This window comes from Procambarus clarkii, chromosome 93 (assembly GCF_040958095.1).
Source record: "Procambarus clarkii isolate CNS0578487 chromosome 93, FALCON_Pclarkii_2.0, whole genome shotgun sequence".
In the NCBI taxonomy this organism is placed as follows: domain Eukaryota; kingdom Metazoa; phylum Arthropoda; class Malacostraca; order Decapoda; family Cambaridae; genus Procambarus; species Procambarus clarkii.
The window spans coordinates 205,788-349,966 of record NC_091242.1 but is presented as its reverse complement, the minus strand read 5'-3'; the positions used below and the strand labels follow the sequence as shown (position 1 = coordinate 349,966).

General features: G+C 41.8%; 5 protein-coding genes and 2 long non-coding RNA genes across 36 annotated transcripts in view; 5 read left to right on the top strand and 2 right to left on the bottom strand.

Moving 5' to 3' along the window:
• The window catches only part of p120ctn (adherens junction protein p120), a 153,597-nt gene extending 139,782 nt beyond the window's left edge, over window positions 1–13,815 (top strand). For 13 of the 21 annotated variants that reach the window (XM_069319449.1, XM_069319445.1, XM_069319447.1 and 10 more), the window contains 5 exons: window positions 1,924–2,176; window positions 3,194–3,423; window positions 5,451–5,687; window positions 6,176–6,268; window positions 10,890–13,815. In XM_069319449.1, the coding sequence (XP_069175550.1) occupies window positions 1,924–2,176; window positions 3,194–3,423; window positions 5,451–5,687; window positions 6,176–6,268; window positions 10,890–11,177 (1,101 nt within the window). In that variant the 3' untranslated portion in view covers window positions 11,178–13,815. Of the gene's footprint in view, window positions 1–1,923; window positions 2,177–3,193; window positions 3,424–5,450; window positions 5,688–6,175; window positions 6,269–10,428; window positions 10,499–10,889 lie in introns of all 21 variants that reach the window. The other 8 variants (XM_069319444.1, XM_045728656.2, XM_045728653.2 and 5 more) reach the window with 7 other exon arrangements.
• A 19,572-nt stretch (window positions 13,816–33,387) lies between these two features.
• Window positions 33,388–55,589, top strand: LOC123746848 (prisilkin-39). The gene is made up of 5 exons (XM_069319425.1): window positions 33,388–33,482; window positions 49,126–49,323; window positions 50,055–50,288; window positions 54,102–54,203; window positions 54,534–55,589. The coding sequence occupies exons 2-5, from the start codon at window positions 49,129–49,131 to the stop codon at window positions 55,587–55,589; spliced, it is 1,587 nt and encodes a 528-aa protein (XP_069175526.1). The 5' UTR covers window positions 33,388–33,482; window positions 49,126–49,128.
• Window positions 55,590–57,310: 1,721 nt separating this feature from the next.
• On the top strand, window positions 57,311–64,821 carry LOC123746849 (phenoloxidase-activating factor 2). Its single transcript, XM_045728650.2, has 7 exons — window positions 57,311–57,650; window positions 59,485–59,689; window positions 59,957–60,074; window positions 60,531–60,713; window positions 61,869–61,989; window positions 62,310–62,441; window positions 63,362–64,821. Exons 1-7 carry the CDS (start codon window positions 57,312–57,314, stop codon window positions 63,521–63,523), a joined length of 1,260 nt encoding a protein of 419 aa, XP_045584606.2. The 5' UTR covers window position 57,311; the 3' UTR covers window positions 63,524–64,821.
• Window positions 64,822–66,939: 2,118 nt separating this feature from the next.
• Window positions 66,940–83,756, top strand: LOC123746847 (uncharacterized). Of its 5 annotated transcripts, none has more exons than XM_069319403.1 (10): window positions 66,940–67,148; window positions 72,535–72,638; window positions 72,989–73,057; window positions 75,998–77,404; window positions 77,770–77,976; window positions 79,754–79,923; window positions 81,278–81,407; window positions 81,588–81,809; window positions 82,254–82,394; window positions 83,392–83,756. In XM_069319403.1, exons 3-9 carry the CDS (start codon window positions 73,013–73,015, stop codon window positions 82,389–82,391), a joined length of 2,319 nt encoding a protein of 772 aa, XP_069175504.1. In that variant the 5' UTR covers window positions 66,940–67,148; window positions 72,535–72,638; window positions 72,989–73,012; the 3' UTR covers window positions 82,392–82,394; window positions 83,392–83,756. The 5 variants fall into 5 exon arrangements, with proteins under 5 accessions (XP_069175504.1, XP_069175502.1, XP_045584603.1 ...); XM_069319401.1 differs by having other exon boundaries at window positions 66,940–67,161; window positions 72,541–72,638; XM_045728647.2 differs by lacking the exon at window positions 72,535–72,638.
• Window positions 83,757–86,935: 3,179 nt separating this feature from the next.
• On the bottom strand, window positions 86,936–100,716 carry LOC138359750 (uncharacterized). The gene is made up of 2 exons (XR_011226044.1): window positions 100,159–100,716; window positions 86,936–88,410 (listed from the first exon to the last, which is right to left on the bottom strand). It is a non-coding gene; the product is annotated as an uncharacterized lncRNA (long non-coding RNA).
• LOC123746753 (uncharacterized) lies at window positions 89,883–103,241 on the top strand. 4 transcript variants are annotated; one of them, XM_069319406.1, is made up of 7 exons: window positions 89,883–89,967; window positions 92,439–92,478; window positions 93,089–93,309; window positions 101,621–101,674; window positions 102,090–102,154; window positions 102,496–102,557; window positions 103,120–103,241. In XM_069319406.1, exons 3-7 carry the CDS (start codon window positions 93,227–93,229, stop codon window positions 103,171–103,173), a joined length of 318 nt encoding a protein of 105 aa, XP_069175507.1. In that variant the 5' UTR covers window positions 89,883–89,967; window positions 92,439–92,478; window positions 93,089–93,226; the 3' UTR covers window positions 103,174–103,241. The 4 variants fall into 4 exon arrangements, 3 of the variants coding, with proteins under 3 accessions (XP_069175507.1, XP_069175506.1, XP_069175508.1); XM_069319405.1 differs by lacking the exon at window positions 89,883–89,967 and adding an exon at window positions 91,482–91,877; XM_069319407.1 differs by lacking the exons at window positions 89,883–89,967; window positions 92,439–92,478 and adding an exon at window positions 91,482–91,877.
• On the bottom strand, window positions 103,089–138,209 carry LOC138359749 (uncharacterized). 3 transcript variants are annotated; one of them, XR_011226043.1, is made up of 6 exons: window positions 137,883–138,209; window positions 129,065–129,228; window positions 127,406–127,570; window positions 120,241–120,339; window positions 109,461–109,536; window positions 103,089–103,169 (listed from the first exon to the last, which is right to left on the bottom strand). It is a non-coding gene; the product is annotated as an uncharacterized lncRNA (long non-coding RNA). The 3 variants fall into 3 exon arrangements; XR_011226042.1 differs by lacking the exon at window positions 109,461–109,536 and adding an exon at window positions 120,027–120,054 and having other exon boundaries at window positions 137,883–138,207; XR_011226041.1 differs by lacking the exon at window positions 109,461–109,536 and having other exon boundaries at window positions 137,883–138,205.
• Between the last annotated feature and the right edge of the window lie 5,970 nt (window positions 138,210–144,179).

Below are 144,179 nucleotides of genomic sequence, written 5' to 3'. Positions count from 1 at the left end.
TTGTGTGTGTTTAAGTGTTGATTTAGGTGTACAGTTACATAGTGTAGTTACAGAATGAGAGCTCCGGTCATGGTGTCCTATCTTCCTAGTACACCTCATGTGGTATTTTGAAATTTGTGTGTGTGTGTGTGTGTGCGCGCGCGCGCGAGGCATTTCTTCAGTAGTCCACGATTTTGTTGCTTGTATTTGGTTTTGTCAAAAAAAGTCAACACCATAAAATCAGTGTAAATATTCAGAGCAAAATATAGCTTGAATAATATTAAAACTCCTTTGGAAAGTCATTTTTTTCCATAATAATTTTTTTTTAGATTCTTGTACAGTATATCATGTTAATCATTCTTGTATATTTCTGTGCTGATAAAGTTACTTGGTATATCATGCTTAAAAGTATGTCAATGATGTAGAACTGAAGTTTTCCTAATATTAATGTTAACCTTTACCGTCTAATAGAATCTATAAGATCAGTCCTGTTGATTTCAACGTATATAAGAGACATATGATACGACAAGGTTCATGAGCTAAACTAGATTACAAAGGAAAAATTGCAGTTGTGATTAGTTGGAGAAACTGTCCTCATCCATTCATAAATTATTGTGAATATTAGAGGAATGCCTGGTTGAAACTAAACTTTATTGATGATGATTCACCTGCAAGGGCTTCATAAAATTTTATCATAGGATTTGGTTATTCAAATGTTACAAGAGCCCCAACTCTCTCCTTACCTATTTAGTCTTTCTACAGCAATGATATGTGATCTAGCCCTTATAGTTTAGTCCCTTAAATAATTGTCCACATTAATCACAAAAGGCTATATTCCTTGTTTTATTCAGTATTGGTATACTGAAAATACTAATCTTGACTGAGAAAGATGATATTTTATACAGTATTAAGCTAGCAATGGGGTGCATTATATGTAGCACATTTTTAATATTTGAATGCTTATGTTTTAGTAAAGTTTTAAATACTTATGTATTTGAGTTGTGCATTTATCAATATAACTGGACACCACTGATCAGAATAGTCTTATGGTACAGTGTTGTTGGTACTCTAAAGTTCATGGAGATTCTTTTAAAACAGGTTCCCCAAATCTTGCTGTGCACACCTAAATCCTATTTTTCTAGATGCATATCATGTGTACAGACACCCCTGGCCACTGTCAAACATAACTTTAGTAAAGTTACAATCGACTTGAGAATGGTCCAGGACGGACCGAAACGTCGTCGTCCCTTCAATTTCTAGTGTGTGGTCTGGTCAACATAACTTTAGTAAATATATAATTATCAGTCACTTGCTGATGTAAGTGTAGCTGTGCTTCTATGATGATATTCTCAGCTAGATCTCTCTCTAGCAGATAATTAATATAAATGTATACAGTCATAGTGCAATACAAAATGTTTGTTTCCAGTTGTCACTAAGGATGTGCTCACATTGTGAAGCATAATAACTCAAATGAGGTGTCCAGACACGATGTAAATGACATGAGTTCGTACATTCATTTACATGAGTTTTACAGTAGATTTTAAAGACTTAATTAGTATGCTTACCCATAATAAAAGTACAGAAATGATTTCTTATACAATATTAGCATCTTAGTTTTTGTACCAAAATTTCTTGTGCCAAGTTTTTCAGTTGCAATGTACTTAATTGTTTTTGTTTTTGAGAATTATTTTATAAGTATTAATGGAATACTGTAGTTATGTTGAGCTTATCATGTTGCATGCAATTTTAGTTAGAACACTTAGGCTTTTAAATACTGCAGCAATAAGTGAATTTTTATAGACAGTTATTTACTTATTTGCTGCCTATGATAGTCTTACCTAGATGCCTTCATTATTAAAGTAAAATTAAAATTGTCATAGATTTGTTGACATAATTTCATGAAGCAAGTGCATGCTTCTGATCCCTAGTTACTGTCTGCAACAGGTGGTAGGACCATATCTGGCATTACTCTCCGACTGTAGTAACCCAGAGACCTTGGAGGCCGCTGCTGGAGCGTTACAGAATCTTGCCGCCTGCTATTGGCAGCCGAGTATAGATGTGAGAGCTGCAGTAAGAAAAGAAAAGGGGTTACCTATATTAGTAGAATTATTGAGGATGGAAGTGGACAGAGTGGTGTGTGCAGTTGCAACAGCCCTCCGCAACCTTGCCATCGACCAGAGAAACAAAGAGCTTATTGGTAAGAAAATTTGTACAAGTTATGTGAAGCTTATAAACCCTATCAGCATTTTATAAAATATTGTTGACTAAATGTGATGCATGCTTGGTTATATGATGCATGAAGTGTTTTTAGTTTAAAACCAGTAAACCAATAATGAATTCATATGTATAGTTTTTGAAGCATAGATTTCAATGTTGTTAGGAGGTTAATAAAACAAAGCATTTTGAGATAGCAGACACTGATGAGGATTTGGAGGGCAGACTACAGATAACAGCATTTTTTTTTTTTTTGGCACACAAGAGTAAGGAAGAAATCAAGGGAAGCATTATTGTGGTGGGATAGGACACAAGACATACCCTGTAAAGAAATAATGTAACTCATAAATGCTCTATAGATAAAATGTTGTCAAGATAACATAGGAAGATGTGTTAAAAAGATTAATAACAAGTCTAGTTATGATGTAACTAATGAAAATTTTAGAATGGAATTGGGTGAAGATAGTACGGCAAATATCTGAGGTTATCTCAAGAAGATAACATCACCGTTTCTTACATTACTTCTAGCAGCAGCTTCATCCTTACAAGAAATATATAGTATATTTAATACTAGAGAAATATATCGGGTTGAATAATACATTTTATAGTATCAGATAAAAAATAGTAACTAATGATTCTATACTAGAAATTGATATCAGCAAGGAATTTGTAAGCAAGTTGAGCTGTTTCGAAACAAAGTAGGCATCATAAATAAATGTACCTACTTGCAATGTAGTGTGTGATTTGTTTAAAAAGTTTGTGATTCTTGATGTGAGTGCAAGATGTGACAGTGTAGTGTTCTGGGTATCAATTTATTTTAAATAAATTCCATCCGTAAAGCATGTCTCATTTTTTTTTCTATCTGATTGGATAAAAAAAAAATATTTTTAATGAAAATACTTGTTTAAATTTATTTTCCTCATTTGACCTAGCATTGAAAAAATGTATATACTTTATACACTACTGTGTTCCTGAGAAAACTTTATGTTCACTCCTACAGGTAAATACGCAATGAGAGATTTAGTTCAAAAATTGCCATCTGGAAATACCCATGACAGTGGCACCAGTGATGAAACAATTGCTGCTGTTTTAGCCACTCTGAACGAGGTTATAAAAAAGAGTGCAGAATTTTCAAGATCACTATTGGATGTCGGAGGTGTAGAAAGGCTGGTTAACATGACGCGGCATCGAGGCCGTTACTCCGTTAGGGTTGTTAAATTTGCCTCACAGGTGAGTCATTTTTTTAACTAGAACAATATTATTATTGCAAAGTTTGGCTTTGTATTTTGGATTTATGTAATTGGGGATGTATTTGAGATACTTGTTGGGGCAGCCCATCCTCCTGTTTAGGTAGTGCTTAGAGTAACGATGAGGACCATTGTACGTATATTGACGTAAAAAGGCAATTAGAAAGTTGAAATCGGTACTACTGAATTTGGACAAACCAGAAAAGTTTTTGTACTGATGTTGAAAAGAAAACGTAACTTAACCTAACCTTCCTAGGCCTAATACATGCTAACTGATGCCTAATATAGTACATATGCTATACTAGGCCTAGGAATATTTAGGTTTAGTTTTTAGCCTTATTATTTTTGGACTATAAAGTGAATAGTACCAAATTCTGTCTTAATTGTCCATTACGTCTATCTACAACGGTCTATCTTGAGGTTATCTTGAGATGATTTCGGGGCTTTAGTGTCCCCGCGGCCCGGTCCTCGACCAGGCCTCCACCCCCAGGAAGCAGCCCGTGACAGCTGACTAACACCCAGGTACCTATTTTACTGCTAGGTAACAGGGGCATAGGGTGAAAGAAACTCTGCCCATTGTTTCTCGCCGGCGCCTGGGATCGAACCCAGGACCACAGGATCACAAGTCCAGTGTGCTGTCCGCTCAGCCGACCGGCTCCCTACGTCTACACAGTAATTACAAAAAGTACTACAGTATCTAAATAGGAGGATGAGTTGGTTTGGGGTGTGGAATGTGTCTTCAAAAATGTAATGCCCAGAATTGTAATGTTAATTTTATAATGTACTGTAAGTATGTTGTTTACATTAAAGTGAAGACTGGATTTTTTTTTTTACAGTTTTTATGAAACGACTCTTGTGTTAAAGTTTATATGACATGAATGAAGTGGTGTTTGACTTAATACAGTACATGTAGTTGGTCCTTGATCTGGAAGTGTGTTAGAAGAATCTTAATTCATTAATTCACATTAGTTGATAAATGTGAGGCTTAATAAAAAGGAATGTTTAGTGAACAGTTTCAACTCGTTATAAAATGATACAAAAACCCGTGAATGTGAATTCATTTGGGTGACTAATTTGTATTACCGAATTCTTAAAGTACAGTATATAATTCATATCAAGGGTTCTTGTACATCCAGGCATAGAAGTTGTCTGTGTCTGCACCCTCCTGTGGAAACAAAAACAAAAATTGTGGATTTGGTCATTATTTTAGATTCTTTTGTTTGTTTCACGGTTAATACTGTACATGGCATAACAAAATAAATTTTGTATTTCATCATCACTTTTCTTCATAAAATGGCATGAGTTCAGGGTAAAAGTTGACCATATTCCAGACCTTCATTTGGAGACATGGCAGCAATATAGTATATAGCTATAGTATATAAGCACACGGAACTTGCTGGTACAATATAGTACCAGCAAGTTCCGTGTGCTTATATTGGCCTTTGATCCAAATAAAAAAAAAAAAAACTTCTAAAGTCTTGTTAACTTACCCATTTCACTCTATTCTCTCAATTTGTCTGTTATAGAAAATTATATATACTGTATATATATTGAAGGCAACCAAGAAAACTTGATTGAAAATTGGTAATGTATAGTAAATACAAAAAATATGTTTTTCTACTGAATGGGAAAAACAGATAGGGGAAATATTTGTATACTGTACCATAATAGTAATTCCTGCAAGTGTGAAAGCATTAATATTGATAGTACAGCCTCTAGAAATACCTGTTTGTGAGCCAGAATACCAACCTTAAGCGATTGCCAGCAAAGTATGCACTTGAAGTACTGGTACTTTAATTTTAAGAATTGTTATAGGAATGGGAAGTTTGAAAGTTTTGTAAAACATTTCTCTCGTAAATTGAGAGCTGTATTTTGTGATAATTACCAAAGTGTAATTACCTAAGTGTAGTTACAGGGTGAGAGCTATGCTTGGGGTGTCCCATCTTTTCAGCACTCTTTTTGTCCAACAATGCTTTAAAATTACTGACAGTTTTTGATGTAACACTGCAGGTGCTGTTCTCTATGTGGGGCCATCAGGAATTACGTGAAGTGTACAAAAAGGCGGGCTGGAAGGAGCAAGACTTTGTAAGTAAGAGTGTTGCTGCACGTAATGCTGCTTCAGGTGGTGCCAATTCACCAACAGCTAATAATACCCTCAACCGGCCCATGGCCTCTCAAGGTGGCACTAGGTATGAAGATAGAACTATTCAAAGGGGACAGGCGAAAACTCACCAACGATATGCACAGGTCGGTTTGAATTCACTGTAATTCCAATTTTGTAATACTGTTGTGTTTGAACGTAAAACTCTCTTCAGGCATTTACATCACTGATACTTGTACTGTGTAGATTTAATTTTTAATATTAAGACATTAACATTTAGTAGTATGTATATGGAAGTCATTTATGTTTTTGTTTTGGAAGGGGTTATTGTACCATGGAACCATCACTTAGGGTAATAACATTGTATGAAAATTTTTATAACCTCAAGCATAAAAAAAAATATATACATATCGGGTCCAGATGCTTGTTTGGAAGATCAGTAGACCTTACTAAACATTACATGATTTGGAAACTTTTTCTAGTCACCTGAAATTTGGCAATAGGACCAAAACTGAGATTGTCTCGGCAAAAGGTGTAATGTTTGTGGAAGGGTTAAGTGGTGGTATGAGGCATGAAATGACCGAAATCTAACAAACGATTTTGTTTCCGATTTTAATTCTCTTATAACTTTCAGGGTCAAGAATTGCCGATGGCAGATATGGGGTACGGCAGCAGTGGTGGGATGGGTCCTCCAACTGGCGGGGTAAGACTGTACCCACCTGTGCAGGTAGGTGACCTCTCGCACACCAACACCACCACCCACTCGCACAAGTAGCACTTGGTTCTTTCTCGTACTAATATTTCCAAGTGGCATTGTAATTTCAGATGTAACTGAGACTATGAGGTTCTTACATTAGAAAGTTAAAAAAAAGTACAGTATATAACTGTTAATGTATTAGTGTAAATATTTGTTTAAAATTTCAAAATAAAGGAGACCTCATTTGAGGCATTTCTTGAGTAAATTAGCTGCTGTCATTTTTGTGGCTGCAAGATGACCTGGGGCTTTGAAGTGACTCATTGATATTGATGTAATTATAAGATGGTGTTTATTTAAACAAGGTAAACACCAGATCAATTAACACCATTAACTCAGCATGTATGATGTTTTTGTTTGTTTCATTTAAGTAATTTGCTTTGAATAGCATTATAATTTCTTTATTATTTTGTAATTCAATTATTTCTGATTTTACTTTGAACACTGCATTTCTTGACATAATATAGGGTAAGCCCTCCATATGACATATTTATTTTGCCTTGTTTAATTTTCTGCAACTCTAAAATAAAGGTACAGTAGAAGTTTTAAGCTTTTCTTAGTAAACATTATCATCAGATATTCATGTAAAGTTTTATGAAGTTTTTGATGCAAATCTTGTAGTGTATAGTGTTAGTCTGTTTAAAAGGCCTGTTCAACAAAGCTCCCATTTTGAGTATCGTAACATTTGGTTTCATTGCCATATACTAGCAGGAGGAGCTTATATATGCATTAACTTAAAAATTGCTATCTGAAACTCTATAAATCTTTAATACAATTTTTTGTTAATTTTATAATTTAATTGGAGGTTAGTTACTCGTTGCTTTCTATAAGTTAGGATTTTCGTTATTTTTTTAACTATTTAACCAAAAATGTGTGTATCGTTAAAAATTATGGGCTTACCCTACAACATACTTTTTCTATTGTTGTTGTTGATGTAACTGGTGATGGTGTTGGTGTGTGGTGCATGAGGGCGGGCCCAGCAGCTGGCCTGCTCTGTGGGTTGCATGCTCTCACTAACGTCACCACCTGCACTCTTGCATGATCTTAAATGCTGCACTCTTGAGTTTTAAAGGTGTTGAACAAATGCCCGCTGTACAATTGATGAGCCCCCATGGCTTCATCATCTGTCCAAGTAAGTTGTTAAACATTGTTGTCAGTCTACAGTACATTTGAATACATGTCTAGTCTGATGATGAAATGTCATTTTAGAAATTTACATGAGAGCATGCATTCTGTGAGAGGTTACCTTTGTTATATATTAATAAATAATAGATCAGTTAGTCTTTAAATTTAGTTTAACACTTGAAATACATCTGGCTTGTACACAATGAAAAATATAAAGTAAACATAATGTATGTTTACTTTATGTGGGTATGTGGGCCTGCGGGCCGCTCCAAGCAACAGCCTGGTGGACCAAACTCTCACAAGTCGAGCCTGGCCTCGGGCCGGGCTTGGGGAGTAGAAGAACTCCCAGAACCCCATCAACCAGGTATCAACCAGGTATAAATATCACTGATTGCAACTGCATGGACAAAGATTAAATAAGTTACAAAATAAAAGCAAGGAATACAAGATGTGTTATCTGATACCATAACCCAAAAATGACCTGTCATAACAAGTCGCTGAGAGTTGGGTTATTGTACTTGTGTGGAGCACCTGAGCGAGACTGCAGGTCGTGGCTCGGACACCTGCTATATATACAGTACCTGGAAACCAGACTTCTAGGCAGTGACGTCATATGTGTCGACGGGAAAACTGGCAGACTAACCAGCTATAGCATGGCAGGGGTGGTGCATAGCCCTGACCAGTCTTACACTATCATGTTACTTACGACACTATAATTTATTTACATAAACAAAAGTAGTACAATATTACATTGTGTAATCGATGAATACAGCAGTAAAGAAGTTATTACCCAACATTTGAAGGGCACTCTCCTACACTCTGGCCTAGGGTAAGGGTGTTCACTCTCTTATGCCCCACTTAGATTTCATTGTGATTTGGGTGTGGCATAAAAGTGAACATTATTGCTGTAAACCAGAGTGTAGTTGGGTTGACTGAAAAAAAACATGGTTGGGCTCTGGTTTGGGGCCTCCAGAACTTTCCAGTGAATTCAGTAGAATTCCGGACTTCAGTACCATCATGGCCGAGTCGGTTAAGGAATCGCCACAACTTGAGTTCATCACACTATTGCCTCAAAATGATTTTTCATATTTATTATATATACTGTGTGTACTTACCTAGTTGTGCTTGTTGGGGTTGAGCTTCAGCTCTTTGGTCCTGCCTCTCAACTGTCAGTCAACTGGTGTAGAGGTTCCTGAGCCTATTGGGCTCTTATCATATCGCATTCCAGGTTTGATTCTCAACTGATGCATCTTTAGTCGAGCCTAGCTGCAGGCCTGGCTCAGGGAGTAAAACTCCAAGAACCCTCTCAAAGTATACCCAAGGTATACATGCAAATGAAATATAAAGACTATGTCTCCAATACAGGAATAAGTGCAAGAAATGCTAGCCACTTACCTGTATTTATTCTGCAGTCTCTGCAGAAATCGGCTATTGAATAGATACTAGGTGAGAATTGAGAAAGGGGTCTCGACTGAGATTTGAGTGACCCAGGCCAACAGTGTGTGTGGAGGGATAGCAGGGAAATGGTTGTTTGTTTGTTCAGTCTTTAAGAGTGATTGTTTGGTTTGCATTCACATTGTTTGCTCAACATAGCTCAACTCATTGCATCAAAATAGAAAACCAATTACAGTATTATGAATCTAGTGCATTCAGTTGAATTTTGCAGCAAGAGAGTTAAAAATACATGAAAAGGCTGAATAATAGCAACTAATGTAAAGAATATATCCAAGAATGATGAAATGGTGGAGCCCAGAGCAAAGTGAAAAGTGGAATATTGGTGAGTATTAGCAGTGTGATGCTGTGAGAGAGATGGATCATTTGTAGACACAGATTATGAGGTGTTTAGTGATTGTGCAGTTTGTGTATTGTATTTCACACTTGCATTACAGGCAGGTAAGAGAAATGCTGCGAGCTAATTTGATAAATTTAGATAAAAGATAAAAAGCACTAATTTGTTTGTGTTGTGTACAGATTTAAATTAAATGTTCATCTTACTCGTATTTTGAAAAATGCTGTTCTGAGTCATTGAATAAGATTTATTGTATATGACAGTTTTCTAGGCATAATATTCCAGGCAAGCATTAAGTGGAAGCAGTTTTAAGAGGATGCATAAAATTAAAGTAGAGCTTCCATGATGCATCAGTTTCAAGTGTAGCCCCTGCAGAATGTACAATGTAGCTCAACCTGCACATTTCAGCATATGTCAGTTAACGATAAGCATGGATGGGATAGACGTGTGTGTGTAAGCATAATCCACCCCATTTACAATGGGAGAAGTTAAAAGAACGTTACATAATGGTAGTATGACATCTCAAAGATAGCGAGCAACATTATTTTTATTGTGAAGCCTTTGAGAAATTACTTGGTGAATAAATAATGTAATATTAATATATATTTACTGGTATACTGGGAGAAAATTTCCTGTTAAATGTATTAAGGATTGGGGGTTGTTCTATAAGGATGATGTTTAAATAATGTTTCATGAATTCCATGAAGACAATACATTTTAAAGTTATTGTTTGCAGAATTTATAGGAAGTTGACATTGTTCTAAATAAAGAATATTATGATGGCTTAAAAATTAGAGTAGCACAATTTTATTTAATTGATATTGGTTTTGAATATTATGAATCATCATTTATAGGAATAACAACACCTTGTATTAGAAACATTTTGAAACTGTAAGACGTTTATAATTTCCTCCTTTATTGAACAATTATTTGATTGCATTCTATATGATTCAAGTACAGAGGAAAGAGGTAAAACAGTGACCACAAATATATATTAATGTAGATGATATATTAAATTTATTGACAGGTAGAAACTTTATTTTAGAAAGAAATCTAAACTTTTAAGAATCATAAATCAAATTTAGCTTGTGTCAAACATTAGGGTGAATTGTCCAAGTAAGGCTAGGTAAGGCTTGAGTGTGCACTGTAAGTTGCTTGATGCTCGTGCTACACCACAGGTGTATTGGCTTAACCCATATTTCTCTCTCTTCCTCCATAGGATATTGGAGTTCCTCAGCACTAACCCAGCGCTCATGTAATGGTTGGTTAGTTGAGTGGTTGGTTGGTTGGTTAGCTTCCAATTTCCTTTTATTGTAGTCCTTTGTGGTTTCTTGCTCTTTCTGTTGTACCTAAATATTCTTGAAGCTCTTGTATAATACTTAATCTGTATACATACAGTCAGTTGACATAACATTTGTAGATACTAATTTTGTGACTAATTTTGAGAATATTTATGTAAAGAATAAATCATACTAAAATTTCTTATTAACATCTTGTAACTATTTAAGTAAATTTTAACAATGTAATATGCTATAACAATTCTAATATTAGCTTACTGTAGAAATGCCATGTTTTGTCATATTCATATAATGAGAAAAATTGTGTATATAAATCTGTGCAAAATCAATGACTTTTTATATTTTGACAGTTGATAGAAATTTAATAGTTGCTTCTTCCTAGGGCAAACCAGGGGAACCAGTATATGCCAAGGTGAATAGGGACAAGAAGCGTAATCGACAGTATGATGGTCACGGTCCACAATATGGATCGTTGGGTGGAGCTGACGACTGGGGAGGGCCAGTTTACTCGGGTTCCCCCGCATCATCTCCCAACTTTAACAACAGCTCAAATATGAACAACAATAACAACAACAACAACAATAACAACAACAATAGCAGCAATGCCAGCAACAACAATGGGGTGCTTCTAGATAAAGGAGAGGGTCAGGCAGGAGATTCTTGGGTGTGAACTCTTAGATACTGTGGTGGACATGTCCCTGCTGCTCAGTTGTACATCAGGAAATGGAGCTGATCATCTGGCTGCCTTTCCCATGCATGTCCTGCTGCGCACTTACTTTCCAATGAGGTGCCACACAAGATTACAAGATGGTTATGTTCACTGTTGGAATTTTCTTCCACACTCAATATCCTGTTACTCAGTGTGACTTAAGAACAAGTTGCAAAGGGTGATAATAATAATTACAGTAATTCATCTTTTATGGTGTTATACAAAGTGAACTTTTGAGTGTGACTGCTGATGTTTTGTCTGTTACATTGATGTTGACGCTCGTTGTGCATGTTACGTGAACACTAGTTAGTGACAACTCAGTTCTGTTAAACTTCTTACATGATGTGTGATGGGGAAAAGGCAAAAGCTCAATTTGATAAGCATCCCTATGATATATTTTATAGAAGCACACGAATGGTGCCAAGAAACTTTATTACTTTGATACCTGTAAAGACATTATTGTATCAATTATTAATCATAGAGTGTTTATATACCTAAGCAACAAATTTGCTAATGGATGATTGGAGCAGGTCATGCTCACAGCTGCTCTTTGTAGACAGTTAATTTTCTACTGTTTCGTACTGACAATCCAAAGTGTGACCTTTGTGTTGGTTTGTGAGGAGTCAACCTGGCTCATAAACATTGATATGCGTGCGCGCTCGTGCACACACACACACACACACACACATACACACATACCATAGTCTGAACAGTAGTAGTGTGTTTGTTTATTCTCTTGTGGTGGAGCATCACAATGGCTGAAACTTAGCAAGGCTGACTATGCCAGCACAAATTATAAGCCAGGTGTTTACAAAGAGGACAAGCATGAACTGAGTGTGTGTCAGAACCATAGATGGATGGAGAGAGGGTTGCATGTGAGGCTTTGGTGCAAAGATGGTGTTGCAGTGTTCAATTCCACAACAAATGCACTGCTCTTGGTCATATTATAGTGAATAGGTTGTTTATTGAGTAGAGGTTAACATTTATTGTATTGCCGTGCCTCCTGCCGGTCCTAGGAGTCTGATGCTTTGTAGAAGGTCAGTGTAACCTTTTAACAAGACCTTCTCCAAATACCTTTCTACCTCCCTAATTTCTTCCAGGTTCCCAAACTCTTCTCCCTGGTAGGAACATGCAGCTAGACATCTAGTTCCTTTTACCTTTCACAAAGGAAAATTTTGCTTTGTATAATACACAATCGTATAGGTTTTATAATTACAAATATTTTATAATGTGCACGGGGTCAACTGAACTTTGAGTAGCTACTGTGCTGTCATGTGTTTGTGTAATATATCTTGTAAGATGAATGGTCATAAATGCAACAAATTATTCTATAGAACACTTCATCCTATCTCAACTCATTGTGATAAATTTTAAAATTTTACTTAAGCAATTCACTTAACTCGTCTCAAAACTGCTTTATATGGTAAGCCTTTTCAAGTTTTTGTTAATCGTTTTAAATTTATTTTTAGCATTTTATCAGACTTGCACGTGCAATATTGCATACTTTTGCAGTGTTGGTTGTTGGCAGCAGAGGTGACACTAGCAAGGCTGTGTGATCCCAGGAACTTTCCTCTGCTTCGCCACCCTACAGTCTTTATCATTCTCAGGCTGCTATGACTCTTATGGGTTACCTTGATGTTCATATGTTGAAATAAAAATTTTGTTAAAAGATACTGTTGAATCCAAATGTAGGATTGTATGATAAGATGCTGTTGTATTGTGAGGAAGCCCAAGAGTCAGATCAGCACTGGCCAGCTCACTTTAGGTTGTCTCACATTCCAGGAGTAGTTTAGGTGATGCACACTCCAATTCAGAGAGGTAAGTGTTGACATGTGACTTTGATTCAAAGTTACATGTAACTTGTGGCAGAGGCAGCAGCAGGACACTGGACAGCAGCTATGAGGAGGATTGTGTTAAATTGTGTTAGCATGTAACCTTGCACACTCATAGGTGTAGGAACTCATGTGACACTGTATCCTCAGGGTGAGGCTCGACACTTCCTCCTGTTCTATCGGTATTGTCTAGTGCCAATCAGACAGCTCATGTCAACCAAGTCTGTCAGCTCAAATGGAGGGGGGCGGATCATCTCTACCCAAATCCGCCTACTTTTCAAAGGAAATTTCTGACATGTTTGTGTATATTTTCATTAGCAAATTTTAGACAGTGTAGTGCAGTTCATGTCGGATCATATAGCTGGGAAAGCCAGTTGGAATATGGGGTCACAATGTATCGGTAGACATCCCATCTCTTTTTAGACATTTTTGATGTTCATTACAAACATGATGCTTTTTTTGTACACTAAATATTTCCCTTCTATGTCCTGTGTAGAGTCTGCTGTTACACTCTTGTCTGATGAGCATTTACTTTCATTTGTCAGCTTGAAGCATTTTGCAAAGAATACGGCAGTGACGAAGATGTTATTGTTATGCATAATTCGCACAGATCTATGTTTGTCTTGCCTTGATGGTTGCTTACGTTTATTATGTTGGTTAATATATGCCTTATTTTATTTTCACATGATTGAGTATTCAGTAACAAAGGATTTCTAGTAAATGATATTGTATTGGGTATTTATACAATAAAGAGATAAAGTTTATAATTAATCTTATTTTTCACATACTGTAGACAACAACAAAGAAAGAAATGTATAATTATGATTGCTTATTATTAGCCAATTTTACATGTGTATAGTATCTAAAGCTTTTCTTACATGTATAGCATACATAGCCTTCCCGGTTTGGTGCCTTCTTTTGATAATTACTTACCTACATGTATAGCAGGACAATGAATGTATAGCCATATAATATGTATTGTGTAGATACACATAAGTACAGTACTGCCATACAACATGTGCAGTTAAACATGCATAGCAATGCAACATTTTGTAGATATACTGTACATAGGTGTACTGTACAGTCATACAAAAGAATTATAATATATTAAACATGCATGGATTCAAATTTTCTTGTTTCAGAGATGGTAATAATGGTTCACAGAAAAAAAAGTATCAAGTTAGTGGCTGTCAGAAATTGCAAATTACTACTACTACCCAAGATGCTAAAAGTTGCAATGTTACTATTACCCAAGATAATACTTGAAAGTTGAGGAACCCATATGTTTGTATATTCTAAAAGTAGCTTGTAATAGCACTGAGACCAATCAACAAGAACAGCCAAATTAGTCAAAACAGTGAGCCTTAAACTCCACAGATTGAAAGGTAAATGACAAGGTATTTGAATAAGATGTCTCAAAGCACGTGGAGCCGGTTGGCCGAGCGGACAGCACGCTGGACTTGTGATCCTGTGGTACCGGGTTCGATCCCGGGCGCCGGCGAGAAACAATGGGCAGAATTTATTTTACCCTATGCCCCTGTTACCTAGCAGTAAAATAGGTACCTGGATGTTAGTCAGCTGTCACGGGCTGCTTCCTGGGGGTGGAGGCCTGGTCGAGGACCGGGCCGCGGGGACACTAAAGCCCCGAAATCATCTCAAGATAATCTCAAGGGAAGCTGTCCTTAGATTTAAGGACACCAAATACTTAATGAAGTAAAACATTAATTAAAAGTCTTGTAACCAAAAGTAGCTTACAAGCAACAAATGCAAGAGTATTACATAGGTATTTGGTAAGTGGCCATAATTAAATACTTGACCTTTGGGGATGTGAAATTGAGGGACCCAGTTTGTAACTTTTGTTATGACAAGTTCTTGACAAATATTAAAAGCCACAAACATTATCTCTTTGTAGTATTTATTAGGCTTTGCTGTTCATCATAAAATGGCATTATGGAAAGTATTCCAGTTCACATTGCAATTAGGAAAGAAGTGAAAGTATGGACAATGTTGCAAGAAAGATAAAATTCTAGATAACATGAACGTTTCAGACGAGCTAAGTTAATTTTTAACTTTTTATGGCACTTGTATACTAGGTTGGAGTAACATATATATATATATATGTATGTATGTACATACTGTATTAACAACCCAAATGCTATCTACCACTATTCTTAACATGGATGGCTACTACAAAAAAAAAAAAATACAGGCATCAAATTTGACCAGCCTATGGCCTGCCTTTTATAATATGAAATAGAAAACATCTTTGGTTCTGTTACATATTGACAACATAAGGCTCACTCATGGGTGTTTAATGGAATGAAAATGTTGATAGCAAACTGCATTGTTCTGCTTGGTCATCCAGCTCATGATTTTCAGGATAACTGAAAATTTTGCCTCCTCACTGGTCCTATATAATATGCTACTGAAAGGACAAGGAAGAAATATGATGAATGCAATGAAACATTCATGAAGATAATAGAAACTGTGGCCAAAGTGGCAAGGAGAATTGGAGCAAAAATCCAAATTCTTTGGGATTTTAACCTCAGGGAAATAAACTGGACAACAAAGAATCCTCATGGGGAAGATGAAACGTAGAGAGCAGGATTTGTGGACACTGAGGAAAAAAACTTCCTGTGACAGCACATAACCAATGAGAGGGAGGGAAGGAGGTAATCTACCAGCTACCCTAGACCCAAAATAAAAAAAATACTCAGATAACTTGTATTCAAATATGAGGTATCACTAGGAGCCAGTGACCACTGCATAATCTTGTTTGATTACATTGTAGAACAAAAAGTTGAAAACAAAAAGAGTGCACGAGGATTAGAGATTACAGTAAATGGTTAAATGGGAAACTGAAATGTAATGAAAAATGGCAAAGGAGATGATGGAAGTTAAAACACACACATGCAAAGGCGCACTGGAACAGTTAATACCTCTTAGGAGGGTAGTGGATGAATAAAGGCTAACCCCATGGTTCAACAGTTTAAGCAGGAAAAAGAATACAAAAAAAAGGCATGGGGAAAACTCCATGCAAAGACATAGATATAAAGGCAAATAGGGAAGTGCTTAAAAGAGAGCCAGAAATGAGTTCACCAGAATCAGGAGTTTAGCAGAGCAGCAATTTCAAAATGACTGACAAAACCAAAGTGCCAACTTATGCATCTCTCTTTCCCTCTTTTTTTTTTTTTCCCCTCCCCTCCTTTAAATCAATCTCTCTCTCAGAAACTCAGAAAATGTAATAGTAAAAAAAAATTATTAACATATTTAGGTATATTTGCATTTATGCAGCTACATAATGTGTGTCAAGACTAGCTATGTGATGCTAAAAAAAAATCCTAGTCTTACAGGATGAATAGTCATAAAGGGCAGATTACAAAGTACTGAAACTGCTAAATACAGTAACTCAACAAAAAAAACAACCTCTATTCAAAACTTTATGAAAATTGTTTAAGGAAGAGGGTGGGTTGGGGTAGGGGGGAAGTATTGCTATAGATGCCAATATTTTGTAGCGTGGCACTAGTGCCATACCCCCAACTAGCCCTTGATACTCCAATCCCCTGCCCTATGAATCATCATGGAAAGTTTGTGAGACTAGCCCCAAGCATTTGACCTCCAACTTAGGACAGACAGGCAGGCAGGCAAACTGACATTATCATTAATATATATATAATTTGATACAGATTATGATTTATAACTAATGGGCATTATTGTTGATAAATATAGTCCAAATTAAAATATAAAATGACATTCAAGTAAGTTTTACAAAACCAATTGAATTGAAAACAAAGATTAGTTTTTACCTAGTTTACCAATCAACTTCCAGCCTCAAGGAAAGCATAGGAGTTGCTGTATGATTCTTGATTTTATTTTTGTTTTGGAAAAGCACTCTTAGACCACATGAACCTGCACACCACAGGTCGACCTTCACTTGTCGAGTTAAGCGTCCCCTTCACTCGTGAGTGTACTTTCATCTTCCAGTGATTTGACAATGTGCGGGGAAACCCATGGTTACATCCTCGTCCATGTGCCCGGGGGCGCTTGACCCACCCGGCCTCACACCGGTGAGACACCCGCCGGACTCCGGCTGTGTTGTGAGAGCCTGAGATGTTGGAGAAAGAGAGACCTGGGTGCCGCCGGATACCCCTCTGTTATATCCAAATTACAGAGGATCTGATTGCAATGATTTCATTACAAGAAACAGCCACCAGAGAAACGTCAGCGTGTCCTCTTAACAAACGGTAAATATTACTTACACCTGCACTAAACACAAAATAGTGGAAGTATCAATTGTTTTGCACCAAATGTCTAATACAATAAACATACCAATCTGGAACAGTAGGAATAGGAAGATCAGTACGGTACGGTTCGATTCCGGCAGCAGGACGGACATTTCAGCTCTGGTTCCTTTCACCTGATGCTTCTGTTCACCTAGCAGTTGTGGGTTGCATCTGTGTTAGGTCAGTCTGTCTGTGGGGTGGGGGATGGGGGCTCGAATAACAGGCTTTCTGTCGCCTCCACAAGAAACGGGTAAGTTTTTGCTAAATTTGCAATTTTTTAACGTCAGGCTCCAATGTGTCATTAGGCCCAAATTTTAATATTATCACTTTTTAATCAGAAATAAATGGTTGGCCGCATTAACATTCCTTGGGCGATCTTCTTGTATTTTATAACGTAATTTTCACCACTCCAAGGCTATAGTGGAATGATATGACTAGTTCATATATAAATGACTTATGAAACTGCATTAATGAAGGAATGTTGTCTTCTGAGGATCTTGTAGAAAGTTTATTATTATAATAACAATAATAATAATTATATGTAGTGTAATATGCCCGTAGAGCTGCATAAGTGGACTAACTCGAGCATCATCCATTCAAAATCATCTCTCTACTCCACCCTTCAAAATGTATACCCGAAGGTTTATACGTAAATAAAGGAATTTCTAAATTAAATATAACAAAGAAAATACTAAGCGAAAAGATAATAATGTAATCACAAATCTTAAATTAATCAAATAAATATTCCACATTATTAAATTATATAGTGTTCAAATAATTAATTCCTGATAACCTCCAATCCATAATTAAGCCAATATATTTTTTTAATAAAAACTAGGCTGTATATTATTTTTGTAAATATCCTGATCATATTGAAAGCCGACTCGCATCTTAATTAAACTCATAATGCGAGCAAAATATAAGAAAAAACTTCCATTTTCCAGTGGCCGGGCGGCGCCGCCAACCCTTCAACGGATGTGAAAGTTGGCGGCGCCTGATGCACGATAACGCCACCACAGGACTGCTCTTGTTACCGCATCATGGAAAGTAATTGTTAAATGGAGTAATTAACAAAAGCAAACACGATTGATATTAAAGATAGTCGAGTTTCACATAATTTGGGAAAATTCGCGGGTAAAATTGAGCGATTCAAGTTGAGTTACCACCATGGGTTGAACTGGATAATTACGTCTATAATGACGTTTGTGCAAAATATGTACAAACTTCTTTACTGTTCATGTGTTTAATATGACAGTAATATGTGCAAATGTTACTATAATATCCTAGATATGTGGGTTTACTGACGGTATTTCCGACAAGACAACTGGAGAGAGAGACTGTGAGGGAGAGAGAGAGGGAGGGAGGGGGAGACGGTGGCTGGAAGCGTGCAGACGCCGCCACCGGTCAGTGTGATCAACGACACTGTGCTTGCAAGGTGCCTGCATCCTGCACCTCCACACACAACCCTCTGATCAACGGTACTGTGCTGCGAAGGTGTCTGCATCCAGCGCCGACATCCACCACCCCGCCCCATCTCTTGCTGCTGCTGGTACATTTACACCCTCGTTACACCGGTTAGTATAAATATTCCTTTATAATACTCAGGTTTTCAATATATTTGAAAGTAACTATTATGTCTGTTTTTGGTATTGGTAAAATTGGAAGTGTTAATGCATACGAAATATATATATATATATATATATATATATATATATATATATATATATATATATATATATATATATATATATATATATATATATATATATATATATATATATATATATATATATATATATATATATATATATATATATCGTGTTTGTAGTCATGGTATATGTTTATTCGCAAACTTTGGATAGATAATGGGGTTGTCTTCATGAACACGAGTGGATAAAGTAGTTGGAGAACACACTAGGTTACCTCATATCGTAATCTTAAGGGCCTATGGATTGACTATTCAATACTATAATGTTGATGAGTATGACTTTTCCTTTTCAAAGTCTCTGTGTTGAAGGCTAACGCTCAGGATTTAGTATAATTCGTTTATAGCTTATTATAAGTTAACGGTAGCCCAGCTCGCTTCTCTAAACTCTATCATTTGTCTGGTGGGCGTTTCTTTCCGCCCATATGCATGTCATATCTAAACAAATCACAAATATTTATATTTTTGACATTAAAAAAAAATTGACATTTGAGATTTGTGATATTTTGGACATTTGACAGGATCTCACGATCCTGTCAGACCTGACAAGAAATAAAGGTGACTAAATCTAGTTCAATTTCATATTTGTTAAATGCTGATTTAGGATAAGTTAGGATACGGGTACTAAGACCATCCTCCTAAGGTTTCCCAAAGTGGGTGAGCGCGGAAGAGCACCATCTTAGCCGGAACGGGCTCACCATAGCCCGTGCTACTTGGAACTTTTTGTTCCAGGTAGCAAATCTTAAACATCATCTTGGCTGGAGGGAAATGTTTGCCTCGGCGACTTGCCTAAACACTAGTCATAATAATAATAATCATAATATCTAGCAATAAATAGCTTTCTAAACCCACATCTCAAATCTACAATAATCATCTCTCAAAGTTCATTTCATACAAAGAAGTAATTACGGACGTTTCAAAATACAAATTAACTCTGTAACATTATATATCTTATTTAAGTTAGTTATAAGTTAGTTTAAGTTTACTCAGGATGAGTGGCGCTGCTCAATAAACTCGCCCCTCGGGGCAATTTTTTTTTTGCCTATACAAATGTTTATGTTTATATAAAAACATAATTAAATTTACTTTCGTCGCACCTCGGTGCATGTAAACATCCTGATTATAAACCATGTTTAGGACTATTTAGGATTTAAGGTGGGATGGGGACTCTGTAGGTGATTTTTGAGTACGTAAAATGATAGTATATGATAGTGAAATGATAGTACATGATAGTGAAATGATAGTAAAGATAGTAAAATGATAGTAAAGCAGCGATTTGGTGAAGCGTACCGCTGAACTGACCCGAAAAATTCACGTTTTGTGTAGACAATGAATCACCATAACGAAACGGAAGATTTTATAACTAAACGTCGTCGTTTCTTCATTTTCTGCTGTGTGGTTTGGATTTCACGTTTAGTATTACTGAATTAGTCCAAATGACATTCTATTAAAATTGGAAATGTAACGAAAGAACCTAACTTAAGCTGTCCAAGCAGTTCTAAGCCTAATATATGTGCTGTACTAGGCTTAGGAATGTTTAAGTTTGGTTTTTAGCTCTCTTTCTCCGATTATAAAATTAACAGCACCAAATGTGAACTTTTTTGGGTCAAACTATTTATTTATTTATTTATATATATACAAGAAGGTACATTGGGTTTGAGAGAATACATTGGATAGTACAGTAATTACATTCTTGTAAAGCCACTAGTACGCACAGCGTTTCGGGCAGGTCCTTAATCTAGCAGATAATTTTAAGTAGGTAATTTCAATCAGAATTGATAAATGAAAGATACATTACAAGAGAAAAATGAGATGAGAGATATAAGTAAGTATATTAAAGCACATTGTTATATTAAAGCTCTGATTGATTACATTGACAGCTTGATTAGTAATTGAAACAAGATTAATAGACACCATACAGCAGATTGACAGCACATATAAGACAGCAATGATCACAATGGTAAAGATGTTCAGAATGGGTACATAAAGATTGGGAGACTGGGTAGCAAAAGATACAGATAACAAGATTTATAAACACCATACAACAGATTGGCAACTACACATTGTATGTCCGACCGAATAGTTACTATAAGTACTGTACTATTATTTTAGAATGAGTTGTATAATCCGGTGAACATTTGGCCCTCTGGATGAGTCCCGGGACGCATGAGTGACACGAAAGTTATACGAGTCTTGAGATGCTGTGTGATAGCTAGCCTTGAGGGGCTCCCATATCCTGTACCGTAAAAGAGAAAGTGAAAGAGTCCCGTTCTGGTTAAGGATGGTCAGAGCGTCACGCACTAGGCTGGTTGATATCTTTGTCTTCCTGTCTCCCCAGGTCCCCGCCCCTCTTTCTTCCTCAGGTCCCCGCCCCTCTTTCTTCCCCAGGTCCCCGCCACTCTTTCTTCCCCAGGTCCCCGCCCCTCTTTCTTCCCCAGGTCCCGGCCCCACTTTCTTCCCCAGGTCCCCGCCCCTCTTTCTTCCCCAGGTCCCCGCCCTTCTTTCTTCCCCAGGTCCCGCCCCTCTTTCTTCCCCAGGTCCCCGCCCCTCTTTCTTCCCCAGGTCCCGCCCCCTCTTTCTTCCCCAGGTCCCGCCCCTCTTTCTTCCCCCATGGCTGGTATGATGCTAAGCAAGGGTGTCTGTGTATGGGCTAGGTTAGAATTATTATAATTCGATTTAATGTAATAATTCAATAATAATTATTGAATTATTACTGTGAATTATTATACGCCCCGTAATGGGGTGAGCTTTGATTAGATGACTCCCTAGTATCAGGAAGTCTGTTAGGTTTATCGAGAAACCTATAGCCAACGGCTCATCTTTCCCCAGGTTGCAACCTACACATCAAGTACCTCTTGTGTACCTATTTACTACTAAGTGAACAGCGGGATCAGGTGTAAGAAAACGTATCGGAACGTCTCGTAAATTCTGGAGTTTGTTTAAGGCCTCGTGTAGGTAGTATTTACACATCTTTTGTTCTCACCTTTCACGTTCGTTGGCATCATTTGCCGTGTTTCACCCTTCAGAGTTTACATGTGGGCGTAAGATACAATTAAATGTGAAATTTTGGTTTACTGGTCAGTGGGAGGAGGCGGGGTGGGGGGTGGGGAGAGTATCAGATGAATACTCATCTGATACTAATTAGTTGTATTCTAATTTGGTAGAGCAAGTTGTTTTTGTGGTTTTTGTGGTCATGTGAGGAATATTGCAACGCCCAACATGATTGTTATGCCACAGGAGCTCAGTATTTCTCTACACTGACGTGTCGACAAGGCTGATCTCATCAGACTTTTAAAATACTAAACAAGTTGGAGGGTTTTAATCCAGATCACTTTTTATTAAAAGGTTAAATGTAACTCATACAAGGGGCAACAGCTTCAACCTCAACAAGTCACAATGTAGGACAGAAAACAGGAGCTGCTTTTTCACCCACAGGGGTATAAACCCGTGGAACCGCCTACCAGACGAACTCATTAATACCAAGACTACCGGAGTTCAAAATCGAGATAGAAAAATCCCAAGGAACAACGGAGGGGGGGGGGGGTTACCATACCTTGCTATGATTTCGGGGTTCAACGTCCCTGCGGCCCGGTCCTCGACCAGGCCTTCTCTTAACTTGACTTGGGATGACTTAACAATCCGCCGGCTTCCTGATCCCATTGGGAATGCTAAAGATATTGGCCTTCGACTAAATTTAGGCAACTATATAAATTCTACAATTACGCAAAGATTTTTATATAGAAAGATTGATCTATGAGTTATCTGGCATCGGCGACAAAAGCCTAATAGCTTGCGTGTAACACCATGTTAAGGTTATAGACGGGACACCACGAGCGTAGCTCTCATCCTGTAACTACACTTAGGTAATTACACACCTCAGGGCCCCTGGTGGCTGAGTATACAGCACTCAGGACTCGTAATCCTGGGGACCGGGGTTCGATCCCCGGTGATGGCGGAAAACAAATGGGCAGTTTCTTTCACCCTGATGCCCCTGTTACTTTGCAGTAAATAGGTACATGGGAGTTAGACAGCTGTTACGGGTTGCTTCCTGGGTGTGTGTGTGTGTGGGGAAAAAAATGATCGTTGATTGTTTGACAGTTGAGAGGCGGGCCGAAAGAGCCGAGCTCAACCCCCGCAAGCACAACTAGGTGAATACACACACCCACACAACTGGGAAATTGAATAACTTAAACAAACAGGTTGTATAAGGCAACTTCATTAATAATTTGGAGAGGTTATCATAAAAGATAGGCGGGAGTCATTGCATTAGCCAACCGGCAGCTGAAAAGCTGGGGCCCAAGAGATGAAGTTCGATCCTGCAAGCATAAATAGGTGAGGATACATATCTTTACCTACCCCGTCTTTGATCACATATACCTCCCATTATGCTAGCTAGCACAATAGCACACTCTTCCTGCCATCCCCCGAAGGCAGAAGCCTCACAAAACGTAAACAGACGGCATATATATGCTGTTTTGTCCCTACAGTAATGCACAGGCTGCCTCTCGCCTCCCTCGTGGCCTGTCTGATGCTTCTCCCAGTGTTTACACTCTCTATTAGTATCATATTTCTGCCCAATCTTCGCATGACAACCAAATGAGAGTAAATTAACACATTAGATTGCCCTCAGCCACTTCAGTTGCTTGTATATTTTATGTAAATTACATTAACACACAGCAGGGCCAAATTTAATGTGGAGGTCACGACACTTAAGATATTCCAGACAGACTGCTGGCACCTTTCACTTCCGCCTGCACTTGCATAGGTTGGTCTTCAGCTCTTGGGACTGTATATGTGAGTTACCGTTGTATCTACGAGGACCAAGATCAAGCTCCTGGTCCCTCACTTTCCAGCCGTACCTGCTTTATAAGCTGTGAGAAGAGACGGCTTCCACCACCCAAACTCTCAGCTCCTCCCACTCTGCCACCCCACTGTGCGAGTCTCTGACCCTCATGTAGTGTACAAGCACCCCCACGGGGAGTAATTTATGAAGTCCTCGTGACTGGAAAGGGGTTCCCGCAAGTATTTATGGTATCCTTTGAAATGGTCTCTGTATTCAGTGATGGTATCCTCTGAAAGGGGGTCTCATTATTCATTGATGATATCCTTTGAAATGGTCACAATATTCAGTAATGATGTCCTTTGAAATGGTCACAGTATACAGTGATATTCTTTGAAAGAGTCACAGTATTCAGTGAGGCCGGGGTTCTGGTTAATTCATGGTTGTTGCCAGAGCTCTGATGACTTCATGGTTGTCTCTTTGACGTTATATTGATACAATTATTATATGTCATATGATGATTGTTGATAATGTTTAGTATTAGATAAGCTCCTGACCGAGTAAGATGACTGTGTTGTATGGTGCTTACAGCCATGCCGGTTCCAGCAGCCTCCTGAACAGTGAAAGGTTAACTTCCTCGCTCTGACATTCATGGGAGACGTTCACCTTTTGTTCCAGCCATATTAGTCCAGGAGCTGGAGCCTTGCCTGGTCGTCTGCCTTGGCTGTTTAGTCGTAGACTTGTATATCATGTTGTCCGCTTTTGTCTATAAACCAGTTCAGTACCACTAAAAACCAGCTCACGACCATAGGTACCAACTCCTCACCACTAGACAAAAGCTCATATGCACAAATCCACAGGGACCGTGATGAGCCTTCCAACCTACGTTCGGAATGATCCCAGACGCGCCTTAGTCGACTGCGCCACGACATGGTAAAATAATTGCAACCTGGAGTGCTACTGCCCAGGTAACACATGCTATAATAAGTCACATGCTCTAATATGCTATAAGAAACAACCTCACTGTCACTAGAAACAACCTCACTGCCACTAGATACATACAAAACCCGTCACCTCTCTGCCACTAGAAACTAGCTCCCAGATAAGAGAAACCAGCTCTACCACTAGATACCAGGATTTGATGAAAAACTGTGCCCAGATCGCACCACGAGTGTTGCCGGGCCCATTAACAGTCAGTTCTTAATACTCTGATTTTCATAAATTCACGTGTTTTATTGTGAACAATGTCGAGAATAATAGCACTCAGTGCAGGAGCCCGTCCTCCAACTTGTCCTCAGGGTAGGTCGATTTATGTGTAACGTTAGACGTAGGTTAGGTTAGGTGTTTAAGTTCTATTGAGTATTATTTGTACTTTAAGTCCGAGGGTGAAGCATTTACAGGGTTGTGGTTCGAAGAGAGGTCGTTAGTGAAGCACCGTTTCGAGAGAATGTCTTCAGTTGGGAGTTGTGGGTAAACCGTTTTTAATTCACAGAGGGGGATTTGGCGGCAGTACTATGCAGTACTGCCGCCAAAGTACTTCCCCTTTGTTTATGAGGACTGGCTGGCAGTACACAGGTAAAGCATTTAGAGGTGCTATTCGAGCAGATGACATGAGTGAAGCACTACTTGAGAAAAATGTGAATAGTAGCGGTGCATGACACGAGGCTACTGATGGGTGTACTATTGGCTTTTCCTGTACTTTTATTAAGAGTGTGTATTCATTACGACTATATGTTCATGGAGTGTTTCTTCGTTGAGAGAATGAGTTCGTTGTCAGTGACACATTTGATATTTAGTCATTTATTATGCGTCCTATACCCATCCCGTGAGCGGTGGTGGATGGGGTTACAAAGGCACATAATGGGTTCAGGAACTTTTTGTTCATTTAGCTAAGTAAGTGACAATTTTGTGAAGCTAGTTACACAATTGTCAATATTACATACACGTATACATATATATAGATTACCTTTGAGCAGCCTAAAGTCAGTAATCAGAGTTCGTTGAGTATGTATATATTGATGGAAAAAATGTGAAAGCAAGAAAAGTAACGTATTAAGTATGGTGATTTATATTGTGTAGGGATTGTGTTGATGTTATCAGTGTCGACACATCAAGCTATATGTTGTTATTGTTGTGGCTGCCTACGTCATCTCCTGGGAAAGTGGGAAAAGTTTCTACTTGATCTCTATACACCTCCATACTAATATCGACGCTTGCCACCGTGTAAGGCATGTCTACTGATGTAGTTTATTTGTATTTTGTATCATTATTTTAGCAAATTTAATCGAAGACATAAAATTAGTTTTGTAACTTGAGATAATACTCGGTTGTAAAAATGAGCACACAACGGCAACATTGCTCAGCAACAGGTGGTGCAGGAAAGTGGGGCGTCTCCCCCCACTTCTTTAGCCCCCTCCCCTCCCCTCTCCCCTATACCACTCCCAACTACCGCCTCAGGCTTTTGCCATCTCACACCATTAAGGTATTTTAGGGCACAATATTTCTTCCTGCGGGTGTCAGCACCGCTCCTGTGCCAGGTAAGTTACGGGCTCACCATAGCCCGGGCTGCAAGGAACTTGTTCCGAGTAGCTGAATCTATAACAACAACAACAATCTTCCTGCGTTATCGACCCACTAATTCCTTCCCTCTACGCCTTCGGTCAACACAAAATTTTCTTAGTAAAAAAGTGTGAATGTTTGTTGGCAGCTCAGCCTCTCTGTCGCTACAAAATGGCAAATACGTGAACTTTAAGCATTTGACCCAATTAATGCGCCACATACATATGCAAAAGACGGCCAACAACTTTAAATTCGTCATTGTAAAATGTATTTAAATAGCTACAAAAGTAAAAAATGCGTCATCTTCCCTCAGGCTGTACTTGGTGCATAACAATACAATGAAATAATTATAACATTATTAGTAGTAATTTCAATAATAATCATAATATAGGCCTTGGCCTCTGTGACAGGCTCTCAATACACAACATTCTGAATGTAGAAAGTCCCCAGGGGCCCCCCCTGGATTCTCTGTGGGGGCAGAGGGAGGGGAGGTCTCTCTAAACTTACGAAATGCGGAATCCGAAGAACATAGAGGAAGGGACCGGCTACTGTATAGTTGGCATCGTGTTATGTAGCGTGTCTGGACCGAGGATCGTAGCCGGGGAAGGATTGTCTGCCGTCGGCAACAGTAGCGAAGATCCCTCACACATTTGGGGGGTAGAAATAGCTTAAGCTACTCTATTCATTTGAGATGTATTTTTTCTTGTCTCAATAAACATACTTGAACTTGAACTCACACATTTACACCCGGGTGAAGATATGGTTCAGGTCAAGTTAGGTCTTAGTGCAGGCGGCTCACAACCTATTGGTCTCCGGTTCGATTCCATGGCAGGGCGAGGTGTTTGGAGGTGTTTCCTTACATCTGCTTCAGCTGTTCACCTGGCAGTAAATAAATAATTCGGAAGCTAGGTGAATGTTGTGGGTTGTATCCCTGGAGAAGGTCAGTCGTTGGATTAGTAGGACCTTGATAAGCCAAACAAACTTCCTGTTCCTGACCATGGAAAACAATTCTGCATAAGACTGGATCCTTTCCTGGGGCCCTAACAAGGTAAGCTGGGATATACCCGCTGCCCACGCACGCTCGTCTTGGTGCCAGAGAATGTCCAATTGTTTTGAGTGATTATACAGTATCATGCTATACTTAAAACACTGTACTTTCAAGAAACAGGGACTTCTTAACTGACGAGAGAGAGAGAGAGAGAGAGCAAAGATCGACCATCTTGGATGACTTGTATCCGTATCCGCCGCCCACTTGATACAGCAAAGTTTGTTAATATTCAATCAAAAAAATTGCTTCCAGCACATTCGTTGGTGCTGTCTCAGAGTCGTTGGTACTACCTCAGTTTCTGATAAAATCCTATAGTTGATCCTACTGTCTCCAGTTGCTGTTTATCAACCCGTTTTCATTTTAATATTTATTTTCTCTATGAATATAGTTAGCGTTAAGGATAGTCTTAATACCCTTTATTTCCTTCGACATACGTCTGTATAATAGAGCGTAACATATTATTTAGATGCAGGCTGGATTGGAGACCGGGCCTGAAGGAGATATCTAAAATTGTTCAAGATGGTAATAATAGATAATAAAACTGGTCCAGAGTCATTGTTAGACAACCTGCAGCTGGATGCCTGGGTCCAGGAGCTAAAGGTTGATCCTTTAGGCACAAATTAATGCATTCACTCACACACACACACCATAACGCTGCGCAAGGGGAAGTATTTGTACAGAAGATGTAGAACAGCTGATGCTTCAAAGCTTAGCGCGGTGATGTTATGGTTGAGGGCTTAGTGAGGCCATTATGACTATTGATTTACTAAAGCTGCTTAGTCCGCTACTACTACTATTATTACTATGCTAGAGAGTATGTATCAAGCTAGATTAATCAAGTGACTTGTCAGGCTAACATGCTTCAACTAGACTGGTAAGTATTTATATGTAAACAATTGTTTTGATTAGACTTGTATTTTTTTCATTAACAAGCTTAGGTATACACAGCAATGAGCTGCTACCCTATTCTATATGAAATATTACACAGTGCAGATAAAAAACTAGATATAAGATCATCTAATATTCCCAAATCACAGGATGGTTAGTCATACATGGAACCAGGGGAGAAAATACCAGCCTCATACAAAAACAAATCAGCTCTGACTAAAAATCAGGAGAGAACATGAAATGTAAGGCTGATCTATTAGCTTCCACTAGCAAAATCCACTAGTAAACTCCATTAGTATTTTTGTTAGTAGTTATGTCGACTAGGCTTGGCGAGTCGTGGCTCAAATGGGCTAGTGTGTATTCGACTAAGCTAGTAGATATTCTGAATTCCATGCTAAATATACTTGATATATCAATTTTCTTCTCATGGTGTTTGTAAAAGAAAACATTTGAAAACAGTGCGTTCTCTCAAAACTGTTAACACACTTTTCGAGTTTACTGTACTATCCTCAGCCACGCATACTACTATTCTTCGTCGCTGGTGTTATCCAGAATTTGCTGATACTATTGCAGTCTCTGGTAGCCTATTATCTCAATTACATTTAGCTTGCCATCCATGAATTACCATCCCACTAACCATGTGTGTGTCCCGCATAACTACAGTTTACCGACCATATAGCTATCACTAAACATACTGTATTTTAAGCCTGCAAGTTGTAAGGATTGTAACAACTGGGTATTAGTGCTCTCATAAATTCTACACTTCATGGGTACGGAGGGAAAGGTGCATGTAGAGACAAGAGTGAGACATTGTGTGTGTGAGAGAGAGAGAGTGAGAGAGGGGTGATTATGATTTCTCAACTTATAGCATGCGAAAACGTGGTTTTAAAATAATTACTCTGGAATAACACCATTAATTAGCCGTTTGAACCATTATTTTCATACAACTAATCATTACCTCATCCTCTCTACTGAGGCCTCAACAATATTCAGTTTCAGAAGCCTAAACGTTTATAATCAGCTTGAAAGTTTGTACCTGTACCGAAGGAAAGCCGAGTTGTCGTTGTTACATAATGCTGTCTTCCCAGCTTTTATCAGCTGTGTGCTGAGGGCAAGGTTTGTCAGGATGTTGCATAACAGTCACAAGGAACAAAATTATATTGGTTGCAAACGATACATTAACGGCAGCCTTCAAGAGTCTGTTAATTAACTCATCATCACGCTATTCCATTCCAAGTTACCTATCGTAACTAGGTACTATCGTTTTTGGAGTATGAGTTGGTTATTACACCATATGAGAAAGTTATGCTATTAGTTGCAACATAACTAACATTATAGTTAGTTAGGTGTGATACGTCAAATACTGACGTATTAAAGTCAATATTTGATTAATATTGGAGTTGAGGATGGGTCGTAGTATCAAATTTATGGATTTTGTTGAGTGAAAATTATGTACATAATAGCATTGTGTAGTTTGTTTCACCTCTAAGTTTGAACTCTTGATTGATGTCTAGTGTACCTGGTAAATGATAGTACCAGGACGGTACTGGTGATGTAAAGAAAGCGTTTCACCGGCCATTGACTTCAGGCGTGTCTTCCAAGTCACTTCAGTAAGCACAGAAAGTTTCTTAAGTGTGTCAGTGTAGTTGCTAAACCTTTTTATAGTGGTGTGTTGGTCACTCCTTGCTGGGCCTTTAACTAACCAAAAAACACACATATACATTATAGACAATTAATATATATATAAATATATATATATCGTCCAAACAAGCTCTGTGCTCTTCCAGTACCTTCAGAGGAAATATCCTAATAATGACTATAAAACTCGAAGATTATTAATCCTAAATTAAGTTTAAGGACAAAAAATATCCGAGGCAGCCATGAATGAGATAAATGCAACCTTCGGCTTGTTAAAAGAGAAGTCAGTTATGACCGTTAAGTTAGTTATAAATTGGGTCGTTAGTACAGGAAAATCAGACCACGTGATCTGACCCAACTAGCCTTTACCTGGCAAGCCTTTTTATTTTATATATAACTTGTACCTCTCTGTCACGTCTCTTGTTTCTTTGTCCATCTCCTCTTGTTTGTAAATGTTTGGCAAGAGATCTTCCTTGTGCAAAGCGGTGAGGCAAGTTCTTGGTGGCATCATTGGGTCTTTTGTTAGCTCTATGCATGACTCTCATCAGCACTGATTTTTTCCTTGTTGATCATCCTCTGCCACTATTGTCCGTGGTGACTAGCTGAAACCTAGCCTGGGTTATTTGCTCCAGACTCCCTGGAACCTAGTCTTGATGGTGTGATCCAGACACCCTGGAACCTAGTCTTGATGGTGTGATCCAGACACCCTGGAACCTAGTCTTGATGGTGTGATCCAGACACCCTGGAACCTAGTCTTGATGGTGTGATCCAGACACCCTGGAACCTAGTCTTGATGGTGTGATCCAGACACCCTGGAACCTAGTCTTGATGGTGTGATCCAGACTCCCTGGAACCTAGTCTTGATGGTGTGATCCAGACACCCTGGAACCTAGTCTTGATGGTGTGATCCAGACACCCTGGAACCTAGTCTTGATGGTGTGATCCAGACACCCTGGAACCTAGTCTTGATGGTGTGATCCAGACTCCCTGGAACCTAGTCTTGATGGTGTGATCCAGACACCCTGGAACCTAGTCTTGATGGTGTGATCCAGACACCCTGGAACCTAGTCTTGATGGTGTGATCCAGACACCCTGGAACCTAGTCTTGATGGTGTGATCCAGACACCCTGGAACCTAGGCTTGATGGTGTGATCCAGACTCCCTGGAACCTAGTCTTGATGGTGTGATCCAGACACCCTGGAACCTGACTGGAGTGTATGCACCACTAAGAACTGTTTTATTTACCTGTTTCACCAGTTAGGCAACGGAATTGCCATTAGAAAGGCAAGAAGTTTCGCAACGCTGGTCGGAGATGCAGTGCCAGCAAGAAACTCATGGGAGGTTAAGGAACAAAAGAATGTTGTCAACCATTAGAACTTCAATGTATCCATATAAATCATCAAACTATATCTTCTTAGTGAAATAAAGACGGGTTAAGCTGTATCCATACTGGCCAAGAATTGGCCGACAGGCCTGTTTTCAGATTCATTCTGCATGTTGTTATCTAAATTTACAGTTAATACTTGACTGCTTTGAACAACGCTTGCATATTGTCAACATCGTATTTCCCTCCTTCTCCTCCTTATGCAACATAATACTAGATGTTGGTGTGATGAAGGCGCGTGATATGGTTTATTTAGGTCAGGTTCCTCTCGCAGCTCTCGCAGGTCCATGGAGTCTCGTCTGTTCCTGGGATTGTTGTCTTGTGAGGATCTGTTTGTGTTGCTTACTAATAGTCATGTGTGCAGGAGGAAATAGATGTGAGACTTCAGTGTGGGGATTTGTAGAGCGTTTTGGATTCTACGCAAGTGAGGATACTGAAATTCTTTGCGGATTTAGCAAGCATTAAAATGATTACTTGGATTTAGAGTATCAGGCTTTTATCTGAATATTTACTGGCGACACAAAAATAAATGAGGATAAATACAATGGAAGATTGGAAGAAACTAGACGTTCATAATGGATTGTCTGCTTTATTAAGAATGTTATATCCGTTAATAATGGCTAATCCTTTTTTAAAGTAACTGAACACTAGAACACTGATATATTAACAATGCAATCTTAACATTCTGGCTTCTTCAATTGATCATTTGTCTCTCACCTCACAATATTTTCCAAATACATGAGCATATAGAATATACACATAAATTAAGATGTTAGAAAAAACATATCAATATAATAATAATAAACAAAAGGCGTGAAGCACCTCTCACTGCCTAGGCTTCAAAGTGGGTTGAGAAGTGAAGTACCTCTCATTGTCAAGGCTTCAAGGAGCGGGTGTTGTGAGAAGTTCTCATTGCCAAGGTTTTTGGTGTCGAGTAGGAAGAACATCTCATTACGTCTCATAGCCTACCCTATAACGCTATAACGTCTCATAGCCTACCCTACCCTATAAAGCTATAACGTTTCATAGCCTACCCTACCCTATAGCCTACCCTATAACGTCTCATAGCCTACCCTATGACTATATGAATATATCAAGACGAGCTTTTCGTCTTGATATTCCCGTAGGGAGAACACGATCAATAGTCGACAGATCCCATGGAAGCGTAGCCTATGACGTTACTCCACGTGGGTGTAGGCAGCCTTCATTCTCAGGCCAGCATGAGGTACAGCATCTATTCTACAGGAGATTTCAGCGATACTCCAAGTAGCTATCTTCCCGTCTGTCTGTGGGTGTGGCTGTGTGCTATGTTACTGAAGTAAGCACTTGCGTATTTTGAACGTGTACGCGTGTTTTAAAATAGCAACCGGAATTACAGTATTGTATAAATCTTACATAACATAGAATTACTTTTATGGTTAATATATATTTATTCAATTATTCATATTCAATTATTTATAAGTGCGAAAGTTGATTTCTAATTTATTTTTAGGCAATATTTTATGTTCAATGTATTGTTAAAATCTGTTTTTATGATTCTCTTAATAATGTATGCTGCTTCCGACTTTGCTCCATTGCTTGAAGGTTTTTGATTGACCGACTCGAAAGATGACTTGTACAATACGTTATTGACAGTTGTGTATGATACTTAAGGTAAGGAAGTGTTTATATGCCAGAGAGAGAGAGAGAGAGAAGTGATCTTTGAACCTTTAAAAAGCAAAAGCTCTTTTTCTGGCACCTGCCCAATGCTTTCCTTTGATCGTACTTTTGTTATTCATCAGCAAAGATTGGTCAAGAACCCGGATCTTGCACTCGTTATAACAGGGGCAATATCCGGCATGCCGGAAGATTGGCCAATCTTCCGGCATTGGAGTTCAATAGTACACTGGGAGGAAAAGTATTGGATTGGTGCCAGAGAAGGTGGGGGAAGCCGAAGGGTCAGGGAGGCGGGGGAAGACCCAAGGTTGAATGAAAGTGCGTGTGTGAGTGTGTGCGAGTGTGTGACCCAGAGCCCTGCTCCTCACCACTGCCCAACCACTGCCCTCAGTTGATAATTGTGATTTGTCGCGCGCGCACCTCCCAGGAGGTTATCTCTACAAGTGCCTGTCACTTGGTGTTGTTGGTCTGGGATACTCGCCAAGTTAATAAGGTAAGCTGTATGACTCGAGAATTATGTTATCAGATGAATGATAATGTTGCTTATATTGGAATAAGAACAATATATCAGTGGTGGGATGGTAGCCTAGCTCTGGCTCATCTAGGTCAGTAACTTAGGCTTTTTATTCAGTTTAATTGAATTAGTTTATTACTTTGTCTTGGTAAATATTGTGAAACAGACACTTCGAATTGAACTGCTATTTTGAGTAATCGACTCAATCGATTTAAGCAATCGATACCCGGCTGGCCGGTTATCAGAGACGTTTCCCATGCGTTCAACTCAATTTTATAATCATCTACTGCGCAAGTCGATAACCGATAATGAATTTCTCATTTATCTTACGTGTTAATTACTGGAAGATGGAGAGTTGTGCACGATTACATAAGTGTTATTTGGTTCAACTAAACGAGTTCGAGCCTCTGACCAAACTTGGTGGTGGCTGGACTTGTCTCCCGTCCTGAGATCTGGACGTTCAGGTTTTTAATGGTTCGTTATCTAAGCCTCTCACTTTCTCTCACTCTCGTTAGCACACTACAGCTCGCTCCTGTACATAAACTATATCTCGCTCTCCTGTTTATAAACTATGTATTTCTCATACAGTATACCTTGCTCACACTATATCTCTCGCTCTGATGGAATTATCTACCCCCTCTCTGACTTATGCTACTCTCTCACCCTCTGCCTCATCCCCACTCCTTGTCACCCTTGCACTTACTTCCCTTTTCCGTGAACTTTCCTGTGTTGCAGTAAAAGTCATCTTGCACTATCCAAGTCGATTCGAAATTATTTTCAATTCTGCATCACCTTCAATACTGAACGGGTTCCTGACCCCTTCAGGGAGTGGGAATATTGCGACATATATTGAGGGTGTAGCCGCCCCTTAAGAGAAATATTCTTAGAGTTTAAATGCGTCGACTTATTTATTTACTGAAGTTATATTTTTTTCGGATAAATATTATTGACTTTATTGGGTCTTTGTAGTCATATCGGTCGCCATAACTTACGATACACCGGCGTCGTATATGTACCAAGAGTCGTAGAGACTTTGTCTTATGTATAACATGTTAACAGAAACGATAATAGCGAATATGACGACATGTGAAGTGTGGGATCTGATTGATTGATTGATGAAGATTAAGCCACCCAAAAGGTGGCACGGGCATGAATAGCCCGTAAGTGGTGGCCCATTTGAGCCATTACCAGTATCAAGAGCTGATACTAAAGATCTGTGGAGGTGCGACTGCACCCTGCGTGACGGGAGATGTCTCCCGTCCCATGTGGGATGTAGTTCATGCTGGTAGATGTAGGCACAGGTCGAGGCGAGTTAGTAAGCCCCTCGCACCAGGGGAAACTGGTCATCCTGCTGACTCACCACTCTCTCATACCCTGCTCTTGCCCGGGCAGGTGGTGATGCTGAGGTAACGGTGATTCATGCTCCTCACATCTCCCGCTGGTGTCACACAGGAGGCGGTGATGCTGACCTAACACTGGCTACGAGGCGCGATAGGTGTTGGCGGACGAGTATTATGTTTCTGCGACCCGTTTACAGCTTCCCACTCTCCTTTACGTAAAGGAATTCAAATGTGTAACTTTCCTGTTAAGACCTCTTTAGTATTGTATTACTATATTAATATTTGATTTCTGACTTAGCATTTGTTATATATATGTTATGTTTTGAGTCGTATCTGAATGTGTTGGGGCTGTAGCCATGGACTTACTTGTACATTAATAATAACTTCAGTGTACACAGTCTATTTCAATTTGTCTTAATGTATCATTAATAATACTAACGCTAAATCGTGAATAATAATTATTGCACAGAAAAAATGCACTTCTAGTTGTTAGCAGCAAGGGACTAAAACGTTGAGCACTGCCACGTGCTCAACGTTTTATGTAAACATTGCCAAGTACTGAACGTTTCATGTAAACACTACCAAGTGCTCAACGTTTTATGTAAACATTGCCAAGTACTGAACGTTTCATGTAAACACTACCACGTGCTCAACGTTTCTTGTAATCTTCAACAGTCGGTTTTTTCGCCAGAGGACATAATTTTATTTCCCACGTAACTCTAAAAAAACATTGTGTCTGTTGGGAGTATTAGAGGGTGAAGATTATGGGTTTGTTTACTTATTGGTGGTTGTAGGTTGTAGTTGGTAGTGATGGGTGGTGTAGTTGGTGATGTGGGAGGAATGGTTGATTGATTCACTGATGAAGATTAAGCCACTCAAGAGGAGGCACGGGCATGAATAGCCCGTAATGTTGGAGTGGATGGGAGGTTATAAGCGCTGGTGGTACGTGTAGTTACGGGCTTTCTTCTCCTTGTACGGAAGGGATGGGAGTGGGTGTATGATAAGAGCCTGGTGATAATGGTAGGACCGTCTGGTCCTACCATTTCTTATTCTGAACATTGCAATTTGTTATACTCAATTTGAATGTCCGTTGAGACATAACCAATCACAGGCAAGTAGGCCTCTGACGTCATGCCAGACAGACAGTCACCAGCCATGCTCCCAGCAGCCTCAGTTCGCCCGACAGACTCAGAGTAGGTGGACCTCGGCTGGCCAGATATACACCTTGTTGTCTCAGTCAATAAAGATTCACACAGATTGTTCACACTTCTTATGCCCAGGTGTGTGTGTTTATGCAGGCGATGAGTCACAATAGCGTGGCTAAAGTAATTTGACCAGACCACACACTAGAAGGTGAAGGGACGACGACGTTTAGGTCCGTCCTGGACCATTCTCAAGTCGATTGAGAATGGTCCAGGACGGACCGAAACGTCGTCGCCCCTTCACCTTCTAGTGTGTGTTTATACTGGAATGACTAGTTTGCTAGCAGACGCTCTAGTGAGAGCTACGCCAACCTTGAGGGGTTCTGGGTTAAGTCCATACTGGTGGACAGCTTTTATGGAGATGGGGGGGGGGAGGAGGGAGAGGGGTGAGATATGTTTCAGAGAGATACTTGACGCCCACAGGCAGCGTTTTGTGCTGTCTTTAGGAAGGTTGATGTCTTCCTGGGCAGTTTAGCTATCATATAATAGTATTCGAATGGTTTTACAATAGAGAGCGAACAAGTATGCTTTTCATGTTCACCAGAAAAACCTTATTGACCCATTGATTTGAAGCACAGGTTCAAGTTCAAGTACGTTTATTGAGACTAAAATACATCTCAAAAGGATAAAGTAGCGGTCACACACAGCACCGCTCCTGTGCCAGGTAAGTCCACTACGGGTTCAACAAAGCCCGTGCTACTTGCCCCGCTCCTGTGCCAGGTAAGTCCTCTACGGGCTCACCATAAACCGTGCTACTTGGAACTTGTTCCGAGTAGCTGAATCTATAACAACAACAACGGATAGAGTAGGTTAGGCTAGTTCTACCCTCCGGAGCGCTGGTGGAGTATGTCCCACCCAGTTGTGAAGACGAGTATGGCACCAGACTGTCAAGGATACGAGTGTCAAGGTGGGTATGACAGCCAGGCGAGACCTTGTCATCTGACAGCTGAGTGGACAGCGCTTCGGATTCGTAGTCCTGAGGTTCCGGGTTCGATCCCCGGTGGAGGCGGAGAAAAATGGGCAAAAAGTTTCTTTCACCCCTAATGCACCTGTTACCTAGCAGGAAATAGGTACCTGGGAGTTAGACAATTGCTACGGGCTACTTCCTGGGGGAGGGGGGGTGTAACGAAAAGGAGGCCTGGTCGAGGACCGGGCCGTGGGGACGCTAAGCCCCCGAAATCATCTCAAGATAACCTCAAGAAGATTGTCACATATACACACCCACTCTTACCTTTCTTCCTTCCTACTCCTTTGCCTCTATAATTATTACCTTACCCACATTCCTGCCTTTTGGCTTACTGTTACGACCCTGGGTTCCTTAGTTGGAAACCAGAGGTCAAATTGAGCTCTAAATAATTACTTTACATTAATTCCTAGACAGCAGATCTGTTTCTAAAACCTTGAAGCATTAACAGGAACCTATGTTCCTTGGGGGAGGCGAGGCCTATCTATCCCCACTATTTTTGATACATGTTGATTCTAGCTGTTGGTCCTTCTCATTAATACTCTATACCCCCCCCCCATAAAAAGTAAGCAAATTGCAGGCGATGAGGCACAATAACGTGGCTAAAGTATGTTGACCAGACCACACACTTGAAGGTTAAGGGACGACGACGTTTCGATCCGTCCTGGACCATTCTCAAGTCGATCCTGGACCATTCTCAAGAGAATGGTCCAGGACAAACCGAAACGTCGTCGTCTCTTAGCCTTCTAGTGTGTGGTCTGGTCAACAAGTAAGCAAATTCATAACTCTTACCCATCTAGCAACTCGCCTGCCGAAGGTGGTGTCTATACTCTGTCCCTTACCACACCTGCACACGAGGCCCGCTTGCCTTCCAAGGCCAAGATTCAGTAAACATTTGCATATCTATTTACGAAGCCTGTACATCTTCCCTCAATCATGGCGGTTTTGCTTACATTTATTTAATAGTTTGAGCTCCGAGGTACTAAGACCCCCGTACTGCTCCAGGGATTTTCACCAATAGATATCACCAGGCTGTTTATAACAATAATAACCTTGGCTTGTTAAAGTTCAAAAGTCTTAAAAGACTGTTTAATAAATGTAAACAAAGCCATCGTGATTGTTGAAAGGTGTACAGGTTTCGTAAGTGGATGCTTAAATGCTTAATGAATTCACTTGATTGATGGGTTGATGAAGATTAAGCCAGCCAAGAGGTGGCACAAGCATGACTAGCCAGTAAGTTAACGAACCCTGACCTTGCTGGCTTTTATAATCGCCTCACGCTTCCCTAAAGGCACTTGTTTGTGTGTTACCCGTGTTGGTCAAGGCTGGTGGCATTATAGTGACAAGTGACTCTCTGTGTCAATGTTGACGTGGTGTGCCCAACCGCGTCTTATCGTATATCAGCACATGTTGTGTGTATCTAAGGCCACCTTACGGGCTATTCATGCCTGTGCCATCCCTTGGGTGGCTTAATCTTCATCAATCAATCGTATGTAGTCACTTAGATGTGTTTGCAGGGTCGAGTAACAGCTCCCTAATCTAGCTTTTCCATTTCCTGGTCTGCAATGCAATAACTTTCATTCCTCATTGATCTCGTATTTAATTCTGAAGCTTCTTGTTGAATTTGCCTCAACGATCTCCTCTTGTAGTCCGTTCCAGATGCTTAGAACAACGTTATGTCTAGACCAGCGACTGAGAAATAGACGGGATGGAGGGAGAAGTTGAGAGGTGTGGAGAGAGAGAGAGAGAGAGAGAGAGAGAGAGAGAGAGAGAGAGAGAGAGAGAGAGAGAGAGAGGGGAAGGTGAGGTAGGGTGTTGAGGTGTGCCTCTCTCATCATATAATTATTTGCGAATGGTAAAGAAGAGGCATATAGTGTCTCTCCTTCATGCACGCTATTGTTAGTCTCATTTCCATTCCATAACTTTCCTTTAGCGTGCGCGTGCGCGTGTGTGGGCGTGGGCAGTGAATCTATACCACACTGGGCGGCCTTCTATGCCGCCCACGCCCACCGCACCGCCCTGACCCCACGCCCACCACAGCCACGGAACAATTCCCGGAGAAGTGTCGAGTACCCTTGGCCTGGACGCCTGCAGGGGCGTTACTCACTTCAGGAAGGGAGGATACACAGGGGAGGAACATGCGCAGCTCGGCACTGGCAACTTCCGCACCACCAGCCTCTTGTTGTTTTAGATTCAGCTACTCGGAACAAGTTGCAAGTAGCACGGGCTATGGTGAGCCCGTAGTGGACTTACCTGGCACAGGAGCGGGGCAAGTAGCACGGGCTATGGTGAGCCCGTAGTGGACTTACCTGGCACAGGAGCGGGGCAAGTAGCACGGGCTATGGTGAGCCCGTAGTGGACTTACCTGGCACAGGAGCGGGGCAAGTAGCACGGGCTATGGTGAGCCCGTAGTGGACTTACCTGGCACAGGAGCGGGGCAAGTAGCACGGGCTATGGTGAGCCCGTAGTGGACTTACCTGGCACAGGAGCGGGGCAAGTAGCACGGGCTATGGTGAGCTCGTTGTGGACTCACCTGGCACAGGAGCGGTGCTGTGGTGTCGTTAGCACCAGATTGATTGATAAAGATTAAGCCACCCAAGAGGTGGCACGGGCATGAATAGCCCGTAAGTGGCACCACTAGCCAACTATGTATATATACTCGCCTAGATGCTCTTGTAAGGTCAAGTTAGGCTCCTGGCCCCCGCCTTCCGAACGTTCTTAACTTAATTACTGCAATGACTCATTTCTCACACTTTTATCATATTGACGGCTAAATTTTTTAATCGAATTACCTTCAATGACTTCTACGTCTAACTTGCTCCATTTATTGACAGGTTTAACACCGAAAAGCCTGTCCTGACTCTTCTTATTAGTTTTGTATCATCTGTGTGTATATTTACTCTTTGTGTCTGCAAAATCGAGCTATTAGCTCTTGGATCCCGCCTTCCTAACCAATCTATTTTTATTATATTATATATATCACATATATTTCTCTCTAACACACACACATCCCCAGGAAGCAGCTCGTAGCAACTGTCTAACTCCCAGGTACCTGTTTACTGCTAGGTGAACAGGGGCATCAGGATGAAAGACACTGAATTTGTCTCTCTCTACTGCCAGGATCGAACCCTGGTCCCTAGGTCCAAGAGTCTAGAGCGCTGTCTACTCAGCCAGCCAGCCCCTGTGTGTGTGTAATTACCTAAGTGTAGTTACAGGATGAGAGCTACGCTCGTGGTGTCCCGTCTTCCCAGCACTCTTTGTCATATAGTGTGTGTACTCACCTAATTGTACTCACCTAATTGTGCTTGCGGGGGTTGAGCTCTGGCTCTTTGGTCCCGCCTCTCAACCGTCAATCAACTGGTGTACAGATTCCTGAGCCTATTGGGCTCTATCATATCTACATTTGAAACTGTGAATGGAGTCAGCCTCCACCACATCACTTCCTAATGCATTCCATTTGCTAACTACTTAATGTGTGTGTGTGTGTGTGTGTGTGTGTGTGTGTGTGTGTGTGTGTGTGTGTGTGTGTGTGTGTGTGTGTGTGTGTGTGTGTGTGTGTGTGTGTGTGACAGGGGTCTCTATCTTTCCGGGGTGACCAGTTAGGGCAAGGCAAGGTTGACAGCAGCTGCTACAAGGTCGCTTTATGACAGTAGGTCGTGGTTTATATTCGTGGGTTCTGAACACCTAAGGTGTAGTTTGGGGGGGGTTGGGCTTAAGACTCTGATTGATTGATTGATGAGGATTAAGCTACCCAAAAGGTGGCACGGGCATGATTAGCCCGTAAGTGGTGGCCCTTTTGAGCCATTACCAGTATCAATAGATGATACTGGAGATCTGTGGAGGTGCGACTGCACCCTGCGTGACGGGAGATGTCTCCCGTGTTAAGACTCTTCAACCTCTCGGTATATATACACCTAGAAATGGGCTACACCTCAGTTACAGCCCCGCTCCTGTGCCAGGTAAGTCCACTACGGGCTCACCATAGCCCGTGCTACTTGCAACTTTTTTGTTCCCAGTAGCTGAATCTATAACAACAACAGGCTACCTCCTCTTGTTCGATACCTTCCAGAGTCTTGACAAACACATTTACAAATACATTTACATGTCACAGTAATAACTTTATCACAGTACGACATCTTATAAATAACTTGGTATATCAATACATGTAGTTCACTATCTTATTAATACTTTGCTTCGGTGATAACTTGTCTAGCTAGTAACTTTCTGTGATTATAACTTGGCTCATTAACACCTTGTCACGGTATGTGAGGTGACTTGGTGGGACTTCAGGAGTAGAAAGTTACTTAATGGCAGGCAAGCTTGTAATTCCCTGGGAAAGCTTCCGAGCTGAGGAGGAAAGCCAGAAAACTGGAGAGAGAGAGAGAGAGAGAGAGAGAGAGAGAGAGAGAGAGAGAGAGAGAGAGAGAGAGAGAGAGAGAGAGAGAGAGAGAGAGAGAGAGAGAGAGAGATTAAATATTCATAAAAAATCTACAGCATCTAAAAGTATTATTAACACTAAAATTCCTGATAATAATAAATGTGTGAGACTGAGTATGGCGAGGATGAGTAGCAGTAGGGAGCAAGGGGCCAGATTCACGAAGCAGTTACGCGAGTACTTACGAACGTGTACATCTTTCCTCAATCTTTGACGGCTTTGGTTACATTTATTAAACAGTTTACAAGCATGAAAACTTGCCAATCAACTGTTCTTATTGTTTTAAACAGCCTGCTGGTGCTTCGGAGCTCATTAACTGTTTAATAATTGTAAACAAAGCCGCCAAAAATTGAGAAAAGATGTGCAGGCTCGTAAGTGCTTGCGTAACTGCTTCGTGAATCTGACCCAAAGCCCGGACGCAGACGGTTGTGAGGGGGGTTGGGCTTAAGACTCTTCAACCTCTCGGTATATATACACCTATATACCGTATACACCGTACCGTATATACAGTATACAAGTGTATACGACTCCTGACGAGAGAAAACGTCCGAAGCTGTGAGTTGCTGTTAGGGGTGACTGCTGCAGTGTGGCGGTACTGGTTCTTGACGAGACACTGTATCGCTTATGATGGGAATATCAGGGTGTTAATGGGTAATATTGACCCTTACTGCACCCCTCTGTTGTGATTATGACGGTAGAACATTAACATGACCAAAATAGGGGACACTCTTCAGAAGAGCAGTCCCATGAAGGGGGCCAGAGGTGGTGGACGCTGGAGTGGTCTGGTTTCCCACTCTCTCACCCGTTAAGTGTATTTTCTCACGCTTAGGTATTTAGCGTATGTCAAGCTGTGTGTGTGTGTGTGTGTGCGTGTGTGTGTGTGTGTGCGTGTGCGTGTGCGTGTGTACTCACCTATTTGTGCTTGCGGGGGTTGACCTTTGGCTCTTTGGTCCCGCCTCTCAACTGTCAATCAACTGGTGTACAGATTCCTGAGCCTACTGGGCTCTATCATATCTACATTTAAAACTGTGTATGGAGTCAGCCTCCACCACATCACTGCTTAATGCATTCCATCCGTTAACTACTCTGACACTGAAAAAGTTCTTTCTAACGTCTCTGTGGCTCATGTGGGTACTCAGTTTCCACCTGTGTCCCCTTGTTCGCGTCCCACCAGTGTTGAATAGTTTATCCTTGTTTACCCGGTCGATTCCTCTGAGGATTTTGTAGTTTGTGATCATGTCTCCCCTTACTCTTCTATCTTCCAGTGTGTGTTTGCTATTTATTCCTGTAGGAATGTTAGCTCTTAGACCCGGCCTTTCTTGCAGTCGGTTGTTTAATGTATTAACTCTCAACCTATATCTACTACATCATATCTACTACATCATATCTACTACATCATATCTACTACATATAGTTTTCTCTCACATGCTCATTACATACAAAATAGGAATCGACAAAATGTACAAAGAGGAATTCTTGAAACCCGCAACTTCAAGAACAATAGATAATAGATTCAAGGAAAAGAAACAAAAGTTCTGAACCAATATTAGAGTTCCCTTGTAGACGGTTGGAACAAGATAACTGCGACGGTGGTAGAGGCCAAAATCGTCAGTAGTTTCAAGACGTTATATGACAAAATGTGCTGGGAAGACGGGACACCATGAGAGTAGCTCTCAATCTGTAACTATAGTTAGGTAATTAAACATCACCAGGATGCATCCCGCAACAGCTTACCAACTTCCAAGTGTTTATGCTAGGTGAACACACACACACACACACACACACACACACACACACACACACACACACACACACACACACACACACACACACACACACACACACACATCATGCGAAACGGCTGATTTGTTTCTTACTCGGCCGGGAATTGAACCCATGTTTGTGGAATGTGAATCCCGGACGCTGTGCGCCATATGGTTAAGTGTGAGAGGTATTGACAAAGAAGATTTCTTTGCAGTTGTGTTTGCTGTGTTTCACATTCCACTACTGTACCGTACATCAATTGGAATGCTTCTTCAACTTGGATTGCAATCCAACATCCGAAGTTGGATTGCTTCTTCATATTTTCAGCTGGCGGTTAGATAACAAAAATGGCTTTTATACATTTGCTTTATTCCAAGACATTCCCACGTGCCTGATGCCCAGTTTGGGGGTCTGTTGTTCACCAGAGGATAACCTATATAATATATATATATATATATATATATATATATATATATATATATATATATATATATATATATATATATATATATATATATATATATATACATTTTCCTATTATTCTTTTTTGTAACTGTGACATATCTTGGTGCTTCATTTTTATCCCTTTAGTGATGTGATAATTTACGTCTTTGTAGACTCTGGAGTCTTTAAGCGAGACCCTAGAGTCTTTAAGCGAGACCCTAGAGTCTTTAAGCGAGACCCTAGAGTCTTTAAGCGAGACCCTAGAGTCTTTAAGCGAGACCCTAGAGTCTTTAAGCGAGACCCTGGGTGATGTCTCTCTCGTGTAGAGTATGTGATGAGAAGTGTATGCAGTGGGTTGTGTATGCGTGGGAGGCAAGAGTTGGCTGGTGCAGTAGAGTACCGTAAATGAGAAAGCTCACTTTGCTTCCCACTGACTCATCTACCCACACCTTTCACCCGGCCGTGCCTCAGTCACCTCCAAAATGGTTTACAACAGCACTGACGGAGAGAAAAAAGATCATGACATGAATCCATATTTAAAATTTTGGTTACCCAAAATTCCAGTCAAGAAAATAAAATATGGTCCATCAACCGTGAAGAGCTCAGTACCCCCCAGGGTACTGTGCTTGCTCCAGTACTTTTTCTCATCCTCATACCGGGCATAGACAAGGACACAATCTATCATCCTGTATTATCTGTATCATCCTTTGCAGATGACACTAGGATTTTCATGAGAGTAGACAACATAGAGGATACGGCAAACCTCCAATCAGATGTAGATCAGGTCTTTCTATGGGTTACAGAAAATAATATGGTGTTTAACGAAGATAAGTTCCAGCTCATGCGCTACGGAAAAAATGAAAATATAAAAACGGAAACCACGTACAAAATTCAGTCAAATCATAACATAGAAAGAAAAGGCAATGTAAAGGATCTGGGTGTACTCATGTCGGAAGACCTTACCTTTAAAGAACACAATAAAGTAGCCGTCACAACTGCAAGAAAAATGACAGGTTGGATAACAAGAACCTTTCACACTAGAGATGCTGTACCGATGATGATACTTTTCAAAACGCTTGTGCTCTCTAGAGTGGAGTACTGCTGTACAATGACAGCCCCTTTCAAAGCTGGAGAAATTGCTGACCTGGAGAGCGTGCAGAGATCCTTTACTGCTAGAATCCACTCAGTAAAACATCTAAACTATTGGGACCGACTAAAGAGCCTAAATCTGTACTCCCTTGAGCGCAGGCGGGAGAGGTACATAATAATTTACACGTGGAAAATATTAGAGGGGCTGGTCCCAAACCTGCACACAGAAATAACATCACATGAGACCAGAAGACATGGCAGGATGTGCAAAATACCCCCGTTGAAAAACAGAGGTGCAACAGGTACTCTGAGAGAGAACTCTATCAACATCAGAGGCCCGAGACTGTTCAACACGCTTCCACTACACATAAGGAACATAACTGGCCAACCCCTCACAGTGTTCAAGAGAGAACTGGATAAGCACCTCCGAAGGATACCTGATCAACCAGGCTGTGACTCAACGTCAGACTGCGAGTAGCCGCGTCAAACAGCCTGGTTAACCAGTCCAGCAACGAGGAGGCCTGGTCGACGACCGGGCCGCGGGGACGCTAAGCCCCGGAAACACTTCAAGGAAACTACCCATTTCTTTCGTAGCTGGTAACACTTCCGTTTTCATTTAATTATTTTATTTATTTATTTATTTATTTATTTATTTATTTATTTATTTATTTATTTATTTATACACAAGAAGGTACAAGGGGTTTGTGATAGTATATAAAATTGATATTTTACTTATGCTTTAAGTTCCTTATTCTTGCTGTAGACTACCACTATAGTGTACTTGGGGTACCGTTCGTTAGCCTGAGGTAAACTCGGTAGACCAATGATGTGTTATATTGTAAACTTCATGTAATTCTGTGTACCGAAACACTGGAAAATATTCACTAAAGGATTGGAATTTGGTACTTTTGAGTCCGTTCTAAATTTCAGGTGTATCTGTCTCTGACGACACGATCACATATTCTCACTGCCACGTGTTCCATTCCATATTCTTAGTGCCTCGAGTTAGTATTCTTACCACGTGGTGTTAAGGTTCTTACCGCCTGGCCACGGTTGTCAAGTCATCTCCCAGAGGTGTGAACCATCATGTGATTAGGGAACTTATTGCGCTTTCTCCCGAAGACCCAAGTCACGTTGCTTAGTCGTCCACCCGACGTTCACGCGACGTCCACGCGACGTCCACACTCACCACTATGACTCGTGTGTGTTTGACTTCACGAAAATGGTTTATTGTTTAGAGAGAACTGGCCGAGGGGTAAGGTGTTGTTTTGAATGATTGGTGGTTGTCTTTACTGGTTTTCTCTAGTAATTTGAGTGGGGGAATTACCTAAGGAATTACTTGCGAATAACAAATGTCTCGTGAAAGCCAGCATAGACAACCACCGATCAGAGTAAACTTTTAGACATTGTGTGTGTGTGTGTTTGCAGTGTTAAGCTCAAGCTCCTGAGCCCCACCTAACCGCCAGGCGGTTGTCTATTGTAGTGACGCCTGTCTATGCAATTCCCCTTGTCACGTCTACTCTCTGGACAACTTAGAGACTACTATCTCTCCCTCTGGTCCATTCCATCTACTCGCTGTTCTTACGCTAAATAACTGTGTCTGGCATCCGTGCCTCGTCTGCCCCTTAGGCTTACATGCTTGTCTTACTCTCCAGTCGAAAGTCTGAGTAAACCCAGACACGAGCAGAATTGACTTGGTTTTAAAGTTTCTGGCAGCAGATCATTTCGAATGAAATATTTACACATATCTTGAACAATTGTTATAGAGTTGTTTAACTACGGATAAATCGTCCATTTTAGCATATTTTTTAATCGGGAAATATATCTTCCATGCGCGCTTAAACCACTGGGAGGTGGAACAAATTACTCAGACAAAAATATATATAGCAATAGATGACGGGACACAAAGGGTGGTAGACCACAATAGGTTATTACACAGTCTAGTAACCCCCGGTGCACACTCACTTGGATCCTCTCCTCACGTGTCCAGGATGAGTTTACGTGAGTTTACCTTTTCCCGGAAATTGCTCAATACTACTTTCCTCGGTGGCTGAGCGCTCACAGGAACGCTCACACCCACAAACACTTCCAATCTCATGAACAAATCCACACGGGCCGTGACGAGGATTCTGTAACACTGTAAAAGTGTTTGGTTTAGGTTAATACATACATAGAGTACATGAGTCACAGACAAGGATCGGAGAGGCGCCAGTTGTCTGCCTGAGATCTCACACCTCTAACCGTTAACGACCCCAAGTGACCTGAGGTCAGATCATGAGAATTTCACCTTGCTTCCGCTAAGAGCATAATTGGAGCCGGGTAGCCTTCAAACATGCCGACGTTTAAGGAGTGGCTTGGTAGTGCCGGAGGCTATCTACTTGTGGGCGGAGTTAGCTACTAGGTTCCCCAATATAAACTCGGAGAGCTATCGAGCATTAAGCAATAGGAGACCGGCCAGCGGAGCAGAGCAGAGGCCAGCCGTCGAGATAGGCCGTCACCAGACGGGGGTGACGCTGCCTGAAAATTGCAGACCCCCCCCCCCCTCTCTATTCAACTTAGACTCAGTCCTCGGTGAGTGAACATTTAGGTGACTTGGTCGTGTTTACATATGTTGTGTGATGATCAGGGGCAGTCAAGTTGTAGGGTTCTCGAATTCTTGGATGATGACTCACTTTGCATATTAAACTGGAACATTTTAATTGAATTGCTAAATTATGATACTTCATGTGAAATATAATTATGAATTTATTATTTAAATTGTGTTTAACTTTGTTCCCTAGAGATTTTGAGTTGAGGTGAGAAAGCCTCTGTAGTTACTGGTTTCATGATTTAGAATGAGTACATGATAAAGATGGGACCATACTAATAATGATCTCTTGATAACATCTTTTGAGAATATTTTGTGATACAGGCAAGTTCCATTCCTTGTCTGGTATGTAATGATCATGAATGGATGGTGGCAGCATTTCGTCATCTACTATCTACTCTTCTACTTCTATCTACTCTTCTACTTCTACCTATCTACACCTCTCCCTCCACCCATCTCTAAACTCTCACTTTCAACTAATGACCCTCCTCGCTCCTCCCACCTCCCTACCTCTTACCCCAAACCCTCACTAATTACTTCACTATTCATTTCTTTCCTTTCGTTTCCTCTTATACGTTTGGGGCAATGATTCTGTATTCTAGAGTTCTCTCTAGAGTTTCGGGTAGCTGATCCAGTTACGACGCCTTGTAGTCTTAGTACCTAGGTAGTCAAATACCTAGGTTACAAGGTGTTGAACGAGAGAGGTTGCCTTAGGAACTCTGGAGGTGCTCTAGAATAGTTGGCTAACTGGGGACGGGATAACGGACTAGAGAGAGCTGTTTCCCCCGGCCTCGTTAGTTAACTGGGGGGTGGAATAATGGACAAGATAGAGCTATTTCCCCCACCCCCCGTTACAATTCGAACCTGCGTCCAGGAGCATCCCAGACACTGCCTTAATCAACTGAGCTACGACAGGGTTAAAAGGGTTGAAACCGAAGTTCTACTGAACTACTTTTGTTCATTTGATGCATCACGTTAGTGTGATCTCTGTGTGTGCTTCCAATCTCTTTTGGTATTATTAAGATTATTATTGTTATTGTTGTAAGTACACGTGAGGGTGCTTACATTACGATGTGGCGGGAGACAAGGTACGGATCAATATATTATTCGTGGTAGCAGTCTTCGTGGCGAAGTGGTCACGCACTCGCCTGGCGTTTCGCGAGCGCTTTAGCCTGTGTTCGTATCCTGGCCGAGGCGCCAATCCCTAACTGTAGCCTTTGTTCACCCAGCAGTGAAGGGATACCTGAAATTAAAATTGAAATTGAAATAAGTTTATTGAGGTAAAATACACACAAAGGGATGAGGTAGCTCAAGCTATTCTCACCCCGTTCAGTACATTGTGTTAATACATACATATAAACACATCTCAAACAGCCCCAAAAGGGATACCTGTTTGTTAAACGATTTGGCGGGTCGTATTCCAGGGAAAATTAGGATTAAGAACTTGCCCGAAACGCTGTGTGCTAGTGGCTGTACAAGAATGTAAGAACTATATATATATAGTTCTTACATTCTTGTACAGCCACTAGCACACATACTCGTCATAGATCGTTTGCTGATTGTTAAAACTATACTGTATATCATTAGGTTAGGATGTATTAGCTTAGAATAGATTAGGTTTGTTTTAAAATCCGTTGGGGGAGCCGTGATATATTTACTATTTGTGCCTGCAGAATCCAGCTATTAGCTCCTGGACCCCGCCTGTCGAGCCGAGGGGTGTTATAAAAGCAGGGAAATGGGGGGTTGTAGGATGTGACTTGTATCCGCTGAAAATGTACAAAATGGTGTGTTGTGCAGGTTATGGGACGGTGGTCAGAGATGGCGGCCCTGCTGCTGTTGCTGCTGACAATGACGGTGACGGTGAAGGAGGCTCAGGCCACCTGGAAGTGGGAGGAGTCCACACCTGCTCCTGGCCCCTCTTCCGCCTCCTCTGTTGTCACCTCCTCTTCCTCCACTTCCACGTCTTCCTCCTCGTCTTCCTCCTCCGCGGATGAGGTGAGTTTTACCAGTCCTCGCTGTTTGATGCTCTTGTTGTTTTAGATTCAGCTACTGGGAGTAAAAAGTGCCAAGTAGCACGGGCTATGGTGAGCCCGTAGTGGACTTACCTGGCACAGGAGCGGGGCAAGTAGCACGGGCTATGGTGAGCCCGTAGTGGAATTACCAGGCACAGGAGCGGGGCTGTGACTGTGGTATTTGATGCATTATATTCTGGACACTATATATCCGTCATCAGTTACAGCCCCGCTCTTGTGCCAGGTAAGTCCACTACGGGCTCACCATATCCCGTGCTACTTTGCAACTTTTTGCTCCCAGTAGCTGAAGCTAAAACAACAACAACAACAACACGGACGCTATCGTCATTTAGCTTCCAGACTGTATAGTTCTTTACTGTTTTATAAGCGATCGATTTGTAGGCATTCTCGGGCTAATGAGCATCATTCAAGACAGGCGAATTGCTTTAGATTCGTAAGTTTGTCGTTAAATAAAACCATTTAATATTAGACGCTTGTTAAAAAGTATAAACAGGCTGGTCTGGAAGAGAGAACACTGTCGAGGAAATCTTTCACATTACAAAATAATATATATATATATATATATATATATATATATATATATATATATATATATATATATATATATATATATATATATATATATATATATATATAATCATTACAAAAAGCGTAATATATGTTCACTGCCTAAAGCTTGAGGACCCACAACAGGACGACTTGGACGTGTCCGGGGAGTGGAGGGCGCCCCCGGGGCCGTCACGGAGCTTGGAGAAGGGTGACACGGCGCCGTCACGGAGCCTGGAGAAGGGTGACACGGCGCCGTCACGGAGCCTGGAGAAGGGTGACACGGGACCACTGAGCCTGGATGCTGCGCCCTCTGACACACAGCCTAGGTTCATCGGATCCCTTAAGAAGAAGCTCTGCTCCGTCGGCTTAGGCTTCAATGTGAGTAGTTAATGGGTAGGGGAGAAGGGGGGGGAGAGCTGTGAAGGAAGGGGGGGAGCTGTGAAGGAAGGGGAAGGGGGCTGTGATGGAAAGGGGGAGCGGTGAGGAATAGGAGTAAGCTGTAATGGAGTGGAGAAGGGAAGTGTGAGGGAGAGAAAAGGAGCTGTGAGTGATAGTGAAAGAGCTGTGAGGGAGAGAGTACTGCGAGAAGGAGGAGGAGGAGGAGGAGGTGAGAAGAAAGCAGGGAGAGCAGTCTTTGAGTGTGGGATTACGTAATAAACTACCCCTTACAGGATGAGTGTGAGGTGCACTGTAAACTACCCCTCAATTAGGGCATAGAGGGAGCTGAGTATGAGTGAAGGGTAAAGGAATAGGTGAGAGCAATTGAAAGGGTGGAGAGGGGGGGGGGCGGGTGGAGTAGACCCTGGAATAGGGGGGGGGTGATCATGTCCATCTGGGCAATGCAAGTGTAGGAGATAAAGGGTGTTGAGTTGTTGCGTGGGCAGGGCAGGGGAAGGGGGGAGTGGGTGGGATGGGCAAGGGGGAGGGGAATGGGGGGTGGAGGGGAGGGGAAGGGTGTGGGTGGGATGGGGGGGGGAGGTTATATAAGAAGGCGGAGAAAGGATTAATGAGGGGGGGGGGTGTTAGGAGGGGGTGGATAGGGGATGGGGGGCCGCACCTTTCACTTTCACCGGACATACTTTTGTTTGTCATTTTTGTCCATGGTAATGTCCCCCGTGCCCATGGGTCGTCGTACTTTCTCTTTTGGGGTCACTGTGTGGGTCTCTTGGTCTGAAGAGCTAAGAACCTCTTGGTCAAACCTCACCTCAGAGGAATTGTCTTTAGTTTAAAAGTTAGGTCAGGTACGTCTGGCAGGTGGGCCGATGACGGCCATGTTCGGACACTGTGTTTCATGACTATTTTTCTTTGTTTTCTCTTAATTTAAGTAGCTAAGTATGTAGTCTAACCACTGAACATCAGTTGATACTTTTCTCATGAAGAAAAAATCGGAATAAATGTCTTTTTAAGTGTTGAGTCTATTTCATGCAGTCACTAGAAGACACCAGTTAATTCATTATCTTCCAAGGTTTTGTAACTATAATAAAGATTTTTGTGTACCAGTGTGAAGAATTAGCAAAGTCAAAAGTCAGTAGAGAGCTGTAATCACTTAGTTTAAGAGATGGTATATACTGTATATTTATAACATATAATAACCTTAACACTACTGACGGGGTATAGTGTGGAGACAAGGGCTACAAGCTAGCCACTCTCCACTATGGCAAGCCCGTCCACCCTCATGTGGTACAGTACGTCCAGCCCGTCGAGCTCCGCCCAGTGGGTAAGCCCATCCCAGCCCTACCTCACCACCACGGCTACGGTGGCATCAGGGGCTATGGCGGCGCCAGCAGCGGTGGTCACGGAGGCGCCCCCCATGGCGGCGGTCTGGGCGGCGGCAGCACCAGATATGGTGGTCATGGCGGCGGTCTAGGCGGCGGCGGCACCAGATATGGTAGTCATGGCGGCGGTCTGGGCGGCGGCAGCACCAGCTATGGTAGTCATGGCGGCGGTCTAGGCGGCGGCGGCAGCACCAGCTATGGTAGTCATGGCGGCGGCAGCACCAGCTATGGCAGTCATGGCGGCGGTCTGGGCGGCGGCGGCAGCACCAGCTATGGCAGTCATGGCGGCGGTCTGGGCGGCGGCGGCAGCACCAGCTATGGCAGTCATGGCGGCGGTCTGGGCGGCGGCGGCAGCACCAGCTATGGCAGTCATGGCGGCGGTCTGGGCGGCGGCGGCAGCACCAGCTATGGTAGTCATGGCGGCGGTCTGGGCGGCGGCGGCAGCACCAGCTATGGTACTCAGGACGGCGACCATGGCAGTAGTCATGGCGGTGTTGACGACGAGGGCGACGTCAGCAGTATCTACGGAAGTCAAAGTAGTGCCACCTCCTATGGCTCTAACCCTCGGGACTTCTACTACGGCGAGATCCCCACAGGGCACGGTGGCAGTGCCCCGCCTGACCTCTACGGTTCTCCTAAGGCTTCTTCCATCATACACAGTGGTGCTGCTTCTGGGTATGCTGCCCCTCCAGATCCCCCTTCCGAGTACAGCCCTTCGCCAACCCCCTCCTCCGGGCACAAAATCCTTCAAGATCCATCTGAATACAGCGCCCCTCCACTTCCCTCTTCTGGGTATAGTGCTTCTCCAGCTCCTTCAGTGTCATATAGTGAGCCAGTAGGTCCCTCGGTTTCATATGGTGGATCCTCTGCGTTAGGAGGCAACATGCAAACTGTGAAGCATATCCACCTCCACCAACACAATTATAAACTGGACAACAGCGGCGGAGGTTATGGGGCTCAAGGTGTCGCTAGTCTTGCTACCAGCGACGGTTACGGGTTCCAAGGGAGCACTAGTTTTGGCACTGGCCCTAGTTATGGGGCCCTAGGTGACGAGAGTCTCGGAATTAGCGAAGATTATGGGATCCTGAGTAGCGATAATTTCGGTACTGGGGAAGATTATGGAATCCTGGGAGACACTACGTTCGATACTGGGTACGATAGTAACTTTTTATCCGGCCCTGATAATTCCTACTCGCCAGATTCCTATGCTTCATTGCGAGAAGATACAAACAGCAAGAACCACCTTCTAAAATTTGAAAATAGTGAGCACTTAAGTGTGACCCCCTTGCCCCCACTACTAAATGATATATATGGATCCCCAGTTGGCAAGTACAACATAGAGCTAGATGATGCTGGGAAGCTGGTCAGGGATGTACGTCAGCCCGTAAGAGAGGGTCGACCCAGGGAGCTGGAATGTACCTGCGTCCCTATCGGTCAGTGCCCACAACAGCAACCCGCTGGGCCTTCTCCTTTAGCGCGGGAAGACTTGAGCGGAATTCAAGACCCTCGTAATTCCCCGTCGGCAAATAGAATATTTTCCAACAACAGTTTTACCCTTCGGCGTCAGCGACGAGATACTGGAGACACACTGGACAAGATGCCTACGCCCTCCCAGGATCCACCACTAGATCAAATGGCCTTGCCCTCTCAAAATCGTCCACTGGAAGAGTTGGCTGTGCCCTCCCAGGATCGCCCGCTACACCATTTGGCTACGCCCTTCAAGAACAGCCAGGTAGACCAGATGAACATCCTCTCCCAGGATCGCTCGCTGAAGCGCAGCAGGGAATTGTTTCCTGAGGCTTCTCATTTTGATTCTGATCTCTTCACATACGATTCAGACGTTATTACTCTCCCAGCCGTCTCTCAGAACAGCCTTAAGAACGCCCGCTTCTCGGCCGTTCGGAAGACTCCTTACCCCAATATCAACATTGTTGGCAGCGACCTCATCGTCCAGGGCCAAGTTGACAGCCCAGTGGAGCCCTTAACCACCCTTCCTGTAGTACCCGTTCCTTCCACCACTTTGGAGCTGCCAGTGATTAGTGCAGTCTTAGTCAAGAGTCAACGGGGAGGTGCCAGTGACGCAGCCTTAGTCAAGAGTCAACGGGGAGGTGCCAGTGACGCAGCCTTAGTCAAGAGTCAACGGGGAGGTGCCAGTGACGCAGCCTTAGTCAAGAGTCAACGGGGAGGTGCGAGTGACGCAGCCTTAGTCAAGAGTCAACGGGGAGGTGCGAGTGACGCAGCCTTAGTCAAGAGTCAACGTGAGGGCATTGTGCACGACGTAACTCAGCAGTACTTCAGGAACCTTCTCACTAACGTAAGGACTTAATTAACAATTTTATTAACCCACAAGTTTAAAGGTTCATGTTTTTTTTTGGACTGAGTCTTACCATGTTTTCCTTTATGTTGCATGTTTCAGAAAGAGGTTGTTTTTAAAGATTGTAAAGATGTAGCGAAAAAAGTCCGCTCGCGACGCGCTTCTACCAGGGAGGAAATTAAAGAGGAAGAGGAAACGTCACCCGTAAGTTTGCAACCGGCTAGATTTCCATTAATAGGGGTCAGCTGACTGCTGAGACACGCTGAGTGTTGTCTGCTTCAACTCACACAACAAGCAGACTTGTCTCAGCAGGTCCAGCAGCTGAGTAAGATTTAGTAAAGCACTTTCAGTAGCAGTTTCTCTCACGATATTTGCACTTACAGGCTAATTTGTCAGCTTCCTGTTAACTTATTCTACTTTTTGTTTTCCCTGTGAAAATAATGTTTGTATATCATGACAACCATAGCATGCTGTGTGGTTGGTATTTACCTTTAATCCTCGACTGCCTCTCACCAGTATTTCTTCTTCTTACAGCGGTTTCTTAAAGGACTGTTAGGGGGTCTAGGGGGGTTAGGTGGTAGTGGGTTGGACGGCCTCAAAGGACCCGGCTTGGTACCCTCTTTTGGAGTTAACTTTGGCAGTCTACCCACAGGTGCTGGGTATGGGCCCTACGGCTCCCCCTATGGCGGAGATAACAATCCCCTCGGCTTGGACCTTGGTCCTGTCTCTATCAACCCCTTCGTTGGATTTAAGGTTGCCAGTCTGGACGGACGACCCATCTTAAACCCGTCCCTGGATCTACTGGTCACACCTAACGCTAAAGGAGTCCACGCTATCGAGGGTCTTAAGGACAAAATTAAATATGGTTTTGAAAAAGACAAGGGCTATGGTGGAGACTATCCTTACTACCCAGGTGGAGGTTATCCAGGTGGAGGCTACCCAGGTGGAGGCTATTATCCTGGTGTAGGTTCCTACCCTAGTGGGGGTTATTACCCTGGTGGAAGTCAGTACCCTAGCCCCTATTATTCCGGAGGCCAGTACCCCGGCAGTGGTTATGGCGGGTATAAGAAAGCTGGTCTTTTCAGCAAGACTCAGGCTTACGGAGGGTACGCCCCTCAATACTCTCCGAGCTACGCCCCCCAATACTCTCCGAGCTACGCCCCCCAATACTCTCCGAGCTACGCCCCTCAGTATGTGCCTCAATATAAGCCTGTAGCTGATTACAGCAGTCACTCGTTGGGGACCGTCCACAAGCACCAACACACCCACTTCCACGACACCAACGACCCCTACGACGGATTCACTCCTAGCTACAGCCCTTATGGTCGCTCTGAACTTAACGACAAGGCCGCTTCTTCCGAAGTCTCTCCTTCTCTCTCGCGCCTTACACCATCTGCTTCAGGTACCAGTTTTCCTTCTCTTGCTAACTCCTTTTCCTCTTCTTCCGCATCCTCATCCTTCTCCCCATCCCTATCCTTCTCCCCATCCTCACCCTTCCCCTCGCAGGGTTCTGGGTCCATCCCCTTGTTTACTGGAAGAGCCTCTGGTGACAGTAAGGCCGAGTCCGGGTTTAAGTTCCCCGACACGTAAACACAGTTGCGCGCTCACCCACTAACCACGTCCGCTTCTACAAATCTGTTATAAAAACCGTTAATCGAAAACTAAAAACAAAGCTTCACGTGTTTTCAATTGTTTACAAACACCTTTGTGTGAATTATTTATTTACCAGATAACGTTCAACACACACACGCATCACGGAGTTCAATATTTCCGTGTCGACATCATGTTAGCTGTTTCACAATCTATTTAACCAAGCTTGGTGAACATCGCAAATCGTTGAAGACGACGAGATATTTTTGTATATTTATTAGCATTTGTCTTTCATAAACAAGTGATGAACCCGCATTACAGATCAAAAGCTTCTCAGAATTTGTAATATTTAACTAGTATGTAATTGTTCTAGCGCACTATTTGTCATGTTTATATATATTAAGTTATGTACATAGAGGCGCATAATATGGCGCACAGACCTTATGCTTTAGACTAGTTGATTTGCACCGCCACTCTTGTGCCCAGCTGACCTGGCACTCCGCACAGCTGCCTTGGCACTCCGCACAGCTGACATTGGCACTCCGCACAGCTGACATTGGCACTCCGCACAGGTGACCTTGGCACTCTCACGTCGTGAATCTGCTTCGTTTATCACAATTGTTATTATAACAATACCGCTGAATTAGGAGAATAACTGCAAATATCATATCCTCCTTTCCTTGTATTCCGTCTATGAATAAAAATAATTTGGATTTATGCAAATTCATTCATAATATAAATTGTAGATTTTGTTAATGAGATAACTTTGTGTTTTGGAGATTGAAATAAGTAGTTATAATGTTCAGTTCACACCATGGCATAGTGGTATTTTTGGTTGTGTGGGACTCCTTGCTGTAATAGGTACTCCCAGCGCTGTATTGAAGACGTTATACTGTAGTGGGGATTTTCCATCTTGTAGTAAGGACTTGCCTGCTGTAGTGGGGACACCCTGCTGTAGTGGGAACACCCTGCTGTAGTGGGAACACCCTGCTGTAGTGGGAACACCCTGCTGTAGTGGGAACACCCTGCTGTAGTGGGAACACCCTGCTGTAGTGAGGGACACCCTGCTGTAGTGAGGGATACCCTGCTGTAGTGGGAACACCCTGCTGTAGTGAGGGACACCCTGCTGTAGTGAGGGACACCCTGCTGTAGTGAGGGACACCCTGCTGTAGTGAGGGACACCCTGCTGTAGTGGGGACACACCCTGCTGTAGTGGGGACACACCCTGCTGTAGTAAAAACACCCAACAGTAACGATTACATAAATGTAATAAAGGAGATTGAGCCTAGGAGAGCGATATACTGTAGGAGCGTGTATGTTCCTCACAAGGTTTGGCCGAGTCAGGAGGTGCAGCGACCCTCTCACCCCCACCATCACGATGAGGCGTCCTCACGCCTCCTGGGACCCGTCGGCAACATCCTCAGCAACTTGCCCATCGGTATTACCCTCCAGCTGTCTAACCTGCCTTATTACAGTAACCCGGACCTAGACCCTTACTCCTACCCAGCACTCCACCCTTCTCTACATCGTGGAGGGCCCCTCCACGACCCTCCTCCTCCTCCTGTTGGTTCCTCATCTTCACTGGGATCTTCTCTCACCGGTTCCCTCAATGCCCCTACAAACTTTGTGTCTCCCATATTAGGTTCTTCTAGTGTCATTCCAGGCCTTCTATCGTCTCTTCCAGGTTCTTCCACTGCCTTTCAAGGTTCTTTATCTCCTTTTATGGCTGCTCTTGGGCTACCCTCGCCTCTCTCACCTTCAGTAGGACTACTCTCTCAACTCCGTCCTCCTCTGCCTCTCGGCCTGACCTCTTTGTCTCCTGGCATGGTCTCCTTCTCTGCCTTACCTCCCTCTCGACACCCTCGACCTCTGACTTTAGTCGACGAGAAGGTAGGGTTACCTGCGGCACTGCATGGTCCTGCTGGATTGCTGCCTCTACCTGTGCATGGTGGGCCTCGCCAGTACCATCTCCTTCCCGGGCGCCCTTCCCTCGGCCTCCTTGGGCACCGTGAGAGCTTCTGCTACTTCGCCAGCTGCCCGACGCTCGCGTCCTACTGCCAGGTATGTCAAGCGCCACAAGGCAATCGCACATTGCCTTCTGTCGACTCAACATTAAAGTGTATAAACAGTTATTTTTGTAAATGTTACGAAATCTGATAATTTTCAAAGTTTTAAAGTCACTTTTTTAATTAGAACTTTTGAAAATAATTGTATAATTATAGAGCGTCTTTTACATTTGCAACTTCTTAAATTTTGTAAACAAATCTTCCAATAGCAAATAGAAAACTGTACAGATACCAAAGTGTGACATGTGATAATAATTATTTTACAAAAAACATTAAAACTGACATGTGATGGAATCGAACGACAGTCATCTTATTGTTTTACCGGCATCTGGTAAACTGTTCTCAAGTGTTCTCATCATGTGGTGAGTAAACACCATGATGAGTCCAGCGCTTCTTTTGCCCTGACGAGGGCCACATTAAGTGTTTGTGACTCACGCGACAACGCCCACAGTAAGTGTTTGTGACTCACGCGACAACGCCCACAGTAAGTGTTTGTGACTCACGCGACAACGCCCACAGTAAGTGTTTGTGACTCACGTGACAACGCCCACAGTAAGTGTTTGTGACTCACGCGACAACGCCCACAGTAAGTGTTTGTGACTCACGTGACGAGGGCCACATTAAGTGTTTGTGACTCACGCGACAACGCCCACAGTAAGTGTTTGTGACTCACGCGACAACGCCCACAGTAAGTGTTTGTGACTCACGTGACAACGCCCACAGTAAGTGTTTGTGACTCACGTGACGACGCCTCTAGGTGCTCAGTTTCACATACTGGTAGAGAACAAGAATAATACAGGTATGGAGCAGGTACACAGAAGGTATAAAATAGGTTTAGTCCCGGTGCAAATTAGCTTCAGAGAACGTACTCGTACACACACACGCTGAACGATTAGAACCATAAAAAAGAGGTTAAATATATCGGAGCTGTCTGCTGTGGAAAATAATAACGGCATACAAGATTCACAGAGAAATTAACAGAGTCGAAGTCAGACATGAATAAGGAAGTACTCAAGGGCATTAGAAGGAAGGGGGGGGTTAGTAAGTTAGACTTGAGTGAGAAAGTACTCAATAGGAAGGGAAGGAAGTCAGACTTGAGTAAGGAAGTACCTTTTTAGTGTGGTAATGGTGAATACTTTGAATGTCAGAAGGGAAGATAATAACTGCTAACTCGCTACATATATTCAAGAGCACCAGTGAGGGAAAGCGTAGGTCAGGAGCGTGTTCCTTCTCGTGTTCCTCACACAAAAGGAACACGAGAAGCAGAGAGGGCTAAACACTGATACTCATCCCTGCAAGTTACTGTATCAAACGGCCAATGAATGAAAAGTCAGAGCCCAGGCACTGAAGTTGAGCCAGCAGGCAGTACATTAAGGTAGGTGTATGTAGGTTAGCGCACACATGTGCTCCGTATACTGATTCCGAATGTCACGTGGCGTCAATGTTCTATGAATGTTGCCTTTATTCTTGTACTGTTCTAATATACTTTGTTCTTTATTTTTGTTATTGATATATTGTGCGAGTGAGGAGTATAGGCGAGGGGTACAGATATTAACAGTAAAGTACCGGGTTACTTACAGCTTCATGGCGAGTTTTACATTTATTGACACGTTTATATATAGCTATTTTTATTAAGCACCACAGTTATATGATGTAAGCTTATATTACATATTAGTTACATTAATGGAACACAGAAGTGCTGATTATTGAAAATATACTGACTAGTAAGACCACTGACTTTAGTAAGAGAGGTGACTCTAGTAGGATTATTGACTTTGGTAGGAGTATTGACTTAGGTAGATTACTGATTTTGATATCCTTGCCCTCAGGGGCAGGTGGCCGGCGCTGGTGCGGGCGGACCCATGAACTGCGGGGTGTTTGAGGTGTGCTGTAGCTCTGATCGCTACCAGGGCGCCTTCTCCACCAACTTCAATTCCTTCAGAAACACCGCAGGCACCTGTGGCATCAAGAACACTGACGGGGTCGTCGGACGCATCAACCAGCCCCGTCAGGAGCAAGGAGATGCTGAATTCGGTGAGTGAAGAACAGCGTACCTCGACACAAGTTAGTTAGATGTTCCAGTAACGTGTGCCTGTTCCACGACACAGAACCAGTTTGATGTTCCTTCAGCGTGTTTTCATCACAACACACTTCCACTTGGCTAAAATCTCCTCCCACTTTTCTCACACATAAGGAACAAGTAGACTCATATAACTCACTTTCCCAGTTCGCACTTGCATCGTGTCAACGAGTGTATGGTGTAGAGAAGATCAGTAAGAGTCCCGACGCTTGTCGTTGCAGGAGAGTACCCGTGGCAGGCGGCGGTGCTGAAGAAAGAGGGCTTCGACAACGTCTACGTGTGTGCTGGCACCCTCATCGACGAGCGCCACGTCCTGACGGCTGCCCACTGCGTCCAGGGGTACGTCATGCTCGCCCCTAATAAGGGTAGAGTTAGAGACGGAGAGACTTCATCTTTCCCTGTGGTTTTCCAGTTCTATACTTGTCCGCGGACATCTCATCTCGTCTGCTTGTCCATATATCTGTCTCAATCAGTCTTTCCACGGGATCTTCTCATGCACCTATCTGCTGCTGTATATATTTTATTTCTCCATAAAGGGTCTTCATGTATAAAATATTAATAGCAATAACTAAGAACATGCAAGATCATTTTTCTAGCCAGTGTGATAAAATCAGAAACGAAGACAGACTCGGTTAATTACAGACAATTCAAATCTCGGCGATAATGTATATTTTGGTACATGTTACATCCCGTGTCCGATAATGATATGACTTTCTTTTCTCAATGAACTTACTTGAACTTGACTTTGATAGTCTATAGTTTTTTTGGTGTTGAAATGAGTCGTGTGGTCGGCAGGTATAAGACCTCAGAGCTGCGCATCCGTCTGGGAGAATGGGACGTAAATCGAGATACTGAATACTACCCGTACTACGAGAGTGATGTCACCGCTGTCTTCGTCAACCCGGGGTTTTTCTCTGGCAACCTCATCAACGACATCGCCCTCGCCAGGATCGAACTTCCGGTTGATTTCCGTAGAAAGTAAGTGGAGTCTCCATACAAATGTCATAGTGACGGGACCTGACTTTAGTCTTGCGCAACATGCAAACGCCTCCAGCCTCAACTGTTATGATTTGTAAAATCACTTTGGAATAACAAAATTTAAAGTAAATTGTGCATGTAAAAATTTCTATCAGATGTTTATTAATTCAGAGAGGCTCAGGATTCTCTTGTGGTAATTTATGTTGTCGCGAGGCTTGCCTCCTGATATTAGGCTATAACTGCACGAAGAAATTGAATTCCTTTCGTATCTCTAAATCACCTTTATTTGAAGTTTTGATGGTGTTATTACAGCAATTTTTGACATTCACTGGTATTCACTCTTTCACTCCTGATCTATAGGCGAGTTCTGACTCTGTCATTACTCTATTTAAAACTTTCACTCACTCTTTCCTCAGCACCTTGACACTAAGTGAACATTGATGGTCTCGTTAGAACAATTATACCTTTCTCTTAGATTACCCTTTTCATCGCTTTCTTAATTTGGATCTCTGAAGGTATCGTTAAAGGATATTTTTAATCTCGGTTTCCCTTAACTATAATTATAAGCCGACTCATTATACCATTTGTAAATTGATTTATTTGTTTTATTTTCACAGTTATAGCAACCTTCTTTTATCTTGGATTCAATAATAAAGATTCTGTTATAACTCCCCCTCCCCCCTTGAACCCTTCGACTGTAAGTGGTTCGTTCGTGTGACAGGTTACAGCCATCGTGGTTGGGCACCATGCCTTCTAACCCCCCCGTCCCATCCCGTATTCCTATCCTGATCCCTTCCAAGTGCCGTATGGTCGTAGTGGCTTGGCGCTTTCTCCTGATAGTTCCCTTCCATTCTCTTTCTGAAAACCTTGACTCGATGAATAATGATGAAATTAGCACTTGTTGGCTAACTGATCGGTTCTATCATGCATTCGGAGACCAGAGTGTCCCCCTGTCCCGCCATAACCCATCGCATGAATATGGAGTACATAATACACTAATTATACGCCCTGGTGAGGCCACTCCAGACCGACAACCAGAGCGCAACTCTATAGTCTCCTGAGACTGATGAATGCACTACTACTACTACTACTACTAATTATACTAACTTGGGTTGTTGCGATGTACTAACAGACATTGTTGTTTATACTCTGCAGTCCGCACATAGGACCAGTGTGTCTGCCTAGCAAGGTTGACTTCTCTGGCCAGAGGTGCTGGGTGTCGGGTTGGGGCAAGGATAGCTTCGACGAGGCCGGCCACTACCAGAACGTCCTGAAGGTTAGTACACTGTCAAGACCACCGAATAGGGCTGTAGTGGGTGTTTTAGGATTGCAAGGAAACTTCCACTCATCACTGAGGGGAAATCTGTAATTGTCTGGAAACTTTTTGAGTCTGGGGTTGAAAGTCCCAGTTGGATACCTGTGGTGTGTGTCTGAGTAGTGGTCGGTAGAGCTCTTGTCTTCCACTCCAGTGGTTGTGAGTTCGAGATTCCTTTGTTTTCAGCCACGATATATAATTATGATTTTCCTCTGATGTGTTTCACTGCAGAAATAACAAAAGTGTGATAATTAACGATAATAATACATAATGATTTTCAGGAGGTTGACGTGACGGTGGTGCCAGCGGTGGTGTGCCAGGGGGCGCTGCAGCAGACAAGGCTGGGACCCACTTACCGCCTCCACCCTGGCATGATGTGTGCCGGGGGAGAGCAGGGCAAGGACGCCTGTAAGGTGGGTCGCTGCTCCCTCCACTCATTCTCTCATTTTCTCTAGCATCTCCATCGTGTTTATTGATCCATGTGTTGGAATGTTATTGCTATGTCACCTTCTTCTCATTCACCTTGAACTTTACTGGTTCTTCCCCTCTCATCTTTACTCCTATGTCGCTTTGATCTCATTCACCTTGAACTTAACTGCTTCTTCACCTTAAACTTTATTGCTCCATCACTTTAAACTTTACTGCCCCATCACCTTGAATTTGTATTGCCCATCAATATCGATGGCATATATATGAAATAAAATGTGACATTCTGTAAGCCTATTGATTGATTGTTGCCGCCGAAGGCGGCTAGTTTATTGTGCACCCCATATTCATCCTGTGAGCGGTAGCGCAAAAGCATTACAGAGGGCACAAAAGGTCTTTATCAGACCTCATCTTAGATTATTACATAAACAATTTCATCTATCCTTCACACCTTATAGTTACAATGTCAGCTAGTTACAGAGAAAGTGCTATTTCAAGAGCTATATATTTACAGTAAGTCATCATACATTAATGGTGGTCTTATCGTTAATACATAATAGTTTGACTGTAATCCTACATCACTAAAATCCTGACCTATAATAATGTCTCTGTAAGGTAGGTGGGTGATGTGTGACAGTAAAACAATAATGCAATGTTCCTTACGTTGTAGCATCAGTAGCAGGAAGAGTTACTTAAATATTCTCTAAACACGCAACACAAAAGAATCGTCACCACCAGTATTTGACCTTCAACAAGCCGCCGGCTTCCTGTCCTCATCGAGGCCACTGGTGTTAGAAGGCCTCAGGTACATTCATCATGTACACTGTTTGGTTGAGTTAGTAACGTGTGTGTTCGAGATGTTTTACATGAAAATGTTGAGTTAGTAAAGTATGGGTTTGTGTTACAGGGTGACGGAGGTGGACCTCTGGCGTGTGAGGGCCCGGACGGCAGGTACCAGCTGGCTGGGATCGTGTCCTGGGGAATAGGCTGCGGTTCCTCCGGTGTCCCCGGCGTTTATGTGAACGTTGCTTATTACTTAGACTGGATCATCCGGACCATTAGAGTGTAAACTCTACCATCGGACAAATTCAGAGCTCCTGGCTTTATATTCAGGGCTCTTGGTTATAGGATCCGAGTCTCTCTCGTTTTAAATTAATTCTGAGCACAAGGTTCAGCGACGGCCTCGCTTCTTGCAGGTCGGCGTTCGATCCCCCAGTGCTCCAAATGGGTGGACACCGTTCCTTTTCCTCCCTCCTATCCCAACTGTCTATCCTCATTTCCCACCTAAGATTATTAAGAAGAAATAAATCCCTTGCAAATGTTATGGAGCTTTCTCCTGATAATTGTCTTGCCGTACCTTACCTTAGTTTTAAGATTGACACAAAAAATAAAATATTTTTGTTAATCTCATTTGAACTACTTCAAGTTCCATGTAATGTAATCTACCATTTGGTTCCCACGTAAAGATTAGGTTCCTAGGTTACACATTTCAAGTCTTGTTTTTAGGCTTTTAAATCCTGGGTACCGGATTTTTAAGATCTTTGATCTGTATTCTTTCTTCCATAATACAGAGGTTCTGGGATATGTAAACTGGGATCTACCTTGCTGGTTTTGAGTTCATAGACTGATATTGGAAGGTCTCGAGGTTCTAACTTCTTGACACTCTTGTTAGATTTCTAAGTTCTCAGATACGCCTTTTTGTTTTCAGGTTTCAGGCACTCTAACCTTGGCTGAAGGTTCATTGTTCTAGAGTTGAGGCTGTAGGTTCATGTTTTCAGGCTTGTGTTCAGGGAATGCATCCCACGCAGCCGTCTTGAGCTAGTGAACGTTGAATCATATATTAGTAATAATAATTATAATTTTATCTACAAGAAGGTACAATGGGTTGGTGAAATTACACAAGACTGGTATTTTTACATTCTTGCAAAGCCACTAACACACATAGCGTATCGGGCATATATAGTCCTTAGATCTCAACCATTCTCCGTTGTTTTCCTTTGTTATCGAATTGTTAAGTAATAATTATTGTTTTACTAAGAAAATTTGAATAGACAGATGAATTACGTGAGCAGGGTTGTCGTAGAGACGAACTTGTGTATAAAAGAAAGTTCCTGACGGTGTCAAATGCCAGTGTTCGATCATGTAAGTGTCAACAAGTGCCTTTAAGTTGTGGTAACATCCCCCTAGGGGCTTGTCTCTCTATACGTTCATCACAAAAGTGTAATGTTGCTACAGTATTCGATAGCTCCATATTTGAATTCCGTTACAGTATAGTACCATAAGGTTAATTTCAAAAGGTCTCGCTGCGGGTCAGCTGGTCTGTGTCTGTACATAAACAAACCTTTAATTAATAAAATGTTAAATTTATATATCTATTATTTGATTACATTGTTCCTCTTGTGTGTGTAAATCACGAAAATTAACACTGATTCCATAATGATGTAGTTTAAGAAGGAGGTTTTGGTGGTTGACAGTGTCAAAAGCCTTACGTAGGTCCACAAATAACCCAACAGGGCACTCATTTTTATCAAGAGCTGTATGTATCAAGTTAATCATACTAATAAGTGCATCGTTCGTGCTTTTATTAAATAGTTAATGAACTTGCCATTATGACGAAAAGCCCACTGTTAGACCTCTTTAATATTAGTTATAAAGAAGGCAGTATTCCTAGTAAATGGAAAAAAAGCTTTGATCATCCTTATCCCTAAAGCCAATAGAGAGTACAGACCTGTGTCCTTAACCTTGTGTTTTTGTCAAATGATGGAGAGGATAATTTTAAGTAGACTTTTATATATAATAGGTGATCAGCTGTCTAGTAATTTGTTCGGGTTCCCCAAAGGCAAAAGTACCTCTGACTGTATCATTAAATGTCTAGCTTATGATAATGATTAGTATAAAATTTTTATTGATTTACAAAGAGCTTTTGATAAAGCCAACAAAGAGGTTATCTTTGTTGGTCTTTCAGCTATGAACTAGCTGGTCTTGATGTTAAAGGGAGATTATTTCGCTGGATAGAGGATTAATCTTCACGAAAGGAAGACTCAGGTGTGGTATTAAGGTTATATGTCAGGTGTGAGGTCTTAGGAACTCGTCACACCTCAGGGAGGAGTGTTGAGACCCACCCTGTTTAATGTATTAATGAATAAGATAGCATCTGAGAGATACTCAAGTTCAAGTATGTTTATTGAGACAAGAAAGAGATACATTTCAAAGGGATAGAGTAGGCTAGTAGCACCTGTCATTTCTTGTTTTGGTAAAGGCAGGATGGGCAAGTTGGAGAAGTTACAAAATGAAGCCATGAGAATTATCTTAGGATGCCCAAGAAATGCTATGATTGAGACAATGAGGATGGAGTTGAATCTGAAGAGTATTAATGATTGGGGATAGAATTTCAGAGATAAATGTAGCCTCTGCCATTAGATTAATGAGAGGTGGGGGAGCTAATGAAATTAATCCTCTCAGTACGAAAGGTGGGAAGTAATGAACAATGTTGATAAAGAAGAGAGCATATATGATCGAGTACCTTATGCTCAAATGTTATAAAGTATGATGCTATTACAGAATGTACTGCTCTGCCTAAGAGACAATTCATACCACCATGGGAGGATTGTAATGTTGATGTTGTAATTAATCCCTTGCAAAAGAAAAACGTATGTATGAGATAGGAGAGCTGAGGGTAGTATATGATTGTATAATTAGAAAATTACCTACAGAAAATACTCTACATGTATATAGTGATGGGTCAGTAGCTAGAAATGGGAAGGCAGGATGTGGAGTCTTGATCAGGGAGTACACTGACATCAGCACTGTAGATACTGTTATTGGACACGTCTTAACTGACAATGTCTCTTCAACGCAGGCTGAACTCCAAGGTGTATTAGCAGGATTACAGGAAGTAGTCAATTGTGGTAAAAATGCCTGCTTCTTTATTGACAGTAGAGGAGCGTTAGTCTTTAAATAGCAAACTCTAGAAATGATTCCTAGGCTGTATTTCTTATCATATTCATATTTCTTAGTTACTGATTTGAATACCCCTTTAGTGAGCCAAAGGTTGTTAGTTCTTGTGGGTTAGCATTGGACAGTACTATAAATGGTTAGAGTTTTGTGAAAAAATGTTTGTAGACCTACAGAAGGTTGATGTTTTCGAAATTACGAAGTTCAGTTTCGCAGTTTGTTACCAGAAGTGGCAACAAGAGTTAGTTATTTACGGAAGCATCTTTATGCAGTTTGAAGCCATTCTTGGCCACCATGCCCAACATATCCCAGTGGGTCAGTCGTCCACGAGAAGGGTGAAGGCTTTTTCTAACATATACATGAAAAGGGTGTTATTATCATACTCAATTTAATTGGCACTGCAACGGGGGTCAAGTCTAGTTGTATTTTAACATCATAATTATAATAAATATAATTGAAACATAGACGAAGTGCAAATACAAAAATTTATTTATGCAATCTATTTCGTTTGGTTATTTCTGAAAAAAAAATAGTTTAGGGTGCAGAAAACGTAGTGAGGTGGTTAGTGTGACGTACGGACGCTGGGGGTAAGGCAGGGCCCAGGAGCCACAGTCTGGCCGGGACACTTGCCAGACCCACTCTTCACCTCACGCTACCATGTTATCCTCCTTCAACGGTGACATTTATCTTCGTCTGTGGACACACACACACGTTTCAGTGAGCTGAGGAGCAGTGTGTTAGTAAGTACCTTTGGTAAGTTACTGGAGGCAAGAGTGTGACCTTTGGTATGTGTCTGGTACAGGAGGCTCTGGGGGTCACGAGGGGTCACTGCCCTCGCCGACCCTGCTTCACGGCTGTGAGAGGACAGTGTCACTTGTTGTTATAGATTCAGCTACTCGGAACAAAAGTTGCAAGTAGCACGGGCTATGGTGAGCCCGTAGTGGACTTACCTGGCACAGGAGCGAGGCTGTGTATGTGTGGAGTGTGTCACGCCCACAAAGGGATTAAAGCTGAGGTCAGCGTGGATGAAGAAGGTCGACACTACACTCAGTACCCTTGAAGAAGGCATAGGTGGGTGGGTGCTGACCTATGTTGTTGTTAAAGATTCGCTTGAAAAGTTCGCTACCTGGAACTAAAAGATCCAAGTAGCACGGGCTATGGTGAGCCCGTAGTTGCTGACCTAGCTTTGGCAGTGCCAATGTTAGCGGAGATACAGAAATTTAGAGTGGCTGTGCTCTCCTAGTATGAGGGCCATACGAGGCTGCACTCGCCTGTGTGTGCTCAAGGTGTGCGTATAGGTGAGTGGCTGGCAATTAATATGACGTCTCCTCGGTGAGTGTATCTTAATCATCTTGGGGTATGGAAAATCTCTATTAGGCCTCGAGCACTAGACGGTTGTTGGCCCCCATCACAGTAGCGTAGGTCTGACATGTTTTCAAAAAGCACAGGGCCTCAAAGTTCACATTAAAGTTTGTTATTATCTCTAATTAGTTTGTATATTTTCATATTTCAAGTCGTGTCCTCAACACTTCATAATTGGTGGCTATATAAAATGTTCAAATACTGTCTACAAAGCCATGACAATCTTTGATCCTTTTGTAGATCTTAAATATTTTACCCGAGTACACCCAGAGGCCACCGACACACTACCGGCCTCGACAAGAACAGGAAGCCTGCTGCTTGTCAAAGGTTTCCCTCATCCTCATTTGCCCTGATGATTTTTTTGCAGTTGGATATTAAAATTTCAGTTTTGGCATTTACGCCTTTGGCGGGTAGGCAGTTCCGTCAGTATACAGTACTGTATAACCCTAAATTTAAATGTTAAATTTTGCCCCAAGAGGTGAGTTTATTGGGCAACGCCACTCATCCTGTGAGTGGACACATCACTATAGCAGCATGTACAACACTCCCCAATAGGAAGAAAACCCACTGGGTTGTTTTTCTTGTCACTTGTACCCAGACACAGCTGGGATTTTTTTAAACAAACTATCTAAAGTGAACCTGTGGGTGAAAAAACATCTACTTTCAGTTCTATATTGTTGCTTGTTGAGCTTGATACTGTTGCTCCATGTTCGTGTTACATCTGACCTTTTGAAGGAATTGTCTAATCAACATTCTCCAAATTGTTCAGTATTTTAAGTTAGTTTCAATGAAAAAGGCTGTATCATATGCTGGGTTTGCAGTGTTAACCCTGTGGCTCTCAACCATTCTTGGTATGAAAGTTGACTTGGTTCAGGAATGATTTTTGTTGCCTGATGTTGCACTTGCTCTGGAGCAGCCATGTCTTTCTGTAGATAAGGCCTCCATTCCTGGATATAGTAATCCAAATGGGGGCATACCAGAGAATTATACAATTGAATTGCTACCTTCTTTTCCTTAGTCACAGGTACACTTGATTATTCCTAGGGTTTGGTTATTTTTATTTCTATATATATATTTTTTTTTATTACTGCTCCTACCAGTTGTGCATCTTTCAGTGAATAGTGGAGTTTTGCTTCAAGGTCCTTTCTTCATCTATCTGCTGCAATGTATTGTTTTTAATAGGGTTATTGTGACCTATGATGCTGTGCATACAATGTGTTGCATTTGTTATTAAAAACGATTTGCCGGTCTTCTGACCATTTGTGGCTTTCATGCTGATCTCTCTGAAAAGCTTCAATATCATTTTCAGTTTACACTTAACCATAAATCTGTCATCTGCAAATTTGATGTATTATTCTCGTGTCATTGTTACAGTATTACAGTATATGACAATAAGGGTTGGCTCCAAAATGGACCCCTGTGGTACCCCCACTCATTTCTCCAGTCTGATTCATTCTCATTTAGCATAACTTTTTGTTTTAACCATTGTTTTATACAGTCTAGTATTCTAACATTTAATCTTTAAACAATGGTGACATTTTGTATATTTCCAATCTTGTGGGGACAATCCCATGGCACAGAGGTTTTGTGAAAAGCAGTTTCAGCTATATAAATATTGTAAAACCTTTTATACAAAAAAGTATATTTATAAATATATATATACACCTTATTTATTTGTATATATACAAGAAGGTACATTGGGATTGTGAGGATACATAGATAGCATAGTAATTACATTCTTGTAAAGCCACTAGTACACGCAGCATTTCGGGCAGGTCCTTAATCTAAGAAAAATTTTAAGTAGGTAAATATTAGCAAAATTGATAAAAATAACAGGTACATTGCAAGAAAAAAGTAAAAGATGAGAGAAATTTGTAGGTATATTAAAGCACAGGTAGCTCAGATTGATTGCATTGACAGCTTGAATGGTAGTTTGACAAGCATTAATAGGCACAATACAGCATATAGCTAGCACATAAAAGAAGACGGCAATGATCACAATGGTAAAGTTGTTTGGATTAAGTATATAAAGATTGGGAGATTGGGTAACACTATATACAGAGCAAATTTAAAGCACAGTGTAGGAAACTATGAAGATGAAATTAGGTATTTTTTGTTTTTATTTTTGAATGAGGCAAACGTTTGACAGCTTTTCAATTCATTAGGGAGTGAGGTCCATAGACTAGGTCCCTTTATTTGCATAGTGTGCTTACATAGATTAAGTTTGACCTTGGGGATATCAAAGAAATTTATTTCTGGTGTGGTGATAATGGGTCCTATTACATCTGTCCAGGGATAGTTTCAGAGCATGGTTTGCATTTAAGAACAGGGTTTTGTAAATGTAGTTGACACAAGAGAATGTGTGGAAGGAGTTAATATTTAGCATGTTAAGGGATTTAAACAAGGGGGCTGAGTGTTGTCTGAAAGCAGAGTTTGTTATTATTCTGATAGCAGATTTTTGCTGGGTGATGATTGGCTTGAGGTGATTTGCAGTGGCTGACCCCCATGCACAGATACCATAACTAAGATAGGGATAGATTAGTGCATAATATAATGAGAGAGCAGAGTTAGGAACATAATATCTGATTTTGGAGAGTATATCAACTGTTTTAGAGACTTTTAGTTATGTGTTGAATGTGGGTGCTGAAGTTGTCTCTTGTCTAGGAATAGGCCAAGAAACTTTCCATCATTTTTATTACTGATGTTAATGTTGTCTATCTGTAGCTGAACTGCATTCGATGATTTGCTTCCAAATAAGATGTAGTAGGTCTTTTCTATATTTAGTGTTAGTTTGTTGACATCCATAAGTGGACTTTTTTTTTTTAATTCATTATTCACAACATTATTTAGTGTATGTGGGTTGGGGTTTGAATAGATGAGGGTAGTATCAGCAAACAATATAGGTTTAAGAATATTATAGACATTAGGCAGATCATTGATATATTTAAGAAGTAGAAGAGGTCCCAGGATGCTGCCCTGTGGCACTCCAACGGTTATTGGTAGAGTGCGAGAGCTTATATCATTGATGGCTACACATTGGTGTCTGTCACTTTATGAATTTGAATAATGTACGATGCAGATGGCCTTGGGTGTTTTCTCGAGCTCACCCTCGGGAATCTTGAGTTCAAATCCTAGGTGGGACAGAAGTGGTTGGCCTCGCTTCCTTTCACCTAGCAGTAAATAGTTATCAGGGTGTTTGACAACTGTTGTGAGATTGCATCCTGGGAAGGATTAGTAGTTCAACCTTGGGTATAGGATGTTGACCTCGATATTGCCTTAATTGCAAACAGTACATTTACATGCTACTTGTCCCCAGACAAAAACTAATTGCAAAACAAATTATAATTGCAAAGTGAATACATAAATTTAGCCAATAAGTTTGCTTCCATGATTCAACTCTGCAAATTATTCCACAGATCTGCAACCCTATTTCATAACCAATGTTAACCAGTTTGTTTTAAATAGAAACATATTTGAGTGACTAGATTGAAGACTGGCAATTCAAACCTGAAAAATGCATCTAATTGGCAGACCTTGCATGTGTGTGTAAGATCCAACAATATGCACCACATCTACTATATCAACTATGCACAACCTTGCAGCCTATTGAAGCAGAAAATTACTTTTCATAAATAGTAGTATTTACAGTAAAAAAAAAAAGCCTATCAAACTATAAACTCTCAATAACTTTTTTATTTAAAGAAAAAGTGGTCATTCAGCTACAGTATTCATTCATGGTGACCTCACTTTTAAGACTTAACACTCCATACGTCAGGCTGCGAGCAGCCGCCTCCAACAGCCTGGTTGATCAGTCCGGCAACCAGGAGGCCTGGTCGACGACCGGGCCTTGGGGATGCTAAGCCCTGGAAGCACCTCAAGGTAACCTCCAAGGTACAAACCAGGCATGACAAGGGTAATCTCATTAAGACTTTTAAACAGTGTATTATGAGTAATAAATGATGCTTCTAGAAACTGACACCATGATTGTTCTTCTTTCTGGTACAGTATCTGGCTGCCATAGCAAAGGACTGTATTTTGAAATATATTTAACATTTTTGGAAAAGATAACCAGCTACTTTAAGGACTTTTGGTGGATATAGTATACATGAATTTTGCTAAAGTGATTGATAAGGTACCACATGTAAAACTAGCAAGGAAATTACAGGCACATGGAATACATAATTTGCCAGAGTTTACTTTAGAGCCACTAACACTAGTGGCCTTGACAAGGAAAGGACGGTAATGGACAGGACAACTTGTCGAAAGTCCTCCCCATTTACCTTGATCTTTTCCAGCTGTACTTTAAAGGTTAAATGGTAGAATACTAGACTGGATAAAACAAAGGTTAAAATAGCAGTCGTGCTAAATGAGAATGAATCTGACTGGAGAATATTGAATATCAATGATCAATATCCAGTCAATGATATCCTGTTTATAATAACCTTGGGTTGTGAAACTTCCAAGCTCATAAACTGTCTAATAAATGTAAACAAAGCTGCCATAATTCAGGAAAGATTTATAAGATTCCTGAGTGGTTGGGTAAATTCCTGATGAGTCTGGCCCCAGGGTTACATGGAGGAGAAGCCTGCTGCCTTATTTGGTAGGATAACGATTCCATGGAAGGATTAGGGGTGGTTAATTCATGACTGTGCTCAAGGTGGCATGAAGACCCATCTGCTCTCCAATGGCAGCCTGCTTATAGTTTTTCTGTTACTATAATCTTGAAGACGGTAAAATGCTTATACTGTACCACCTCTTCTTGAGCTCTAGCAGGTGCAGCCGAGTGAAAAATTGAATTGTCAACTCGTCAGTCTTGTTATTGTGACTCGTGATCTGCACTTCAATTTTCAGCATTCTTTTTTCTTAAGGTAAAGCATCAAATATTTGCTCTGCAGGGGAAATAGTGGCGCATTTATTTTTAACAATATTACAGTAATAATGTTTGTATCAAGAGATGTAATGGCATTGGGACTGGAGACACCTCCCTTGATCACCCACAATCTGAATGTGTGTTTTTAAACCTATTTAAGCTAGAAAATATGCTGTATAGTATTTTATAGACTGTTCAGTACTTTGAAATGTATAAAAAAAAAATTGATTGTTCTGCATCTATGTCCTTTACTTATAAATGGTTGCCTATATTTGTACTTGTGAGGTCAGGCATCAGCTCATAAACATATTCCCGTAAGGTAATGTCATATTACATTTTTCTTTATAGGTACCTTGTGCAAAACGAGCAGACATGGAAATGCAAGATTTTGACTTCACTCGGGAAAGCCAGAAAAATGTAAGATGTATATTCACTGTATCAAACTTTATCCTCTTCATTTATACTGGTATTTTCAGCTTAAAGCAATAGTTCTGGTCAGCAACTAGCACAATTTAGGTATCCTGGGTAGGGAGATATCTTGTGACTGTCAATTTCTTGTTTTATAACAAGAAATGGAAAAAAAATTATAATAAGAATACACTATAGGTAAAAAATAATGTGATTGGTGTTTGTGCCATAGTGTACTTGGAAAAAATCTTGCATTTCGGCTTGAAAGCTTATACTTTTTGTTCAATGATATCAGGAAGATTCCAGTGTTCTTGGTTGCAAATGTATCCTACAAAGCTTTGTTTATACATTTTAGATAAAATTTGGATGGTGAGTAAAATCTGAATAATCCACCGTGAGCTTGGTATTGGAGTATTGCACTCCAAAGGATACCTGATCAACCAGGCTGTGACTCATACGTCAGGCTGCGAGCAGCCGCATCCAACAGCCTGGTTGATCAGTCCAGCAACCAGGAGGCCTTTTCGACGACCGGGCCACGGGGACGCTAAGCCCCGGGAGCACCTCAAGGTTGGTTCCCTAAGGTACCATGTTTGCTATGGTACTTTTCCTCATCCTCGTATCAGATAGCCAAGGATACACTCTCTCTATAGAGTACTGTATCATCCTTTGCAGATGACACTAATTTTCACGAGTAGACAACATAGAGAACAGAGCAAACCTGAAGTGTGAATTTAGCAAAGTCTTCCAGTGGGCCACAGAAAATACCTGATGTTTAAAGAGGACTAGTTCCAATTACTGCTCTATGGAGAAAACTAAAACAACAAACCACATACTGTATAAAAGTCAAACCACACTGTTGAGAGAAAAAGCAATGTAAAAGATTTGGGGGTAATCATGTGACCTTTTAAAGAAGGCAACAAAAGTTGGGCACAACTGCAAGAAAAATGACAGGTTGGATAACAAGAACCTTCCAAACAAGAAATAAACTTTTAAGACATGATACTTTTAAGACATTAGTGGTCACCAGAGTGGAATAATGTTGCATACTAACAGCCACATTCAAAACTGGATAAATTGCCGATGCAAAGAGCTTGCGAAGATCCTTTACCAATAGAATCCACTTAATAAAACATCTAAATTAAGACCTCCTAAAAATGTTATATCGGCATTGCCTAGAGCTCAGGCAGGAGAGAGCCATAATAATTTACACTTGGAAAATATTAGGACTGGTTCAAAATCTGCACACACAGATAAGACCACACAAGACCAGAAGGTATGGTAGGATGTGTAAAATAGCTCCACTGAAGAGCAGAGTTGCAATAGGCAGGCTGAGAGAGAGAAAAAACTACCAACATCAAAGGCCCAAGACTTTTCAACAACACGCTTCCCTTCACATACAGGGCATAACTGGCCAACCTCTCAGTGTTCAAAAGAGAACTCGACAAGCATCTTCAAAGAATACCTGATCAACCATGCTGTGACTAGTACATCATGCTGCGAGCAGCCACATCAAACTGCCTTGTGTATCAGATCAGTAATTAGAAGGCCTGGTCAGAGACCGGGTGCAGGGACATTGATCCCTGGAATTGACAGGCAAGTAGCGAGTCATAATTAATATAACATGTAATTGTATATTCTTTTTATACTAATAGCCAAACACTAGGCAAATGTCTTAAGTACAGTCAGCTACATATTTTGGTTAATTTCATGAGGATATCATCTACAGGCTAGCTTGTGATGTTATTTTCTAGCTCAATGTCTCCTTTCCATTCTTATCTTAAGTTCTTCCAAAATGTTGTTAGTTGCATTTTTTATATCCAACTTAATATTATTTTCAGTGGTTGTAGACCAGTAATTTTACCTTAGTGCTATAAAAGTAACAATACTGTGTGTACATTTTCGGATGCCATTCTGATCCATTTTAATATTAGATCCATGTACTGTATTGAATATTGTACAAGTCAGGTATCCAGGATACCATACCTGCTCTTCTCTCTCTAAGTTGTATCCTTCCTGTAATCTAACCTACTAACACCATTCACCTTTCCGTGAAGCTGGAGAAGCGCCAGGTAAGACTAAGCATTAAACCTTGTGCTACTGGATGATGGAAGCGTTAGAAGACCTATTATCACAAAAACCTCAGGAATAATAGAATGGACAGGATTTTTAAATGATTGTACCAAAAAAAAAAAAAATCCTCAAGAGGCAGAGAATAGAGATGTTTGAGAGGCATTTAGACATATTGGGTGGTACCTGTCAAAATATTTTGCTCTTAAATTAATATTTGACTATTGCCAAAAGATTGCAGCACATACTTGGTTCAGATGTCGGTTTTAAATTCTTAAGGACATGGTGGAACTTTGGTGTTGTGGGAAAATTGTTTTAGGTACCTGCAGAAAAATGCAGTGTGATAGCGAAGGACCACTTATTTATTTGACTGATAGAGTATTGCAGCAAAAGGGTTAAACAATTTTCAGTCTAACAAAGGACAAATTTGTTTAAGATGTCATACTCCATACATAGCTGTTATTTCCACCCAGTACTGCAATGCCTGCTTGTGGTTTCCTGGTTTCTCATTGTTGGGAACAGGAAACCTGCATTGAGGTTCATCGGGGTCCTCCTTGGCCATAGACTGTCCTTCCCCAGGATGCAAACTGCAAGATTGGTTTAACTCCTGGATACTCATTGACTGCTAGGTGAACAGAGCCATCAGGTGAAAGGAAACATGTCCGACAGTGTCGTGCTTGGGAATTGAACCCAGGACACGTGGTCGTGGCTGATGGCGTGAACCACATCTTGGCCTGTATAATATATTATATATATTTCTGTTGTAAAATCTGCATGCTGTATTCACTAATAAGAAAAATGGTTTAAATCAAATTACTAAACATTATTTTCTTATGCATACCAGTACCTAGCATACCAGTACTTTATAAGTTTTCCTTTCAGATGGATGAGAAGATTGCAGTTGACGTGGAGGAAGATTTCGATGTTCGTCTACACTCTCAAGATGAAAGTGAAGAGGAATCGTCAGCAATTTCTGCTGTTAGGAGCAATTTTGTTAAAAAAAGGAAAAGTTGTTCCCAGTTATTCAAAAGAAGTGGAAAAATTGACTATAGCTATAAAGCTGATATGGCAAAAATGACTTGTAAGCATCCTATGCCGCTCTCTCCAATGGAATGTCCTTCAGATAACACATTTTTGTCTTCGAGGAAATCTTGCAATAGATTTCCTTTTCAGTATTCATCGGATGCGTGTGGTTCACAGCAGCATGACACCTTGGCTATCTCGGCCAATATAGAGGAGAAACATGCCAGTTCACACGCTCCCTTTTGTCACACCCCTAAGGAAACTTTCAATTTGACTTCAGACGTTAAATATTCTGAATCTTATATGTTAGGCCTTGGTAACTATCAGCCAGATGCTAACATTACTCTTGAAAAACGTTCTATTGAAAAATATTTTTGGCGGAATCTTGACTGCCAAGATAATGACAACTCGCCCTTTAGCTTAAACGTACATGCTGATGGCAAAATTGACGTCCATGGTAGTGGTGAAGCAGACATTCTTGCGTTGCCGAAGAGAGAGAAAGTTGAGCAGAAATTGAAAGGCTGTCCTTCAAATACAAGTAAATTATTGTATGATTATCAATGCCACACAAAGGAAGATAGCTCTAATGAGAGTGAAATTTATAGAAATAACAAATATCAAGCAAAGGAAATTACTTCGGACATCTGTGACCTGAAGAAAAATACATGTACTCCAGTTTTGACTGTGGTGAAATCTCCATCAGAGGTGTCCTTCATGAGTAAGAAAAGGAAAGATGATTACATGAGTAAGCTTAGCAAAAAGACCAGACCTTCAAGTGATGAAAGTCATGAAGAATGGCCATTGTTGAACAGATCCGATTTAAAATCTTTACCAAATGGAAAATATTGTTGTGAATTTGATCAGCCAGAGGCGATGCACTCTCCACAAAGTTCCTTGAATTTTACATACCCTAAACAAACTAGTGAGGGCAACTCAAAAGCAACCAATTATTCATTTAGAACGGCTCAGAATTTGCCATCCAAATTTAGTTACTTGCATAAGCGGACTGAATTGTTTAGTAGCACAAGCGGTCGTAACTTGCAAGGAAATTGGAGGGAGGTGGGAAAACCAAATGCAAAATGCAGTTCCACCTTAGATGCTGTCTATCCATTGTCAAATTATTTCTCTCCTCTAGATAATGAACCCCATCATGACAAAAAATCTACTAGCAAAGAAAGTGCACACACAAGGCTCTGGAGGCAAGCAAATGGTTCTCGGAGTGAAAGAAAACCAGCTGCATTCACTCCCATCAAAAAGTTCACTTTTGTAAGTAGAAGGAAATACTTTGTGATTGGGTGAGAATATTATTAAATGGAAGGTTAGTTAATACTGTGTTACAAAACAGGTGAGAATAATGTAAAATAGAGATGGGTGAGTATTATAAAATGGATAGGGTAAGAATACAGTATTATAAATAAGGTTGCGCAAGGACAGTAAAATATCCCTGGCTAGTAGTAACCTTTTAATTTTTTGGAAGCAACACCCCCCCCCCATTTTTCTCCTGTTCTCAGGGTACCCCTCTGCATACAAATGACTTTAGGTACAAATAATGTAGTGATATGATGATTGATGTGTTTTTAAGTGTATTGAGTATATATATATTTATACATAATTAAGGTTTGTCTTTTCAGTTGGAGTATGATGAAAAAGAACTCCAAACAACTCGATATAAGCCAGGTTTTATAGACACGCACTGTCATCTTGACTTCTTATTCCAACGCACGAGTTACACGGGCTCTTACGCAAATTTCCAGTCTCTTAGTCAAAGTACTGACCCATTTCCTGTCTCCTATGAAGGCTGTGTTGCCATTTTCTGCAAACCCTGGACATTTAAAAAGGTAAGTATTCCTTCATGTATTTTAAGATACATTTTATCCAACTTTTATCACATTCCATTTAGAAAGTAGATTATTTATTGGGGCTAAATATGATTGGAAGTAAATTACTGTATGAAATTTAACTTTCCACTTACCCTCCTCCAGAAATGAGACTTTTATATAAAAAATTTAGAGTAGATTTGGCGAGTTAATTTACACCATTATTTAGAAAGATTAGTTATATGGATATACTGTATTTATTTTGAATGGATTACCTTGTGTTTTTGTTGTTTTTGTCGGCCCTTTGGGAATAAAGTTCTACAATAGGGGTAAGTAATTTACAGCAGTTTGGCTCTGAAGTGTTCTGCTCTCACTAGATGTCTGATAAAAATTCCTATTCTTTGGTATTAATATAACTACAAGGAAAACAAAAATTAATATAAGCAAATTAGAATTTTGTTCATAATATTTATTTTATCTATTTTTTATATATAGAGTACATTAATATTAAATATAATGCAGACGATGAGTCACAATCATGTGGCTTAAGATTTGAAGACTAAAGCACACACCAGAAAATGAGAAGACGACATTTCGGTCCGTCCTGGACCAGTATCAAGTCAATTGTTATGGGAGCGTGGGAGGCATGGGCATTAAGTAAGACGAGAGAGGTGAGGAGGAAGAAATTCTTAGAGGAAGGAAAGAGCAAGGCAAAAGATATGGATGGGATGGGCGTAATAAAGGGGGTGTCAAGGGGGGTAATAATAGGTGTAAGAATGGAAAACATCGTCTCCTCATTTTCTTGTGTGTAAGTTTAGCTTCTTAAATGTAATGTATTATAATTCATATGTAATTAGTGTCACAAAAATGTACTACTGTATATGCATACAGTACTGCTGAATTCTGGCTGGTGTCAAAATTGTCATTCGAGACTTAAGTTTTGTAAATAATCCCAACAGCACTATGGTAAGATGTTTTTGTTAAGTTTTCTTGCTTTATATAACTTTCCATAGCTTCTGATGCATAAATAGCTTGCTAAGCACCTGTTAACTAAGCTTTGCCGTAGGAAGAATCACCAGAAACTCGGGAGACCCACCCTAGCCTACCAAGAAGCCAGGACCAGAATCTGGCCTGCACTAGAAGGTAAAATGAATTTGAGAAATCTACCCAAAACTGAGAAACGCCACCAGAGAGCACGAGCAATAAAATGAGCCACTGCTTGAATGAAAGTTGTAACCTGAAGACAATGTGTAGACAATTGTTACCAGGATGTCAACATACCATCCCTATTGTGCCTGACAGACCAGGTCATCCGAGGCTCCACCCAGCCAATTCCCTAATTTAGTAACTGGCGAAAATAAACTGTACCACCCCATGGAGAAGAGAAGAACAAAAATCTACTGAGGGTGACACTATAAAAAAGCATTTCATGATATTCTGTGCTTGAATTCCAAATGGGGACCCCCAACCCCTCCCTCAGTAGCTCCCCCTGTGCTAATTTCACAATGGTGCCACAGTAGACTCAGCCTGCTACTTACCATTCCAATTGTCTTTTCTCCACCACACCCATTGATAATTCATCAGTATGTAAAAAAATTGAAATCTTTGCATCTATTACATTCCTTGGATTCATTGCAGCACACTGAAATTATTTCTCAAATTTGCATTCTCCAGTTCATATCTTCATACGCTGACCTTGGTAATAATGTATCTTTCTCATTCACCTTGTGTGATTGAAAGACATGTAGGTCTTTTTAAATATTAAATATTTTTTTATTTTAATTTTTTTAACCTGCAGATAAACTGGTGGGAGGATATCTTGTCTACGTCCAATGTTTGGGCTGCTTTTGGTTGTCATCCGCATTTCTGTGAGAGCTTTGGCGACGAGGAAGAAGGCTACCTTAGACACGCACTTCAAAATGAGAAGACAGTTGCTCTAGGAGAAATTGGTCTAGATTATTCATCAAAGTATGTTCCTTTTTTGGTTGCTTTGAATACATTGAACTCATTTTGAGCACATTAAAGCAGATTGGTTGAAATTTAAAAGTACTGATTTATAAAAATTTTAGTATGTCTTGCCTATAAATATTGTATTACAAATTGTATTGTATTATTATATTATAAATATTGTATTATACATGGCTGAATTACCTATACACACAAAGGGTATCTCTTGCTTTGCAGCCTATTGCATTTAGTGGCTTTATTTTTAGTGTCCTCAACCCCCCCTTGTTATTATTATTCAAAATTGGAAATATATCGGTCACATTTGTTATTAAAGTGATGCACACGAGATTTAAACTTTAGACAATGGTTATCGTCAGTTGTTGATTCACAGGGTAATGCGGTTATCATAAAAAGATTTACAAAATTGTTTGGGTTTTACATGTATCATGCAAATATGGATATAATAGGTCTGTGGATGCAATGGCGTTAACCTTGTCCCATGCAAAAAATCCTGCTACTATTTCATGGTACAAATGTAGTTGTAGTCATGAATGTTACTAGGGAAATGCAATCATCATCATATGATCATTTAAACAATTATTGTCTGGGTTTTACATGTGTGATGCAAATATGGATTTAAATCACACAGAAATCACAATAGCGTGATGCATCAAATGAACAAATCCACAAGGGCCAGATCCAAGTAAATTCAGTAGAATTTCTGGTTGCAATTCTTTTACCATGTCGTAACTCGGTCGATTAAGGCAGCATCTGGGATGCTCTTGGACGTAGGTTCGTCCAAGAGCATCCCAGATGCTGCCAATCCTCGTCACGGCCCTTGTGGATTTGTTCATGGATATAAAAGCTCTGGGGATGTAAATAAAGTGGTAAAACAATTGGTGAAACATCGGAGAATAAATCTGGTTGCGTGGCAAAGTCGAGCACCACGTTGACAAGTCCCAGGCATAGACTTAGTGCCTCCACCCAGTGATACAATAAATATTCCCTTACAGTATTTTTTTATTTTTCTTATATTCTGCATACAAAATAATAATTCTGTAATGAAAATTTTGTTGACATTTTTTTCATTTTTTGTACATGTATGGTATGGTATGACCATATCTCCATAACCTCTGTCTAAAGATTAAGATGGCTGATTATCTACAGAAGCCTCGAGGGGTAGATCATTTCGCCATACACCCATCTGTTCATTTAAATTTTGACTGCATTCTTCAAATTGCTTTGGAAATATAAGAGCAGGTTGGGCAATTACTATGGGGTGATTTGAGCACCTCTCGAGTTACGCAGCATAGGTTGGATAACTATATACAAATGACTTACTATTTTGGCCTAATTATAATATGCCTTGTTTCAGAAACAATGAGATTCGTGAACTACAACAGTATGTATTTCGTAAACAATTGGAGATCGCTATGGAATTTAAGAAGCCAGTTGTAATCCATTGTCGTGATGCTCATAAGGATTGTATTAAAATTTTAAAGGAGGTTTGTACTTGAAAATTTAATTATAATTGCTTCATGTAATAGTATATTTAATGGAGAAACTTACAAAACTGGGAATAGATTGTTCTTCAAAATATTTTTTTGAAACCAACATGAAAAGTATGTTATGTTCTGCACTTCCAGATGAATTTCATGCTTAAATAACTTAAGTGTCATTTTCAGGTTGTTCCCAGGGACTATTTAATTCACCGGCACTGTTTTACTGAAACCTGGATAGAGGCTGAGGAGTGGCTGGAATCCTTCAGTAGGGTGTATTTTGGATTCACAAATTTAGTGACATACGTTTCAAGTCGGCGATCCTGGAATATTAGAGAAGTTGTGAGGCGCTTACCCCTTAACCGACTTCTCCTTGAAACTGATGCTCCGTACTTCCGCCCATTGTGTGTAAGTTATGCCTTCTCTGTGGCTCATTTCTTCTAATTTCACCAAAGTGCATAAACTCTTCCTTAGACAAATGACTCTGGCTCATCCGTGAGATTATGGATGCCTTGTATGCACTACTGTGTGCTTTTTTTTTTTTTTTTTCCCCACCATGTAATTTTAAAATACAAATAACCCTTGATTTATTCCTGCTCCAGAACAAAACCATAAAAGCCCCAGGAACTTTTCAAATGTGCTTGTAGTCTATCATTGAAACAAAAAGTTATTTAATGCAAGCTTAATAAATGTAACATAAATTTTTTCGGGATTGGATATATTGGTCAAGAGGTGGTCGGAAGGAAGAATGCAGTGTGTATCCGCATGTTGCGGGTTAATAAGCACAGTATTGCACTGCCTTGTCAAAGTTTATTGTGTAGATGTATAATTGTTTTTTTAATCCCCCCACAGTACAGCAATTCTGGGCAGTTGTCTCACCCAGGAATGGCCATTCATGTGGCTGCTCAAGTGGCTAAACTTCGGAAGGAAGACATTCAAGTTGTCCTCACCCAAGCTCGGACTAACACCAGGGATATGTATGGCATTTAGCAAGTAATGTTTTGTAATTACACATTAACGTTTCTTAATTTGAGTTTTGTTTGTAATTTGACTTTTAATGGGCAAATTGTTATTTTTGTAATGCTTTTGTAATTACAGTGCTGTAATGTTAATGCTTATTTATTGATATTAGGTTAAGTTTTTAAAATGCAGATTACAAGGGGAACATTTAATGTAAATAAATAAAAAAGCAATGCCTCACCTTGAAATGCTGACATTTGGATATTAAGGTGAGGAATCGTAAACAAATATTCAGATTGATATACATTATTAATATTAGTCAAAGTATTCTTGTGTGAAGATTAGTGAAATAGGTTTATACAAACACTGTTTGGTGGATGCTTGCTTGGGGGCATGGGAGGGAAAGGGGGGTTGGCTCTGGAAGCATATATTTGTTGTGTATGGCAGGTTTGCTCTGGTAGTGGAACTGTACTCGGTTGTATGCGAGAGGTGGTGGTGTGGGCTGGGATAGTGCATTGACTTGGTTGTATCGCACAACCTAATACAAAACTCTTCACTTGGGGTATATTTTCTTTGTCAGTGTGATAATGAATTTGTAAACTCGATTCAGATTTTCATAGTCATGGGGTGACCAGTTTCTTTGTAAATTGTAAACTGGGCAGTAAACATCCCAGTTTCAAAATTGAGAAGTTTGGGCAGTAAACTTCCCTGGGCAGTAAACTCACTGACATATAAAAGAAAAAAAGAAGAAATTTAATTTGAAAGTACATGCTGTAATATAGGAAACCTCACCTAAAAAAAATAGATTCCTGCTCTTGAATTTTTGTATATAAATTTTCATGTAATTTTAACAAATTTATTGGAGTTTTGCAAATTACATAGGTTAAAAAGTGTGGTGTTTGATGCATTTATCTTGTTAAAATAAAAGCCCCATATAAAGTACTGTATTGTATTTCATGTAAATTTTAGCTCCACTGTTTAAATATTAAATTATTATATTAAAATATTAAATAAGTGATATCATTTTCAGTTGGTGTAAAGTCATATATGGATCGATTTTGGTGGCACCATGTTGCACAGAGGTGTGATACTCTGGATATGGTTAGTAATTCGGCTCTAGTAGCACAAAGTAAATTAGGAAGTTCCTCCTCCTCCTCTGGGCTGGAACTGAAGGCGGCTAAGCGAAAGAATTAAATGATGGAAGAATTGCGCGTACTCTGCAGGGGAACAATAATTAAGGACGACCAGACTGACTTGTATGCGATGTGGCAACATGCTAGAGAATAATTGTTAAAGCACTGGCAACACTTAAGTACGTAACTATCCTGTCGGGCAACCCAATAAATTTACAAGATAAGTTACTGTACTATATATAATAAATTGAAATATCAAGAAGTCTTGGATTTTATTAAGGACTTTGTGACACAAAATAAATTAACTTTTTGAGATGGTAAAATGTGGGAAACGTGTAGGGATGTCTGTACCCTGTACTCAAGCCAGTATTAATCTACTATTTAGGATAAAGGCAAGAGGTGTCCTACTGGAATTTAGGAAATTACCTGCAGAGTCAACATTCCTTGTGCTCTGTGAAAGAATAATACACTAAGTACCTGAGCAGTTAATCGTGGACTTTGAACGAAGGCTTAGGGGTTCGGAGTGTATTAACACTGTGACGAGAACGGCTGTACAAGTCCCGAACTTACAACATGGTTCTGGATGTGAAAGAAAATGCATCCCAATTTTTCATCCTAAATTCGTACAGCAAAGTGGAACTTGATAATGCCAAGACAAAACAAAGTACAGATCAAGTGCCCAAGGGGAGGGGGGGGGGGGAGTGATCTGTCCGAACGAGTTACTTCTGTTAGTACAAAATTAATATGGGTAAATAAAATATAGCAATGGTTCAGAAGAACTATTAAGAGCATGAATTTGTGCATAAAACATTACTTAACTAAAACGTCAATAATAAACAGATCACAAATTACTACACCTGTAATGTAAATGTTCGGTCACAAATATGAAAATTGTAAAATAAATTCTGAAAAAAGGCAAATAAGTATAATAGCCAGTTATAACAACTAAACACAACATTTAAGCAAAGGTTGTTAGAAACGACTCCTGAGAGCAGCTCCTAGGACTGGCCTCGTCTTTTCCCCCAATTTGATGTTACGTGAAACTGTATTGCAGCTATACTGGGCAGGTGTACATAAATGTGAGAAGGAAGAGGCAGTTTCCTCTGCTATGCAGGGGAATTACGTAACAAGGGTAATAATGGATCAGAAAGACAGGAGGACTTGACTTATAAACGTCCAAATTGAAATGAAAATTGTCTGCAATTTTATTAATAAATTTATTAAACTGTACTTTAAATAAATTTCTTGCTAATCAAATATAATTAACTTGATTTCCATGCCATGCTTACCTGTTCTAGTCTACAACAGAACATCTGATATTGTATTTTACATAAAGGCACAGCATTAACAGCATATATTTAGCAAGATATTCCTCATATTTTAATATTTTGTGCTTGCATTGTGTGTGTGTGTGTGATGTATGTATGTGTGTATGTATGTATGTATATATGTATATATAAAATGACAATTGAAATATTGCTATTTTCATGAAATTTTCATGCATTCAAATTCGAGTCGTTTCGGGCATTCGGACGTGTGGCGTCGTTTCGGGAATTCGGACGTGTGGCATCGTTTCGGGCATTTGGACGGATGGCGTCGTTTCGGGCATCTGCACGTGTGGCGTCGTTTTGCACTTTCAAATTTATGATTTTGTCTGCAGCAGTTTGTATACTCGATCCCTAATAAAAACAATTCATACATCCAAGTGTATTAAATAGTTTCATAAATTCAAATTTATGGAATAATTCATACAATCAAATTTATGGAATAGTTTTGAAATTGATATACAGTATTACATCTAAGGTGTTCTAGTTCTATAATTCTAGTTCTATGTAATTATATTAATTCTAGATGGGATACAATAGTTTTTCTACCCCCCCTTTCCATTCATTTTTACCACCTGAGGATAGATAAATTGGTGGTAATATAATGTGCGGCGACTTCTTATGAATAGCTATATACACAGTAGTATAATTTTCTTCGAACAGTAGATTCAGAATACACACACTTTGGGGTGGGCTGTTTTCTCTGGCTGCACCCACCCAAAAGGCAATACTCAAGTCACTTGCTACACACTTTGAGTTATTTATTTCACACAAAATTTGACTTGTTACAATAAATCGTCAAACCTGAAAAGTTACTGTTTTTGTCATGAAAACAAATGTGAATGTAACAGCCCTGAATAATTTTTGAATGCCATATAAATTAATTTTAAGTTCAAATACAAGGAAAAGACAACTGGTTTTTTATATCATTGAAAACAGTCTTAGTGTTTTTACATGCATGTTCTTTTGATTGCTGTTATTGAAAGAATTTGATGAAATAAATGAAATGTCATAGTATATATATGTATAATATATAAATTTCAGCAGAGTATAGTGCTATACAATGAAACAATCATCCTACTACCTTGAGTTATGATTACTAAACAATATAAGGGGACATCAATGTCAAAACTTGTCCAAAACAAAATGAAGATCCTGAATAGAAGGCAAGACTATTATGAATAATGTATCCATGCAGTTTGTAAGTGAAAATGTCAAAATCCACTAAAAAGTTACTTTCAGCTTTATCATCATTTTCATTCAGATATTATAATGAATTGTTATACTGTAACATTAGTTGTTTTCATTGGTGTTACAATCTTCATAAACTAACAAGACTTACTTTGCATGACTAAAAGTACTGCACACAAAATTAACCTGACATTTTATGTCTGCAATGTAATACAATCCATTATATTTTTCTAATACTGTACATGTATTTACATTTGCCTTCTGGGTGTCGATGATAAGACAACCTACAAAAACAAAATAAAATTTTGTACCTCTCCAACTACAGGCAGTTCAGTTGTGTATGTGTGTAAGCATGATAGCTGGAGAGGAAGAAAATGCAGCCAGCATTTTGACGGATGCTGACATTGTTTAGCTTTGCCATGCTTAAGATGATCTACTCTAAAAGCTACAAAAGTATTTATATGAAAATACTATACAATGTACCTCTACTCAATTGAAATGCAAATATTTTATAGGCACAATGCCTCTGTTTCAAGCCATATAAATTAAATTTTACAAATGCTCCATTAGAAAGAAATGAAAGTTAGGGATTGTGATAAGATTGTCACTACACAAGAATAGTAACAATTCATGTGACAATTGTGACCATATGAAAATGGGTGAACCTGCCCCCATCCCATTTAAATAGAAATAGGGTAAAAGTTGATAGGTACATAGATTACATGAGCAAATTTTATCTTATAATGAGCAGGACACAAACCAAGATATCAAGACAAAAAAAAGGCAGAGAAATCCCCTCAACACCACAGTGCAATGTGTATAATGCTATTGGCAAACCATTAGAAACTTTATAATAAGCAATGCAAAATTAGAAATCTAATACAAATTTGTTATTATCAAGGTTTCTAGTGATGGAAAAACTGTGTACTATTTTTTAAATTTTAATTAGATAAAATTTATTGTGATATAACATGCTTTTAAGTATACTAGCAAAACTACAGCATGGCAGTCAATTCACTACTTTAGTGATTGCGTGGATAAACTGGGGAAGTTATCTTGGGATGTCATACCAAGTCATCCACATACCCACACTGAGAGAAACCATTGGTGTGCAGTGAACACCTCACAAATGGAGTTCAGTGCTAAATAATAATAATAATAAAAAATCTTGGACAATCATGCAATATTAGAGGGTGTATTATAAAATTTAGGAACGACATTCTAGGGTAGCAAAATTGCTTGCCGTAGTGAATTTAAAATGACATACTCGGTGTAAAAAAACAAGGTGTGTACTGTATTCATCTAAACCAGCAGATAAGGTCAACGTATAAATTATTCATCCAAAAATTTTGTTTAAACTATAATAAATGCATAAATATGTCTTTTTGTTGACAACCATGCACGTTTCCAGCTATATGCCTTAAATCCAGTAGGTCCTGCATTCTTCCCTTGGTGTGTGTCTCTCTCTCATTATCTCAAGTTGTACCTCAAAAATACAAAACCTTGGTATCAATTCACTTCCCATTCCTGAAGACACCCAAGTGGCTACAAAGCTCGCACGGACCATCCAAACTCAAACATTACTACTTTTTAACATCGTGCAAAAATGTTATAAACATGCAGAAAATGACTTCAGCTAAGCAAAAATTATCTAGATAAATTTCTGATGGATCAATAGATCAATAGTAGTAATACACATTATACATCAAGTACCACTATAGAAACTACATTATTTGTTAATTGTTTAATTTACCTCTCATAGTATCAAATACTATATTTCTTACAAATGTACACACTAAAACACAAGCTTGAACTTTAGGACTGTTGAAACATTGCATGTAACCAGTGGCTTTATAAAATACACAAATACCTACTATGAAATTACTGTACTTTTAATAAGATCCTGTGAATGTTATACAGTATTATTGCAAATATTATTGTATTATTATTATAATTATAGGTTTCTGAATTGACAGACAGCTTGCCAAGCATCTTGTTGGTAAAAGTCAGCCACGCGGCAAATATATGGACAATAGGTTCTTGACTGACTTACTGTACCACATTCTGATGGAGATCCCATTCATCATACTTGACCTTGTTTCAGAGTTTCGACCTGTTGCATTACAATTTCAGGGTCTGCATGGAGGGTGCACACACCATCCTCATGACCCCTACAGAGAGTACACTAAAGGATAACTTGTGGGGGGGAGGGGTCTCAGGTGAGGACATTGACTCTAGCTCTGTGTCAGAGTCTGCATTAAGTGGATGAGGATGGCAATCAATATCCATGGAATTGAGGGAGAAGTCATCACTTTCTAACATTGCCATATGTGTGTTGGGAGTTGTATCTCGACTAGAAGTTGGGGTTCGTGCACCACCGCTGCCTCCACTGCATGCACTCTGAGGATGTTAGTAACTATTATGAGAAACTATTGCAACGACTGAATGAGACTGGGCATGGACGAGAGGTGTAACAATGTGTTGAATGGTAATTGATCAGGATTATTTAAATAAGTATATAGGTTGAGTTAAGTCTGTTGAAATGATGCTATGCTGATTGATGATTTAAAGTTTTGCTATTTAGTTAGAAATTAGAAAAAAAAAATATTTGGAATTTGTGCATTATCCACAAACAGATAAACTGTGTTGTACTGTAAGAATAAGATGCATTTTGAAATAATACTGATAGACTCTGTACATTCATCAAAATGTACATTGGGAGACTGAGAATTTCTCGCAACACAATTTGACAATTCTTATGTTGTGTGTTACCTTATTTATAATTTGAAAAAATCCTGTACTATATCAATATTCAATGTTCCTGATATCTGTGTGGTTTCAGTGCTATTTACAATGAAATTTTAATGCAGATTTTTGTATTGTAAGCAATGAATGACATGAAGCTATTTTCTGAAGAGTTAGAATTGAGAATACGAGATCACACAAAAAAAAAAGCATGAAAGAAAACAAAAACTCAGACAGGCCCAGGTAACCAACCCCCAAGTAGCAGGGAATGTAGCAATGGCAGGGACCCCTACAATGGGTGCCACCTTTGCTGAAATGCTGAGGAAGTGCCCAGAAGCCATGTACACAGTCAAGGAAATTGCAATGAAAGCAATAACTTCATGGGAGGCAGGTAGATGCATGAGCCCGCTAATGGTAAGGAAAAAGAGCTTTAGTCGTGGAAGGTATTTAGGAACAAGAAGGTTCCAAGCAAGACGAATGGAGGGCTAAGGACAAAGCTGCAGTGTCAGAGATAGTAATGGAAGGGGCTGAGCAAGGCATAGAAAAGTTTTTCTGGATTGGCCAGTAAAACAAAGACAAAAATCTATTGATCAAGGTAGTATTCAGGAGTGAGACCACTAAAGAGGATATCCTAGTAAAGAAGTGCAAACCGAAAAATGTAAGGAATTACAGAGAGGTATTCCTTCAGAGGGACATGACCAGGTACAAGATAATACAGGCAGCAGATGCAAGGAAAAGGCACAGGTTGAGGGAAGGGAGCCAGGGAACCTGAGCCTCCAACCTAGCAATCCCAGAGGGAAGTGGGGAACCCCAATCCAGCAATTCAGGAATCTCAGAAGGGACTGCTATATCCCCAACCCACCACCCCATAGGAGCCCCCACACCCCACCCCAAGCACAAATCCTCCATTGCCCCTACACAATGCCCACCATACCACCCAAATCCTCCTCCCCCCTTACCCCAAGTACCCTCCTGCCTTCCCATCCCCTGGCCTTTTTGCTGCTCCAAGGAAGATCTAAGCCCACCACCCCCCACCCCACCTCCCCCCAAATCCATGTTTACTACACCACAGTAGGACGATTACTCCCTGCCCCCCCCCCCCAACCCCGAGCACTCCCTGCCCCTCCACCCCCAGGACTTCTTCCTGTCCCAAGCAGGCCTGGGCAAGATCTAAGGACTCCATCCTGCACCCCACCTCCCCCTGAACCCCTGGTAAGTACCCTACAGGAGGAAGAGCCTACCCAAGTAGCCCTGCCCATGGAATGGCTTCCTACACTAGTGGGGAGGGTGGGTGAAAATGGATATAGAAAAGTGAGCATCAAGATAATGTACTCAAACATCAATGGGATTACCAATAAAGCAAGTGAACTGGTAGAAAGGGTGCAAGAAGAAAACCCAGATGTAATAGGACTTAAACAAAATTGTCAGGAGTCATAACAAATGCTATGTTTCCAAAGGACTACTATATACTAAGAAAAGAGAGAAGGGAGAGGAGGAAGAACAGTGGCCCTGCTGATAAGGAAGGACTGGAGTTTAGAAGAGATGGAAATTCTGGGCTGTGAAAGATTCAGAGACTACATAACAAGAACTATGACAATGGGTGGACCTAAGATAATAGTAGCAGTCATTTACAACCCTCCACTAATTGACAGAAACCCCAGGCAGGAGTTTGATAGGAACAACATGGCAACCAATAACATAATAGAGAGCAGCTTCAGTTGCCTGCAGGAATGGATCCAGACTCTTAATCATGGGCAAGTTCAACCATGGAAAGATAGACCGGGAGAATGGGGGACCCACATGGAGGTGCAGATACATGGAGAGCTGAACTTTGTTTTGTTTTCTTTGAAATGGCAACAAGGAACTTTGAGCCAATATGTCAAGGGACCCACAAGAATGCGAGGTAATGACGAACCATCTAGACTTGACCTGATATTCACCTTCAATGAGTCAGAAATAAGGTACAAATTTGAAGCCCACATGGGAATGAGTGACCACAGTTTATTGACCTTTGAATATCTGGTAGAGGTAGGGATATAACGTATCCAAGGATGGGATTGGAAGGGAAAAGACTAAATTACCCCCCCCCCCCAGAAAAAAATATGACGAGATGAGGAACTTCCTAATGGGAATAGCATGGGAAACAGAACTCAGAGAGAAGACTGTACAGGATATGATGGACTATGTCACCTAGAAGTGCCAGGAAGCTGCAGACAGGTTTATCCTGGCCCAAAAGGAGAAAAAGGAAAAGCAAGAGAAGAATCCATGGTGCAACCAGGAATGTAAGATAGCGAAGCAGTTGAGTAAAAAAACAGTTAGAGAAGATTCAGAGGTATGCCACCAGTCTGGAACTGAGTGGTATGAGCTACGAGGAAAGGATAAGGGATCTGAACCTCACGTCTCTTGAAACCCGAGTAAGGGGAGACATGACATGATAGCAACCTACAAAAATCTCAGGGGATTTTTTTTCAGGGATATTCCTGCGCGGGCCCTAAGCCTCTGGCTGGCCCACTATCAGGGGAATTGACATGGTGGACAAAGACAGCTCTTTAACACGGGTGGAACACGAACAAGGGGAACTTAGTACCGAAATGAGCCACAGAGATATTAGAAAGAATTTTTTCAGTGTCAGAGTAGTTAACAAATGGAATGTATTAAGCAGTGATGTGGTGGAGGCTGACTCCATACACAATTTCAAATGTAGATGTGATAGAGCCCAGTAGGCTCAGGAATCTATACACCAGTTGATTGACGGTTGAGAGTCGGGACCAAAGAACCAAAGCTCAACCCCTGCAAGCACAAATTAGGTGAGTACAACTAGGTGAATACAGCTGAGGGGCGGGACCAAACAGTTGAAGCTCAATTCCCTACGCATAACTAGGCGAGTCCATAGGAATTACCGTTTGTCCTGGCGCCATCTATGTTTTGACAGCAGTACTACTAATGTTCCCACGTTATGTGACGATCACTATACGGGTGTTACGGTCAGTTGCTCTTCTATATATGTTTATGGACAACGTAGGTGATTTGAGGCAAGTTGCGGCCGCAGTAGGATAGTATCCACGCGGTGAGTGGTGGGAGAGGATATATATACTGCTGTGTGCTCAACCAGCGGGTGAAAGGTAAGTTATATCGAACAACTATGGGGAATAGATGGGTTATTTTAAGCGTAGAATGTCAGGTAACCGGTAACTCAGATTCAGATGTTTATTCAGGTAAGGTATATACATGAAAGTGATGTTACATTAATGAATTGATATATAGATAGAGCTAGTACATACAATGCCTAAAGCCACTATTACGCAATGCGTTTCGGGCAAGAAAAACATTAATATCTAGAACTTAATACTAATTGAGCATAAAGAATAGTTAACTAGATAGATTAACTAGATAGGTTAATTACGGGTTTTATGAAAGTATTTTGCCTAAATATATATTTGTATTTGGTTAACTAGTTCAGACGTTACCAGAGGGTGTTCCTTTTAATCTAATCTTAAAAATCTAGCCGGACGAAGTGATAAAATAAATTGAATAGAACGAAGTGGTTTGCCAGGGTGCTTAACGTTTAGTTTAATTCATTTACTATGCAGCCCATGCTTAAAGAATGCAAGTTAACCATATTTAATTTACCGTAGTTTTACTAGACTCGATACTGTATACCGTTTTTACTCTATTTAATACAGCATGTCGGGTAAATGGCAGTCGCGGAAAGTTCCTAATATGGTAAGTTTTAAAGGAAAATTTTGTAAAGTGAATTTTATCGCTTAAGTTAGCGGCCAATTAGCTTAGTCTATTCTGAGGAAAGTTACTAGAATCTAACATTGCAAGTACCATCACTTTTTGAGAAATGTGACTAGATACATGAATAGCATGATTTGACTACTGGCTGTTCATGGTTTAGGTTACATAATTGAGGAAATAGTGATAAGGTTTGTGATTTTGTGTACTTTGACTTTAGCAGAGATTTTGATAGTGGCACAAAATTGATAAGAGGCTAGCATCATTGGGAGTGCTGACTAAAGTTGATTAGGGCGTGGTTATACCAAAGGAAATGATAGTATAAATGGGGTTAAGTTGGGGGGCAGAAATGTTGAAAGTACAGTAGTGCCTAAAGGCTGTCCTTGGACCTAGGTTATTCACAACACCAGATTTTGGTTTAGACTGCAATAGTTGCAGAATTGGCATATAAAAAAACTGATGCCCTAAATAGTTTTGAAATGGTTAAGCCTACCAGATGCAGTTTAATGCCGACAAATGTAAAGTTTGGAGGCTAGGTAATGGTAAAGATGAGCTAGATGGTGTAGATTGTTAAGGGTATTAAATTTTGTTGCAGATGGTAAATTCTCCCTCGGCTGGTACTGCTCTCCAGCCCGGGATGTTGATTGGTTAGTCTTCAACTGCCTCCCAACATGGTAGCGAGGTCCTGAGCTGACAAGCAGTGAGGAACGTGGAAAGCTTCCTGAATTGGCACATGGTATGCGTCCCTTTCAAACCAGCAGCTGGCACAAATGTTCCAGCCAACATCAGAATAGTGAATGAAGGCTACACTAAAATGTAAGTGGTACAGTAAATGGACCCCCCCCCCCCTTTGACACTGAACAGTTGGGAGGAAAGGGGGGGGGGGGAGTGTGGCTTATAGTTCTATTGCTACAGAATCTTTTGCCATAAACCAGTGGCACAGCCTATTGGCACTTGCTATTCAGAATCTTCCCCCTTACATAGTCAATTAAAAAGGAAATGCTGTAGACAAGCTTAACTTTTTGAAGGGGGCAACATTTTCGTTGCCATCAAAGATGCTCTGAGGTTTCCCCTAGTCATTAGTGAATGGTGGCTAGTAACTCTAATAGGAACTTTCCTGCCATTAGAATCTATGCAGAAAAAGTGTGCACTTCTGCTGTATCTGCCAGTTTGCTAGAAATAGAAATTGGCATACTTGCTCAGCAACTACTTGCCCTCTTGTACCATGTTACTGAACCATAACATAACCACCACACCACCCATTCTTCTAAAATAACACCCCATATGATAAACTTCTGCTTTTAATAAATATTTCAAACTTTAATATTAGTTGGCTTGCAAGGTGTGTTAATCATTCCCTTGTCAGAACTGTAGCAGGTCCATAAAGAAATTTATAATAAAGACCAAGTGTGGTCATAAGTGCTGCAGATGGGGGAGATAGAGCCTTACACCTGCAGAAGTGTGGTGATAACTGGAAAGAATATGGCCTTGTATAGTTGCTAGTGTAAATATTACTAAATTTAGTAAAATCACATTGTCTTGGTAGTATAGTTTGGTTAATTATGAACTTTCAGACTAAAAAGCTTGGTACATAACTTTCAACAGAATGAATTTGTCCACCTAGTAGTAAGCAGTGGTTGTAAAATGTTATAAATGATATGAGTGGGGCTTCTATGGGGTACTGGTACTATTAAGGGGTATAGGTAGTTAGAAGACAGGAGTATCAAATATGGGAGAGCTAAAAGGCCCGGCCCCCAAAATAAACTATCCACAGTAGTAATAACTTGCTACAAGACCAAATATGTTCGTCTAAGGGTTGATCACTGCGCTCCCACCTTGGAAGAAGAGATACTCTGTAATTCATGTACTTATTTATTAACCCGTTAACAACCCCCCATATACACTCACACCAATAACAATAATAATAATAACTTTACCACACTATCTTACGTTAAAAGCCTTGGTCCACGTAGGCAGGATACAAGGTTTACACTAATAACAAGCTAGGGTAAAGTACTACTAGATAAGCACTGAAGCTGGATGCAGCTTAGGGTAGTGAAACCACGTGGGACCCTAATACAAAACACAACACTTAGGGGTACCCAAACACTGGCAAAATACTATCCCCAGGTCTCCCCAATCGTTACTACCAGAGTAGGCACACTTACACCATATAATACTTAACTTAAGGGTACAGGAACTTCAGGTAAGGGAAATAAGTAAGAGGAGAAGGAAGGAGAGTAGGGATACAGCCACAGAGTAGGTCTTAACCTCACGCCACCAGCCAAGAGAAGAGCGAGCTCCTCGCGACCACCTGCTGCCTCCCTCATCGTGGTGCCGGGAGGAGCCTAATTGATCGTGCAGCTAAGCACATAAAAGATCTTCCCCTATGCAACGTATTGTTACTTTATGAATGATTAGAAAGTATTAGTAAGCAAAGTTGGTGCCTATGTTATTATTTAATAATCAACCCCCAGCTCAGTCTTTAAATGCTCTTTGAGAAACAATAATAGTCTTACGTCTGGCAGGGAAGATACAAACAATTTCCATTCGAAATGCGCCAACTGTACTACTTAGGAAGTTTAATAGCTCAATTTTGACCTCTGGTTTCCACTGGAGAACCCAGGGTCGTAACACTCCTCCCCCCTTCAGAGAAAAAAAAAAATGTGACTACTAGAATAGTAGTCATATTTTTTTTTTGTAAGAGTATACAGAGAACAAAAAGAAAAACATATGACAAAAACAAAAAATCAATCAAAAGCAATTTCTCTGCAAAAAAAAAAAAAATACAAAGGAGTTCTCTGAAAGAAAAAAAAAAACATACACAAAAAAAATAAAAGAACAGGGAAGTAAATAAATTGGACACGGAATATTTAATGTCACAGGAGAACCTAAAAAAAATTAACTAAAGCATGACGGTTGGTAAATGGCTTTCTGTGGCTCCGATGAATGTTATTCAGGCAACCGGGACAGAGCGTCGGCTATCACGTTGAGTCTGCCCGGTAGGTGGGTAATGGAAAGATTGAAGTCCTGTAGGTACAATGCCCACCTGAGGATGCGTTTATTCTTACCCTTCATCTGAGTCAGGAAGACTAGTGGGTTATGGTCCGTGTACACTTCCACTATATTACCTGTGAGGTAAACTTCGAACTTTTTACATGTTAACACTAGCGCCAACGCCTCTTTTTCTACCACTGAATAATTGCGTTGCGCCTTGTCGAATTTCACAGAGTAATAATATACTGGGTGTTCCACCTGATCATCCCCAGTTTGCAACAACACTGCACCAGCACCCGAGTCAGACGCGTCAACATGAATTTTAAACGGTCGGTCGAACCTTGGACTAGCAAGCACTGGGGCGGAAGCTAAGATCAATTTCAAATTTTTAAATGCCTCTGCACAGTCTGATGACCACTTAAATTTAACGGCTTTCCGCAACAAGTCTGTGAGAGGAGTGGCAACACTGGAAAAGTTCTGACAAAAACGTCGATAGTACGCACACATACCGATAAATCTTTGAACGTCCTTTTTAGATTTTAGTACTGGATACTCCAGAATGGCATTGATTTTATCTTGCCGAGGTAACACTTTTCCTTGGCCCACTTCATAACCGAGGTACGTCACTGTGCCTTGGCCAAAATGACACTTTTTAGCATTTAAGGTAAGATTTGCCCTTTTCAAGATGGCAAACAACTGGCGTAACCTAGCTATGTGGTCAGCCCAATTACTGTCGAACAGCACGATATCATCTAAATACGCCCGACAATTTGGCACCTTAGCGAGTAGAGAGTTCATGAGTCTCTGGAACGTGGCAGGAGCATTACGCAAGCCGAACGGTAACACTTGATACTCAAAAACACCCTCGGGTGTCACGAACGCAGTGAGCTGTTTAGCACGTTCAGTGAGTGGGATTTGATAATACCCCCTCGAGAGGTCGAATTTCGAAACGTACTTGGCATTTCCCAACTCGTCGATGCAATCCTCGAGGAGGGGCAGCGGATAGGCATCCACAATGGTCACCTTGTTGAGCTGCCGATAGTCGGTGCATAATCGCCAGGAGCCGTCTGGTTTGGGGACCAAAAGGCAGGGCGAGCACCAAGAGCCCTGGCTCGGCCGGATGAGGCCGTGCTGGAGCAAGAAGTCGACCTCCTTCCGTACGATGGCCTTCTTTTCTGGACTCATCCGATAGGGTTGAAGGCGAATGGGAGTGTAGTCCGTCAACTCGACATCATGGCAAATGGCATCAGTCTGGGTCGGGACCTCCCCGAACAGACTGGAGAATTCATCAACCAACGACTGCACCTCTTCACGTTGGGCCATCTGCAAATGGGACAGTTCCTCCACAGCATTCACAGAACTAGAATTATTGAAAATGAGATTAGTTGGGTCCCCAGAACAATCATCCCCTCTCTCACTGGAAATGGAAACATTGGTTAGTGCAATGGGCCTGGGGCCCTGGAACTTCTTCAGTCGATTTACATGTATGAGCATTACCTGGTTACGTTTGTCAGAGTGCCTCACTTTGTACGTGAGGTCCCCAGTCTTTTCTGTCACAATGTAGGGGCCTTCGTACTTGTGGGACATAGTGTTCCCTAGTCGAGGCTTTAATACCAGGACAGGGTCGCCAGGCTGAAATACCCGTAACTTAGATTTAGCATCGTTACGTTCTTTCATCTTTTCTTGGGCCTTGCCAAGATACTTTAATGCAGCCGCCTTGCAGTCCTTGAGTCTCTGGTGGTGTTGCGCAAAGAAAGCCGAACCTTCGGATAACGTTACGTTCCCTAACAGATTCTCCTGTAACATTTGCAAGGGTCCACGAACTTTATGGCCAAAGACTAACTCAAAAGGAGAACAGCCCAGTGAACTTTGTAATCCCTCTCTAGCCGCAAACAAAACATACGGTAAATTCTCATCCCAGAAGGTGTGGGAACTCTCGCACGATGTCTTCAACATCTGCTTCAGAGTTAGATGGAAACGTTCAATTACCCCCTGACTCTGTGGATGGTATGGGCTGGAAACCTTATGAGTTATTCCATGTTCCTTACAAAATTGCTCGAAAACATCAGACTTAAAATTAGTACCATTGTCAGTTTGCACGACCCGAGGCAGTCCAAAAGTGGAAAAAAATTGCAACATACGAGCAACAACAGTTTTTGCTCGGATGTTCCTTACAGCAAAAGCCTCTGGGTAACGAGTAGTGATACACATCATCGTGATTAGGTAAATATTACCAGACTTAGTTCTAGGTAATGGTCCAACACAGTCCATTACCACATGAGAAAATGGTTCCTCTGGCACGACAATAGGCCTTAGAGGAGCTTTAGGTGGAGTCTGGTTTGGTTTCCCAACCAGTTGACAAACAATACACGCATTACAAAATTTTGCCACGTCGCTTTTCAGCTTGGGCCAGAAAAAATACTTTAAAATTTTGTGATACGTAATATTAATACCTTGATGTCCCCCCATAGAATCATCATGAGCAGCTGCCAAAACCCTTTCTCTATAGCAGGTCGGCAACATAACCTGGTGGACTACCTCCCACTCATTTGACAAGGGAGCACCCTGTGGTCTCCATTTTCTCATCAAAATCCGATCATTGTAGTAGTACCCAGTTGCTGCGTCTACAATTTCCTCCATAGGGACGGCTGTTTCATGACAATCTGCAAGAGTGGGGTCAGCTTTCTGTAACTCACTCAAGGAGGCATCTAGGCCTTGGTCAGATGCCATTGGCCGAGGCTCAACAGTGTTCTCCACCTCCCCACTACTCTCGGTAGATGGCGGTGGCAGGCTCTCCACAATGTCCTCGGCCACGTCATCGAGTCGGGCCATGAATGTGTCCGCGAGGTCCACTTGGTTTTCACCACTCGGAAAGCTCCTCGTGACCTCGGGATTTACCACCTTGGCAAGCACAGGGCTGCCCTTACATTTAAGTCCCATAGACCTGGTCACCGCGCACGCAGGGTACACAACATTATCCTCTGCGGCGGGTGGATCCAGGCAAACCTTAGGGGTAGGCAACATAATAGGCAGTCTGGAGTCCCCTACCTTATCCCCTGCTAAATCATTACCAACTATTACATCAACATTAGGGAAAGGTAGGTATGGAGTGACTCCGACTGTACAAACACCCTTGTGGAAATCAGATTCCAGGGTAACCTTATGGAGGGGTACTGCCCGAGTATCACTAGTGACACCCTCGACCAGTACCACCTCTCCAGTGTCGAGAGTGTTGGCACCTTGCAACGCACTCTCTAAAATTAAAGTCTGGATGGCACCGGTGTCTCGGAAGATCACCACGTCCTTCCAGGAAGAACCCTCCGACAAAAGTAGTCTCCCTTTCGATAAGAATGGGGTAAGCAAGTCCAACCACTGTGGGTTGGAGGTCTTACTCCCTAACCCTTCTGAAAGCCTCAAGCCCTGTGTCACAACTAGAGCATTGGGTCTTTTTTCAGGGTGCAGTTGCCAACAACGGCTAATAGTGTGGTTTGGACGATTACAGTGACCACAAAAACGTCGGGGAGAAGAGACATTACTAACAGAATTACCCTTCGGTTCACCTTTAGGTGCCGTTGGGCTAGACACTTTAACAGGGTTAGTTATGTCTGAAACAGAAGGTGCATTAGGTAAAGGGTTAGAATGAGCTGGTCTGGACTGGCTGTGGGTATAAGGTTTGCTACTCTGTGGGGTATAATTATTTTTATTGGGCCTTTTGCCCGCCAATTGGTAGTTTTCTGCCAACTTGGCCAAATCCCCTATTTTAGAATTTAACTCTATCCTTCCTTTAATGTATTGTGATACGTTCTCTGGCATAACATCTATAAAATGCTCCATTAAAATTAAGTTCCTGAGAGCCTCGTATGTTTCGGCTTTCGCCGAGCGAATCCATCTATCAAACAATCGAATTTGATCATTCACAAATTCAGTGAGCGGTTGGTTGTGAGTAGGCCTAAGGTTACGATAAACTTGGCGGTGAGCTTCAGGAGTAATTTCATATGCCCGCAAAATACATTCCCTGACTTTATCATATTCGAAACACTCGTCGTCAGGCATGTTTATAAAAATATCTTGTGCTTTACCCCTAAGTCTTCCCTGTAGGATTTTCACCCACTCTTCCTTTGGCCAGTTCATGGACGTGGCCACTCTCTGAAAATGGTTGAAAAACCTTTCAGGGTCAGACTCGGAAAATTCAGGCAAATTATGCTTTTTCTCATAATGCCTGGGGTTTGAATCCCCGGCAGGTGGAGGTCCAGTGGCATTCGCTCTAATTCTAGCCTCCTCGGTTTTGAGTTTTTGCTCCTCTAATTTTATTTTTGCTAACTCTAAAGCTAATTCACTCTCCCTATGAGTTGCACTTTCTGCTTGGCTAGGCTGGCATAAAGGTGTATCACTTGCCAATAGTTCTTCATCAATACAATGTTCTAATATTTCATTTACCAAAGTCCACTTTTTATCTGCGACATTTAATTCTAGGCCAAATTCCTGGCCTAACAATACTAAATTAGACTTTTTAAGTTTCTTTATCTCTACCACTGAAGGCTCCCTTGCCAGTTTCTGCATTTCAGAAGACATCACTAATAATTTTAGCTCCTAGCCAAAGAAAAAATTAAAAAATAAAAATTGGAAAAAAACAAATTTGCACGGCCCCTAACACAAGGCCACACTAACCTTAATCGTGAAGGGATCCAGCTGGGTGTCCAGTCAGTGCAAGAATGTCCTTTGCTAGATGAGCTGGACCCTAGGCTAGCACACAACCGTTCTGCGGAAATAAAAAATTTTAATTTTGGCACTCAAGAATCTAATTTTTTACACTTATAATGTTCCTCCCGGACTGGCCAACCACTTGTTACAAATGATATGAGTGGGGCTTCTATGGGGTACTGGTACTATTAAGGGGTATAGGTAGTTAGAAGACAGGAGTATCAAATATGGGAGAGCTAAAAGGCCCGGCCCCCAAAATAAACTATCCACAGTAGTAATAACTTGCTACAAGACCAAATATGTTCGTCTAAGGGTTGATCACTGCGCTCCCACCTTGGAAGAAGAGATACTCTGTAATTCATGTACTTATTTATTAACCCGTTAACAACCCCCCATATACACTCACACCAATAACAATAATAATAATAACTTTACCACACTATCTTACGTTAAAAGCCTTGGTCCACGTAGGCAGGATACAAGGTTTACACTAATAACAAGCTAGGGTAAAGTACTACTAGATAAGCACTGAAGCTGGATGCAGCTTAGGGTAGTGAAACCACGTGGGACCCTAATACAAAACACAACACTTAGGGGTACCCAAACACTGGCAAAATACTATCCCCAGGTCTCCCCAATCGTTACTACCAGAGTAGGCACACTTACACCATATAATACTTAACTTAAGGGTACAGGAACTTCAGGTAAGGGAAATAAGTAAGAGGAGAAGGAAGGAGAGTAGGGATACAGCCACAGAGTAGGTCTTAACCTCACGCCACCAGCCAAGAGAAGAGCGAGCTCCTCGCGACCACCTGCTGCCTCCCTCATCGTGGTGCCGGGAGGAGCCTAATTGATCGTGCAGCTAAGCACATAAAAGATCTTCCCCTATGCAACGTATTGTTACTTTATGAATGATTAGAAAGTATTAGTAAGCAAAGTTGGTGCCTATGTTATTATTTAATAATCAACCCCCAGCTCAGTCTTTAAATGCTCTTTGAGAAACAATAATAGTCTTACGTCTGGCAGGGAAGATACAAACAATTTCCATTCGAAATGCGCCAACTGTACTACTTAGGAAGTTTAATAGCTCAATTTTGACCTCTGGTTTCCACTGGAGAACCCAGGGTCGTAACATAAAAGAATAAAGATTTGTATATATAAATTTTGTATTGCTTTTATTCAAATGTTATACATAGTTTAAGTTTATTTTTCTGGAACATTGTTTGCAATGTTCATAACTAAAGTTGTCTGAAAATAAAATTTTTATTGGATCTTGACTTTAAATGACTAGCTTTGTTTGTAATAAAGATAAGACAAAGATACTTGGTGCCATTTAAAATGGCGACTGTTAAACTGGTGGTACAGGTATGACCAAAATAACATTGCTATGCAAATAAGTTTTTAGTAACATTTACTGTTCACATGACAGGTTGTGGATGGTCCTGGCAAGAAAGAGCTGCAGAAAAATACTTGCAGATCTAGAGTAAGTAGTGTTGTGTACCTTGGAATTGGAGGGTAAAGTTAATTGCTAAAAACCTGTTAAATATTAGGGTATGGGTATGGAAAAGTCTAGGCTTAGGCTAGTGGGTACCATATCTGCAAAATCATTCCTTTCAGGAATGTATTTAATAGAATGGTAATGTTGAAATTGTGAAGATTGTAATGTGGGGCATTAGATCTTAAACAGCATAGGTGAGGGTGTTTTATTAATAAAATTTTAATGAAATGTAAATGTTTGGTTAACATTAAATGTGCAACACTGTTAAGGGTAATCAGGAGTCAAATAAGTTAATGGCAGGAAAAGTTTTGTTCTAAGTGATTGTATTTTTCCCTTGAAAGTAAAAAAAAATAATCAATGTTTACTTTAGCTTGGTTTTTTAAATTATAATGTTTTCCAGAATGTGGTTTGGAAAGTCCAGAAGTCCCTCTGTCAGTTGGAAGTTACCTGCTTCAACAGAATCAGGCGAGTTGTAGTAAAGGTTAATTTGAATAGATTTGCATAAAAGTAAAAAAAATTGTTATAACTTAAATAATAGCATTGGCTAAAGATAAATGTCAATTGCCATTGAAGTGCAGTTGGAGATAGTTTCTCAAATGACATTTACTGAAACATTGCAAATTTTTGTGATGCCATATATATTTATATGGCTAAATTAGATCTTTACTACTAGAATGTAGGTAATGTTAATTCCTTAAAGAAATTAAACATTTTCCATTTGAATTTTTAAAGTACTGAATGCTAATTTTAAAAGTAAAGCTAGATCAGTTTTAAATCTGAAGTTAATTTGTTTACATATTTTTCAGATGGTGATTATGATGCCTGGACTGAGGCTCCTTTACTCTGTAAAAGGAAATCTACAAAGTGGGTGAGTTTGAATTCTATGTTTTAGCTATATCAATGAAAGTTAATCTTAATTCTCTTATCTAGTCCATTTATAGGTGTGTAACAATGTCCTACTGTTACAACCCACAGGGATTGATGCAGTTTGTACTGATCCTACCCCATTTCATAGAAGGGGACCAGGCAGTCCTGCAGATTTTCCTGTCCTGGCTTTTTCAGAGCTTTGCTCTACTACCCATCTAATAGATGGACTGGATTTGCATAGGTTTAGGGACCCTTAACAATGGCTTCATTGTTAATTCTCACAGGGCTTGTTTGCTGAATGGGTGCATGCATCTAAAACTCTAGTGCCTGGAATACATTGTACAGTGCTTTTGGTAAAGCATATGTACAATGTGTTGATGGCACTAGAGTGGTGGATGTAATGCACCCATTCAGGGAACAAGCTCTGCAATAAAACCAGAGGAAGGGATAGGCCTTGCTGAGCCTATCTTAAAAGATAGGATGTTAGGATTTTTGGGCTTATTATTAGGCATTGGTGATAATAAAAGTAGTGTCCCTGTTTAATGTTTATTTTTCTTTTACAGGTGATTGTCTCTGGAGTTGTCTGTGCCTTTTGGATCTTCTGTCCCACAACCTGAAACAGTAATAAATATTAGATTATAAATACTATATGTAAAACTTATTAAATAAAACACTTTTAATGAAACTACTTTATACCTTATCCTGAAATTAGGCAATAGATTTAATCATGCTGGAAATTACTGTTTACTACTATTGATGCAATGTTTAAACATCTGAATTTTTTTTACTTTGAAAATAAATACTTTGTAAAATTTACACCTATTTGTAACTTGTCACAGGTGCATGCAAAAGTGTACTAACTATTCAATTTACATAAACTAACAAATATTGCAAATTAGTCTGATATTAAAGTGGAAGAAACTTTAGTAAATATTTTAGTTTTCATATTTGAAAGTAAATTTAAAGCTATGCAATACCTAAGCTTTGTACAAATTATGATTAACAATGATCTTTAAAGTAACTAAATTTACAAAACATTAGAAAAGTGACACTGAAGCATCTACACAACATGGTTTTCACAGTCTTTGGCAGACAAATCATTTAAGAGCTTTGATTAATTTTAAGTTACCAAACTCTTCAGATATTCTGAAATATTTTACCTAGATTAAAACCATCATTGTTTGAAAAGGCAAAACAGATTACTGTCAATTAGTTTGACCTAACATCTGCAAGGTCCTGATGGAATTTATTTTGTAAAACTTTGTTTGCTAAAAACAAACCCTGCCTAATGAACCTGCTCATTTTTTTAGAAATGGTAATTGCAACATTGTTTTAATAGCCAATGGCCTTTGGTAAAGTACATAAGTACCAAATGAAAGACCAAGAAGCAACAAACAGGTACATGGTAGAAAGGACAAAAGAATGGTTATGAGGACCCTTTCATTTGTTAAAGAAATGACTGGGAAAAATGCTGTCATACCACAAGGGGTCTTAACCCTTGTCATATACATCACTGACATTAATCAAAATATTACCAACCACAAAAATTGCTGAAAACATGCTATAAAGACTATAATATTGAGGCCTTAATGCAGATCTCTAACTCTACAAACAGTAACAAGACTGGCAATTTCTTAATATAAAACAGAAAAAAAATCCAAGATCTTGCACGTGAGCCTGAACAATCTATATCACAACTACCACATTAAAATGAAACAACAATGAAGGTAAGGTAATTACCAAAAGAAGGCACCAAACCGGGAAGGCTATGTAGCACATAAAAGTGCGAAATAATCAGAGGGCGCTAAATATCACCAAGAATGCCAATACGAGAACAAAAACACATAAGGCGAACGATATCAAAAGTATCCGATTCACCTAGAATTCTATCGAGGGGCGAGGGACAGTCGGAAAGCAAGACACGCTCGTCCTGGAAGTCAGGACATTCAACAAGGATATGCACAACTGTAAGAGGGACAACACAATTCGGACAATAAGGAGCAGGGCGGCGCTCCATTAAGTGACCGTGGGTTAAGCTGGTATGACCAACCCACAGCCGTGCCAAAGCAGTGTCCCACCCCCGGTTACGGTGGTAGGAGGAAGGCCACGGGGACACACTAAGTTTGAGAGTACGCAGCTTGTTATCAACCACAGAGGACCAACAACCCTGCCAACAGGGAAGAATGAATAACAGGATAAAACTCGGAATAAGGAATACCTTTACGGGAGATGGGACAATAACGGATAGCTTCCTTAGCGGCAGCATCCGCACGCTCATTGAAACACCAATATGGGTGGGAACCCAGCAAAACTCTACTGATTTAAATTTACTAGAAATAAGAAACAGCCAATGTTGAATCTCAATGACCACCGGATGGACAGGATTAAAGGACCCTAGAGCCATGAGGGCACTACGAGAATCAACTACAACCACAAAGGAGGAATGAGAATGAGAAAGCAAGAGACGAAGAGCATACAGAATAGCGTAAAGTTCTGCCGTAAAGACGCTAGCCTCCGAAGGGAGGCAACACATGTAAGTACGGTCAGGAAAAACAACAGAGTAGCCCACACCATCCGCAGACTTAGACCCATCTGGGAAGATGGAAATAGAGTGGGAGTGCGAAGAAAAGTGCTCAAGGAAGAGGCTTTTCAGAATTGTAGGAGGGGTAAAGGCTTTAGTACGTAATACAAGTCAAGGACGTACAAAACTTGGGAAGGGGGACTCTCCACGGAGGTAATGAAGGAACAATACGAGGAGAAACATTAGAAATATGAACAGAAAGAGAATCCTGTAAGCGAGATAACTGGACAGAAAGTGGGAGACAATGAAGAGGAACAGGAACCACAGGAGGAGGAAAAGTCAATGCACGACAGAGGCGAGAAGAAGAATGTTGGAAGGACCGCGCAAGATAGCGAAGACAGTAGCGATCACGGCAGTCCTGAAGAGAGAGAAAGCCAGTGTCAACATACAAACTAAGGGCGGGAGTCGAACGAAAGGCACCAGAGCCGAGACGCAACCCAGTATGGTGCAAAGCATCAAGACGGTGAAGAGTAGAAGGAGAAGCAGAAGAGTATGCAGGCCAACCATAATCGAGTTTAGACAGGACGAGAGAGGAGTGCAAATAGAGGAGCGTGCACCAATCCGCTCCCCAAGAAGTATGGGACAAAACCTTAAGGAGGTTAAGGGCCTTAGAGCATTCAACTCGGAGGCAAGAGATATGGGCTGACCAAGACAAACGAGTGTCAAAGACTAACCCCAAAAGCTTCGCGGAATCCCTGTACACAATGAGATGACCATAAAGCAACAACAATGAAGTAAAGGTCCTTTCAGTAAGAATCTATCATTCACTGAAAGTTGCTGCAGTTAAAAATAACAGAAAATACAAGTCCCTAGAAATAAACAAGCAACCTTTTTGACTAAGGAAAAGAAGGTAGTTATTCTACTGTATAAATCTAAGTATTCACTTAGATAACTGTATCCAAGCATAGAGGTCCCCCCCCCCACTTCCCTTTCAGAAAAACATCTACTTTCGAAAAAGTTTAACATTGGCCAACAAAAATGATTCCAGAACTAAATTGCCTAATACCAGGAACAACTGAGAGCCATGACAAACACTGCAACCCTCTCCTACCCCCAAGTCTTATGCTATTTATGATCCAAGGTAATTTGAGATACTATACTGTACTTCCTACAGACGAGTCTAGTGAGAGGGTGATCTCCTGGCGATTAAATTGAAGCACGATACAGGTGTCAACGAACATCAGAGTCACCCAACTTGTCAGCACAGTGGATAACTAATGACATCATAATCTGCAGTGTTGTATGCCTCCCTGTAGCCATTTAAATCAATAAAACACAGGATTGTGGCAATGTTTACAGCATAAGGCAAGGTATAGAGGAATCCTGGAATGCCATGTAATGTGTAGTCCTTGAATGTGCTTTAGGCAACCAAATTGAATAACAACATTTCTGGTGTTCGGCTAAATAATCCGAGTTTCTCATTCGGTATGACGTTTTAAACCTAAATAGGAATTCACTTTAAAGGTCAATTTATTTGGAAAGTGCTAACCAGATTCCAAATTACTGAGCTCTGAAAGTACTACAAGGCAAGTTTAACCGAATGAGTGTTTGCCTATCCATACCCCCATGAGGTATGTGACAACACTGAATAAAGAAAGGGTCTTTGAGCATTCACCGTGCAGGTATTTGACGTGACCAATATAGCCAAGTGTTAAAGATCATTCTAAGCAGTTCTGCACAATCCATATACTATCAATTAATATAATTGTACAATGGTACTTGGTGGATGATGTTTCCTATTAAAACTCATTGGACAACTGTTTGTATTAGACATTTTAAACCTACGAATGGTAGCCCTAGATATCGCACTACAGTATTAATTACAAGATGAACAATGTAAACTCAATACCATAACAGCAAATCATGACGACTTTTCAACAACCGACAAACACACAGGTCTAACACCAGCCATCGCCGAGCGAGGACGTCCCAAGCATGTACACCCCACAACTTTACATCACCTTTGCCACCTCACGCGAGCACGCAACAGCATGAGGATGCCATACTCCCAAACCTACTCCATGCACTTTGAGGCTTTAACAACTCAACATTTAAAAAGTTGATTTAAAAAATCAAACACCTGAATTTTTCCCTAATTAAATTTACTAGGGAAATGCACACCAAGCCATGAAACTTACAATGAAGATGAACAAACTACACACAACTGTCACCAAACTTCCACATACCACCCCACTCTCACTCCTGCCCTCCCTCCTTAGGTGCTCTGATTGTCTGAGCACCTGAGCCACCACCACTCACCTCTTGTTGTGAGAGCCTAAAGCATGTTTGGTTGCACTTTAAAAGTTCACGAGTGTACTCGCCTAATTGTGAGTACCGCCTGCCCGGTTCACCATTTTGTTTTTCAATCTACCTCAATTTACCCCTTTACAGTCAAATATTATGCAAAATTCTGTTTAAGACTTGTCCCTTCTTAACTTAAATAACTGCTTTGGCCATCTGTAATCTTTCTAGGTGGGTAAAAATGACTCGAGGCCAGAAAGGACTTATCAGACGGCGATCATAACAATACGGTACACACACAAAATCTCAACATGATATATACCAAGCAGAAAATCCACTGGAGCTGTGAGGCGACATGAACCCTTGCCCAAGGCATTGTCAGCTGCATACTCTACTACAGTACCATTACTGACTTTGTAAAAGTCTTACAACCGGATTTCCCCATAAATCACAGCAAGTTTTGAGGCCCCTCCTAGAGTCAACGTCTTACGTAAGACCTACAAGCATTCAGGTGAAGGCTGAAGCAGTTCAACACCAAACGCCCCAACTTCAAATACACAGTTGAGAGGCGGGACCAAAATGTGATTTTCTGTGTGTGCCTGAAGTTGGGGCATACGGTCTTGCTTCACCCTTCACTTTACCCTTCACCGGCGTACTTCAGGGGTTTTATTTAATATTGTACTTGGACTGGCTTCAGGAGGGCCTCCAGACTTTCTGTGGCTTCACAAGTGTCACGTGAATCCCCTGCATAGCAGTGGAACTGCCTTTTCCCTTCACCTTCAATGCCTCTGCACTGGAAGTATACACCTACACCAGCCCAGAAGAGTCATCAGTCCTGCCACCTCTCCATACCCCCCAGGGCCTGGCAAGGCCTGGTACGACTCAGAGGCAAGCCAGGCACCACTGCTAACTGACAGTTTGTCCCCACAAACATGCAGTTAGCCGCCTTCAACTGGCACTGGTGCAGCTCAACACAAAGGCACCGCCAGCCACAACGAGCAGTTTGCTAGTTGACCAGATGTCCACCTCGTGTTGACACTGGATGAGTCATCACCGCCGGACTATATAACGGGCGCTGCCTCCCTGGAGAGGCAATCTCTCCCTTAGTGCTCTAGGATCACCTTCGTGTCTCTAACCCGTCGTCCGCTTCCAGTCAACGTCGTGTGACTGATGCCATGGTGGTATGGTAGCTGTCTTCAGAACACCAGTATATCTTAATACAGTACTTTTATTCATTGCTTATAGTTTATTTTTTGCATTTAAGGTCATACTAACTTGTTCACCTTTGCATTACATGATAGCCAAGTATTGTCATGTGTTATTTTTGTTCATTACTATTTCAGTAAATTGTTTAATTATTTATTTGATAATTTTCATTTGTTTCCACCTGCAACTTACACACTGCAAGGCCAATAGCAGCAATTTTTTCATTTATGTGAGGGAGAGCCATACCATCTTGGTTCAGTATAGCTGTGATACCACAACCCGTCACACAAGAAATCCAGTTGTAAGACTTTTACCATCAGTGGTGGTAGAGTTGCAGCTGGCTATGCCTTTGTTACAGGTTCGCTTCATCTCACAGCTCCAGTGGATTTTCTCACACATTTGAATACATGAAACAACTTTATTTGATACATTCCAGACCAAAGTACTGTACAGTACAGTAATTATCAAACCATCAAATGTGTGGGATAATCATAGTGCGCTAAATATCACTAACGTCGCCAATACAAGAACAAAAACGCATACGGCGAACAATATCAAAGATATTGAATTTACCAAGAATTTTATCGAGGGACAATTGACAGTGAGGGATGGTCGGGAAGCAAGACACGTAAGTCCTGGAAGTCAGGACATGTAGAGACAACGATTTGGACAATAAGGAGCAGGGCAGCGTGTATGACCAATATACAACCTCGCCAGAGCCGTTTCCCACCACCGGTTACGGTGGTAGGAGGAAGGCCACGGGAACACTACTCTTAAGAGCACGCAGTTTGTTACCAGTAACAGAAAACCAACAACCCTGACAACGGGCAAGAATGGGGAAATGAATAACTGGGTAAAAGTCGGAATAAGGAATACCTTTACGGGAGATGGGACAGGTGCGGATAGCTTCCTTAGCGGCAGCGTCCGCACGCTCATTTAAGCACACACTGCACTGGTACAAAACACTGCAGATAGAACTAAGTCCATAATCATTTTTGGATGTTTAGAAAAGGAAATTTCATCTAGGGTGGACCGAGCAGCAGAAGAGATGACAATCATAGAGAAAATAGTAGGTTTAGGAGAAGGCTCAAAGGAAAATGTCAGTGATTTTAGAAGAATAGGAAAATATGAGAAAGAAAAGAACCGCTCCTTAAGGGTGACGTTTAATGGAGTGAAAAACATGATGGAAGTGCTAAGAAATGCCAGGAAATTGCAGAGTGATGAGGTTGGCAAACTTTGGTCAATAAGACAAGACCTCTCCAAGGAAGACAGAGAAACGCTGAAAATGAACCTAATTGAGGCAAAACGTCTAAATGGGGATAGAAATGAAGAAGACAGAAATTCTTTTTTTTTACAAAGTGACAGGGACTGGAAAGCTTGTAAAATGGTACATAAAAACAAAGCAACAAGATCAGTAGTGGAAAGGGGGAGTAAAGAGCAAAGGAAAAGGGAACACGTTCTTGAAAATTGTATATACCAACATAGATGGAGTGAGGTCAAAAACTTTGGAGTTGCAAGATATAATCCAGCTTAGGGTCCCAGATATTGTCGCATTATCAGAGACGAAACTTGAAGGAAATATAATAAATGAAGTCATATTCCCAAGAGGCTATTCAGTTTGGAGACGTGACAGGAAAACTAGGAAGGGAGGAGGAGTGGCTGTACTGGTGAAAAAACACCTGAAGGTAAGAGAGTTAATATTTGAAAACCCTCGAGATATTGACATAATGGCATTGCAGGTCTGGAATCAGGATGATAAGCTGGTAATTTTAAATGCCTACAGCCCACCAGCAAGCAACACCTGGACAAAGGAAGAACTGGATGACAAACGCGAGGGCCTCATAATGGTCATCAGAGATATTATTGCACAAGCAGATAAAGATAAATCACGACTGTTGATACTGGGGGACTTCAACTTTAAAGCAATAGACTGGGAGGCCTATGAAGCAAGAACGGAGGACTTTTGGACATGCAAATTTGTGAACCTCATTCTGGAGACATTCTTGTATCAACACATAAAGCAGGCCACAAGAATGAGAGAAGGAGATGTACCGTCAGTACTGGATCTAGTATTCACCAGAAAAGAAGAAGAGATATTTGACATCCAGTACCTTCCTCCCTTGGGAAAGAGTGATCACGTCCTGTTAGACATTGATTATGCTTTAAGATATCATCTAGAAGAAAATGGGGACATTGAAACAGTTGATAAACTCGATTTAAGGAGAGGACACTATGGGGAACTTCGAAATTTTTTTAATGAGTGTAATTGGACAGAATTGTTGCTAGGCAGGGAAGTAAATGAAATGTATGCCAAATTTTTTAAAATATATGAGGAAGGCACACAAACATTCATACCAAAACAGAGATGCAGGGCCAGAAAACAGGATTGGTTCGACAGAAATTGTGAGAGGGCAAGAGACCAAAAAGAGACAAAAATGGAATCAGTATAGGAAGAGGCCAAACCCCCAAACATACCAGCGGTACAAAGATGCGAGAAACAACTATACGGCAGTAAGGAGAGAGGCAGAAAGAAATTTTGAAAAAGGGGTAGCGGATAAATGTAAAACAGAACCGGGCCTATTCTACAAATTCATAAACAACAAATTGCAGGTAAAGGATAATATCCAGAGGTTGAAAATGGGAAACAGATTCACGGAAAATGAAAAGGAAATGTGTGAAACATTAAATGAAAAGTTCCAAAGTGTGTTTGTACAAAATGAAATCTTCAGAGAACCAGACACAATAAGAATTCCAGAGAACAACATAGAGCGGATAGAGGTGTCTAGAGATGAAGTGGAAAATATGCTAAAGGAGCTCGGTAAGAACAAAGCAGCTGGCCCAGATGGCGTTTCACTATGGGTTCTGAGAGAATGGGCATCTGAGCTCAGCATTCCACTTCACCTGATCTTTCAGGCATCCCTGTGTACAGGAATCGTAGCAGACGTGTCGAAACAGGCTAACATAGTTCCAATCTACAAAAGTGGCAGCAGGGAAGACCCACTCAATTATAGACCTGTATCATTGACAAGTGTAATAGTGAAAGTATTGGGAAAACTAATCAAAACTAAATGGGTAGAACACCTGGAGAGAAATGATATAATATCAGACAGACAGTATGGTTTTCGATCTGGAAGATCCTGTGTATCGAATTTACTCAGTTTCTATGATCGAGCCACAGAGATATTACAGGAAAGAGATGGTTGGGTTGACTGCATCTATCTGGACCTAAAAAAGGCATTCGACAGAGTTCCACATAAGAGGTTGTTCTGGAAACTGGAAAATATTGGAGGGGTGACAGGAAAGCTCCTAACATGGATGAAAAATTTTCTGACTGATAGAAAAATGAGGGCAGTAATCAGAGGCAATGTATCGGTGTTACGACCCTGGGTTCTCCAGTGGAAACCAGAGGTCAAAATTGAGCTATTAAACTTCCTGGTAGCACAGTTGGGCATCTAGAATGTCAATTGTTTGTATCTTCCCTGCCAGACGTAAGACTATTATTGTTTCTCAAAGAGCATTTAAAGACTGAGCTGGGGGTTGATTATTAAATAATAACATAGGCACCAACTTTGCTTACTAATACTTTCTAATCATTCATAAAGTAACAATACGTTGCATAGGGGAAGATCTTTAATGTGCTTAGCTGCACGATCAATTAGGCTCCTCCCGGCACCACAACATGAGGGAGGCAGCTGGTGGCTAGCTCGAGCTTCTCTTGGCTGGTGGCGTGAGGTTAAGACCTACTCTGTGGCTGTATCCCTACTCTCCTTCCTTCTCCTCTTACTTATTTCCCTTACCTGAAGTTCCTGTATCCTTAAGCTAAGTACAGGGCATTAGTGAGTGTGCCTACTCTGGTAGTAACGATTGGTGAGACCTGGGGATAGTATTTTGCCAGTGTTTGGGTACCCCTAAGTGTTGTGTTTTGTATTAGGGTCCCACGTGGTTTCACTACCCTAAGCTGCATCCAGCTTCAGTGCTTATCCAGTAGTACTTTACCCTAGCTTGTTATTAGTGTAAACCTTGTATCCTGCCTACGTGGACCAAGGCTTTTAACGTAAGATAGTGTGGTAAAGTTATTATTATTATTGTTATTGGTGTGAGTGTATATGGGGGGTTGTTAACGGGTTAATAAATAAGTACATGAATTACAGAGTATCTCTTCTTCCAAGGTGGGAGCGCAGTGATCAACCCTTAGACGAACATATTTGGTCTTGTAGCAAGTTATTACTACTGTGGATAGTTTATTTTGGGGGCCGGGCCTTTTAGCTCTCCCATATATGATACTCCTGTCTTCTAACTACCTATACCCCTTAATAGTACCAGTACCCCATAGAAGCCCCACTCATATCATTTGTAACAATCGGAATGGAGAAATGTCACAAGTGGAGTACCACAGGGTTCAGTTCTTGCACCAGTGATGTTTATTGTGTACATAAATGATCTACCAGTTGGTATACAGAATTATATGAACATGTTTGCTGATGATGCTAAGTTAATAGGAAGGATAATAAATTTAGATGATTGTCATGCCCTTCAAGAAGACCTGGACAAAATAAGTATATGGAGCACCACTTGGCAAATGGAATTTAATGTTAATAAATGTCATGTTATAGAATGTGGAATAGGAGAACATAGACCCCACACAACCTATATATTATGTGAGAAATCTTTAAAGAATTCTGATAAAGAAAGAGATCTAGGGGTGGTTCTAGATAGAAAACTATCACCTGAGGACCACATAAAGAATATTGTGCAAGGAGCCTATGCTATGCTTTCATACTTCAGAATTGCATTTAAATACATGGATGGCAATATACTAAAGAAATTGTTCATGACTTTTGTTAGGCCAAAGCTAGAATATGCAGCGGTTGTGTGGTGCCCATATCTCAAGAAGCACATCAACAAACTGGAAAAGGTGCAAAGACATGCTACTAAGTGGCTCCCAGAACTGAAGGGCAAGAGCTACGAGGAGAGGTTAGAGGCATTAAATATGCCAAAACTAGAAGACAGAAGAAAAAGAAGTGATATGATCACTACGTACAAAATATTAACAGGAATTGATAAAATCGACAGGGAAGATATCCTGAGACCTGGAACTTCAAGAACAAGAGGTCATAGATTTAAACTAGCTAAACACAGATGCCGAAGAAATATAAGAAAATTCACCTTCGCAAATAGAATGGTAGACGGTTGGAACAAGTTAAGTGAGAAGGTGGTGGAGGCCAAGACCGTCAGTAGTTTCAAAGCGTTATATGACAAAGAGTGCTGGGAAGACGGGACACCACGAGCGTAGCTCTCATCCTGTAACTACACTTAGGTAATTACACACATTTAGGTCCATCTATCTGGACCTAAAAAAGGCTTTCGACAGAGTTCCCCATAAGAGGTTGTTCTGGAAACTGGAACATATTGGAGGAGTGACAGGTAAGCTACTAACATGGATGAAAAATTTCCTAACTGACAGAAAAATGAGGGCCATAATCAGAGGCAAGGTATCGGATTGGAGAAATGTCATGAGTGAAGTACCTCAGGGTTCAGTTCTTGCACCGGTAATGTTCATTGTCTACATAAACGATCTACCAGTGGGAATACACAATTACATGAACATGTTTGCTGATGATGCTAAGATAATAGGGAAGATAAGAAACTTAGATGATTGTCATGCCCTTCAAGAAGACCTGGACAAAATAAGTACTGTATATGGAGCAACACTTGGCAAATGGAATTTAATGTGAATAAATGCCATGTTATGGAATGTGGAATTGGAGAACATAGACCCCACACAACCTATAAATTATGTGAGAAATCTTTAAAGAATTCTGATAAAGAAAAGGATCTAGGGGTGGTTTTAGATAGAAAAATGTCACCTGAGGACCACATTAAGAACATTATGCGAGGAGCCTATGCTACACTTTCTAACCTTAGAATTGCTTTTAAATACATGGATAGAGAAATATTAAAGAAATTGTTCACGACTTTTATTAGACCAAAGCTGGAATATGCAGCGGTTGTATGGTGCCCATATCTTAAGAAGCACATCAACAAACTGGAAAAGGTGCAACGACATGCCACTAAGTGGCTCCCAGAACTGAAGGACAAGAGCTACGAGGAGAGATTAGAGGCATTAAATATGCAAAAACTAAAAGATAGAAGAAAAAGAGGCGATATGATCACTACGTTCAAAATAGTAACAGGAATAGATAAAATTGATAGGGAAGAATTCCTGAGACTCGGAACTTCAAGAACAAGAGGTCATAGATTTAAACTAACGAAACAAAGTTGCCGGAGAAATATACGAAAATTCACTTTTGTAAACAGAGTGGTAGACGGTTGGAACAAGTTAAGTGAGAAGGTGGTGGAGGCCAAAACCGTCAGTAATTTCAAAGCATTATATGACAAAGAGTGCTGGGGAGACGGGACACCACGAGCGTAGCTCTCATCCTGTAACTACACTTAGGTAATTACACTTAGGTAATTACACACCAATATGGGTGAGAATCCAGCAAAATTCCACTGTCTTGAATCTACTGGATATACTGTATATTATCATACTGTATATTATCATTGCAATATGGAAGTTGTAGTTAAGGACCTGGTGACTCTAGTGGGAGCCCTGAGGACAGAGTTGGACTTTCTGCGGGAGGAGGTGCGTCAGCTGAAAGAACAACGAGAAGTAACGAAGGAGGAGACCAGCAGTAAAGGGACCTCGTCTTGGAGAGTTGTTAAAGACAGGGGCCTTAAGAAGACTTTGATAAAGCCGCCTTCAAACGCCATAGCAACCTCTAATTCATTTGACGTTTTGGAGGACGAGTGCTGTGGAGAGACTGTGGATCGCGCAAAAGGGAAAGCAACGACGAGAAAGGAAGCGCAGGCCCCTCAGAAAGTAAAGGAAGTACCTAAGCAAACATTAGTTGTGGGAGATTCCCAGATAAGGTATTTGGATAGAACGTTTTGTGCTAGAGATAGGGGGAACAGGTTAAGGGTTTGCTATCCCGGAGCTGGCATTGGTGATATTATAAACAACATGAATGATATTATGGCTGGTAATGGGAACAATCCCATTATTTGCATTAGCGTGGGAGGAAATGATGTTGGTCGAGTTAGGAGTGAGGAACTGATTCAGAGGTATAAAACAGCCATAGAGTTAGTTAGGAGCAAGGGAGGAATCCCGATCATATGTGGCATTCTTCCAAGAAAGGGAGTGGGAAATGAATGGATATCGAGGGCACTTGGTGTCAATTGCCGGCTGGAAAGATATTGCAAATCAAATGCAATATCTTTCATAGACAACTGGGAACACTTCTATGGAAGAAATGAAATGTATGCTCGTGATGGGGTGCATCTATCGAGAGCTGGGGTTGTTGCTGTTGCGAACTCGTTAGAAGAAGTGGTTAGAGGTGTTTGTTTGGGTTTAAACTGTTAGTAGATAGAGGTATGGGAATTGATTTGGAGGAAGGAGGTAATAAAAGTATGTGTTTGTGGGCGAAAGGAATTGGCAAAACGATCAGGGAAAGAGAAGGTCCGCAAAATAACAATTCACTTAGGGTATATTACACTAACAGTAGAAGTCTAAGAAATAAAATTAACGAATTAAATGCTCTTGTCTGCACAGAAAAAATAGATATTATTGCACTTACCGAAACGTGGATGAATGTAGAAAATAGAGAACTATTAGCTGAATATCAAATATATGGATTTAAACTATTTCACACAGATAGATATATTAGACGAGGAGGTGGAGTAGCCATATATGTTAGGGACAATTTGAAATGTAGTCTCAAAGAGGGAATCAAAACTGAGCCACACACAGAAACTATTTGGATTGAATTAAACGAAAAAGCTAATAATATTATAATAGGAGTAATATATAGGCCACCAAATTTAGACAGAATGGAAGCAAAGCATCTATGGGATGAAATATCTAGAGCATCTAGATCTAACAGTATTTATGTCATGGGTGACTTTAATTTTAGCGGAATAAACTGGTTGAACAAAACAGGGAATAGTGAAGCAGAAGATTTTCTAGAATTAATTGACGATTGCTTTCTTACGCAACACATTAAGGAACCAACACGGGAAAATAATATTTTAGATTTAGTGTTAACTAACAGGGAAACGCAAATTAATGACATCGAAATAGGGAGTGAGCTAGGGAGCAGTGATCACAAAGAAATCAGATTTAGCATAGAATGGAATAGACCAGTAGGAGAAAATTCTGTTAAAGTGCCAGATTTTCGAAAAGCTGATTTTAATAGCCTAAGAAATTTTTTGGGTCAAATTGATTGGAAAGTCTTGGGTATGGGGTGTGGGCCGGTCTTGGAGCGAGACATGAACCCAGCGATAGGTGACTTAAATGGGGATTTCGATGTGGATTCAATATATAACTTATTTAAGAATATTCTAAACAAAGCACAGGAACGTAGTATACCATACAAATTGAATAGATCGAATACTAATGACCCAAAGTGGATAACAAAGAATTTGAAGAACCTTATAGGTAAAAAGAGAGCTTGGTACAAAAGGATTAAAAATGGGGAGGTCACTTTAGAACAGGAATTCGTACAACTGGTTAGAAATGTTAAAAAAGAGATAAGGAAAGCAAAAAGAAACTATGAAGTTCGCATAGCAGGGCAAGCAAAGACAAATCCTAAAGGGTTTTTTCAGTTATATCGTACTAAGACTAGGGAAAGGATAGGTCCATTAAAAACTGAGACAGGTCAAATAACAGATAGTGATGAAGAGATGAGTAGTATTTTTAATAAATATTTTGTATCTGTATTTACTAAAGAGGAACTTAACAATATGCCTTCAGCCGAACAAGTCTATGTGGGTGGGGACGAGGACAGGTTGACGAGTTTAGCAGTTACCAGGGAGGATGTTCTTAAACAAATAGTAAAACTCAAACCAAACAAATCCCCAGGGCCGGATGAAGTGTTTGCCAGGGTGCTTAAAGAATGCAAAGAGGAGCTTTGTGACCCACTGTCAACCATATTTAATAAATCAATAGAGTCAGGCAGAGTGCCAGAGTTTTGGAAAGTTGCTAATGTGATACCAGTTTTTAAGAAAGGAGATAGATCACTTGCGTCTAACTATCGACCAATTAGCCTAACGTCTATTGTGGGAAAGTTACTCGAATCTATAATAGCAAATAAAATTCGTCTTCATCTTGAAAAACATAAATTAATAATTGAGTCGCAACATGGTTTTATAAATGGCCGTTCATGTTTAACAAATTTGTTATCTTTTTATTCTAGCATTGTTGAGGCAGTTGATAGTGGTAAGGATTGCGATGTTGTATACCTTGACTTTAGCAAAGCTTTTGATACAGTCCCACATGAAAGACTGATTAAAAAGATAGAGTCTCATGGTATTGGGGGTGCTATATTAAGCTGGATTAGGGCATGGCTATACCAAAGGAAACAGAGAGTTAGTATAAATGGAATCAAGTCAGAGTGGGAAAATGTTGTAAGTGGAGTGCCTCAAGGCTCTGTCCTGGGACCTCTGTTGTTTATAATATATATAAATGATTTAGATTCAGGTTTGAGTAGCAACATTTGCAAATTTGCCGATGATACGAAAATCGGTAGGGAAATTAATTCGGAGGAGGACTCACTATCACTTCAAGTTGATCTAGATAGGGTTTTGAAATGGTCAAAGGATTGGCAGATGCAGTTTAATGCTGATAAATGTAAAGTTCTGAGGTTAGGTAATGATGATAGAGTTACAAGATACGAGCTAGATGGTGTTGTGATTGCGAAGTCGGATTGCGAAAGGGATCTGGGAGTTATGATTAGTAAGAATTTAAAACAAAAGGATCAATGCATAAATGTTCGTAATAAGGCAAATCGGACACTTGGATTTATTAATCGCAGCGTTAGTAACAAGACACCTGGTGTGGTTCTCAAGCTATATCTTGCTCTAGTTAGGCCCCATTTAGATTATGCAGTTCAGTTTTGGTCGCCATATTATAGAATGGATATAAATTCACTTGAACGTGTCCAGCGTAGGATGACTAAGTTAATTCCCCAAATTAGAAATCTTTCATATGAAGAAAGATTAACAAAGCTTAAGTTGCATTCACTGGAAAGGCGAAGAGTTAGGGGTGACATGATAGAGGTTTACAAGTGGATGAATGGACATAACCGGGGGGATATTAATAGGGTATTAAAAGTATCAACACAGGACAGAACACGAAACAATGGGTATAAATTGGATAAGTTTAGATTTAGGAAAGACTTGGGTAAATACTGGTTCAGTAACAGGGTTGTTGATTTGTGGAACCAATTGCCGCGTAACATTGTGGAGGTGGGGTCCCTCGATTGTTTCAAGCGCGGGTTGGACAAGTATATGAGTGGGATTGGGTGGTTATAGAATAGGAGCTGCCTCGTATGGGCCAATAGGCCTTCTGCAGTTACCTTTGTTCTTATGTTCTTATGTTCTTATATAAGAAACAGCTAATGTTGAATTTCAACTACCAAAGGATGGACTGGATTAAAGGATTCTAGAGCCATGAGGGAACTGCAAGAGTCAACTACAAACACAGAGGAGGATTGACAGCGAGAAAAGAGTTGATGAAGAGCATAGAGAATAGCATAAAGTTCTGCCATGAAGATGCTAGTCTCTGGAGGCAGGCAACACAAAGGTGCAGTCAGGAAAAACAACAGAGTAGCCTACACCGTCTGCAGACTTAAGACCCATTGGTGAAGACGGAAATAGAGTGGAAGTGTGAAGAAAAGTGTTCAAGGAAAAGGTGATTTAGAACTGTAGGAGGGGTAAAAGTTTTAGTCATGTGGGTCAAGGCTTACAGAATTTTGGAACGAGGACCCCTCCATAGGGGCAAAGATGGAATGACACGAGGGGAAATATTGGTAACACAAACTGAAAGAGCATTTTGTAAGAGAGACAACCGTACAGATAGGTGGTGAAGGGGAACAGGAACCACAGGAGGGGTAAAGGTCAAGGCATGACATAAGCAAGAGTGAGGGTGCTGTAAGGACCGTGCAAGGTTGAGAAGACAGTAGCGATCATGGCGATCCTGTAGAAACAGGACGCCAGTTTCAACATACAGGCGTCGATACAGGTATAGCATACGTCAACATACAGGTAGGTGTCGAACGAAAGGCACCAGAGCTGAGCCGTAACCCAGTATAATGCAGTGTGTCCAGACGGTGAAAGGTAGAAGGAGAAGCAGACGAGTAAAAGGGCCATAATCGAGTTTAGACAGAACGAGAGAGGAATGAAAAGAGAAGAGCAGTGTCAATTAGCTCCCCAAGAAGTATGGGACATGACCTTAAGTAAGTTAAGGGCCTTAGAGCATTCAACTCAAACATAAAAAATATGGGGTGACAAACACAAACGAGTGTCAAAGATTAGCCCTAAAACCTTTAGCAGATTCTTTGTACAAAAGGGGATGACCCCTGTTACCTAACAGGAAATAGGTACCTGGGAGTTAGCTGCTACAGGCTGCTTCCTAGGGGGGTGCATGTGTGGGAGAAAAAAAAAGTTAGTAGTTAACCACTGAACTGCTCTATCTCCAAATAACACCCTGGTGCACAGGAAATAAATTCTTTCCAAAAATTTTGTCCTCTTCTTATATTGTTAAAATGCAGAGTCTGATTACGGGAAAACTAAACAAAAAATATTGTATGTGACTTACTTTAGCTGCGATGGAGCTGGGAAGTTGAGCAAATTATGGGTGCTGAGCGATGGAGCGATGGGGGTCTGTTGGCCCTGCTACCCCGTGCGACGGCAGTTGCTGCGAATAAAATGTTTCGCAATTATTTTGAAGATTCTCATTCATTTCTTCTTTTTTTTTTTGTAATATTATTCAAAAGTGTGTAATTTGTGGAATTTATATACTGTAGTTCAAAGAGTGGAACATCGCTATGCTCAAAATTATGGGCCTCATATATGCGACATATTCTACAATCAAACAGTGTTTTTGCTGTTATTACACTATATACACACATTGTATATACCCATCTACGTATGTATTCACCATAACGATCCACTAAGTTGGTATGGTGAGCCAAAAAAACATGAGTGAGCTGCCACACCCTGCCAGTCCTCCCTCCCTCCCTCCTCCAACACATTACTCGCCAACATTCCTCCTCCCAAAATACTGTTAGTGTTTATTACACTATTTACACACGTTATGTATAAGTATGTACATGTTTTATTCATGTACATATGTACATACTTGCCATCTCCTCACCTCTCTCTCTTGCCTACTTAATGCTCTTGCTTCCCTCGTCTCATCACAGTCGACTTTATAATGGTCCAGGACGGATCGAAACGTCGTCGTCTCTTCAATTTCCAGTGTGTGGTTTGGTCAACAATGAAATCTTCATGCAAGATCTTATAAAGAAAACCCATAGAACGAGTTTTGCAGATACGAAAGAGTTTAAGGTGAGTAGAGGATGGTTTGAGAAATTTTGAAAAAACCAGCGTTGAATGTAATGAAACGCCATTTTCTGGGTGAGACCCGGAGGCTCCCCGGAGCTTTACCGGCTGATATGCTAATGTCAGACTTTGGCATCAGTCATGTGTATGGAGTTCTAGGGCCAACCGTGGACCACGAGCCAGAACCTGGCCCCCTCAGAGAGGCAAGGGGAGCAATGGCCTATAGAAACCCCTGTGTGGTTGGAAGCATTCTATGTCTGCCATCGACCGGGTCAAGCATCCAGAAAGGTAAGCATTCCAAAACAAACCCCTATTCTGGTGAAAATTGCTACCTAAGCCGAACTAGTGGATAGAACTCTTCAACAGAAAACAAGGAAACTAGTATGACGTCATACGTCACCGCGCCGCTGTCTGCGCAGCTTCCCCCTCCCCGGGAGGGGGAAGGGGGAACCCCAGACCTCCCACGCCGGCTATCCACCCATCAGTTCTGAGGCTGGATGTCAAAACACGCGAAAAACGCCGACCGGAGGGAGGGAGGGTTGCCGGGGAGCCTCCGGGTCTCACCCAGAAAATGGCGTTTCATTACATTCAACGCTGGTTTTCTGGGGGGAGCCCCGTCGGCTCCCTGGAGCTAACTACCCACAGAGGAAGGTCAAAGGGGACAGAACCGGGAGGCAGACACCACGCACCCCCCAAGGAGGCGAGACAACCGGCAGCAAACGCCAACCCAAGGCGCCACAGCCCCGAAAATCCTGGGAACAACACGAGAACCACGAGCAGCAAGGCCCCTGCACGAACACCAAAAATCCATGCCCGAAAGACCGCAAGGCCACGTCGCCCAGACGGCAGCGAGAGCAGCGAAGCCACAAACGCCACAGGCATGAGGGAAGAACACAGGCAGCTTAGCCGCAAGAACACGGCTGACCACCCGGGACACTATCACCCGCGAACCGGGAAGAACAGAACCGGATCAACGCAAAACGCGCTCCGGACCCAAACGCCGTGGCACGCAAACAACAGCAGAGGGCCGCCACTGAACACAAAAACGACACATCTCCGGCCCGACCAACGAAGCACCAACAAACCCTGGACCCCTCCAGAATGCAGCAGCCCCACCCCGCGCCAGAAAAGATGGAGACTGCTGCCACCATACAACCAAAACGCTAAAACCGAAGGAGCAAGAAAACTCAGCGACTCGACCCCCAGAGGCAAAGGCCCAAAGGAAAGAGCCGACGAAAAAACACACCGGAACCGAAGGGGCACTACCAACCGAGGAGAAGACAGAGCACGCTGACCAGAGACCAGGATGGTGCAAGCGGCGCACGAACAGGCCGGAGGTGAAACGACGCACAAGACAGCTGACTAACGGTGCAGAAGCAACACCAAGACCGAAAGCAAGCTGAAGCGGCTCCGCCTGCGCCGCACGAAAAGAGGCGACAGTATGTGGCAAGACGATGACCCCCAACCCCCACTAGAAAACCAAGCCGAGAGTAAACCAAGCTAACAAGAGTAACCACCTAAGAAGGGACAGGAAAAGGAAGGACCGCCAAAATACCCCATACTGCCGCCAAGAGAAGCACGCAGGTGGGACACCTACCACGAAGCCACCCGACCACCAACCGGAGGCGAGACCACGAGGCAGAACATAAGCAGCCCCGACAAGGCCCCTCCGAGCCCAGGAAAAAGGCGGAGCCGCGAGAAGATCTCGGGCGCGACCACCGAAACCCAGGCGGCACAAGGAGATGGAACGTCTGCCGAACAGAAAAACTCCCCAAAGCATGCAAGCCCGCCAGGAGTTCAGAAACGACGGGTCCGACGCGAGACATCGCAAGACCCCCCCCCCCAAAAAAAAAAAAAACCGGCAGGGCAAACTAGGAAACCAAAGAAGGCGGAAGGGTCGCCGCCAGAACAGGACCCGAACCAAGGGGCACAAACAACTGCAATAGACCGAGACAAAGAAGCACATCACAGTGCACAGGCTGACCAACGCCTAAGAACACACGCAGAACATCCCTGCTGCAGAGGAGGCAGGAAGAAAGAGCAGAAGCACAAAAAACCCCAGGAGAACAACCAGGGGTGGACAAGTAGGCAAGGACAAAAACCCCACGCAATCCCCAGGCACAAAACAGCAGCAAAGTGCCACTCCACAACCGGACACAGGAACAAGGACACGCCACCGTGAAACACGGTACCAATGCACACGTGCAGCAGCAGCAACAGGCACCACTGCAACACGTAAATAGCAACTCCCCTCTGCAAAGGCAGAGAACGGAGCAGGCAGACCCCAGACAGGGCCAACGGAGACACGACAAAACCCTGCAGGCCCAGAAACCTGCACCAGGCGACCGACGGCGGAGAAACCCCGCTCGATACCTGCTGGATGAGGTACTGGGAGCTCTTTTACACCTGAAGCCCAGCCCAAGGTCAGGCTAGACCGGCCAGAAGATGGCCCACCTGGCAGCTACTAGGAGCAGTCCATCGGCCCACATACCCCCACAACCAGGACGGGCCGGAACTGCCATACGAAAACAGGCCAGTGCGCCCTGGAAGTCCACGGACGAACCAGCAAGAAGGCTTATGCTCGCAAGTAGGTCGTGTAACAAGCACAGACCTCTGATGGTAATACAGTGTTTCCCAAAGGTGCCAATAGCACCACTGCACTCCACTGGTACTATCCCGCAAGTTCTACCAGATAGGCGGGACCCAAGAGCCAGAGCTCAAATCCTGCAAGCACAGCCAGGAGCCTTACCAGGTGAGTACAGAACCAACCCAACAACCCCCACACCTCACAACATTAAAAAAGGAGGGTCCCCTGAATGACTCCAGCATGGGTTGGACATGCACATGAGGGGGACAGGAAGGGGTGATAAAGGGACAGTCACTGGTGTGCGAACGGTCTCAGTCGTACAAAAATATACCTAAATAAAGACAGGTATATAAACACCGCCGCATCCAGCGCCCGGCCAAAAGACGCCAGACCGCAGAAACTCACCTGGCGAATGGTGGCACGAACTTGACACGACTCAACCGTGCCCAGAAGAACTTGGGAGCACCGCCAGGTGAAGACGCCAGAGCCGGACCCTGCCGGACCCGCAGGAGAGCAGGGAGAGGCGAAGGAGGCGGTCCACACCCATGACACAGGGAAAACCGCGGTGTCCTCCCCACAACTGGGAACCAGGACACCCCCGGAGTGAAGGGGCACATACCGCAGCCAGGGAGAAGAACGAGAGGCGAAGCACTGTAGCAAAAAAGGGCGCAAAACACCAGCACTGAAACACCGCCCAGACCAAAACAAACTCCACGGCGCATGCGCATAACACGCTGGCCGAACTGCACACCCTCCCTGCGGGAAGGCGCCAGCCAGGACTACTGCACGAGAAAAGTAGCCAAAAGAGGAAGCAGGAACAATAAAACCGGCCAAAGAAGCAAAGAGCCCAAAAAGGAACCCAACCGGGCGACAAGTAGCCCAACCGGGCAACAAGTAGCCCAACCGGGCGACAAGTAGCCCAACAGGGCGACAAGTAGCCCAACAGGGCGACAAGTAGCCCAACAGGGCGACAAGTAGCCCAACAGGGCGACAAGTAGCCCAACAGGGCGACAAGTAGCCCAACAGGGCGACAAGTAGCCCAACAGGGCGACAAGTAGCCCAACAGGGCGACAAGTAGCCCAACAGGGCGACAAGTAGCCCAACAGGGCGACAAGTAGCCCAACAGGGCGACAAGTAGCCCAACAGGGCGACAAGTAGCCCAACAGGGCGACAAGTAGCCCAACAGGGCGACAAGTAGCCCAACAGGGTGACAAGTAGCCCAACAGGGCGACAAGTACGAGGAGCCGACAGACGTTCCAATAACGCGGGAAGTAGCGAAAAACCTTCCCGTACCCTCGAGAACACAGAAGCCAACACTAGTCCCGAAGGCACACGAAGGCGCAGGCGCACCCGAGATCAGAAGTCACGCAGAACCCCATCGAACGGGGAAACATGACAAAAACACCGTCCAAAAAAGGGGTGGGAGGAAACATCCACCCACAGGACGGAACCAACCGACTCAAAGGCCAAGGAACCGAGCCCGGGGAGGGGCCGACGTCCAACAGCACGTACGGCGAGTGGGGAGGAAAGACCCCACTCCGCGTAACCACAAGCCCCGCCTAGAGGGGGATAAAAACCCCCACAGGGTCTAACGGGGCCAAGGGGTCCCCGGGGCCGAGCCGTTCCCCCAAAGCCCCGGCCGTACCAGAAAACCGGGGCAGCCGTGAAAACACTAAGGAAGGGAGCCCACTGGCAGACTCATACAACACGGCTGGAGGAACAGGCTCAAATGCCCCCGTCACTACCCCGGAAGGGGAATTCCCCGAGACTGCCCGAGTCTCAACACCAAAAACCCCGCCCCGAACCTACAGACGGTAAGGAACCGGATGCAGGTAGAAAGGGTGAACCAGGGGAAAGACAAGGGGGCGTGGATGGAACCGAAGCAACCAACACCCCCCAAGTCCCAAAACGAACTACAACGGGGCAGCCCCGGGGCTCCCGGCGAGGAAACCACGAGAACGTTGCCACCACCAAGGCTCAAGTGCAACGCCCCTGCTGCCCGCACCCGCTTTGTTAGCACAACTGGGTAACCGAGCCACAACGAGCAACCAAACTCGCAGGACTCCGGGTCGAAGGTGTCACCGACCCCACAGGCAGCAGACGGAGGCAAAACAGAGAGTCACCCAGAGACAAAGGGTGAGAGCAACCCTCAAACTCGCTGGAAGCGAGGGGGGGACTCTGGGGTCACATCCATCGGACCCGCGCGCCCCCAGGGGTTTTCCAGGGTCCCGAGCGTTTACTTTAAGAGGACTCGCGCTCAGGTAATCCCAGGCAGGGTACTGCTAACCGGCACCCAAAGCTACCAAACAACTTTCTAAGAGCTGAACCCCCGGGACGTGTACACTCACGGGGACCTAGCAGGGGTACCACCAGAAAATACTCAGAACACAAGGGACACAAGGGGCAAGAACGAAGGCAGACCCCCCACCAGGTAGATAAACAAAAAGAAAAAGAAAACCCCGCAAGAGGACAGCGTACCCAAGCGGAACAGAGCCGGCCGCTATGATTGGTAAAGACAAGCTGCACAGTACCCTGCGCCCCACCAGTGCAAACACTGCCCCTTACTCTAAGGCGAACAAGGGAGATAGAACACCCGAGCACACAAAGAGCGGCCGAAAACCAAGCAGTAAACGGCCAAGCAGGGGCAGGACCCAAGGAACTTGTGGAAGGTGGCCCCAAGCCCCAAGGGCAGTACTTACAGGGCACCTAGGGAAGGGAACCCTAGGCGCATGCAGCCCGAGTACTGAAGAATCACTCCCGGCTCACGCACCACCTAGAAAACAGACACCACACTCTAGGTACAGTGCTGAAACAACCACTGGAGCCGGAGCACATAACCATTGCCTATAGCATCAGCCGAAGAACTGATGGGTGGATAGCCGGCGTGGGAGGTCTGGGGCTCCCCCTTCCCCCTCCCGGGGAGGGGGGAGCTGCGCAGACAGCGGCGCGGTGACGTATGACGTCATACTAGTTTCCTTGTTTTCTGTTGAAGAGTTCTATCCACTAGTTCGGCTTAGGTAGCAATTTTCACCAGAATAGGGGTTTGTTTTGGAATGCTTACCTTTCTGGATGCTTGACCCGGTCGATGGCAGACATAGAATGCTTTCAACCACACGGGGGTTTCTATAGGCCATTGCTCCCCTTGCCTCTCTGAGGGGGCCAGGTTCTGGCTCGTGGTCCCCGGTAGGCCCTAGAACTCCATACACATGACTGATGCCAAAGTCTGACATTAGCATATCAGCCGGTAAAGCTCCGGGGAGCCGACGGGGCTCCCCCCAGAGAAGACGTGGTATTCATAGTGTTGTGAGGCATGGTGAGGGTGCCAGCTCAGACAAAGTAGGGGCTGAAAGATTTGTTCGTGATTTTAAAGATTTTGTAGATACTGTATTGATGGATATATTCCACAATAAGTGTTTAATTGTGAGGAGACATGGCTATTCTGGAAAAAATTGCCGAAGAGGACATACATTACCCAAGAGGAGACGTCACTGCCCGGACACAAGCCCATGAAAGATAGCCTAACTCTTGTGCTGTGTGGCAATTTGAAAATTAAACCCTTGCTCGTGTATCATTCCGAAAATCCAAGAGTTTTAAAAAATATATAACGTGCAGAAAAACTGTGATGTGGAGTGGTTTGCCCTGCCATCAAAAAATATCTACAAGAGAAAAGTTTGACACTAAAGGGCCTGCTTCTCAACAATGCTCCTGCTCATCCTCCAGACTTGGAGGATGCATTGTTGGGGCCACTTTTTTTTTTTTAGGGATATTCCTGCATGAGCCCTAAGTTTCTGGCTAATGAACCAATGACATGAAGGAGGAGTTTTCAACCTACCTTGTGTTAGGTGTGCAGGGGTCAATAGGCTGAACATAATGTCAGGAGCAAAGGGGGGGCGTTTGCCTCTTCAAACACAATTGTGACCATCTTCATCTCTTCGAACTATCCTAAATGCTCTCTTCACCTGTCTGACCAAATTGGGTGCCCAGACCACCTTTGAATCTGAAATTGTAAAATTAATAGTGATTTCAGAATATTCAGTCCATTTATACTAACAAAATTATATACAGTATACTGTAATTGAAATTTTACAGAATGATAAAGGCAATTTAGCAACTTTGTTAAAATGCACATGGGGGAAATACATGAAAATAGGTTAATATTGTTTGTAAGGTTGATGGGAAATGTTTATTACTTTTATGATTTAAAAGATGTTTAGCCCTGATACTCCATCCTGGGTGCATTCCACCAGGTAATGACCACAGCAAAAGTTTTCCACGAGGCTCTATTGTCACACAAAGTTTTCACATTTTCAAACTTGATTCATCATTTCCCCCCCCCCCTCGTTCCAGGGGTTTTCTTTAAAAGGTCTTCATGCAAATGTCTTAGTTTCTCACAAATGATGGCCTCTGAAATGCTATCACCTGCTAACTCTTTGTTGTGTATCAAAATTAATAAAAACTTTTCAACATCCTCAAGTGTTTGTGTTCTTTGTTTCGGGATTGTTGATATGCCTTTTGCCACTCATAATGTCCTTTTTCTTAGCAAGTACAGTGCATATTGTTGACATAGATTTGTTGTACTGCCTAGCTAGTTCAACAACCTGTGCACCATTTTGACGTTTATCAATGCTCTCTTGTTTTTCCTCTATGGTCATTCTCACATGTGTTTTCTTGGCTTGAACCTTACCACTGGCTTTCTTGGGACTCATGGCAAGATATATAATAACAAATTTTATGTTCAAATAGCCAAAAATCCCAAAACAAATGTAATGCTTTATAAAGAATTCAGGCGCGATAGTTACTAGGCAGGAGACACTGGTAAACTGAGGCGCGATCACCATGCCACCACGCACTAGGTCAGCCCATACGCATATCAACAAACTCATTTCCCGAGGCAAAGTTTGTAACCCGATTCAAATTTTTTGAAGAAATTAGGCTCGTAACCCGAAAAGTTCATAAATATTCATTCGTAAGCCGAGGTGACACTATATATAAGTAAAAAATTTAAATTTTGTAGATACACTGTACTGTATTGATGGATACATTCCACAACAAGTGTTTAATTGTGAGGAGACATAGCTATTCTGGAAAAAATTGACGAAGAGGACATACATTACCCAAGAGGAGACGTCACTGCCCGCACACAAGCTAACTTGGGCTAACTTGTGTCAGGATAGGCTAACTCTTGTGCTGTGTGGCGATTTGAAAATTAAACCCTTGCTCGTGTATCATTCCGAAAATCCAAGAGTTTTAAAAAATATATAACGTGCAGAAAAACTGTGATGTGGAGTGGTTTGCCCTGCCATAAAAAAATATCTGCAAGAGAAAAGTTTGACACTCAAGGTCCTGCTTCTCGACAATGCTTCTGCTCATCCTCCAGACTTGCAGGATGCATTGTTGGGGCCACTTTTTTTTTTTTTTAGGGATATTCCTACATGAGCCCTGAGTTTCTGGCTAATGTACCAATGACATGAAGGAGGAGTTTTCAACCTACCTTGTGTTAGGTGTGCAGAGGTCAATGGTTGAACATAATGTCAGGAGCAAAGGGGGGGCGTTTGCCTCTTCGAACACAATTGCGACCATCTTCATCTCTTCGAACTATCCTAAATGCTCTCTTCACCTGTCTGATCAAATTGGGTGTCCAGACCACCTTTGAATCTGAAATTGTAAAATTAATAGCAATTTCAGAATATTCAGTCCATTTATACTAACAAAATTATACATACAGTACTGTAATTGAAATTTTACAGAATGATAAAGGCAATTTAGCAACTTTGTTAAAATGCACATGGGGAAAATACATGAAAATAGGTTAATATTGTTTGTAAGGTTGATGGGAAATGTTTATTACTTTTATGATTTAAAAGATGTTTAGCCCTGATACTCCATCCTGGGTGCATTCCACCAGGTAATGACCACAGCAAAAGTTTTCCACGAGGCTCTATTGTCACACAAACTTTTCACATTTTCAAACTTGATTCATCTTTTCCCCCCCTCGTTCCAGGGGTTTTCTTTAAAAGGTCTTCATGCAAATGCCTTAGTTTCTCACAAATGATGGCCTCTGAAATGCTATCACCTGCTAACTCCTTGTTGTGTATCCAAATTAATAAAAACTTTTTAACATCCTCAAGTGTTTGTGTTCTTTGTTTCGGGATTGTTGATATGCCTTTTGCCACTTTAATGCTCATAATGTCCTTTTTCTTAGCAAGTATAGTGCATATTGTTGACATACATTTGTTGTACTGCCTAGCTAGTTCAACAACCTGTGCACCATTTTGATGTTTATGAATGCTCTCTTGTTTTTCCTCTATGGTCATTCTCACATGTGTTTTCTTGGCTTGAACCTTACCACTGGCTTTCTTGGGACTCATGGCAAGATATATCATAACAAATTTTATGTTCAAATAGCCAAAAATCCCGAAACAAATGTAATGCTTTACAAAGAATTCAGGCGCGATACTTACTAGGCAGGAGACACTGGTAAACTGAGGTGCGATCACCATGCCACCACGCGCTAGGTCAGCCCATACGTATATCAACAAACTCCTTTCCCGAGGCAAAGTTTGTAACCCGATTCAAATTTTTTGAAGAAATTAGGCTCGTAACCCGAAAAGTTCATAAATATTCATTCGTAAGCCGAGGTGTCACTATATATAACTAAAAAATTAAACTCAGGATTACTTTCAACCCCCACCCCTTTTGCTCTACTCCATCGCCACCTACCTTCACCCCCCTCTATGATGTACTCTTCCATAGACACCTACGTTCACTGCATATAATGCTCCCCTCTACTCCTCCATCGTCACCTACCTTCACCCCCCCCCTCCGCTCTACTCCTCCAGGGTCACAGACAATTTCACGAGCGTGAGAACTACGAGTTCTCTAACCACTCTTACACTCCTACTCTCTCACCAGTGAGGGGGGGAGGGAAGGAGGGAGGAAATGAAGGAAGAAAGGTGGGGGAGAGAGAATAGGCAGGTGAAGGGGGGCCTAGATACATTTCTTCCATATAGATAGGTAGACTGAGGGAGAGCTGCTTGCCAAGAGCCCTATCAGACAGGCTTCCTATTCCTCAACCCTCCCTAATATGCCACATCCTGGTCAGGACAACTTGCTTGATTGTTATTCTTGGTGTGACTCGAGAACTGACCTCGAGGCGGGGCATGGGAATGGATTATCTCCCTGGGGCACACACCTCCCCGCCCCAGCTCTCTCTCTCTCTCACATAATCTATCAAGGGTCTAACATGAGGTCATTGTGCCTACCAGAAGTGTATATGTCCAACGCTGGCCACCTGTCTGGACCATTCAAATGTATAAACACGTAATTAGTGTATTAAAATTATATATAATGCTACAATTACTGTATAAATTAATTTGTTCATGGTCATCCATCTATCAGTATTTTAATATAAGGTATATATATACGCATGTATGTATACGTTGACGTACACATGTATGATTACGTGCATGGAATGATTGTGATTATGTGTAATCATATATGATTATATCTAATGGAATGCATTAGTAAGTGATGTGGTGGAGGCTGACTCAATACACAGTTTCAAGTGTAGATATGATAGAGCCCAATAGGCTCAGGAACCTGTACACCTGTTGATTGACGGTTGAGAGGCAGGACCAAAGAGCCAGAGCTCAACCCCCGCAAGCACAATTAGGTGAGTATATGAACGAATGCACATGTACACTTTCAAATGAATTAGATACCTTGAGATACACAATGAATTAGTTTAAATAGTTTAAACACATTATGGTACTGATTTTGACATGCTGATGTCTGGAAGGGAGAGGGGGTGTGGGGGGGTTGTTGTCTGAGGTGGAGGACCAGAGGAGGGGGTCAGTGGAAGGATGGTGGCTGGAGGGATGCCATTGTTCTAATGGTTATGATAACAATTATTGATGGCAGGAATTCAGTGGGTGTGTACTCCACCTGCACCATCACCATACTGTACCCTGCTACAACCCCCCCCCCCCCACTCCACCCATGCTGTGCGGGGCATATTACACATCATGGGATAACTAACTTGTCTAGTTTCCTTTCTTGTCCCTTACCTGGGACGCGGTCGGGTCAAGATACCCTGCTCCACACCTTCCCCCCCCCCCATGCTGGGTACTGAGATGGAGACTCAGTCACCAGAAGAACTGGCTACTTCCCACGACGATACTAACATGGACTCTGAAAGCAGCCAGTCAGACGAGGAGGGCGAGTATCAAGAAGTTCTGACAAGGCATAAGAAGAAACGCAGAAGACAGGAGGCAAGGCGTAGTGGGGACAGTAATGGTACACTTAACGGAAACGACAAGAGAATGAAAAACGACGCCGAGACTGATGCAGACAAACGGACGGAACGATGTCAGGAAGGTGAGGGTCAGCGGAGATGGAGGCTTCTCTTCCCTGCCTCATGCACGCTGGCCTATCATCAGAAGCTGCTGTGGACAGTCAGACTCGGAAGAGAACACCGCAAGTTCGAGCCCCTGCTGAAGGAAGGTGTAAACAGACCTTACTTAATGGTAGGTTCTATGGAGGCAGTGAAGTTTCTTAGCCAGCAAGGATATGATGGAATTGTTATGGAAATACCGGAGGGGAACGAGAAGCTGACGAAGGTAAATATCTATAAATACCCTCAGACTCTGGACCCCGAGTTCATCCTCGACGACCAACGATTTGTGTGGGCCAAGCGTCACCTTATTAAAGGTGAAGCTAGGAGTCAGGTGGTGGCTCTAGTGAGAGGTGAAGTACCCGAGAAAGTGTTCATCACCGGGGCTGGCTACAGGCATGTAGCAAAGTATGTGGAAGAGCCCATAATATGCCTGAAATGCTGCAGATGGGGGCATAAATCCTGGAGCTGTCAAAATGATCCACGATGTCGTTTCTGCGGAAAGTCTCGCCTCTCTAATGAGTGTAGAAACAGACTTAATCTGGGTGAGAAAATAGTTCCCAGATGCTGCAACTGTGGAGGTGTTCACAATGCCAGCTCGGCTGTGTGTAGCAAGAGGCCGAGTATGGGTGTTCTACGGCCGGTGAATGTTACAGAGCAAGCAAGAGCTCTTACCCAGACACCGGGAGCACAGCAAAACAGTCTGCCCCAAACAGTGCCAGTGAACCGGACGAATGCGTGGGTAAAGGAGTCACCTTTACTTAGGCAGGCTCAAGCAACAAGCAGCCACGCCACCACTCAGGACTCCGGCAGTGACAGTGTAACGGTGAGTGAAGTGGCTACTGTGGCTCAGAAAGAGGGTCATAATGATATGGTCAAGGAAGTGTGGGCTGAACTTAAAAAAGTTGGCGAGTTCCTCCAAAATCTTGGGCAGAGAATCGAGTCCATCGAGGCGAAATTAAACATTCAGGAGGTCAAGGAAAATCACAAAACGGTGAAGGATAATCAGGATATAGTGGTTGAGGACAATAATGAAATATTGAGTGATGAAATGAAGGAAAGTGAAGTGTGTGTGAATGATGATAGTCGTAGTGAAAGGAAGAACCCTATAATTACACATAAAATGAAGGAATCATTTGGGCCAATAATGGACGTCACAGGACTGAAAAAATCTCTTGAGAATCGCAATGTCGCTTTTACTGGTGAACTTGGGAGGAGGTGGGAGATGTTATACAAGGTATGGCTATCATTTAGTGAACTTATTGGGGATGACTTAGACAGTGAATTGATTAATAATGGATCACCCTAGACTGAAAGTGTTGTCATGGAATGTTAATGGTTTAAGAAACAGGGTTACAGATGTTCATTGTTATGTGATGGGAAATGATATTGATGTTGTAGCTCTCCAGGAGACAGGGGATAGGAATGAAGGCTTATTGAAATTAAATGGCTATAAAGGGTTTCACCTCTTCGCCGCAAATAACATCAGAGGCACGTCGATTTATGTTAAGAACTCCATACCAGCACAGTTAGTAGAACCGCCATCAAAAACGCAAGGTATAGAGAGTGTCTGTGTTAAATTATCATTAAGGGAAGGGGAATTCATTGTAGTTAATTTGTATGTATCCAGGAACTGCTTCGACGCTAACTATTTACCTGACTGCATTTATACTAATCCTTCACTGGTCATTGGGGACCTTAATGCTCGGCACACAAGCCTTGGGACAGTGGGTAGTATTAATGCTAATGGGGTCAAGTGGTTACAGTTTCTACAAGATCATCCAGATACCTGTCTCTTGGGAAACAATGAACCAACTCACATCAGGGGAGGATGGCTTGACTATGCCTGCATTTTAAACTCTCAGGGGATTATGGGGGAGGCTCGGGTTGTTCGGGAACTACTTAGTGACCACTTTGCCTTGAACGTTGAATTACCTCTGGGAAAAAAACAAGTCCACTTTCAAAGGAAAAGGCTAAATATTAATAAAGATATGAAAAATGATTTTATTCAAAATATGGGAGATTGGTATCAACATTACACGCCGCTCTGCGTTGATAGTTTTTACGAGGACATGGTCGAGAACATAGAGAAATTAGTACAGAGGGAAAATAACGGGGGCAGGGGAAGCAAGACGCACGGACCTAAGAAATTTAAATATTCCAATGATCAGCAAGTCAAGGGGTTATCTTGAGGTTATCTTGAGATGATTTCGGGGCTTTTTAGTGTCCCCGTGGCCCAGTCCTCGACCAGGCCTCCACCCCCAGGAAGCAGCCCGTGACAGCTGACTAACACCCAGGTACCTATTTTACCGCTAGGTAACAGGGGCATAGGGTGAAAGAAACTCTGCCCATTGTTTCTCGCCGGCGCCTGGGATCGAACCCAGGACCACAGGATCACAAGTCCAGCGTGCTGTCCGCTCGGCCGACCGGCTCCCAGTTTCCCAGGGGTGGGAGAGAATGCTACGGAGTGCGCATAAAGAATGGTTAAAAAATGGAATGAGGGATGAAGAGAAAAATACAATGTTGGAAGTGGCTAGGGAATGCAGTCAGGTGAGGAAGGAGGCGCGGGACAGATACTGGCAAGAATTTGCTCAGTCCATTGGTAATACTGTACTAAGAACCTTAAAGACATATGGAGAGCAGTAAACAAAATCAGGGGTTGTAAGACCAAATTCATTGCTCACTCAGATCCAGGGAAAGTTGCTAATGAGTTAGTAGATAAATGGGCAAGTGCTGCTGGTATGGAGTCCTTACCTGCAGACACGAGTCACCATTGAGTCATGGGAAAATATTAGAAATGGAGTAACTTTATGTGCCTTAAATACAAGATCTATAACATGCACTGAGATAACTCACGATGAGCTACTGGATGCTATAAAAAGTGGCAGCTCTACTGCTCCGGGAAAAGATGGAGTAACGTATGACATACTTAATTATTTAGCCGGTATGAAACCTAGTCCCTTACTTGATTTGTTTAATATGAGTTATAGAGAGGGAAAGTTACCAAGAAAATGGAAAGAGGCTGTCATCATTCCTATCCCTAAGTCAAACGGAGGCTACAGACCTGTCTCCTTAATATCCTGCTTTTGTAAAATGATGGAAAGGATTTTGTTAAATAGGCTAATCTACCTTGTAGGTGATAACATGTCCAGTAATCTCTTTGGTTTTATCAAAGGAAAAAGTACTGCGGATTGTCTCTTAAAGTGTTTGTCTAATGTGGATGACAATTGTAGAGTTTTTGTTGATCTACAAGGAGCATTTGATAAAGCCAATGGGGAAGTAATCTTGTACGAATTAGCCAATCTGGGAATAACAGGGAGATTGCTACACTGGATAAGGGATTATCTACAAGGCAGAAAAGGTCAGGTGTATTACCAGGGATACATGTCTGAGGAACGGAGGTTTCAGTTAGGTACCCCACAAGGGGGAGTATTAAGTCCCACCTTATTCAATGTATTAATGAACAGATTAGCATCAGAGATGTATCCTCCAGGGGTCATGACGATCATATATGCTGATGACATTCTTATACAAGGCACTTCTGGGAACAAAATTCAAACTGCTCTTAACATACTTGGTACAACCTGTCACAAGTTAGGCATAGTTATAAATGCAGATAAAACCAAATACGAGTATAGGAAACGAAGAAATATAACACTTACTCTAAATGGTGTGGAACTGAGCCGTGTTCAGAAGTACAAGTATCTGGGCATGTATGTTGGATACACATGTGAGAGTAAAAATGCTGAAATAAATCATATCAGCACCTTATGTAAAGCCCGTCTGCATCCTCTGAAAGCACTGGCTTTTTCTGGTAAAGGTGTTGGGGTACCTATCTTGCGGATGTTATACATAAGCACTGTTCGGTCCCTGATAGACTACGCAGCACCCGTATTGTCTTACACAGGCCAAGACAGAATTCAAAAAATAGAGCTGATACAGAACGAGGCTATGAGGATTATTCTTGGATGTCAAAGAAATGCAATGATTGAAATAATGAGAATGGAATTAAATTTACAGAGTGTGTGTGATAGAGTCCGTGACATTAACACTAGAGTATCTATTCGTTTCATGCGGAGAACAGGAGGGGATAAGCTGTTTGAGAGCGTTCAGACCTGCTTGAGTGACGTACACGCTTCCAGGAAACTGAGGGAGACACACTACACGAGGGGATTAGCTTATGACCTCAGGGAATACGACGCACTTGACTGCTGTAAACCCTCTCGACAGTGTAATATGTCTGCTCCCTGGAAAGTACAGAAAATAGACGTCGAAATTGTACCCCTCAAGGTGAAAAAGATTCATCATGAACCGGGACAATTACGGTGTTTGTATGGAAGCATGATATCTCGGTTACCAAGAGGCAACAGTTTACATGTATATTGCGACAGGTCGGTGGCGGAGGATGGCAGGGCCGGGTGTGGTGTCCTAATAAGGGAATATACGGAGTTTGGGACTGTGGACAGGATAATTGAACTCCGGCTTAGTAATTATATATCATCCACACAAGCTGAACTGCAGGCCATTCTGGCGTGTTTGGAGGAAGTACGTCATGACGACAAAAATGTTTTTGTATTTGTCGATAGCCGAGGAGCACTAGAGTCCTTAAACAGTCGAAACCCAGTCTTCATGTCTATAGTTGAGGACTGTAAGAGAAGAATAACTGAGATACAGCTGAAAGGTTATAGTGTGAAATTCATGTGGATTCCATCTCATGTTGGAATAGTGCTCAACGAGGTGGCGGATGACTTGGCCAAACGTGCCACATCAAAACCACAAGTTGACATTGAATGTGAATTCACAATGAGACAAATAAGAAGCAAAATCAGAAATATTCAGGCACAGGCGGGAGTGGATAGGAGAGAGATAATGTATGAGAGTAGTCAAACCATGCAACACTACATGTATGTGAGTCAAAACACCCATTTCACTTATGGTAAAAGGAGAAATGCTTGGAGTGACTCTGTGTACATGTGGCTCAGGCTTGGGTACAAATATTACTGGGAATATGGGATAGATGTTCATGATAATGACACGAAGTGTAAACTATGTGGTATGGTAAGGTCTCACACCCTGGCCCATTATGATCTTGATTGTCCGTTGATTAATGTATATAGAAACACTGAGATAAGGACTGTTCTTGAACAAATAGCCTGGATGTGTCACAACGGAAAGGTTGATGATATTCTTGAGAGATATAAGAATTTTGCACCAAGATTGTAATATTTTGTTGAATTATCTGCATGTCTCTTGCAAATTGTCTATACAGTATACCTAGGTCATAAAAGTATTTGTGTGTACGTCTGATAACATACTACTTGTGAAGGAGGAAATGTATGTTTACCTCTCAGAATGTTTGGTAATGTGTTTATTTGTGATGTGTGTCTACGTATATATTAACACGTTGTACTGAATGGGGTGAGAATAGCTTGAGCTACCTCATTCCTTTGTGTGTATTTTACCTCAATAAACTTATTTCAATTTCAATTCCTTTCTTGTCTGCTCATTATGCTGCCCTTCCTTTTGAACATTGTCTGCTTTATCGACTTCCTTCAGGACTGCATGTTAGTCTCTTATCACGCCCTCTTACCACTCTCTGGAAGCCGTCTCTTCTATACAATAGCTACCACTCAGTCCCCAAGGTGAAAGAGTGTCCGGGCATATGACTTGTTACGTGTACTTATTTGCGATTCGTTTGGGCTGTCACGTGTGGTGATTGGTGTTGGGTAATGTGCGAGGCTAGGCCAGGCCAGGTCAGACTAGGCTAGGTAAGGCTAGGTCAGACTAGACTAGGTAAGGCTAGGCCAGGTCAGACTAGACTAGGTAAGGCTAGGCCAGGCCAGGCCAAGCCAGGCAAGGTCAGGCCAGGCCAGGTCAGGCTAGGCAGGGTGAGAGAAGTAAAGCGGCAGGTACTTACGTTTCCGAGAAAGTAGCGGCGGTAGTATATTGTTGATTTAGATTCGACGACATCCTGAAGCTAGTAGGTGGCGGCCTCATCGCTCTCGAACTTCTTGTTGTTGTAGGGGATACGAGGCACACCCCATATCCCCTTTACATATTTCACATCGCACACTAATATTTTTACTATTTCGGACACCAGATTTGTCTGTTTCGTATATGTATAATTGTTCAATATTAAAACCACAATAGAATGCTCTTAACAGTTACAATTTTCAAATTAACAGCCATATAGTTGGCAAGAACGCCGCTCGCCAGTGTAAACAACACACCAGAATGACCACAAACATGATCGAACGCACAAAACACAAGATTTTTGCCAGTTTTTGGGTAAATCAAAAAATCAAATCAAATGTTTATTCAGGTAAAGTACATACCTACAAGATGACATACAAACATTGATGGATTTATAGATAGAGCTAGTACATACAAAGCCTAAAGCCACTATTACGCAAAGCGTTTCGGGCAGGATGTAAACTTCTTTTACATTTATTATGTGATAGTTATACTTGTAAATAATAATAAATAATAAAGTTAAGCGCCTAATATGTAATATTAATCAATAAAAATGCAGTCATAAGCCATACGCCTGTCTGTACATGTCGTTTGTGTAAAAGATTTTGGGCGCTCATGTACTTGTGCGCTAACTTGCGTTCACAACTGGTCAGAAAATTCTCGCCAAATTGATTGGGAGATGTTTTCTTCAAAAACGAATTGTAAAAGCACGTAGGAGACGCACTTTGTCCTTCCCAGAAGCTGCCTCCAGCAATGCTGTGGCAATGTTCTCCACTATGCGGCGGTTCCATTTGGCCTGTTTGTAATCGTCTGGAAAAGTTGGTCGAGGTTGAGAGTTGACAAAAAATTGTCCCAAAATCCCAAAATTTGGGATCATTCCCAATGGAATCTCTTAGATATTATGGTAGTATTTCATTCACTAATTCACCTGTAACAAAGGTCGAGGATATGAATGCCGACAATGCTGTGTCGCTTTGCGAAAACCCATGCCCCCGAGTCTAACTGGGAGCGTTGCTTGGTTCCATTGGGCATCTTGCAGGGAGAGGTTTGTAGCGAGTAGATTATCCAATAATATACTCGCTCCAAATGCATTGTTAATATTCCTGTCAACCTTTGGAGATGAATGAGGTGAGGCGTTGCCCGGGCAATACGGTGAGGAGTTGCCCGGGCATATAAGCAGCAGGATAGCAAAACATTAACCAGAGTCTACTTTCAAGTGTGGTCTAGAGCAGACACTTGCGAGATACTGTACCAACGCTCAGTGCGCTCAACTCACACCAACGTATCACCTGTGTACTTCTGTATATTCGACCAAATATATATATAGTATCTTAGTGTCTGTGTTTATTTGTCACCATACTTTACGTAACAATAGAACCGTTACAGGTTTAACACTTTAATGGTTATTGATTTTAGGAGTGCGTCATATTCTGTTACTTTTGGACTGTCGAAGGAAGGAGCATACCTTAGGAAATAGGTCAGTCTGGGCCGAGCCATGCACCGTGTGGGAAGGTATAAAGTATCCTTATCTTGAAGTTATCTTTTATGGGCTATTCATGCCCGTGCCACCTCTTGGTTGGCTTAATCTTTATCAGTCAATCAGGTTATCTTGAGATGATTTCGGGGCTCAGCGTCTCCGCGGCCCGGTCCTCGACCAGGCCTCCTTTTTATTACACCCAAAATATCGTGGGTATCCAAGTCTCATATTATTCCCTTCATCCTCCTCAAGTCGTTTAACTTTTCTTCAAGGATTACCTCAATGGCGCTCGAGCCCAGAGGTGCCTCTAGCAGTACACTGTTGGTGGGAGCGATCACTGGGGCTCCTAGTAACACGGTTTGTACTACATCTCTGATTGGTTGACTAGATGAAATGATTTCACACTCTGATGGATTTAGGGGGAGTCCTAATTCCTCTCTCTTAGATTTCACTAGTTGTAGATCCCCTAGAAGGGACTCCTGTGTCCCTGCCAGGGTGCCATCGTCCAGGAACCAGATGTTGAGTTCGCTGGACAACCTGCTTGTGACCTCTTTAGCAGCCATGTAGAAAAGGAAAGGGGCAAGTGGGTCTCCCTACTGGACACCTGCGGAAAAAACTTCATGTTCCCCAAACAACAGTGTCGATTCCCTACTGTACCCTGCTGAGACGAAGGGGAGTAGACCAGGAAAGCTTGTTCGAACTGCTTCCAGTACCACATCCCTTTTTATCTGGTTGAAAGCATGTTTAAAGTCTAATTTAATTAATGCCTTATTTTCTTGGAGGTGATTAATATAGGTTCGTGCTGCATGAGCTGCTGCTTCACAGCCATGCGGGACACCACGAGCGTCATGGCGACTGATGGAGGATCACGCAGTCTCTCTCCTACAAACATTGACGCTACCTTTAAGGATACTGCGAAACCCCTGTGTGCTACCACACATTTAGGTCATGAACGTCACCCGGTCTTAGAAGAGGATCCAGAGGGAGATTTCCTAGACAGGAAACATCACAGCAAGGCAAACAGATTGGAGGCGAAGGGCCGCCCGCCGGACCACTCCGCTTCAGTATCAACATCCACCGCTCAACCAAGGTAGGCCAAGTTCTTTTGATTTGCAAACTTTCATCTTTGCCTTTGATGGCGAAGAGGAAAATGTGTTCAGAAATAGCAGGGCTCAAAGTATCTTATATAATGCCATTCCCAAGATATTCGGGATCAACGTGCACGATATGATACCTAATAAACAAAAGAACTTGATCGCAGTGGACCACAAACGGCGAAGAACTAGAGTTTTCAGACATTACTGACATCTGTGACCACAAAGTTAAGTGCTACAAACCACTAGGGGACCGATTAACAAAATATGTAATCCGACATGTCACATTACAGTCAAACAATGTCCTTCATACAGAGCAGCAGCAGCAAAAACTAAGGTTCTCCCTACCAACAACCTGCAGTACAGTAGTGCATAGAAACAACCTAACACAGCTCATCATCAAACACTACCTCACACTCAACCACAACCCTTGCGTGTACCTGATATATCTGTCACTGACAATCCCACAACCCCAGGGTCCAACCATCTCTCACAAAATGCACAACTGAGTCCTGATCTTGTTGAAACTTTTGTCATACGCATCGAAAATGCACTAGAAAAGACGCTGGACCGACTTCTAACTAAATTCTTTAAACAAGTAACACAACCCACCCCTGAGGCTGACCCAAAAGACATCCCATCAACAGCTAGACACTGACATCCGCCCAAACAAAGCTACCATTGCTGGACACACATTGTTTGAACAGATGATGGAAAAACTCGTAAATAACTCCTTAGCACGCCTTAACAAAATCATTTCCCAGACTGACTTGCCACAAACCCAAACCGCCAGTACCAAGAGTAAGACAGCCCCCATCCACATCTAGGTATCCAACACGTACTACTATTGGCATACCAAGGAAAACAGCCACAGCCATAACACATACATCCTAAATGGCTCCCCTAACCTTCATGATTTGGAACGTAAAATGCATTAAAACATCCCTCACGGAACTTAAACAATTTCTTTACTCATCCAAACCGGACTTAGCTTTCATAGCCGAATCCTGGCTCACCCCCAAACAAAATCCTATTTTTAAAACTTTCAGATGCAGAGACTGGACTGTAACGGTTCTATTGTTACGTAAAGTATGGTGACAAATAAACACAGACACTAAGATACTATATATATATTTGGTCGAATATACATTAGTACACAGGTGATACGTTGGTGTGAGTTGAGCGCACTGAGCGTTGGTACAGTATCTCGCAAGTGTCTGCTCTAGACCACACTTTGAAAGTAGACTAGTTAATGTTTGCTATTCTTGCCGCTTATATTGCTCGGGCAACACCTCACCGTGCTGCCCGGGCAACGCCTCACCTCATTCATCTCCAAAGGTTGACAGGAATATTAACACTATATTTGGAGCGAGTATATTATTGGGATAATCTACTCGCTACAGAACTCCCCCTCCCAGGGGATGAAAGGAAAAATACTTGATCAAGGAACTTAGCTGGTCGGTGAATTGTACGCCCTGCTCGCGTTACAAAACCATCAAAGTTAACTTCCTCCTCTTCGCTGATGTCATCTAACTGGGGTCGTAGGGTGGGAGGTCGCACAGGATCGTCCGTCGTCGTAGGATCAGGTTGTGGTGCGGCTGGTAACTGGGGTTGTACAGGATCGTCCGTTGTCGTAGGTGGCGGTGCTGCTGGTAACTGTGGTCGAAAAGTGAACTGCGTAGTCGGCGGATGTGTCTCTGGATTTAGCAGTGTTGCAGACGTTGAGACGAAGCCTGGAGCAGAGCAGAGAGCTGAGTGAGGCCGGAGTCGTGGAGCTCTATGTGGGAGAGCGTGGCGGCTCGATTGAGAATTGTGTGTCTAAACTCGGGGAGCGAGAGCGTGGCGGCTCGATGCGGTCGTAGTCTGCTGTCTGCTCTGTGTCGAAGCTGTAGCGTCTTGGGTTGATTAGGACTGTACACGCCGAGTACTACATTGTTGACTGTGGAAATTGTAGTCTGGTACTAAAAGATGTAGGCAGTGTGGACAAGCTCGGTGTAGCAGGAGAGAAGAATGTGCATAATTGTTGCGTCCTTGGGTCGCTGGTGGAGCATTTAGATCCGGGGCGGATGGGCTCGGGCACCAGGACATTAGGAGGTAATGTAGGCACGTAGTTAGGACAACGAGGGAATCACTGCTAGAGCTGAATTGTCCTGGAGGCGACGAAGAGTCGGAAACGCAAGCTGTAAGTCCTGTACTGCGCAAAGGGCTTGAGTCGGCAGAGTATCAAAATGCAGTGAACGTGTAGATGAATCTGACGAAAGAGCAGCTTTCGTGGGCGCCCCTGTAGAACAAGCAGTGCCCTGGCAGCGACGGAGAGTCGGCAGGGCAGGCTGTAGATCCCACAGTATGTAGTTACTGATGAAGCTGTCAGATGAGTGAGTAGTGATCGTGGAGCAGCAAGCCGTAGTAGATGAAAATGCAGAGATGATCGCGATGAAAATCATAGCTGTGGCAAGGGTGTTGGCAACGTTCCACGACAGGTGGCTGCGGTCCACAGCAAGCAGCAGCAGTGGAGGTCCAGTGAGAGTCCATGTTGAAGTCCATCGTGGCTGGGTATCGTCGAAACTCTCTGGGGTCACCAATGTAACGGTTCTATTGTTACGTAAAGTATGGTGACAAATAAACACAGACACTAAGATACTATATATATATTTGGTCGAATATACATTAGTACACAGGTGATACGTTGGTGTGAGTTGAGCGCACTGAGCGTTGGTACAGTATCTCGCAAGTGTCTGCTCTAGACCACACTTTGAAAGTAGACTAGTTAATGTTTGCTATTCTTGCCGCTTATATTGCTCGGGCAACACCTCACCGTGCTGCCCGGGCAACGCCTCACCTCATTCATCTCCAAAGGTTGACAGGAATATTAACACTATATTTGGAGCGAGTGTAATGTATGGTGACAATTATTGGGATAATCTACTCGCTACAGGACAGACCAAACCGTATGGGGAGGTGGTATTTTCCTCCTAACACGGAGTAATATGACATGTAAACCTGCAACACTTACACATTTTGTGAACGGTAAACTAGAAATTTTAGCATGCCTAATACCCTACAATGGTACACACATATCCTTTCTGGATATATACAACCCTGGTGGCACAATAAACTTAAATGAACTGAAATTCTATCTTAACCAATTACGACACCCGATCATTGTTACAGGTGATCTCAATGCAAACCACCCCACATGGAGTAGAGGTACCCAAAATACTGCAGGCACTGATCAATATAACTACTTAGACACTGCCCCATATATTCTTCTTTCGCCGCCCTACCTTGCAACCTACAGAACCAATTATGAAGCCTCATTGGACATCTGCTTTGGCTCGTCGCACTTTCAACATGAACTAGTTTCATACTGGACCAGATATTGGTAGTGACCACAAACCCCTCATTATAAAATTTACTAACTTTCAGCCACCAACCCACCCCCTAACGCTCCTCAAGTGGAACATTAAGAAACTAGATAAGAAAAAATGGGCTAATACTGTCTGTCTCCCAGATACAGACGATGTAGACCCAAACACGCGACTGTCCACAATCACCTCGGCCATAAATTCTGCAGCCACCCAAATGTACACTGTTCGCTCCGGCGGGCCACAGCAGCAGCCCCAAAAAAAACATACTGTCAGCAAAGCGAGCATCATGAGCAAAATTTTGT

What these genes read in the sequence shown, in the direction of transcription:
- LOC123746848 (XM_069319425.1), top strand. Translation starts at nt 49,129, where the DNA reads ATGGGACGGTGGTCAGAGATGGCGGCCCTGCTGCTGTTGCTGCTGACA. An exon ending in CTTCCTCCTCCGCGGATGAG is followed by an intron (nt 49,324 to 50,054) that starts GTGAGTTTTACC and finishes GACCCACAACAG; the next exon opens with GACGACTTGGACGTGTCCGG. An exon ending in CCGTCGGCTTAGGCTTCAAT is followed by an intron (nt 50,289 to 54,101) that starts GTGAGTAGTTAA and finishes TGCATGTTTCAG; the next exon opens with AAAGAGGTTGTTTTTAAAGA.
- LOC123746849 (XM_045728650.2), top strand. Translation starts at nt 57,312, where the DNA reads ATGGCTGCTCTTGGGCTACCCTCGCCTCTCTCACCTTCAGTAGGACTA. An exon ending in GCTGCCCACTGCGTCCAGGG is followed by an intron (nt 60,075 to 60,530) that starts GTACGTCATGCT and finishes TGTGGTCGGCAG; the next exon opens with GTATAAGACCTCAGAGCTGC. An exon ending in AGGGCAAGGACGCCTGTAAG is followed by an intron (nt 62,442 to 63,361) that starts GTGGGTCGCTGC and finishes TTTGTGTTACAG; the next exon opens with GGTGACGGAGGTGGACCTCT.
- LOC123746847 (XM_045728647.2), top strand. Translation starts at nt 73,013, where the DNA reads ATGGAAATGCAAGATTTTGACTTCACTCGGGAAAGCCAGAAAAAT. An exon ending in GGTCTAGATTATTCATCAAA is followed by an intron (nt 79,924 to 81,277) that starts GTATGTTCCTTT and finishes GCCTTGTTTCAG; the next exon opens with AAACAATGAGATTCGTGAAC. An exon ending in CGTACTTCCGCCCATTGTGT is followed by an intron (nt 81,810 to 82,253) that starts GTAAGTTATGCC and finishes ATCCCCCCACAG; the next exon opens with TACAGCAATTCTGGGCAGTT.
- LOC123746753 (XM_069319406.1), top strand. Translation starts at nt 93,227, where the DNA reads ATGGTATGCGTCCCTTTCAAACCAGCAGCTGGCACAAATGTTCCAGCC. An exon ending in ACCTGCTTCAACAGAATCAG is followed by an intron (nt 102,155 to 102,495) that starts GCGAGTTGTAGT and finishes CATATTTTTCAG; the next exon opens with ATGGTGATTATGATGCCTGG. An exon ending in AAAGGAAATCTACAAAGTGG is followed by an intron (nt 102,558 to 103,119) that starts GTGAGTTTGAAT and finishes TTTCTTTTACAG; the next exon opens with GTGATTGTCTCTGGAGTTGT.